Source organism: Zeus faber (assembly GCF_960531495.2).
Source record: "Zeus faber genome assembly, chromosome: 3".
NCBI classification, from domain to species: Eukaryota; Metazoa; Chordata; class Actinopteri; order Zeiformes; family Zeidae; genus Zeus; species Zeus faber.
In genome coordinates this window covers 500881-615880 of record NC_137190.1, presented here as the reverse complement: position 1 = coordinate 615880, position 115000 = coordinate 500881, and the positions used below count along the sequence as shown (strand labels likewise).

General features: G+C 44.6%; 2 protein-coding genes across 3 annotated transcripts; both read right to left on the bottom strand.

Moving 5' to 3' along the window:
* Nucleotides 1-14270: 14270 nt before the first annotated feature.
* lrrc28 (leucine rich repeat containing 28) lies at nucleotides 14271-21781 on the bottom strand. 2 transcript variants are annotated; one of them, XM_079997862.1, is made up of 10 exons: nucleotides 21659-21781; nucleotides 19389-19560; nucleotides 18989-19029; nucleotides 16142-16179; nucleotides 15777-15914; nucleotides 15475-15681; nucleotides 15306-15408; nucleotides 14966-15141; nucleotides 14741-14885; nucleotides 14271-14622 (listed from the first exon to the last, which is right to left on the bottom strand). In XM_079997862.1, the coding sequence occupies exons 2-10, from the start codon at nucleotides 19554-19556 to the stop codon at nucleotides 14559-14561; spliced, it is 1080 nt and encodes a 359-aa protein (XP_079853988.1). In that variant the 5' UTR covers nucleotides 19557-19560; nucleotides 21659-21781; the 3' UTR covers nucleotides 14271-14558. The 2 variants fall into 2 exon arrangements, with proteins under 2 accessions (XP_079853988.1, XP_079853989.1); XM_079997863.1 differs by having other exon boundaries at nucleotides 15060-15141.
* Nucleotides 21782-30906: 9125 nt separating this feature from the next.
* Nucleotides 30907-80193, bottom strand: igf1rb (insulin-like growth factor 1b receptor). The gene is made up of 21 exons (XM_079997672.1): nucleotides 79587-80193; nucleotides 74542-75102; nucleotides 65215-65518; nucleotides 64878-65014; nucleotides 64512-64656; nucleotides 60691-60899; nucleotides 58385-58511; nucleotides 56606-56841; nucleotides 46220-46387; nucleotides 45807-46002; nucleotides 45057-45349; nucleotides 44844-44977; nucleotides 44432-44591; nucleotides 44017-44116; nucleotides 42547-42617; nucleotides 40614-40843; nucleotides 40392-40499; nucleotides 40019-40178; nucleotides 37560-37689; nucleotides 33684-33818; nucleotides 30907-31754 (listed from the first exon to the last, which is right to left on the bottom strand). The coding sequence occupies exons 1-21, from the start codon at nucleotides 79666-79668 to the stop codon at nucleotides 31070-31072; spliced, it is 4371 nt and encodes a 1456-aa protein (XP_079853798.1). The 5' UTR covers nucleotides 79669-80193; the 3' UTR covers nucleotides 30907-31069.
* Nucleotides 80194-115000: the final 34807 nt, after the last annotated feature.

Here is a 115000-nt window from a genome sequence, read left to right as displayed (position 1 = left end):
TTCCTTCCAGAGACACCGTGAGGCAGGACTCTGTGGACTACAGGAAGTAGACTGGGACCTGACAGAAAGTAGGCAGGGACCTGACAGGAAGTAGACAGGGACCTGACAGGAAGTAGACAGCGACTTGACAGAAAGTAGACAGGGACCTGACAGGAAGTAGACTGGGACCTGACAGGAAGTAAACAGGGACCTGACAGGAAGTAGACTGGGACCTGATCGGAAGTAGACAGACACCTTCTAATTTTTAAGATAAAGTCACAACACAACAAGTGGATCCTTGTATTAGTAATTCTGTGTCACCAGGACTCACCACATCATTACGTCAGTCGATGCTGTGTTCAGAGGAAACTCGGAAAATTGAACTCATTTTAGATGTGATGCTGATGTAAAGAGGAGCGACAGCACAAACTGATGCTACGCTCCAAGGTAACCTCAAAATTTGTAAGTGGTGTTGATACTGAACCCTGTGTATTGCTGCCTGCGGCTATATCTATTATAATAATTATTATTATTCGTTTTTAGTTATTAATATTGTTTATGTTCATGAAAAATTAACGACGAACCCACGGACACGGGAAATACAATCTGGATTCGAGGCAGTTCCAACCTGCCGTCCTCCCATTTGATCTAAATCTGTCCATTTTTGTAGGAAAAGTGTTTGAAAGGATTAACCACTGTAAGTCATAACAGAGAGGATACAACATCCCAGGGGCTGCCTCTGAGCAACACGCCCCCAACTCTCACAGTCAAAAGAATCGACATCTCTGAAAAAGCAGCTTTTCCATCCTGTGTCAACTTCTAAACTTTGGTGACGTTTTTCTTTTAGTTTTCTCATCGTTTTATTTGTCTTTTGCAGTTTATTTATTTTTTGTCAACTTAAAACTTTCTCGACCGCGAATGCGCATCGCGAGTCTGTCGTTTTATTTTTAGTCACTAAAGTTTTTGATAAATGTAGTAACTCAACGTCCTGATTTCTTAAATTAACAATGGCTCTTTACTTACGGTTGGAAGGCCACTGACAGTATTTGCAAGTTTATTTTAAAGCGAGTTCGGAAAGTCAGGGACCTTATCTCCTCACACCAACCAAGCCTTGAAGCCCACACCGGGTTCCATCACTGACACTGCTGTAACGACAACCTCCGCCTGCCGCCCCCAACCCAACCAAATGAGATCCCCAAGTCTGCGGCTTCCAGACTCCAACTTGGCTCCTTGCGGAGTGCATCACGTCCAGGACCAGAAGAAGAGACAGCCAAGGGCTCACCGCCGACCAAAGCATCAGGAGGACGTCTTTTCAAGTTCTGCCTTCACAGCAGATCCTCCGCTGCATCTCTGATCTTGTTGGTGTTGGAGATTAAATCTCTATATTAGAACATTTCTCCTTCTCTCATAAACACACACTTCCCACCGCTGCCAGCGATGACTTTATTTTCCAGTTCATAGTTGACTTATTTGTCCATTGATTTCTTATTATTTCATCTCCTATTTTCCATTCCTTTATTTTTGCCAAGTATTTTAGTGAAAAATAAGTACTTTATTTATTTCTCAGGCCGTTTTATGGTGATGTTCAGTTCTAAGTAATTACCTAAGTGGAAGAGTAGAACTGCACACTTTAGATACGAGATGGATTGATTATGCTTTAAAGTTCAATTTACTTTAAATAAACACATTTGTTTTTCTCAGCTAAACAAATGAGAGATTATTAATTATTGAATAGTAACGTAGACGTAACACTACAGCCAATAAAATTACACAGTGACGGGTATTACTTCATTACTATTAACCTTTATAATGTTTGAAAATAATTAGATCATAGTATTACCAGAAGACAATTGGATGAAACAAAGCGTGTTTCAGACATCATAAACACAAACGTTTCTGAGGACAGCTGACACGCAACAACATCACATACAGAATTTATAGACATTGCAGAGATATCAATGTATACAATCTTCCTTAATTGTAGTTCGTTGTAACAATAACCATAAGTATTTACACGGTGCACGGAACATGTATTTATTGTGTGTTATGAAATCATGTCATTGTTTTTGTCTTTTTGGGTCCCAGTCTATAAAACACCACTATTCCACTTGTTGTCATGCTTTTCTCTCCATTTGGACTCCTCCTCCTCCTCCTCCTCCTCCTCACCACATTAAGTCAGTGGTGGTGGCTCAGAGCACATGGTGACAAACCCAGCACTGCACTCAGAATCTTCCCTCAAAACACAGCCCCAAAAAAGAGGTAGAGAGAGGGAGAAGGACCATCAAGGTCATCACCTCTGTGTGTGTTCATTACAAACGACTGATTTGCTGGTTTGTCATCTACAGCATTGCAAATAGAACTTGAACATCATTACCTCACACACGTCACACTGACCAGCCGTGACCCTGTGTATCGCTGCTGATATATTTATTATTATCATCAATATTATTGTACTACCAGTACATAAACGTGAACACCTCTCCAAGAAAACTGGGTTCCAGGGATTCAAGCAAAAACAAATGGGACTTGAGGCAGCAGCAGAGCTATGTTGCTGAGGAGGAGCAGGAGGAGCAGGAGGAGCAGAAGGAGCATCATGTCAACTGCACTGGGAACAGGCATCAGTTACTTGAACTAGTTCACTGACCCATCAGCGTTAAACCATCAAACACATCTGCAGCTCGGTAGTAAAGCTTTTTGCCTTTTGACTCATCACTTTTACCATCGACAAGAAAAACGACTTCTCCAAACAATGGACAACAAGCTGCTGAGTTCAACCTGGAAACAGACGCAGGCCTCCTCTGTTCATGCTTTTCAGCAATAAAACTCAAACTGCAGGAGCAGAAGGAAAGAGGAGATCCTGGCTGCAGGAGCAGGAGAGAAGGTCCAGGCTGCAGGAGCAGAATGGAGGAACAGGCTGCAGGAGCAGAAGAGGAGGTCCTGGTGCCTTGGTCAGGCCGAACCATTCTCAGCTCCGTTGCCAACGGTTACCACTGTATTTCCACTGCAGGGTTTGGTTTGGAACGTTCTGTTTACATCCAAAGCCTCGTTTCCACAATGGTTCTGAGGCTGAAGTGTTACCGCGAGCACAGTAGGAGTAGAGGAAGTAGAACATGTAGAGGAGGTAGAATGAGTAGAGGAGGAGTAGAGGAGGTAGAAAGTGTAGAGGAGGAGTAGAGGAGGTAGGAGGAGAAGAGGAGGAGTAGAGGAGGTAGGGGGAGAAGAGGAGGAGTAGAGGAGGTAGGGGGAGAAGAAGAGGAGGAGTAGAGGAGGTAGAACATGCAGAGGAGGAGTAGAGGAGGTAGAAAGTGTAGAGGAGGAGTAGAGGAGGTAGAACGAGTAGAGGAGGTAGGAGAAGAGGAGTAGAGGAGGTAGAACATGTAGAGGAGGAGTAGAGGAGGTAGGAGGAAAAGAGGAGGCGCAAACGAAGCAAACAACCACACACTGCGTTAACACCGGCTCATGGACATATCAGGGACATATCAGACTCGGACATTTGCGTTTCTACACCATTGAAACATCAAATGCAAAAGTCTAGAGTAGGAGTAGAGGAGGTAGGAGAAGAGGAGGAGTAGAGAAGGAGCAGAGGAGTAGAGGAGGTAGAACATGTAGAGGAGGAGTAGAGTAGTGAGAATGTAGAGGAGGTGAAGAGGAAGTAGAATGCCTAGAGGAGGAGTAGAGGAGGTAGAACTGTAGAGGAGGAGTAGGAGAGGTAGAACGAGTAGAGGAGGTAGAAGGAGAAGAGGAGGATTTGAGGAGGAACAGAGGAGGAGTAGAAGAGGAGTAGAGGAGGAGTAGAGGAGGTAGAACTGTAGAGGAGGAGTAGAGGAGGTAGAACGAGTAGAGGAGGAGTAGAGGAGGTAGAAGGAGAAGAGGAGGATTTGAGGAGGAGCAGAGGAGGAGGTAGAACATGTAGAGGAGTAGAGGAGGAGCAGAGGAGGAGGTAGAACATGTAGAGGAGTAGAGGAGGAGCAGAGGAGGAGGTAGAACATGTAGAGGAGTAGAGGAGGGGCAAAGGAGTAGAGGAGGAGTAGAGGAGGTACAACATGAAGAGGAGGAGCAGAGGAGAAGTAAAGGAGGAGTAGAGGAGGTAGAATGTGTAGAGGAGGAGTAGAGGAGGTAGGATGTGTAGAGGAGGAGTAAAGGAGGTAGGAGGAGAAGAGGAGAAGAAGAGGAAGTAGAGGAGGTAGAACATGTAGAGGAGCAGAGGTATAATGTGTAGAGGAGTAGAGGCGGTAGAACCTGAAGAGGAGGAGTAGAGGAGGTAGGAGGAGTAGAGGAGGAGCAGAGGAGTAGAGAAGGTAGAAGGAGAAGAGGAGGAGTAGAAGAGAGTAGAGGAGGAGCAGAGGAGGTAGAATGTGTAGAGGAGTAGAGGAAGTAGAACATGTAGAGGAGGAGTAGAGTGGGTAGGAGGAGAAGAGGAGGAGTAGAGGCGGAGTAGAGAGGTGGAACATGTAGAGGAGGAGTAGAGGAGGTACAACCTGTAGAGGAGGAGCAAAGGAGGAGTAGAGGAGAAGTAAAGAAGGAGTAGAGGAGGTAGAACATGTAGAGGAGGAGCAGAGAAGTAGAGGAGGAGGAACTTTTACCTTCAGATCAGATCATTTGCTTCGGATCCTCTTTGCTCCAAACTGCTTCAGGTGTGAAACTACTTCCGCTCCGAGCAGCCACCTCTGCCCCGCCCCTTTGGGGGCGTGTCGCTGTGGGAGAAAGGAGAAGGAGGAGAAGAAGGAGGAGAAGGAGGAACTTGATTTATTGATTCCTCTTTTCTTCTACTTCTGGTTGCAGAGCAGCTTCCTGCGCTGCTTCCTGTCACCAGAGTGGAAGAGAATTTGTAGAGAATTTATAGAGAATTTAGAGAGAATTCATAAAGAATTTGAAGAGAATTTATGGAGAATTCATAAAGAAATTATAGAGAATTCATAAAGAATTTTAGCAATATTTATAGAGAATTTATAGAGAATATAAAGATAATTTATAGAGAATTTAAAGAGAATTTATACAAAATGTATAAAGAATATGTGTTAGGCCCACGGCCTCCCAGCACCACTAGAGGCCGCTCTTGCCTCATCTGCAGCTCCCCCCTTGAGCCAATTGCACACACCTGGGATCAATTACCTGCATCACTCCACACAGTATTTAGTCTCCAGCTTCCCAGTAATTCATTGCCAGACGGTCAACTAGCTTACCCGAGTTGTACAGCTACTGGCACCATTCCTAGTGCTTGTTTCAATCCCCAGTTTATGTCTCTTTGTTTCGTCTTCCCCTTACCTGCTTGTCTCCTTTCGTCAACCGAGTCTGTCTGTCTGTCTGTCCGTCTTTCTCCATCCAGCCCGGTTCCCTGTCTCTCCACCCAGATCCTGGACCCCTCCTCCCGGTCATCATCATCCCTGCCCTGCCCAGCCCTGCTCCATCCCTACCTGACCGGGCCCCCCCCCCCCCCCGGCCAGCTCCATCGTGTGGGCTAATAAACATCCTTTGTCTGCGTTTGGGTCTCTCCTCGCCCTGGTCATGACAATATAAGAAAATGTATGAATCATCTGAAGAGAATGTAAAGAGAATTTATACAAAATTTATAAATAATTTGAAGCAAATGTATAAATCATCTTTTGAGAATATATAGATAATTTATAGAGAATTTAAATTCAAATTAATGAGAATTTAAAGAGAATTCATAAAAATTGTAAAGAGAATTCATAAAGAATGTAAAGAGAATTTACATTTAGTCATTTATCAGATTCTTTTATCCAAAGCGACTTACAAGGGAGAATAACATTCAAGCTACATTCTCTCTGAAGAGCTGGGTCTTCAAGTGCTTCTTAAAGACAGAGAGGGAGGTCCCTGCTCTAGTCATTTTTTGGCAGCTCATTCCACCAACGTGGAACTACAAATGAGAATCAGAATCAGAAATACTTTAATAATCCCAGGGGGAAATTATTTTTGTTACAGCTCCAAATCTACATACAACATATTTACATACAACAAATAATAATTATTAAGAAACATATTTATATATAAATATATATATATGAACATATCTATATGTTATAAACATATCTATATAGAGTGTAAAATGTTCAGTTAAAAATGTGCAAAAAGAAGAAGGTGCAGAAGTGGAAGTCCGTGTTTTGAGGTCAGGTTACAGAGAGGGGGCGTCTTGACTCTCTGAGGGAGGCGTTGAAGAGATTGATGCCCTCTGGCAGGAATGATTTCCTGTGGCGCTCTGTGGTGCATCTGGGTAAGAGGAGTCTTCTGCTGAAGGTGCTCCTCTGCTGGACCAGTGTGTCGTAGAGAGGGTGTAAGACATTGTCCAAGATGGACTGAAGCCTGGACAGCATTCTCCTCTCTGTCACATTCATCAGGGTGTCCAGCTCCTCTCCTACGACATCACCGACCCTCCTGATTAGTTTGTTTAGTCTGTTGTTGTCTGCGACCCTGAGCCCACTGCCCCGGCATGTGACAGCGAAGAAGATCATACTGGCCACAACAGACTCATAGAACATCCTTAGCATCGTCCGGCAGATGTTAAAGGACCTCAGCCTCCGTAGGAAATAGAGTTGGCTTTGGCCCTTTTTGTAGACTGCCTCTGTGTTTCTGGTCCAGTCCAACTTGTTATTGAAGTACAGCCCCAGGTACTTGTACTCCTCCACAGTGTCCACAGGGACCCCCTGGATGGAAACAGGGGTCACGGGTGTTTTTTCCCTCCTCAGATCCACTATGAGCTCCTTTGTCTTACTCACATTGAGCTGCAGATGGTTCGGCTCACTCCAGGTGACAAAGTTGCCCACAACAGTCCTGTATTCACTCTCATCACCCTTTTTAATACAACCAACTATTGCTGAGTCATCAGAAAACTTCTGAAGGTGGCAGGACTCAGTGCAATAGTTGAAGTCTGAGGTAAAGAGGGTGAAGAGGAAGGGAGGGAGAGAGGACTCCTCTGCATCCCCGGTGTGTTTTCTTCCAGAGTTCAGATGGTATATCAGCTGGTCTGGCCACTATGCTGGCCGGCATTAGCGCGATCAGCTGTTCTCTGGAGTAAACAAAGGCAGTGTGTCCCGGTGGAAGCGGCATAATAAAAACACGAAAAAAAAAAAAAACACGAAAACTCTCAAAAAGAACTTCGTTAGAGTGAGCAGGACTTCACAGAGTTAGAGTGGAAAAAAAAACAAGAACAAACAAAAAGACAATAAAAGTTAAGAAAGTTAAGAAGCAGACTCAAAAGTTGGAGCAACGTAACAGGCAGCATGCAGCTTTCGCGCACGCGCACTGAATATGAATACAATAACCTGAATAACAATAACATAACAATAATAACAATAACCTGAATAACCTGGATCGCCGTGGTTGTACGGCCGGCAGAGCCAGGCGATGCTCATTTGATGAGCACAGCATCCGGGGGGCAACATGTGCTCTTACAAGAGCATTTAAGTAAGTGGGAGCATTCCCAGCAATCACTCTGTAGGCCAGCATCAGAGACTTGAACTTGATGCGGGCGGCTACACGTAACCAGTGGAGCTCGATGAGCAGCGGAGTGACATGTGCCCTCTTTGGCTGGTTGAACACCAGTCGCACCATCGCATTCTGTATCATCTGCAGTGGCTTCACCGCACAGGCCTCAAGCCTGTTAAGAGGGCATTGCAGTAGTCGAGACGGGACATCACCAAGATTTGTAGCAGCAGTTGAGTGGCATATTGGGTCAGGTACGGCCTGACTTTTCGGATGTTGAATAGTGCGAAGCGGCAGGACCGGGAGACTGTCAGTTGGTCATCGATAATGACACCTAGATTCCTTGCACCCTTGGTAGGAGGCAAGAGATTAAGAGTCAATTTGATTATCAATGTTGTGATAAATATCTTGTTTTGCCGGGAAGACCAGCAGTTCTGATTTCGCCAGGTTTAGTTGAAGATGGTAATCCTTCATCCATATGTCAGCGAGACAATACGAGATCCGGGTCGAGACAGTGGGGTCATCAGGCAGGAAGGACATAGAAATTTAAAGAGCATTCATAAAGAATTTAAAGAGAATTTAAAGAGAATTTAAAGAGAATTCATACAAAATGTATACAAAATATATAAAGAATTTGAAGAAAATGTATAAATCATCAATTGAGAATTTATCGAGAAGCCAAAGAGAATTTATAGAGAATTTAAAGAGAATTTGTAGAGAATTTAAAGAGGATTCATAAAGAATTTAAAGAAAATTTAAAGAGAATTTATAGAGAATTTGTAGAGAATTTAAAGAGAATTTATACAAAATGTATAAAGAATTTAAAGAAAATGTATAAATCATCTATCAGGAATTTATAGAGAATTTTAAGAGAATTTAAAGGGAATTTAAAGAGAATTTATAGAGAATTCATACAAAATGTATTTCAAATTTATAAAGAATTTGAAGAAAATGTATAAATCATCAATTGAGAATTTATCGAGAAGCCAAAGAGAATTTATAGAGAGTTTAAAGAGAATTTAAAGAGAATTCAAAGAGAATTTAAAGAGAATTTAAGGAGAACTTATAAAGAATTTAAAGAGAATTTAAAGAGATTTAAAGAGAAATTATACAGAATTTAAAGAGAATTTATACAGAATTCATAGATAATTTAAAGAGAATTTATAGAATATTTATAGAGAATTTATAGAGAATTTAAAGAGAATTTATAGAGAATTTACTGAGAATTTAAAGAGAATTTATGGAGAATTTACTGAGAATTTCTAGAGAATTCATAAAGAATTTAAAGATAATTTAAAGAGAATTTACTGAGAATTTACTGAGAATTTAAAGAGAATTTATAGGGAATTTATAAAGAATTTGAAGAAAATGAATAAATCATCTATAGAGAATTTATAGAGAATTCAATAAGAATTGAAAGAGAATTGAAAGATAATTGAAAGAGAATTGAAAGAGAATTTAAAGGAGAATTTAAAGAGAATTTATAAAGAATTTGAAGAGAATTTAAAGAGAATTCATAGAGAATTTACTGAGAATTTACTGAGAATTTATAGAGAATTTACTGAGAATTTAAAGAGAATTCTAAGAGAATATAAAGAGAATTTAAAGAAAAATTAAAGAGAATTTATATAGAATTCATAAAGAATTCATAGAGAATTTATAGAGAATTTAAAGAGAATTTAGAGGGAATTTAAAGAGAATTTAAAAATTATTTAAAGAGAATTTACACAGAATTTATAGAGAATTTATAGATATTTTTTAGAGAATTTAAAGAGAATTTAAAGAGAATACAAAGAGAATTTAAGGAGAATTTAAAGAGAAATTAAAGAGAATTTATAGAGAATTCATAAAGAATTCATAGAGAATTTATAGAGAATTTAAAGAGAATTTAAAAATAATTTAAAGAGAATTTACACAGAATTTATAGAGAATTTATAGATATTTTTTAGAGAATTTAAAGAGAATTTATACAGAATTTATAAAGAATTTACTGAGAATTTATAGAGAATATAAAGAGAATTTATGGAGAATATAAAGAGAATTAATAGATAATTTAAAGAGAATTCATACAGAATTCAAAGAGAATCTAAAGAGAATTTAAAGAGAATTTTAAAGAATTCAAAGAGAATTCAAAGAGAATTTAAAGAGAATTTAAAAACAATTTAAAGAGAATTCAAAGAGAATTCAAAGCCAATTTAAAGCCAATTTAAATTGAACTTAACTTGTATGTGTGCCCCCCTTGGGTCTCCTCCCGCTCCCTGGGACTGGGTAATGCTCCTCGGGTCCAGGCGACAGGGTCACTCCAAGGCCCCCTGGCTCCTCTGGGGGCCCAGGGTCTTCTTTGGCCGCAGGGCAGGGGGCTTCGAAGGCGCTTGAAGGAACCATGATATGATACTGACCTTCTACACCACAACCAAATGGAGAGAAGTCCTGTACACTCACTGGTGGACACCTTATACACACACACACACACACACACACACACACACACACACACACACACACACACACACACACACACACACACACACACACACACACACACACACACACACACACACACACACATACACACACACACACACACACACACACACCCCCCAGCACCCTCCTGGTTGCATTCCTCTCCTTTTCTCCCTCATTTACTGTCATAACTATGACAGGAAGAGGCCACGTGACCTGAGTGAGTTGTAGTTCCACTTTTCCTGGACCTGATTCACTGTTTTTAAAACATGTTGTCGTCCAATGTTCATGGTTTAGTGTAAATGTTGTTTGTTTCTATGTTTATTTGTCTCACCGTGGTGCTTCTCCCTCTGGAAGTAGTGATCCATTGTTTATAAACCCAAACATGGTAAATAGTTCTCCAAAGAGGGGCTTGCTGCTGCTTGTGTGCTCTGCTCCTCCCAGGACAGAGTTATTGTGGCAGTTGTTGATGATTAAAGATGAATAAAAAGTTTCATTGCAGCTTGACAAGTTCAACTCCACTTGCAACTCACTCTGTCCTACATGCAACGCAACAAATACTCTGTGTAGTATGTGCAGCACGCTGACAGTACAGGGTAAAAAAAAAAAAACTAATTAAAAACAGATACTACTACTATAGTACTAGATACTAATACTATAAGATATCCTAGTATATAAGAAACTAGTACTATAACATATACTAGTACTATAACAGATACTAGTACTATAACATATGCTAGAAGAAGACACATGACACTACGACACTACACATGTACACACACACACACACACATGCTTTGGATGGTGCCGGTGAAATGGTTCCTCTGCGTTTAACCATCCTGGCTTGTCCTTCCTCCAGGGCCACAGCCAGGAGCAGTGGGCAGCATTCATGGACGCCCGGGACCTGGTACCAAGTGTCCATTGCTGGTCAGACCATGATGGTGCATGTTTTGGGTGGGGGTCCTTACTGACGTGAGGTGGAGGAAACCCCATGCGAGCACGGGGAGAACATGCAAACTCCACACAGAAAGGCTCCTGTTTGGGAAGTAACCTGCCTGGAGCACGGTGCCAACAGCGCAAACTAGAACTATAACAGATACTAGTACTATAACATATACTAGTGCTATCACAAACTACAACTATAACAAATACTAGTACTATAACATATACTCATGCTATCACAAACTAATACTATAACAGATACTAGTACTATAACATATACTAGTGCTATCACAAACTAGAACTATAACAGATACTAGTACTATAACATATACTAGTGCTATCACAAACTAATACTATAACAGATACTAGTACTATAACATATACTAGTGCTATCACAAACTACAACTATAACAAATACTAGTACTATAACATATACTCATGCTATCACAAACTAATACTATAACAGATACTAGTACTATAACATATACTAGTGCTATCACAAACTAGAACTATAACAGATACTAGTACTATAACATATACTAGTGCTATCACAAACTAATACTATAACAGATACTAGTACTATAACATATACTAGTGCTATCACAAACTAGAACTATAACAGACTATAACAGAAAGTACTATAACAGATACTAGTACTATAACATATACTAGTGCTATCACAAACTAATACTATAACAGATACTAGTACTATAACATATACTAGTGCTATCACAAACTAGTACTATAACAGACTATAACAGAAACTACTATAACAGATACTAGTACTATAAAAAACTAGTACTATACTAGTACTATAACATATACTAGTACTATAACAGATACTAGTGCTATCACAAACTAGTACTATAACAGATACTAGTACTAAAACAAACTAGTACTATACTAGCACTATAACATATACTAGAACTATAACAGATACTAGTACTATAATGGATACTAGTACTATAACAAACTAGTACTATATCAGATACTAGTATTATAACTTGTAGTATAACGATTTATTTCTAATTGCTGTAAGTGTGACTGTGCTGCCCCCTGGTGTTTAGATTGAAGAACAGCCGGTGTCTCCATGAACATCATACTAAAGTATTGATAGATATTAGTACTATAACAAATTAGTACTGTAACCGATACTAGTATTACAACAGATACTAGTACTATAACAGATACTAGTACGATAACAGATACAAGTAGTATAACTTGTTTTACAACAGATTTAATAGTAACTGCTGTACGTGTGACTGTGCTGCCCCCTGGTGTTTAGATTGAGGACAGCTGGTGTCTCCATGAACATCATATTAAAGTATTGACACTTAAGGTATTTAATACCATTATTACATTTATATGTGTCATTATACACACATTATTACACACACACACACACACACACACACACACACACACACACACACACATTATGTGCCTTGTGGCACATAAGGCCTTCACAGAGCTCTTCCACCTCTCACGATCGGCTGCTGCAGTCCTCGCCTCTGCCCATGATTTTCATCCTCCTTCCCCTCTCTCCTTCTCAACGGTACGCCTCCAGGTGGTCATTGGTCTTCCTTTTCTTCTGGTGCCAGGTCATTGCTATGTTGCAGTCGTTGTTGTGGTCCTGCCGTAGTATGTGTCCAATCATCTTCCATCTTCGCAGCTTCAGTTCGTCACTGAGTGGCTTCATTTCAGCTCTTTCTAGCAATTTTTCAGTACTGATGTGATCTTGCCAATGTATTCGGAGTATTCTTCGTAGGCATCTATTATGGAATACATCAACAGCCTTGTTATCTTCTTTGTTTGTTTTCCAAGTTTCACATCCGTATAGCAATACTGGCACCACTAGTGTCTTGTACAGTTTTAGCTTTGTTCTTCTTGTGATGCTGTTGGAGCTCCAGGTTTTCCTAAGTCTGATGAATGCACCTCTCGCTTTTGACAGTCTATTCTTCAGGTCCTTCATACCGCCTCCTTCTTTACAAACTGTGGCTCCCAAGTAGGTGAACTGGTCTACTTCTTCGATATCTTGTCCATTTATTTTGAGTTTTTCCTGGTTTCTTGTGTTAATCGTCATTGTTTTTGTTTTTTGTGTATTGATCCTGAGTCCTACTCGCCTGGCTTCTTCGTCCATTCGTGTTGTTTTACTCTGTATATGCGGTTTTGTGGAGGAGAGTAATGCTACGTCATCTGTAAAGTCCAGGTCATCGAGTTTTGATGTTAGCTTCCAGCGAATTCCATTCTCTCTCTCTTTAACTGTTCTTCGCATTATCCAATCCATTACAATCAAGAACAAGAATCCGGACATGTTGCATCCTTGTTTGACGCCGGTTTTTATGTCGAACCACTTGCATATTTCTCCTTGGTCTTCTACTGCACACTGGAAGTCTTCATAAAACATTTTAACCATTCTCACAATCTTTTCTGGGATTCCGTATTTCTTCATTATCATCCACAGGCTTTTATGATGTACAGAGTCAAAAGCCCTTTCGAAGTCTACGAATAGTGTTGCTTGCCCCTCATTAACCTGTTCAATGATGTTTCACAGTATGAAGACTTGCTCTGTTGTTCCCCTAGCTGTCCTGTAACCTGCCTGCTCCTCTCTCAGCCTGCAGTCAATTCCCTTTCTTACGCGATCCACAATGATCCTTCCAAATACCTTTCCCACTACAGACAGTAGGGTCATGCCTCTCGTGTTCTTGCATTCTTTAAGATTTCCTTTCTTTGCTAGTTTGATGATAAGCTCTTTCTTCCAGTTTGTTGGGATCTTCTCATGTTTCCATATTTTTCCCAACAGTTGATGTACTTTCTTTTCTGAGAACTCTATATCCGCTTTTAATAATTCCGCTGTGATGTTGTCAATTCCTGGTGCTTTTCCATTCGGGTAGCCTTTTTATTGCTTCTTTGACTTCACCTAGTGTTGGTTCGGTTGTTATGTTTTCTTCAATTCTGTCGTTGAATTCACATTTGTCCTCTTGGGTTATTGGGTTTGCTGGTTCTGCTCTATTCAAGACTTCCCTGAAGTGTTCTGTCCATCTCGACTTTATTGCATCTCTTCCGCTGATGAGGTTGCCATCTTTGTCCAGCACTGCTGTGCTCTGTCTGGGTCTTTCGTTGCACAGTATCTTTGTGAGTCCGTATTGTGTCTTCATATGTTGTTTTCTTGCAGCACTTTCAGTTTCACTTGCGATGTTCTCCATCCATTTCCTTTTGTCTGCTTTTATACTTCTCTTCACCTCTTTGTTCTTTTCCGCGTACTTCTCTTTTAGCTGTATTTTGATTCTTTCAGAATGTGTGCCCAATAATTATGTAATTGTAATAATTATAATAATTCAAATAATTGTAGTCATTGTAATAAATATAATTAGAATAATTGTAATTTAATGATTCTTTGATGCGAATCAAGTTACAAACACAAAGATTCATTTAGACACCAAAGCTGATGAACTGATGGAAGTGGATCCAGGAAACAGGAAGTAGCTTCTGGGTAAAACCAGAACATTCACACTTTTAGGGAAACCAAACAAACGTTTCCATAGCAACAGCGCAGGTAACCAGCAAGGTTTCCATAGCAACAGAACACTAATTCATTTCAGTTCCGTTCTCAGTGATGCCTTTTGAAAACAACACCATGGGCATCAAAGCTGAGAGCCAATCAGCAGCTGTAGAGGGCCGGGGGCGTGGCCAGTCAGTGGGCGTGGCCAGTCGGGCGTGGCCTGATGTCATCCCTAGAGGTGAAACGACCGCAAACAGCGACTGGAGCAGCAGTACGCTACAAAACTGACTGTACTCCTGGAGGGGGATGGGGTGAGAGAGAGGGGTTAGGTTGCGGGTGTTGTTACGGCGGTGTCACGCAGTGTAAGATTAGGGTTAGGGTGGTGTTGGGGCGCTGTCGGGTGTAGCTGCAGACCTGCGGTATAGCCCAGCCAGGACGGTGTCCCTCAGGGGGAAGAGCTTGGGAAAGACGGAGGTGAAGAGCGGCTCGCTGCACAGGTGACAGTGACCAAGAGGAAGGAGGACGAGATCCAGGAGAGAAGGAGGGAGCACGAGGAGGTCTGGAGGAGAGAGATTCCCACAGTAAAAAAATCCCACCAGACAGACAGACAGACAGACAAACAGAGACAGACAGACCGACCGTCTGGCTCTCTTAGGTGCTTCCTATGCAGGGCCCTCATGGCGAGCTCCTCCAGAGGGACCACGTGGTCCGACTCAGAGCCGAGCAGCTTTACCTCTGGGGGCAGCGGGACTGGCCCTCCGCCAGCAGGAGGTGCCATGCAGAGCCCGACGGGCAGCGAGTCCGAGGTGCCGCACCTGGAGCCACACAGCTTAGTGTTAGCATGTTAGCATGTTAGCAGTACCCCATTATACACACACAATGATAATCCTTAACTATACCACCAGTCCAGCACAGGCCTCCCACTAGGGCCCCTCACTACAGGCCTCCCACTATGGGCCTCCCGGCACAGCCTCCTTACCCCTGGCAGCCCAGCACCTTGTGGTACAGGGAGGAGGGGATTCCCTTCAGGTCCACGTTACCATCCACGTAGACAAACTGCAGCTCCGCAGAGCGACCCAGATCTACAAAATGAACCACAGTTAAAAACACAGAAGGACTTAACTGCACCGACCCAGAGCAGCACTGACCTAGGGGCAGGGAGGACAGACGGTTGGCAGCCACGGACAACTCGCTGAGCCGCTCCAGAAGACAGAGCTGCCGCGGCAGAGCAGTGAGACGGTTCCTGTCTGCGCTGAGACACTGGAGAGAAAGACACCTCTGGAGATGCTCTGGGAGACACCGCAGACGGTTCAGAGACACATCCAGCACCTGGAGCTCCTGCAGGTCCCCCAGTTCTGAGAGACAGACAGGAGGAGAGACAGCAAGACAGGGAGGAGGTCACCACAAGCTCTGTTGAGAGACAGACAGACAGACAGACAGGCAGGCAGACCTGGGGGAAGGCTCTCCAGCAGGTTGTGAGACAGGTGCAGCTGTCTGAGGCGTCTCAGTCGACCGATCTGAGGAACCAGGATCTGCAGCGAGTTGTGGCTCAGATCCAAAGAACGGAGCCGGCTCAGCTGGCACAGGGCTGCAGGAGTACACAGAACACACAGTACACAGTGCACAGTACACAGAGTACAAACAGTACATATATACTCTCATCTTTTACATTTTTTAATCCACTGTCAAATCAATACTTTGATTGGAACTAAATTAAATTCATAAATGAAGTGTAATATCTGTGTACTAGGTCAAATTGTACTAATCCTTTATATATAAATGTCCATATATGGATAGACCCTGCCCACCCCTCACCTTCAGGAACCATCACCATGTTGTTGGAGTGCAGGTACCTGGAACAACACACATGTTACTCTGCCACTGTCACACACTGAGTACTGCAGTCTGAACTACCACTACACTACCACTACATTAGCACCTAAACTACCACAACACCACCACTACACGGCCACCTGATCTATGACTACACTACCACTACATTACGACTACACTACCACCTGAACTACCACTACACTACCACCTGAACTACCACTACACTACCACCTGAACTACCACTACACTCCCACTACACTACCGCCTGAACTACCACTACACTACCGCCTGAACTACCACTACACTACCACCTGAACTACTACTACACTACCACCTGAACTACCACTACACTACCACCTGAACTACCACTACACTCCCACTACACTACCGCCTGAACTACCACTACACTACCGCCTGAACTACCACTACAGTATCACCTGAACAACCACTACACTACCACTACATTACTACTACACTACCACCTGAACTACCACTACACTACCACCTGAACAACCACTACACTCCCACTACACTACCGCCTGAACTACCACTACACTACCACCTGAATAACCACTACACTCCCACTAGACTACCGCCTGAACTACCACTACACTACCGCCACACTACCGCCTGAACTACCACTACACTACCACTACACTACCACCTGAACAACCACTAAGCTCCCACTACACTACAGCCTGAACTACCACTACACTACCGCCTGAACTACCACTACACTACCACCTGAACTACCACTACACTACCACCTGAACAACCACTACGCTCTCACTACACTACCGCCTGAACTACCACTACACTACCGCCTGAACTACCACTACACTACCGCCTGAACTACCACTACACTACCGCCTGAACTACCACTAAACTACCGCCTGAACTACCACTACACTACCACCTGAAATATCACTACACTACCACCTGTACAAACACTACACTCCCACTACACTACCACCCGAACTACCACTACACTACCACCTGAACTACCACTACACTACCACCTGAACTACCACTACACTACCACCTGAACTACCACTACACTACCACCTGCACTACCACTACACTACCACGACATTACCACTACACTACTACCTGAACTACCACTACACTACCACCTGCACTACCACTACACTACCACCTGAACTACCATTACACTACCACCTGAACTACCACTACACTACCACTACACTACCACCTGAACTACCACTACACTACCACCTGAACTACCACCTGAACTACCACTACACTACCACCTGCACTACCACCTGAACTACCACGACACTACCACTACACTACCACCTGAACTACCACTACACTACCACCTGAACAACCACTACACTCCCACTACACTACCACCTGAACTACCACTACAGTACCACCTGAACAACCACTAAGCCCCCACTACACTACCGCCTGAACTACCACTACAGTACCACCTGAACTACCACTACAGTACCACCTGAACAACCACTAAGCCCCCACTACACTACCGCCTGAACTACCACTACACTACCGCCTGAACTACCACTACACTACCACCTGAACAACCACTACGCTCTCACTACACTACCGCCTTAACTACCACTACACTACCGCCTGAACTACCACTACACTACCGCCTGTACAACCACTACACTCCCACTACACTACCACCCGAACTACCACTACACTACCACCTGCACTACCACTACACTACCGCCTGAACTACCACTACACTACCACCTGCACTACCACTACACTACCACGACATTACCACTACACTACTACCTGAACTACCACTACACTACCACCTGCACTACCACTACACTACCACCTGAACTACCACTACACTACCACCTGAACAACCACTACACTACCACCTGAACTACCACTACACTACCACCTGAACTACCACTACACTACCACCTGAACTACCACTACACTACCACCTGCACTACCACTACACTACCACCTGAACTACCACGACACTACCACTACACTACCACCTGCACTACCACTACACTACCACCTGAACTACCATTACACTACCACCTGAACTACTACTACACTACCACCTAAACTACCACTACACTACTACCTGAACTACTACTACACTACCGCCTGAACTACCACTACACTACCGCCTAAACTACCACTACACTACCACTACACTACCACCTGAACTACCACTACACTTCCACCTAAACTACCACTACACTCCCACCTAAACTACCACTACACTCCCACCTGAACTACCACTACACTATCACCTGAACTACCACTACACTACCACCTGAACGACCACTACAGTACTGCCTGAACTACCACTACACTACCGCCTAAACTACCACGACACTACCACTACACTACCACGACACTACCACTACACTACCACCTGCACTACCACTACACTACCACCTGAACTACCATTACACTACCACCTGAATTGCTACTACACTACCACCTAAACTACCACTACACTACCACCTGAACTACTACTACACTACCGCCTGAACTACCACTACACTACCGCCTAAACTACCACTACACTACCACTACACGACCACCTGAACTACCACTACACTTCCACCTAAACTACCACTACACTCCCACCTGAACTACCACTACACTACCACCTGAACTACCACTACACTACCACTACACTACCACCTGAACTACCACTACACTACTACCACGTCCCAACTGGACCTACAACACTTGTAACAGTGTCAGAAAGAACATGTTGCAGCAGAAACATCGACCTGTGGTCAGACACGGTGTGGATCAACGTCTGGACACCAACACTAATAAATCACAACTTGAAATACTCACAACTCGATCAGATTAGGAAGCTTCTGAGCCAGGTCTTCAGGCTGAGAGAGAGAGAGAGAGAAACGTGGAGAAATTAATCTCCAGGTGTTGTGCAGGTGTTGTGCAGGTGTTGTGCAAGTGTTGTGCAGATGTTGTGCAAGTGTTGTGGAGGTGTCGTGGAGGTGTCGTGGAGGTGTTGTGGAGGTGTCGTGGAGGTGTCGTGGAGGTGTCGTGGAGGTGTCGTGCAGGTGTCGTGGAGGTGTCGTGCAGGTGTCGTGCAGGTGTCGTGCAGGTGTCGTGGAGGTGTCATAGAGGTGTCATGGAGGTGTCGTGCAGGTGTCATGGAGGTGTCATGCAGGTGTCGTGGAGGTGTCGTGCAGGTGTTGTGCAGGTGTTGTGCAGGTGTTGTGGAGCAGTGTACCAGCGTGGTCAGAGAGTTCCTCTTCATGTAGAGTCGCTCCAGGAAGTGCAGGCCGCCGTCCCTCAGCAGCTCCTCTGGGAAGTGCTGCAGGTTCCTGTAGTTCAGGAACAGGTTCTTGTGGCGTTCCTGCTTCGCCACAATGATGCTCTCATGGAGGCTAGCCGCCATCACTCTGGATGGAGGGAGTGAGAAACAGGCAGACAGACGGACACCTTGTGGCTGTGACTCTACAAGCTGAGTCACTTCCATACAATGAGAAACCTTTAGAAATAAAGAATGTAAACAAATCTAATAAACCTACAATGGTGTTGTGGAGGATCACAAGCTGTTTGGCCATTCATATAATAATAATAATAATAATAATAATAATAATAATAATAAATATAGCTGCAGGCAGCAATACACAGGGTTCAGTATCAACACCAATTACAAATTTTGAAGTTTGTGCTGTCGCTCCTCTTTACATCAGCATCACATCAACAAATGAGTTCAGTTTCCGCTGAACACAGCATCAACTGACATAATGATGTGGTGAGTCCTGGTGACACAGAATTACTAATACAAGGATCCACTTGTTGTGTTGTGACTTTATCCTGTGTCTGTCTACTTCTTGTCAGGTCCCAGCCTACTTCCTGTCAGGTCCCTGTCTACTTCGTGTCAGGTCACTGTCTACTTCCTGTCAGGTCACTGTCTACTTCCTGTCAGGTCCCTGTCTACTTCCTATCAGGTCCCTGTCTACTTCCTGTCAGGTCCCTGTCTACTTCCTATCAGGTCCCTGTCTACTTCCTGTCAGGTCCCTGTCTACTTCGTGTCAGGTCACTGTCTACTTCCTGTCAGGTCCCTGTCTACTTCCTATCAGGTCCCTGTCTACTTCCTGTCAGGTCCCTGTCTACTTCGTGTCAGGTCACTGTCTACTTCGTGTCAGGTCACTGTCTACTTCCTGTCAGGTCCCTGTCTACTTCCTGTCAGGTCACTGTCTACTTCGTGTCAGGTCACTGTCTACTTCCTGTCAGGTCCCTGTCTACTTCCTGTCAGGTCCCTGTCTACTTCGTGTCAGGTCACTGTCTACTTCCTGTCAGGTCCCTGTCTACTTCCTGTCAGGTCCCTGTCTACTTCCTGTCAGGTCCTGGTCTACTTCATATCAGGTCCTGGTCTACTTCCTATCAGGTCCTGGTCTACTTCCTGTAGTCCACAGAGTCCTGCCTCACGGTGTCTCAGTGGAAGGAAATCACTCTGTGTGTAAGTTATTATTATTAGTTAGTTAGTTATTATTAATAATTCCATTCAAACGGGTTCAACACTGCATGTCCCTCACAGACATTTTATCAACTTTTTTAACATTTGGGACTAAAATAAAAGTGACACTATTCAGACCCGTTGCCCTGGAGCTGCAACCCAACTCCATGTGTGAGGTCACAAACAGGGAATATGTTTTGGACTGTTTTCCACTCCTAACACTTTGTGTTACGACTGGATCCAATGCTGCAAAATAAATACACGGCACCGGGTTCCACGGTACATAATGAGTTTATATTTACCAAAAGGGAAAAATGATCAAATATCAAACCAAACGCCACGCCCACATCAAACAGTTAAGACGAGACACACCCACACACACACACAGTGTGGAGTCTACACTACGCAACTCGCTCGATGTAAATGGACATTCGTAGCCACACCCTACACATTTATAATGAATTGGGTGATGATGTCACAAAGCGTCTTACTCAACAAACTCATCTCACTCACTCACCAGTTTTACAACCTTGGCGTGTGAAGCACGAACATACAGCTACTTCCAGTAAAATTGATTCGCTTTTTCACTAATTCCTGCTCCATATGTGGAACGATTTGGATGTAACTTAAACCACCATATGTCGGAGATGTCGTGGTTCTAACGACACCTCAACTGTGTCTGTAGCTGCAACTGTTGTCCTATTCCAGACACTTTTAGCCCAAAAAAATGTCAAGGAGAATAATAATAAAAATCCAAACAAAAACAATATGGAGCTGGACCCCGAATAATAATAATTATAATAATTATAATAATAATAATAACAACAATAACAATAATAATAATAATAATAACAATAATAATAATAATTATAATAATAAGAATAAGAATAATAACAACAACAATAATAATAATTATAATAATAATAATAATAATAACAATAACTGCGAGTTAGCCGTTAGCTTCAGCTAGTGTTACGGTCTATCCAGCTAAGCTAACTGGTCTGTTACACATACACACATTCCTTTTTCTTTACCTTCGTTTTGAGAGCTATTTCAACCAATAATTCATATCAATTTCAATAACTTCATCCATGTGAAAAACATTTATTCTTGAATTAAACGAACTGAACCGAGCTAAAACGTAAACAAATCGTGACGTCACTTCCGCGGTTGTATTATGATTCCGGAAACCGGAATGACGTCAACCTGATGCTGCGTTCAAGTCCAACGGGAGGCGTCGGAACTATCGAAGGCCATAAACACAAATTACGTGTCGGAAATATGGAACGCCGCATGGAGCAAAACGTCTGGTTCGCGTTCATCCGTGAAACGGGGGGGTTGAATGGGCGCTACCACTTGATCGGTTTGAAGGGGAAACACTACAAACAATCACTGAGAGACAGAAAACCTACTTTATACGAATCACTTAATAATATAAAAGGTCGTTTGTGTTCAATATTATACTCATTATTTAATGTCGTGTGTTGACCCACGTGGCCACTTGATGGCAGCATTACAGCCCAAAAAACAACCTGTTGTATTTTCACACATTTAAACGTCATGTTGGTGTAAATTATGGAACTCAACTCTCATTTAACTTTTGTCCATTGAACAGAATGTAGATCAATGTTCTATATGTAACAGATCATATAAAAAAACATATACTAAAACAGATCACATAGAAAACATATATAAGAACGGATCATATAAGAAGGATAGGAGAGTAGAGTTGAGAGTAGGAACTTTGAATGTTGGCACGATGAAGGGTAAGGAGAGAGAGCTGGCTGACATGATGGAGAGAAGGAAGGTAGATGTACTATGTGTAGCCAGGAGCAGTGGGCAGTATTTGTTGACCCGCCTGGTATCAAGTGTCTGTTGCTGGTGATTGGAGCATGTCCTTACTAAGGTTAGACGGAGGAAACCCCATGTGAGCACATGCAAACTCCACACAGAAAGGCTCCTATTTGGGAGATAATCTGTCAGAGCACGGTGCCAACAGCGCCCCAGGTGGGAATTGAACCCAGGATCCTCTTGCTGTAAGGCAGCAGTGCAATGCTGACAAACCTGGGGAAGCATGGAAATGTTTCGGTGAGATGGCAGTGGCGTTCCTAACGAGACTGTTTAACACCATAAATAAAAAATGAAGTTGATCAGCCACAGCATGAAGCTATGGGAAAGGGTAGTGGAAGCTAGGTTAAGAGGAGAGGTGGGGATCAGCAAGCCGTATGCCAGGAAAGAGTACTACAGATGCAATGTTTGCTTGAAGAATGCTGATGGAAAAGTACAGGAAGGGCCAGAGGGAGTTGACTGCGTCTTTGTGGATTTAGAGAAAGCGTATGATAGGGTGCTGAGAGAGGAAGTGTGGTAATGCGTGAGGAAGTCGGGGGTGGCAGAGAAGTACGTAAGAGTGGTTCAGGATATGTATGAGGGCAGTCAGACAGTAGTAAGGTGTTCAGTAGGCGTGACCAAGGCATTCAAAGTGGAGGTGGGATTGCATCAAGGATCAGCTCTGAGCCCTTTCTTGTTTGCAGTGGTGATGGACAGGTTAACATGTTTTCATTGGGAGTGACAAGGATGGACAGGATTAAGAATGAGGACATTAGAGGGACAGCTCAGGTTGGACAGTTTGGTGAGAAAGTGAGAGAGGCCAGATTGAGATGGTTTGGACACATGTGGAGGAGAGATGAGAGTTACATTGGGAGGAGGAGGCTGAAGGTGGAGCTGCCAGGCAAGAGGAAAAGAGGAAGCCAAAGAGAAGCTGCTGGAGGTGCTGAGGGAGGATATGCAGGCGGGTGGTGTAAAGGAGGAGGATGCACAGAACACAAGGTATTGGAGGCAGATGATCAACTGTGGTGACCCCTAACGGGAGCAGCCGTAAGAAGAAGATATAAGAACAGATCATATAGAAAACCTAGCAACACCCTAACCCACATATCTCAAGATATCTGGCACATTCCTTGGTATAAGGTATTAATGTTCAAATCCCACTTCCACCTCCTGACAGGTTTTGTTCATTAAAGCTGGTTATTATTGGACTGGGTCGAGCCTCGGGAGATTCCATAAAGAGAAAAATGGCAAATAATAATAATAATAATAATACCTTTATTCAAATCACAATCATCAAAACAAAGGTACAAAGCCATTCACATTACAAGCAAGGAACACAAAAAACATAGAAAGATAAATAGTGGGAACGGTGCAACGTGCTCCAGTGGGTTATCTCCTGATGAGGGTCCTTTCTGTGTGGAGTTTGAATGTTCTCCCTGTGTTCACAGGGGGTTTCCTCCATGTAACATTAGTAAGGACCCCCCCCCCCCAAACAGATCATGTAAACATAAAAAAAACATTCAATTAATGAGCTTTTCAAATTAAAATAAACAACTAGTTGACCTTATGTTTAAATATCTTCTTTGTCAGCTAGGGGCGCCTGTGATGGCCCTTACCCCATCCAGCTAGGGTGTAGGGTGGAGGTGACTGGGTGGAGGTCTCCACCTCCTGAGGGAGGCGTTGCCTGGTGACCCAATGTGTTGTTATTCTGTCATGACCTCAATCGTCATATTAGATAGGAACACATTTTATTGAACTGCAATAACAACATGGGCTTCTCACCCGTCAGGCAGACAGACAGGCAGACAGACAGGCAGACAGACAGGCAGACAGACAGGCAGACAGACAGACAGACATTAAAAGTTATACTTACTTGATGTTTTCTTCTTAATGATCCTTCTGGTTCACACCTGACTTCACGCCTCAGACCTTCAGCTGCTGCTAGAGGGGTCGAAAACCACACGTTGGCCTGGGAACCCACCACAACCCTGCTCCACCACCCCACCCAAGCACACCTATCCACCACCCGACCAACCACCTCTACCTCTTCCACCTCCCCACCCAACCCCACCCCCTCCACCACCCCACCCAACCCAACCCCCTCCACCACCCCCATCACCCCATCCAAGCCAACCCCCTCCACCCACCTCCACCACCCCACCCCAACCCCACCACCTCCACCACTTCCATCACCCCACCCAACCACCTCCACCCATCTCCACCGCCCCACCCAAACCAACCACCACACTTCAACTGATATAATCAGAAGGTTCCCAAATTGTGGCGCGGGGACCCTTTCCTTGTTCCTTATGTAGAAACTGTAAGAATGAAAATAAAATTTAATTTTGCTTTAAAGTTTGGAGGAAGTCGCACATTTGACTGTGCCTGCACCTTCTTCTTTTTGCACATTTTTAACTGTACATTTTACACTCTCTATAGATATGTTTATAACATATAGATATGTTTATATATATATTTATATATAAATATGTTTCTTAGTAATTATTATATGTTGTATGTAAATATGTTGTATGTAAATATGTTAAATATTGTATGTAGATTTGGAGCTGTAACAAAAGTAATTTCCCCCTGGGATTATTAAAGTATTTCTGATTCTGATTCTGATCTGATTCTGATTGACTTGATGTGGTTCAGAGGTCAGAGGTCATCTTCATGAGGACGTCATCTGACGGTGTAGTTCTACTCACTCTATTTTTTAATTTATTTTTTAGTGCAGTGAACTTTCTTTCTGCTCCTCTGTAGGCCGTTCCTCTACAGAACAATGAAATAAATACGATAAAATAAAATAAAATAAAATGATAATAATAAATAAATAATAATAATTAAAGGAAAAAAGTTCACTGCACTAATAAACAAATAAAAAAATAAACACAATAAATAATAATAATAATAATAAAAAAGAAAGTTCACTGAGTTGACTTCTTTCCCAGGACGGTTTGACCCCCCACCCAGACCTCACACCTCCACCAGGCTCCTGGAGCCTCCGCTCAGATGGTCTGATGCTCAGTTCTGCAGATGATCATGCTCCAGAGTCAGTTCCCGCCTGCAGATCTCAGGTCAGAGGGTCTGTCTGGAGGTCACACCTCCTCCAGGAGAGTTCCCACTGGCCCCCCTGTCTGGGTGTCACACTGAGGCCGGGAGGCTCCCAGGACCAGAGGTGTCTCCTGGAGGTGCAACATGTCACCTCCTGCCACATAAAGGCAGCAGCCCCTGCTCTCAGTCCTCAGTCGGCCTCAGAACCCCCACATCGGATCTTTCCTGTTCCTCTGCTCTGGACCTCCAGGAGTCATGGACGTCCCATGCTGCCCTCCTCCCACCTCCTCTCTATTGGACTGCCAGGCGGTGCTGGGCCAGATCTGGGATACAGACCAGGGGTACTTCAGCTCCACCAGCAGCCTCTCTCCCACCTCCTCCGTGGACTCCTTCTGCTTCTCGCCGGGCTCCTTGTGCCCTGTGGGGGGAGAGGTAGACGCCTTGGACCTCCTGTTTGCAGGTCCTCTGAGCAGCGAGACACCTCCTCCGACTCCTTCTGCTCCTAGGAGATCTCGCTCCAGGTTCCCCGGCAGGAAGCGCCAGACGGCCAGCGAGCGGGAGAAGATGAGGATGAGGGACCTGACGGGGGCCCTGCACCACCTGCGCAGCTTCCTGCCTCCGTCCGTGGCCCCGCAGGGCCAGACGCTGACCAAGATCGACACCCTGCGACTGAGCATCCGTTACATAGAACGGTTGTCAGCCCAGCTGGACCAGGACCAGGAGGTTATGGAGAGCGGGAGGTCCTGGGTCCAGGCCGGCCAGACCCATCGGCGGACTGTCGGCTTCTGCTCCGGGGTACTGGACCACATCTCCACGGCAACCATGGAACAGCAGAACCAAGCCAGCACTCGTAACCTCCTACAGAACCCCCTGCAGAACTCTTTCCAGAACCCCCTGCAGAACTCTGTACAGAACTCTAATCAGGTATGTTCAGCACCATGTTTAGAACCCTGAACATTCTGCTCTTGCTTCTGGTTAGATAAGGTAGTAAGGTTTTGTTGTGAGTATACTGACCTGTAGATGTTCTGTTCTCTGGTTCTCTGCAGGGTTCTGCTGGGTTCTGCTGCCCCTGGTCCGACCAGCGCTTCTGGACGGTTTAGACCCTTCTCACTGGATTCTCCTCCAGCTGCTGATTTATAGCTTTTCACAAAGTCATTTTCCAAGATATTTATATTTATGTATTTTTACTGTAAATAAATGTTTACATTTGAAGTATTTTTACACCATGAGACGGAAATAAAATCAATTATTTATCATTATGCTCCTTGTGTGTGTAATTATTCTACCGTAATAATTAATAATCTACTGAATTTAAAAGAGGCCGAAGAGACACTGAACATCTTCACATCACAGTGAAATAAAGTGATAAAACATAAAGTCATATCTACACTACGACATATCTATAGTCCTGTTCTTCATCATATTGTTTATCATAATGTTTATCATTATGCTTATAATATTGTTTATCATATTATTCATCATATGGTTTATTATATAGTTTATCGTATTGTTATCATATTGTTTATCATATCCTTTATCATGTAATTTACTATTATGTTTATTATATTGTTTATCATATCCTTTATCATGTTATTTACTATTATGTTTATTATATTGTTTATCATATCCTTTATCATGTAATTTATTATGTTGATTATATTGTTTATCATATCCTTTATCATGTAATTTATTACGTTTATGATATTATCATATTATTCATCGTATTGTTTATCATATCCTTTATCATATTATTTATTATTATTTTTATATTGTTTATCATATTTTTTTATCATATTGTTCATTATATTGTCAAATTGTTTATTATATTATTTCTCATATTGTTTATGTTCATTATATTTTTCATCATTATTTATCATATAGTTTATTATATTATATTTTTCATCATAGTGTTAATTATATGGTTTATTATATAGTTTATCGTATTGTTATCATATTGTTTATCATATCCTTTATCATGTAATTTATTATGTTTATTATATTGTTTATCATATCCTTTATCATGTTATTTACTATTATGTTTATTATATTGTTTATCATATCCTTTATCATGTAATTTATTATGTTGATTATATTGTTTATCATATCCTTTATCATGTAATTTATTACGTTTATGATATTATCATATTACTCATTGTATTGTTTATTATATTGTTTATCATATCCTTTATCATATTATTTATTATTATTTTTATATTGTTTATCATATTTTTTTATCATATTGTTCATTATATTGTCAAATTGTTTATTATATTATTTCTCATATTGTTTATGTTCATTATATTTTTCATCATTATTTATCATATAGTTTATTATATTATATTTTTCATCATAGTGTTAATTATATTGTTTATTATATTGTTGATCATATTGTTGATCATATTGTTTATTATATTGTTTATCATATTGTTCATTATATTATTTATCATACTGTTTATATAATTTATCATATTGTTGATTATATTGTTTATTTTATTGTTTATTATATTATTTATTATATTGTATTTTATATATCAGTATTATTGTATTGTATATATTATATTATATACTTCCTGCTCATTAAAGTGTTTTATTCAGTTCCACATTATTTTGTTAAGTTTTAAATTCAGGTCAAAAAAAAATTATCCATTTAGTTTCCACTTCAATCTTCCGCCACAGAAGCCTCGCGCACTCTACATCTACGTCACGACGCACAGCCACAACTCATGTCCTGTTCATTAAAATGCGTCTTAAATGTAACTATTATCTTTATTTTTTTAAATTATATTTATATTAATTTAATATAAACGTTAAAAAATCTGAAAAAATAAATCACAGTAGGGTTCCAGCCCCGCGGATTTTATTAAAATACTTTGATTCACCTTTTAACTGTGGAAGTTCCTTTAAGGAGCTGGCTGGTCGGAGCCCACCTGGCCGCCACCCGGCCAACCACACCCCAACACCAACTCACCAGCGCCTTTCCTCTTCTCTCCTCTCAGCAGTCCTCCACTTTGGTTTTGTGTAATGCTTTTTTGTATATATGCCGCCGCTGTGTTGGATCTGTACTCACGTCTGTCTTCTTGCGAGATCAGAGCATGGTCCCGTTTATTATACTTTATTAATCCCCTTTATTAGTCTGCCAGATGGTCTCGGGTGGGGAAGGGCAGGAATGAAAGCACTAGGGGTGCGTCTATGCTCAGAGCAGTTTCAGGAGAAAAACTGGGAGGGTCAGCTGGAGAAGGTGACAGCCAGACTCTCCAGGTGGAAAGGGTTCTGCCCCAGCTGTCCTACAGTGGGAGAGTTCTGGTGGCCAACAACCCGGTGGCCTCAACCCTGTGGCATAAGCTGAGGGTCTTAACTCCACCGAGGGGCCTGATAGAGCAGATCATGAGCACCATCGTCCGTTTCATCTGGTCAGGGCAGCATTGGCTACGGGCTCCTCTACTGTACCTTCCGGTGCAGGAGAGAGGACAGGGCCTTATAGAAAACGAGGTCTGGGTCGTGGTTCCTATCCACCCCAGGACTGAACTAGCTGGACACCGCCAGGTTACTGCTGAGGAGGGCCGGCCGGCTGGGCTACGACAAACACCTGTTCCTCCTCCAGCAGCAAGAGATGGACATGACGGGGTTGAAACCATTCTACAAATCTGTGTTCCAGACCTGGCAGGTGTTCAAGGCCCAATGCGAGGCTGGCCCTACACCAGGCACGTGGATCTTGGAGGAGCCACTGTACTTCAATGCCGGCCAGAGCCTGTTGCCACCCAGCCTGCAGGAGGCTGAGGTGGTCAAACTGGGCCACCTCAGAACATTCACAGTGAGGTTAGGAGAGCTAACAGGGATCGACTCTCGGAGGGTACTGCAGAAACTGGTTGAGGAGGTGCGAGCGGCCCTGACTGGACCAATGAGAGCGGTGGTTGAGGACTGTACCATATCTGACCTTTGGGATGAGTATGAGTACATGTTCCCCTCTCTGACGGTCACGCCTGCTGTGGAGGGCTGGACAGAGAAGAGGGGGCAACTCCTGTCCTTCACAACTCCACAGCTGGGCTTTGAGACAGCGGGGAAGAAAGCATCCTCCCACACCTGCACCAAGGTGCTACACCTCGGCTTATTTAGAAGGGTGGAGGCCTCCAGGTGGACCGACTCCTTTGGCCCGGACTCTTCCCCCAGGGGCAGATGGCGTTCCATGTACAAGCGTCCCCATCGACAAAAGGACAGGGGATCTCCAGTGGAGGGTGGTGCACAGGAGAATAGCCACCAACTGTAACGTGGTGCACCTGGATCCAGGTAGAGGGGAGGGCTGTCCTTTCTGCCAGGATGGAGAGACTGTGGAGCACCTTGTGACAAATTTTCTCAGAAAAAAAATAAAACAAGATAAAAAAACAGAAGCTAAAGTAAAGTAGATCAGTTTCAGAAACATGATCAATTAGGTGTTTATGCATTTGGTCATGGATTGAAATGTGCATAGTGAAGCGACAAGATGGTTCTGCAACACTTCCTGCTTCACATCAACAACAACAAACACTTTGGCACAAAGATTCTTTATTCACTTTAATTCTAGTAAAGTCTCCTCCAGCTACGACTGAGTGTGCTCAGTGGGAGGGCTCAGTAGTGGGAAGGGCCAGCACAGCGTGCTACTGAAGAAGAAAAAACAAACTTGGCTGACATTGTTCCTCGGGTCACATGGTGGTCGTCATAGCGACCGGTCCAGCGGTCTGGGATACGATCCAGAACAATGTTCTGGGAGGTTCCTACAGGAATAAAACCATCTGGCTGTCCACTTCCTCAACAGGAAGTGCAGCTTCACACAGGAAGTGCAGCAACTGGGATCCTCCACAGCTGAAACGATACATTTATCAATTTGTCGTATAAAAAATGTAAAAAACATCCGTACTCGACTTTTCAAAGATTCCAAAATAAAAGTGGACACACAGTGTTTCCGGACCGAACCGATCCCACAACAGAGCGACACTGAGGTAGATGGTAGATGAAGATGAAGGAGAAACTGAATGAGTGAGCAGCTGGTTTCAATAAAATATGGAAATAAATATTCAGTCTGAACGAGCTCCCATCATGCACCGGGCCAAAATCTAGACCCTGTACTTCCCATCTGAAATACAACTTGAACTTGAGTCTGCTGGGACCAGAACCACAGGTTGAGCACCTCTGGAGCGGCCTGGTCACCCAGATCAGATCCAGCAACAGGATAAACAAACCCCACCCCACATGACCTCTGACCCCTGCCTCTGAGGATCATGGGTAGAGAAATGGGGGGGTAGCAGCAACAAATAAAAGCTGGAGTTGTCATGGTAACAGTGAGTAGTATTTGTACTACGTAATGCAAAACTGTGTAACCTGGTCAAATGGAATAAGCCGTAACTAGTTCACTCTGTTTGGAGTAGTGTGTAATTACTGTGTACTTGTACTTACTGTGACAAGTACTTTGGAACAGATATTACTGCAAAAAAAAAAAAAAAAAAAAAAAAAACAGAGTAAGAAAAAGTCCAAATAAAAGGAAAAACAAAACATTTGGCAACAGAGTGTCTCTCTCCCAGGGGCGGAGCCTATCAGGTGGATTGGGGGAGGGGCTCCTTCCTGTGTCCTCCGTTCATTTGAGCATACGGAGGCACTTCATCACAGGACTGCCGGAGCCCCTCCCCTAACCTCGCCCCAGCTGTCCCATTGGCTTCCGGCTGCTCCAGGGTGCAGCCATTGGAACAGGGAAAGGAGGGGGCGGAGTCAGTAGGTCGGGCGGAGTCATTGTGCGAAGTGGCGGAGTTAGTAGGCAGGATGGCGTCATGGTGCGAAGGGGTGGAGTCAGCAAGCAGGACGGAGTCATGGTATGAAGGGGTGGAGTCAGGGGTATGTTGAGTGTGTGGTGTGGGTGGGGCCACATCCTGTTTGGAATGGGTCGGGGTCTGTTGTATCAGTGCCTGTTTTACAGTGGGCGGGTACTGTTTAACAGGAGGAGGGGTCTGTTGTATCAGTGCCACACCCTGTTGTGACAGGGGTGGGGCCTGTTGTATAATGGGTGTGACGGGCTGCACAGTGGGTGGAGTCGGGTGTGCAGGGGGTGGGGTCTGCTGAAAAGAGGGCGGGGCTGGTGGGCTGTGGGCGTGGTCAGCCTGGCTGCAGTAGAAGCTGAGCTCCCTGAAGGAAGGGTCCAGGTGATCCAGGACTCTGCTGATGATCTGCAGGAAGGAGGGGCGGAGCTTGGGGTTGAACTGCCAGCACAGGGACATCAGCTCAAACCTGCAGTACACAGTACACACAGTACCCGCAATATTAGAAACCTGCCCAGTACACAGTATAATGTAACAGTGCAGTATACAATAGAATGTAGCAGTGCAGTACACAGTATAATGTAGCAGTGCAGTACACAGTATAATGTAGTAGTACAGTACACAGTTGAATGTAGCAGTGCAGTACACATTTAAATGTAGTAGTGCAGTACACAGTATAATGTAGCAGTGCAGTACAAAGTACACAGTATAATGTAGCAGCACAGTTCACAGTATAATGTAGCAGCACAGTACACAGTATAATGTCGCAGTGCAGTACACCGTGCACAGTATAATGTACCAGTGCAGTACAAAGTACACAGTATAATGTAGCAGTGAAGTACACAGTATAATGTAGCAGCGCAGTACACAGTATAATGTGGTAGTACAGTCTTAGGGTTCCATTTCAGATCCGGTTAAATTCTTGTTCTCCACCCATGGAAGGAGCCGGACTCACTGTGGTACCAGGTACAGTGGTACTTTGACTCAGGAGTTGAATTGGTTCCGTGACAGAGCTCGTAATTCAATCTGCTCGTATAGCAAATCTATTTTTCCCATTGAAATTAATTGAAATGCCATTCATCCGCTCCAGCCCCAAAAAAAACACCCAATTTTTTTTTTGTTACGTGTTTTTAAATAAGAAAAATGTATTTATAAATAACAAATATTGTATAAAAACACAATAAAACATAATAAAAGAGAATGTCGAAGAGAATCGCTCATGTTTTTCTATGATTTCATGCTTTAATTCAATGGACATCATCCACTTATTCTTCTCAGCACTTAGTTTCTTAGGACCCATGGTTAGAATGTTTTTTTTTTGGCAAAATAACTGCACAAAAAGCACAAAACGTGAGCACAAAACACAAAAGAAAAGCGTCCACGCTCAGGTCAGCACGTGAAGTGAAGGAGTGAGACGTGGGACGTGGCCGGATTCGCTCGCCACGCCAGCAGCACCTGAAGCTCGCTCCTCCTAACTCACATTTTTGCTCGCAAAAAGAGTTAGGAGGAGCGAGTTACGGTTGGGGGTTGGGTTGGGTTTGGAGGTCGGGGGGTTGGGGGGGGGGAGTCCTTGCTTATCGACCAGTTCACTAATCGACCTGGTCGTAGGAAGGGAACTGGTGGTTAAGTGATGAATACCTGTATATTTTATTTCTCCAAATAGACCAAGTGCTGAAGCTTGAGCCGCAGACCCCAGAGTTCTAATAGTTCAAATAAAAAGTGTGCTCCCATTCAATTAAATATAATCTATTTTAAAATACATGTCCAGTTGAGAGGGCAGAACCGAGACCGACAGCTTGTGGGAAGTGCCGGTACGCACCGGTACACACTCCATAAGAATAGATAGATGAGTAGAATTAGGAAAAAACTGTGATTAGACTGTGGACACGGAGGACAAGAGACACTTGCAGTGTGTTGAAAAGTTCACAGCATTTATTTTATAGATGAAATTGTATGAAATATTTTGTTTATAATTATTTCATTAGAAAAAAACAACATTATTTATAATGATTTAATGGTTTAATGTGAGTAATGGGGACGGTAGCTCAGGAGGTAGAGCTGGTGGTCTAGTCATCTAAAGGTTGCTGGTTGGATCCCAGGCTCCTCCTGCTAGCATGCTGTAGTGTCCTTGAGCAAGACAACCCCTCATTGCTCCTGATGGCTGCGTCCGTCGCTGTTTGATGATTGTAAGTCGCTTTGGATAAAAGCGTCTGCTAAATGCAATGTAATGTAATGTAATGAGTATTTTCAAAAAACAAATAAGTCTTAGAGGATTGGGTAAAATAACGACACACCTCTCATACAAGCACGTTGTTCTGTGTGCTACCGGGCAGAAAAATATAGAATAAATCAATAAATCAATCAATAGTCAATGTCATGCATCCAGTGTGTATCTTACAGGGTATCTGGGCAGGACTGTGGTCGTTCCAACTTTCCTCCATCTATGACAAAGCGCAGTACTTGTTCGTTGGACTTCCCTTGGTACGGCTGCTCCGCCAGGGTCACCACCTCCCACAGCACCACCCCAAAGGACCTGCAGTACCAGCACACATGGAATATAAAACGCATATAAAATATTAAATGATCATGTGGAGGACCAAGGGGGCGTGGTCAAGCTGCCGCTGCAGACAGGCGGTTCAGACTCCTCTCGTAGGCTCAGCTGCTGGGGATCAGCTCCGATCCAGGACCAGGAAGTCATTGAGCTTCTGTTTTTCCTGCATTAGAGGAGGAGCGTGGGGTTTTGGAGACACTAGATCAGATCAGACCGGCCACATTACAGCGGCAGCGCACATCAACACATCAGCACAACAACACATCAACACAACACAACAACACATCAACACAACAGCACATCAACACAACAACACAACAACACATCAACACATCAGCACATCAACACATCAACACACCAACACATCAACACAACAGCACATCAACACAACAACACACCAACACACCAACGCACCAACACAACAACACATCAACACAACAACACAACAACACGTCAGCACAAGAACACATCAGCAACACAACAACAACAACACACCAAAACACCAACACATCAACACAACAACACATCAGCACAAGAACACATCAGCACATCAGCACAAGAACACAACAACACATCAACACATCAGCACAAGAACACAAGAACAAATCAACACAGCACAACAACACATCAGCACAACAACACATCAGCACATCAACACAACACATCAACACAACAACACATCAACACAACAACACATCAGCACAACAACACATCAGCACATCAGCACAAGAACACGACAACACATCAACACAGCACAACACAACAACACATCAACACAAACATCAACACCACAACAAATCAGCACAACAACACACTAAAACAATAACACACCAACACAACACAACGCATAAGCACAAGAAAACATCAGCACAACAACACACCAACACTCGGTGGCACGGTGGCGCAGTGCATTGCACTGCTGCCTCACAGCAAGAAGGTCCTGGGTTTGATTCCCGCCTGGGGCGCTGTTGGCACCGTGCTCTGGTGGGTTATCTCCCAAATAGGAGCCTTTCTGTGTGGAGTTTGCATGTTCTCCCCGTGCTCACATGGGGTTTCCTCCACCTCACGTCAGTAAGGACCCCCACCCAAAAACATGCACCCATCATGGTCTGACCAGCAATGGACACTTATCACCTGGTCCCCGGGCGCGTCCACGTACGCTGCCCACTGCTCCTGGCTGTGCCCCCGGAGGAAGGACAAGCCAGGATGGGTCAAAAGCAGAGGATCCATTTCACCGGCACCATCAAGCATGTGCATGTGTGTGTGTGTGCAAGCATGTGTTGTGGAGTGTCGTGTGATGATTAAAGACTCTTTCTTTCTTTCTCCAACACATCAACAGAACACATCAGCACAACAACACACTAAAACAATGACACATCAACGCATCAGCACAACAACACATTAACACATTAACACAACAACGCATCAACACAACAACACATCAACACACCAACACTACAACAACACATCAGCACAACAACACGACAAAACATCAACACCACAACAAATCAGCACAACACACTAAAACAATAACACACCAACACAACACATCAACGCATCAGCACAACAACACATTAACACAACAACACATTAACACATTAACACAACAACACAACACATCAGCACACATCAACACACATCAACACAACAACACATCAACACATCAACACATCAGCACATCAACACATCAACACACCAACGCACCAACACATCAACACAACAGCACATCAACACAACAACAACACATCAGCACATCAGCACAACAACACACCAACACACCAACGCACCAACACAACAACACAACAACACATCAACACGTCAGCACAAGAACACATCAGCACAACACAACAACACACCAAAACACCAACACATCAACACAACAACACATCAGCACAAGAACACATCAGCACATCAGCACAAGAACACAAGAACACACCAACACAGCACAACACAACACATCAGCACAACAACACATCAGCACAACAACACAACACCACATCAACACATCAGCACAAGAACACAAGAACAAATCAACACAGCACAACAACACATCAACACAACACATCAGCACAACAACACATCAGCACAACAACACATCAACACACCAACACTACAACAACACATCAGCACATCAACACAACAACACATCAGCACAAGAACACGACAACACATCAACACAGCACAACACAACAACACAACAACACATCAACACAACAACACACCAACACTCCAACACATCCACAGAACACATCAGCACAACAACACATCAACACGACAACAGAACAACACACCAACACAACACATCAACACAATAACACATCAACACATCAACACACCAACGCATCAGCACAACAACACATCAGCACAACAACACATCAACACACCAACACTACAACAACACATCAGCACATCAGCACAACAACACATCAACACACCAACACTACAACAACACATCAGCACATCAACACAACAACACATCAGCACAACAACACAACAAAACATCAACACCACAACAAATCAGCACAACAACACACTAAAACAACAACACACCAACACAACACATCAACGCATCAGCACAACAACACATTAACACAACAACACATTAACACATTAATACAACAAAACATCAACACATCAACACAACAACACATCAGCACAACAACACAACAACACATCAACACATCAGCACAAGAAAACATCAGCACAACAACACACCAACACTCCAACACATCAACAGAACACATCAGCACAACAACACATCAACACACCAACACGACAACAGAACAACACACCAACACAACACATCAACACAATAACACATCAACACATCAACACACCAACGCATCAGCACAACAACACATCAGCACAACAACACACCAACACAACACATCAACGCATCAGCACAACAACACATTAACACAACAACACATTAACACAACAACACATCAACACAACACATCAGCACAACAACACATCAGCACGACAACATATCAACACAACAACAAATCAGCACAACAACACACTAACACAATAACACACCAACACAACACATCAACGCATCAGCACAACAACACATTAACACAACAACACATTAACACATTAACACAACAACACATCAACACATCAGCACAACAACACAACAACACATCAACACTACAACAGCACATCGGCACACATCAACACAACAACACATCAACACATCAACGCATCAGCACAACAACACATCAGCACAACAACACATCAGCACACATCAACACAACAACACATCAGCACAACAACACATCAGCACACATCAACACAACAACACATCAACACAACAACACATCAACACATCAACACAACAACATAACAACACATCAACACAACAACAGAGGCTCCAGACTGACCCTGTTTCCACGAGCTTATGATTTTATCGTTTTGTTTATTCTACGATAAATACACGACAAGTGGCGCTGTTCTGCCTTCATCTGCCTCTATTGCTCACTCCCTGGCCCCGGGCCACAACACATTACATATGAACATTATCTGCAGTATCTGCATTGAGTATGTTTATTCAATGTGTGTATTCTGTGTACGTGTGTGTGTTTTCTGTGTAGGTGTGTGTATTAGGTGGGTGTGTAAACATACATTGCATAGATCATATTCTGAATATCTGCTTCTACATAAATGTTACAGAGCTGTCAGTGTGCAGTGGGAGTAGAGTGTATAAGTACTCGTACTCACCAGACATCAGAGTGTGTAGTAAACACTCCGTCCTTCAGGGACTCTGGTGACATCCAGCGAACAGGAAGTAAACCCTTCCCCCCTTTACGGTAATAATCCGTCTCGTAGATGTCTCTGGTCATCCCAAAGTCTGAGCGCACACACACACACACACACACACACACACACACACACACACACACACACACACACACACACACACACACACACACACACACCCTAGATTACAGGTTGATTCACATTAGATTATAGATAAGGGCTCAATGATTTGGGAAAATAAGCTAATTGTGATTTTGTAGACTAATATTGCGATTGCAATTTATTATGCAATTTTTTTCAAGTTCCTTATCTTCTTTATTATTCACTAAAACACAATCAATACATCATTCTGTAGTATGAGCAACACAACACTGGATACAGTCAACATTTAAACTCTTTTGCTCTTTCTCATTTGCTCTTTCCTGTCGGCCACGCCCACGTGTTATGATGAAATTAGATGAATTGATATAAATAAAATTTAACTACTGAATTGTAAAAATAAAAAGCGTCAATCACAGTAGAATATTGACTAATTGATTGAACTTCAAGCCTCGTGATTGTTTGACTCTGAAAATTAACATACAAAAGAATTGCTGCGTTTCAGCAGAAATTATTTGATTTATTAAAATGTTGCGTGCATACGTCCACATAAGTCGCACATCTCCAAATACGTCGCATACGTCCACATAAGTTGCATATCTCCGCATACGTTGCATACGTCGCATACGTCCACATATGTTGCATACGTTCACATAAGTCGCATACGTCCACATAAGTCGCATACGTGCACATATGTCGCATACGTCCACATATGTCGCATACATCCACATATGTCGCATACATCCACATATGTCGCATACGTTCACATGTGTCGCATACATCCACATATGTCGCATACGTTCACATAAGTCCCATACGTCCACATATGTCGCATACGTCCACATAAGTCGCATACGTCCACATACGTCTCATACGTCCACATAAGTCGCATACGTCCACATACGTCTCATACGTCCACATAAGTCGCATACGTTGACATAAGTTGCATACATCCACATACTGTAGGTTGCATACATCCACATGCGTATGTCCACATAAGTCACGCACGTCCACATACATCACCTATGTCCACATACATCACGAACATCCACATATGTTCACATATGACGCGTACATCTACATCCGTCTCCTAGGTGCACATACGTCGCGTATGTCTACATACGTCAAGTACGTCTACATATATCGCATATGTCTACATATGTCAAGTAAGGCGACATACGTAACCTACATCCACATACTTCGAGTACGTCTACATATGTCGCATACGTCTAAATAGGTTGCGTACCTCCACATACGTCCCGTACGTCTACATACGTCCACACACATCACGTATGCTCACATACGTCACGTACACCCACATACATCGCATACATCCACAAACGTTGCATGCATCCGCATACGCTGCATATGTGCGCATACGTCCACATAAGTCTACATACGGTGCATGTCACATACGTCCACATAAATTGCGTACATCTACATACGTTGCGTATGTCCACATATGTGGCATACGTCCGCATACATCGCCTATTTCCACATACGTTGCTTACATCCATATACGTTGCATACATCACATACGCCGTGTACGTCTGCATATGTTGCGTACGTCTGCATACGTCGCGTACGTCCACATACGTTGCGTACGCCCATATACGTCCAAATTTACACGTACGTCTACAAATGTCGCATACGTCCACATACATCATGTACGTCCACATACCTTGCGTAAATCTACATACCTCGCGTGCGTCCACATACATCCGCATGCGTTGCATACGTCCGCATATGCTGCATATGTCTGCTTACATCCACATAAGTTCACATACGCTGCATATGTCACATACGCCCCTGTGAGTCACGTACATCTACAAAAGTCGCGTACGTCCACATACGTCACGTATGTCCACATACACTGCACAGGTACACATAAGTCGCATACGTCCACACACATTGCCTATGCCCAAATACATCCACATACGTTGTGTACGTCCACATAAGTTGCGTACATCCACATACACGTTGCATATGTGTACATACATTGCGTACGTCCACAAACGTAGTATACGTCCCCATAAATTGCATACCTCTTCTATCTGGCCTTCTAAGAGCCTTATTGGTTAAATTGTGTAACATAAAAAAAACACTTTCCTTTATTTATTTTTTTAATGGCAGGCTTTGTGATTTGAAAATTGCGTTCTGTCAAAATGCAATGTCGGTTTGAATTTGATTGTTCAGCCCTATCATAGTCAGATTAGATTATATATTATTTCAGATAAGATTATCGATTGGTTCAGATTCGATTATAGATTAATTCGGAATATATTACAGGTTAATTCAGATTAGATCACAGGAATGTTCACCTCCAATCTTTACTGTGAGGTTCTGGGCCACCATGCAGTTCCTGGCGGCCAGGTCTCTGTGGACAAACTTGGCAGCGTGGAGATATGCCATACCATCTGCGATCTGACCCGCCATTCGCAGCATGTCCACCAGGGGGGGCAGTGAGAGGTTGGAGGACTGCTGGAGCAGGGGAGGAGGGGCAAGAGAGAGTCAGCCAGAAAAGTGAGCTCTGTTTTAACCGGCTATCATCTTAGTACTAGTATCAGTTGTAATGCGTCCAAGGTCAGAGGTCAGGGGTGAAGAGTCGGGGGGAGACGTCAGAGGTGAACTGTCAGGGGTCAGAGGGGAGGGGTGAAAGGGGTCAGAGTTGAATTGTCAAGGGTTAGGCCTTACCTCCTTGGGTCTCAGCGAGCGCAGGTGGCTCTTCAGGTCTCCTCGGGTCATCAGCTCCATGATGACCAGGGTAGGCTGGCCCTGCGAGACTACACCCAACAGGCGCACCTGGACCAATCACAGGGCAGCTCAGCAGCCAATCACAAAGCAGTCAACACAAACAATCAACACATTGATTCCAAAGGGAAGAGTTTGTGTTGCAGTGTGTGTGTGTGTGCGAACCACGTGGTGGCAGTTGAACTCCTTCATGACCGACGCCTCGTTCAGGAACTCGATGCGCTCCCTCATGCTGGCCGACTCGTTCACAGTCTTGACGGCTACTCGAGTCTCCGCCCCCTCTGTGAGCAGGCCCCTGGCCACGCCCTCATACACCATGCCGAAGGAGCCCTGTCCCAGCTCCCGGTTGAGAAGGACCTTCTCCCGAGCCACCTCCCACTCATCAGGAACATACACTGCAGGACACAGGGGCCAGTCCTGCACTTACTAGGGCCCCACTGAGTGTACTACTAAGCACCTCCAACTATACAGATGTTACTACGTAGGGAGCAGTGTACTATATAGATGTTACTACGTAGGGAGTAGTGTACTATACAGATGTTACTATGTAGGGAGTTGGGTAGTGAACAATATACACTCACCGACCACTTTATTAGGTACACCTGTTCAATTGCTTGTTAACACAAATAGCTGATTAGTCAATAACATGGCAGCAACTTAATGCATTCAGGCATGTAGACATGGTGATGATGACTTGCTGAAGTTCAAAGTGAGCATCAGAATGGGGAAGAATGGGGATTTAAGTGACTTTGAACGTGGCATGGTTGTTGGTGCCAGACGGGCTGGTCTGAGTATTTCAGAAACTGCTGACCTACTGGGATTTTCACGCACAACCATCTCAAGGGTTTACAGAGAAGGGTCCCAAAAGGAGAAAATATCCAGTGAGCGGCAGTTGTGTGGACGAAAATGCCTCGTTGAGGTCAGAGGTCAGAGGAGAACGGGCAGACTGGTTCCAGACGATAGAAAGGAAACAGTCACTCAAATAAGCACCGGTTACAACCAAGGTTTGCAGAACAGCATCTGTGAAGGCACAACACATGGAACCTTGAAGCAGATGGGCTACAGCAGCAGAAGACCACACCGGGTGCCGCTCCTGTCAGCTCACAACAGGAAACTCAGGCACCAACAATGGAGGAATAGAAGATTGTAAACACGTTGCCTGGTCTGATGAGTCTCCATTTCAGCTGCCACCGTCACATGGTTGGGTCACAATTTGGCGTAAACAACATGAAGGCATGGATCCATCCTGCCTGCTATCAAGGGTTCAGGCTGGTGGTGCTGGTGGTGTAATGGTGTGGGGGATATTTTCTTGGTACACTTTGGGCCCTTAGTACCAGCTGAGCATGGTTTAAAGGCCACAGCGTACCTGAGTATTGTTGCTGAGCATGTCCATCCCATAATGAGCACAGGGCAGCATCTTGTGATGCTACTTCCAGCAGGACAATGCAGCACGTCACAAAGCTCAAAGCATCTCAAAGTGGTTTCTTCAACATGACAATGAGTTGACTGTTCTCCAACGGCCTCCACCCTCACCACATGTCAATCCAGTAGAGCAGCTTTGGGAGGTGGTGCAACAGGAGCTTGGCCTCCACCATCACCACATGTCAATCCAGTAGAGCAGCTTTGGGAGGTGGTGCAACGGGAGCTTGGCCTCCACCATCACCACATGTCAATCCAGTAGAGCAGCTTTGGGAGGTGGTGCAACGGGAGCTTGGCATCATGGAGGTGCAGCCCACAAATCTGCAGCAACTGTGTGATGCTGTCAAGTCAATATGGAGTAAAACCTCTGAGGAATGTTTACACCACCTTGTTCAATCTATGCCACAAAGAATTAAGGCAGTTGTGAAGGCAAGAGGGGGTCCAACCCGCTACTAGCAAGGTGTACCTAATCAAGTGGCTGGTGAATGTATATTTTACTACGTAGGGAGTAGTGTACCATATACAGTATATTTTTTACTACGTAGGGAGTAGTGTACTATATACAGTATATTTTTTACTATGTAGGGAGTAGTGTACTATATAGATTTTACTACATAGGGAGTAGTGTACTATATATATTTTACTATGTTGGGTAGTGAACTATATATATTTTACTCACTCTCTGCTGCACTGAAGTACTCTGGGTTGACTGAAGCGTAGAGGACTCCATTACCTAGACGCTCACTGTTCCTGTAATAAACATTGACAGTGTTATATACACACACATTGACAGTGTTATATACGCACACATTGACAGTGTTATATACGCACACATTGACAGTGTTATATACGCACACATTGACAGTGTTATATACACACACATTGACAGTGTTATATACACACATAGACAGTGTTATATACACACATAGACAGTGTTATATACACACATTAACAGTGTTATGTACACACATTGATGTTATATACACACATTGACAGTGTTATATACACACATTGACAGTGTTATATACACACACACACACACTAAGAGTGCTATACACACACATTGATGTTATATACACACACACATTAACAGTGTTATATACACACATTAACAGTGTTATACACACACACATTAACAGTGTTATACACACATTAAAAGTGTTATACACACACATTGATGTTATATACACACATTGATGTTATATACACAGATTGACAGTGTTATATACACAGATTGACAGTGTTATATACACACATTGACAGTGTTATATACACACATTAACAGTGTTATATACACACACACACACATTAAGAGTGCTATACACACACATTGATGTTATATACACACACACACATTAACAGTGTTATATACACACATTAACAGTGTTATACACACATTAACAGTGTTATACACACATTAAAAGTGTTATACACACATTAACAGTGTTATACACACATTAAAAGTGTTATACACACATTAACAGTGTGATATACACACATAAACAGTGTTATAGACACATTAACAGTGTGATATACACACACATTGATCGTGTTATATACACACATTAACAGTGTTATATACACACATTGATGTTATATACACACATTGACAGTGTTGTACAGACATTAACAGTGTTATACACAGACATTAACAGTGTTATATACACACACACACACATTAAGAGTGCTATACACACACATTGATGTTATATACACACACACATTAACAGTGTTATATACACACATTAACAGTGTTATACACACACATTAACAGTGTTATACACACACATTGATGTTATATACACACATTAACAGTGTTATATACACACATTAACAGTGTTATATACACGCACATTAACTGTCACAGGGACACACACTGCTGCTTCTCAGCCTGACACACACACACACACACACACACACACACACACACACACACACACACACACACACACACACACACACACACACACACACACACACACACACACACACCTAAACCAATAGTTCTTGTGCATACAATATATTTAGGTGTGTATTTGGCTATTTTAAGTTTTAAGCTTGTATTTCTATGTGTATGCTTGTACCAATTCTCAGTGTGACAAATTCCTCTTACACAAAAATGTACTTATTAAACATCACCCCCACCCACCTCTTCTTGTTGAAAAGCAGCAACAGGGTGATGGAGGAGCAGATCAGGAGGAGGAAGCTGATTGGGACGAAGATCAGGATGTAGAAGACATTCTCATATCCTGTTTCACACAAACACAGTTAAGATAAGTGTTATCAGATAAGTGTTCTCTTTGATTTATATTGAGTCCCACAGTCCCCTCTATCAGCTACACTGCCTAGAAGACTCTGTCCGGGTGATTTCACCTCCCACCTCCGGGGGCGTTGCTACCACATCTTGAAGGAGGCTGAGGACATGCATGCTAATGGACCCTTTTCAAAGAAGCTGCTTGAGGGTCTGGCCAGAAGGTAGGCAGGGCCTGCTATGGCAACCAGGAGTAACAAATTGCAACCAGCACGTGTGTGTATATATATGGCCGTATATATATGTGCCGTACGCTCTGCTACGTAGAAGGCTGCGGGCGGGGTCCAGGAGCCATTCCCAGCCAGTGAGGAGGCTCTGACCCGGGCTGAGTAGTTCCCTGGAGCCAGACTGGACAACCTGACGCCACCTTGCTGCTGAAATTCCTGGGAGGACACACACTGCTGCTTCTCAGCCTGACGCGCGTGCACACACACACACACACACACACACACACACACACACACACACACACACACACACACACACACACACACACACACACACACACACACACACACACACACACACAGTGTTGTGTTAATGTAGTCACAGCTACTATTACTAGTGCTGCCCCACCACACCTACAACTACTAAAACTAGTAGTACTACTAGTAGTGCTAGTGGTACTGGTACTACTAGCTGGTGGTACCAGCAATATGTGGTACCTCTGTGGCCAGGCGGTATTTGATGTGGTACATGAGGATGAGTCCGTTGGGCCGAGGGGGTGCGCTCCAGTGCAGGAACACCCAGTCGTCCGCCCCGTCCCAGGACACGGCCCCGGGAATGTCGTCGGCCCTATCTGCCGAGAAAAACAACCACCCAGCCTGATTAGCACCACGCTAACAGAACCACCTTCTTGGTTCTTGTGGCAGCCTGACCTGCAGCCTTGGTCCTGGAGAAGACGAACGCTGCGGCGCTGCAGCGCTGCAGCTGCAGGTTGCATGCGTGCACGTCCACGCGGTAAACGGTGAAGGGCTGCAGCTCCAGGATCTGCAGCTCCCGCTCTGTCACCGCGCGCTCGCTGAACTCAAACTCCCCCTGGTGGCGTGCCGCTGTGCTGCCATTAGGAGCGGCACTGAGCGGCGGCACCACCGTGCCGTTAGTGTCCGGAGTGCCAGACGCAGTGGAGTTCGCGACACCAAATACGTCTCTACGGCGACGGTCTGGAGGACTGAGACACAGGGAGAGAGGTTCTGTACCTTCTGCATCTGGAACTTCAGTTTGACCCAGTTGATCACTGATCTTTTTTTATTAGATCCATTTACTGTCAGTGAAACTAGGATCCAAACATCATAACATTGTCTAACCACATCGATATCTTGGAGATGAAACTAAATTTTAATCATCAAAGTTTAATCATTTTGCTGGGGACCCGGGGAAACCTCCTGAAGGACTCTTGGGGTCTCAGGACCCTACATTGAGAACCGCTGCTGTAAACAACCCAATATATCAAATCTAAAAAACAGTTGTATGGAATAACAAACTATAAAAAAAACATCATTATTTGGTAAAAACAATTGGTTATATTGCACTGTATAAGTTTCTTTCCAGTGAATATTTATCGACAAATCCCCAACGTAGATGGATTTGTGTGAAGCAGGAAGTGGAACAGGAAGCTGAGTCCTCACCGTGGAGTGAAGATGGAGTTGTGCAGGAAGTTCTCGAACACCTTGCGGTACGAGGCGTCGGCCGCCTCTGCCTCCAGGTCCTCCACTGACTTGGGACATGGGCAGCAGGGGGCATCGTCCGCGGAGCCCGGATCCAGCGGGGAGGACTGGGACACCTCTTCTTGCTCCCCAGAGAGCCGGACTGGAACCTTCAGCTCTGAGGAGGGAGGAGCTGACATCAGGACATTCAGGTGCCAAACCCAGTTCTATGTAGGCTGTTGCATTCCTAAAAATAACCACTAGTGGCGACTTTAGCTAATGATAATAAACGTATTATACTGTAATAGTACCAGCATTAGTGGTAGTACTAGTAGTTGTAGTAGTAGTAATAGTAGGAGAAGGAGTAGGAGTACTTGCAGTAGTACTAGCAGTACCTTTGGAGCAGTAGTTGTGGTAGTACAGCTCCGGGTCCTCCGCCTGCTGCTGCCACCTCAGCAGGTAGAAGGTGTGGTTCCCGTTGGGGGAGAGCGGAGCTGCCCAACGCACCAGGAGCCGGGTGGAGGAGTTGGTGAAGGCCCGGACGTCCAGAGGCATGGAGGGAGCTTGAGGGGGCAGAGGTGTTATTGGCCCGCAATGCATTGTGGGACACACTTGTCAATGCTATTTAATGTGTACTGTGGACTTTGGACAAACTGTTTTGTTTCAGACGTACTGTGGTTCCAAACAAATACTAAACACCTTCACATACTAGGGTTGGGAACTGAACTCCGTACTTTTAAGGGTACCGATTACAGACTGACGTTAAATTAATAAATTAATGGGTGCCAAAATTCAGTACCTGAGAGTGCATCTGGGTGAGAGAGTAGAGAGAAAGAGAGAGCGTGATGACATCACCCCTGCAGCTTGTTCAATACGGTCAGTGCGATGACGAGCCCCAAGCGGTAACAGGAGTGGTTACTAGGGATTTTAATAATTAACTGTTTAACCGTTAACCGACAAATAATACTATCAGTTAAAGAGATAAAAAATATATTATAAAAAAAAGTTTGTTGCATGGTAAAAGAAAAATAGGCTTTACAATCTATTTCCTAAATACAACTCATGGTGACGACAGGGCAACGAGAGCTGTGACGATAAGCGCAGTACCAGTCACTGCGGGGATGAGCTCATCACTGGCATCGCCACAAATGATAAAATAAAATATATATTTGTATTTCTTTTTTTTGCTGGTGAAAGTCACAGGGTGATATGAAATATAAACACAATAATCATTGCTTAGTAATCATCATTGAATGTCTTCCATCCTATGTTCAAGGACTTCTGGTGAAAGGTTTCAGTTGCTCTGCTCTTCACTGGGAGGGACAGTCCATTAAACACACAGGGTTTTTTGTGTGTGTTCCATTATTATTATTATTATTATTAATAATTATTTCTCGGGCTGTACCCGACTCAGGATTCGGTCAGTCCAATCGGATTTGGCTGTTCAATGCCAAAATTAAACAACAACCAAGAAAAACAACCTACAAGTGCATGGCGATAGTGCATGCATGGCGATAGTGCATGCATGGCGATAGTGGCGCGGCCCCTAGCGGTCGCCTGCGCCGGCGCTCCGGTTACTTTCTTACTCTTTAGTATTTTTTTTCCTTTTTTTAATCACAATGTTCGCCAGAAAAACATCAACAATTAACTCATACGGCCGCGATGCACTCATGGATATAAAAATTTCCCTAAACGAACAACTTTGGGACTTTTTATCCGTGGGAGCAGAGTGGCCGGCGGAAATCCTACGCGGGAACACTCGCAACAACAACTACAACAACAAAAATGGAGTCGCTGTTCCAGGAGCCGGCCCACGGAGGAAGCACCGAGGTAAACGAGGCGGCATTCGGGTCAGAATGAGGACGCAACCTTACCGTCCACCTCTGCCAAGCATACTTCTTGCTAACGTCCAGTCCCTGGAGAACAAGATGGATGAACTTCAAGCGAGGATTCAATTCCAGCGTGACACGAGGAACTGTTGCGTCCTCTGCCTGACGGAAACATGGCTGACCCCACTGGTGCCGGATGAAGCCATACGTCCAGCCGAGGCCTTCTCCGTGTTCCGCGGCGACAGAACGGGAGAGTCGGGGAAATCCAAAGGTGGAGGCGTCTGCCTAATGGTAAACAACCGCTGGTGTAACGGCAACAACACCAAATTCCTCTCCCACTCCTGCTCGCCGAACCTGGAACAGCTGACCATACTATGCCGTCCATTTTATCTCCCCCGGGAATTCAGCACGGTCATCATTACAGCCGTTTATATCCCACCGCAAGCGGACACCGACGCAGCTCTGTCGGTTCTGTACGATGTGTTGTGCGGATTTCAGAACAGACATCCCGACGCGGCTGTGGTGGTGACTGGGGACTTTAACAGGGCCAACCTTAAAAAATTTCTGCCGAATTTCCACCAACACATCACGTGTGCCACCAGGGGAGACAGAACTCTGGATCATTGTTACACTCCTTACAAGAACGGATACAAGCCCGTGTCGCTCCCTGCTTTCGGGAAATCAGATCACGCCGCGATCATGGGGGTGGTAGCTCAGGAGGTAGAGCTGGTGGTCTAGTAATCCAAAGGTTGCTGGTTCGATCCCAGGCTCCTCCTGCTAGCATGCTGTAGTGTCCTTGAGCAAGACACTTAACCCATAATTGCTCCTGATGGCTGCGTCCGTCGGTCTTTGAACAATTGTAAGTCGCTTTGGATAAAAGCGTCTGCTAAATGACTAAAAATGTAAATGTAAAAATGTAAATCTCGCTGCTTCCTGTTTACAGGCCTCTGATCGCGCGGGATCTGGTGATGACGAGGGAAGTGAAGCGGTGGACGGACCAATCAGAGGCTGCGCTTCAGGACGCTCTGACTGACGTAGACTGGGACATGTTCCAAACAAGTTCAAGTGACGTCAGCGAGTTTACGGAGGTTGTAGTAAGTTTCGTGGCTACGCTAGCGGATGAAATCGTTCCCACGGTGAAAGTTCGGATATTTCCAAACCAGAAACCATGGGTTGATAAATCCATCCGCTGCGCTCTGAATGCGCGCACGGCCGCTTACAACGACAGACTTGTATCTGGTAACATGGACAATTACAAAGCGGCGTCGTACAATCTGCGGAGGGCGGTGAGGGACGCCAAACGGACGTACAGAGACACCGTGGAGCTGCAGATGGAGCGGGGGGACACCAGACGCTTGTGGGAGGGGCTGCGAACAATAACAAACTACAAGAGCAGCTCCTCCCCAGCCACGAGTGCGGACGCCTCCCTGGCCAACCAACTGAACTCCTTTTATGCGCGGTTCGAGTCTGGCAGCAACACCGCTAGCTCGCCGGCTAATTGGAGTTACACCGCTGGGGATGAGCGCGCACTCTCAGTGTCCGTGCACGAGGTCAGGAGGGCTTTGATGCGGGTGAACACCAGGAAAGCTGCGGGCCCAGACGGCATATCTGGGCGAGTACTGAAGACCTGTGCTAACCAGCTAGCTCCGGTGTTCACTACAATATTCAACATCTCCCTGGCCGAATCAGTGGTCCCGTCCTGTTTCAAGAGGTCCACCGTCGTTCCTGTCCCGAAGATCGCCTCTCCAACCTGCCTGAATGACTACCGTCCGGTGGCCCTCACCTCGGTGGTCATGAAGTGTTTCGAGAGGCTGATTAAGGATTATATCTGCGCCTCCCTCCCCCGCACCTTGGACCCGTTGCAGTTTGCGTACCGGCAGAACAGATCCACGGATGACGCGGTCTCCCAGGTACTGCACACCACGCTCACGCACCTGGATGGCCAGAAGGGGGCCTATGTGAGAATGCTGTTCATTGATTATAGTTCAGCTTTCAACACCATAGTTCCCACCAGACTGGCTGTCAAGTTGATGGAGCTAGGATTGAATGGTCCGCTGTGCACCTGGATCCTGGACTTCCTCACAGGCCGCCCCCAGGTGGTCAAGGTGGGGAAGTACATGTCAAGCTCCCTCACCCTGAATACAGGATCCCCCCAGGGCTGCGTCCTCAGCCCCCTACTGTACTCCCTGTACACACATGACTGTGTGGCCAGGTCCAGCTCCAACACCATCATCAAGTTTGCTGACGACACCGTGGTCGTGGGCCTGATCACCGACTGCGATGAGAAGGCCTACCGCGAGGAGGTGGCTGACCTGTCACTCTGGTGCCAGGACAACAGCCTACACCTGAACGTCAGCAAAACCAAGGAGCTGATTGTGGACTTTAGGCGTGGATCACAATCGAGGACGCACACGCCCTTGTGGATTAATGGGACTTCTGTTGATAGGGTGAGAAGCTTCAGATATCTGGGAGTCCACATCACAGAGGACTTAACATGGACTGTTCACACAGACACTCTGGTGAGAAAGGCGAGGCAGCGTCTCTACCACCTCAGGCAGCTGAGGAAATTCCGGGTCTCGGTGAGGATCCTCAAGTCCTTCTACTCTGGAGCAGTGGAGAGCATCCTGACAGGCAACATCACTGCCTGGTTTGGGAACTGTACTGCCCAGGACAGGCGGCCCTGCAGAGGGTGGTGCGTTCAGCTGAACGTACCACTGGAACTACCCTCCCCCCCTTGCAGGAGTTATACACCAGGAGGTGTAGCAGCAGAGCCCGTAGGATCATGAAGGATCCTCATCACCCCAACAACGGACTGTTTCAGCTGCTGCGGTCAGGCAAGCGCCTCCGCAGTCACACAGCGAGAACAGAGAGACTGAGACGGAGTTTCTTCCCTCAAGCCATCAGAACTGTCAACGCTGACCTCACCAGGGGTCCTAACTGAGCCATGCACTAGGCTCCACTACCTACTGTACTGTATGTAGCATACTGTACCGCATACTGTATCACTGTTCAGGGTTGTTCGTGATGCCGTATTGCTGCGCCGTACTGTTGTATACTGTGCTGTATTATCCCAAACACTACCTCACACCTACTACCTCATTCACATGCCACTTTAATTCACATGCCACTTTAAATGCACATATCTGTATATACATAGGCAAATTCCTTCTATCTATTCCATTTTATTTCAATTTATTTTTATTGTATTTTATTCTATATATTTTTTATCTTATTCTATAAGTATTCCACTTACTGTATTACGTTTTAGGAGTCAGTTAGTGGGTCTATTAGAAAGGAATTTTCTACTTTTTATTTTATTTTATTTTTGTACTTTTTCCTAGGACTTATTGTGTGCTATCACCGGGTGCGTTGCATTACATTTCACTGCATATATGTATGGAAGTATGTATATGTATGTGACAAATAAAAATCTTGAATCTTGAATCTTGAATCTACAACCAATCACAGCACTGGATACACCTACGACCAATCAGAGCATTGGATAGACCTACAACCAATCAAAGCATTCAATAGACCTACAACCAATCAAAGCATTCGATAGACCTACAACCAATCAGAGCATTTGATAGACCTACAACCAATCAGAGCACTGGATAGAGCAACAAACAATCAGAGCATTGGACAGACCAAAAACCAATCGGAGCACTAGATAGACTAACAAACATTCAGAGCGTTGAATAGACCTACAACCAATCAGATCATTGGACAGACCTACAATCAATCAGATCATTGGACAGACCTACAATCAATCAGAGCACTGGATAGACCTACAACCAATCACAGTGTTGGATAGACCTACAATCAATCGGATCGTTGGACAGACCTACAATCAATCAGAGCGTTGGATAGACCTACAACCAATCAGAGCGTTGGATAGACCTACAACCAATCAGAGCGTTGGATAGACCTACAACCAATCAGAGCGTTGGACAGACCTAAAATCAATCAAAGCACTGGATAGACCTACAACCAATCAGATCGTTGGACAGACCTACAATGAATCAGAGCACTGGACAGACCTACAACCAATCAGATCGTTGGACAGACCTACAATCAATCAGAGCGTTGGATAGACCTACAACCAATCAGAGCGTTGGATAGACCTACAACCAATCAGAGCGTTGGATAGACCTACAACCAATCAGATCGTTGGACAGACCTACAACCAATCAAAGCACTGGATAGACCTACAACCAATCAGATCGTTGGACAGACCTACAATGAATCAGAGCACTGGACAGACCTACAACCAATCAGATCGTTGGAAAGACCTACAACCAATCAGAGCGTTGGATAGACCTACAACCAATCACAACAAGGAGGCGTTTGATGTAGCGCTGAGTGGGTTAGTAAATTAAACTTTTACCAAATCCTGTGGGAAGAACGACAAACATCTTTCTTATTGTAGCCGACTGTGTGTGTTTGTCTGAATGATAAAATGTAAGAATTATCCGATACAATCATGGGATAAAGTTTCGTATGAACACCATTTATTCCCTTTCTCCCAGAACGCCCCACTGCTCATGTCACCCCGAGCAGTCCAACCCCGCCCTACGGTAACACCTGAGGGACAAACCTAACCAACTGGTGCAAGCGAAATATATATATATTTTTAAATCGCCTGTCAATCAATGTCAACCGCGATCGATGGAGTCGATTGCGGATAGACGATTTAATCGTAAATCTGCCCAAGCTTAACGTCTAACCTAAGGAAACACCTGGTCGAACACAAAATATTCCTTTTTTTTCTTATTTTTTTTTAACCTGTGCTGTCAGCATGCTGGGCATACAACAGAGTATTTGTATGCCATTGCATTCAGGACAGAGTTAGTCTGCAAGTGGAGTTCAAGTTCTCAACCTGCAATGCAACTCTTTATTAATTCTTAAATTATCAAGAGCTGCTGCAAAAACTCTGTCTGTGGATTACCTGTAGAATGACAAGAGCACAATTTTTGGTAATAGAGAACCACCACCAAATCCCCTCTTTGGAGAACTATTTATCATGTTTAGGTCTATAAACAACTGATCATTACTCCAAGAGGGAGAACCACCACGGTGAGACAAATAAACATAGAAACAAACAACATTTACACTAAAACATGAATATTGGACGACAACATGTATTAAAAAAAGCTGAATTAGGTCCAGGAAAACTGGAACTACAACTGGTCACGTGGCCTTTTCCTGTCAAAGTTATGGCAGCAGATGAGCGAGAAAAGGAGAGGAATGCAACCAGGAGGGTGCTGGGGTGCACTCCAAGCAGGTGTGCGTGCGTGCGTGTGTGTAAGATGTCCACCGGTGCGTGTATATGAAATATCCCCATTGGTACTGGTGTAGAAGGTCGATATTATGTCGTGGCGCCTCCAAGCTGGGCAAGGGGCCCCGAAGCCCCCCCGAACAGCACAGACCCACGGACAACCCTCGGCTGCAGGAGATCCCCGGTTACCCTGCCCTGCGGCCACAGACGACCACCAGGCCCCCAGAGAAGCCAGAGGGCCCTGGAGCAACTCCCACGCCGACCCCCGAAGAGCATGACCAAGTCCCAGGGAGCATCAGGAGACCCCGCACCCCAGGGGTGCACACATACAACCAACCCCCGGGCGCAGGCACAAGACGCAGCCGCCGGCACTGAACCCGGGCCACAGGCACAAGGCACGGACCGCAGGCCCGGATCACGGCCCCATGGTGACAGACTGACACCCTGCCCGAGCCGCCCGGCGGGCCGGCAGGACCCCCACACCCACCCACGCCCCGCACAAGGGGGAGGCCCGCCCCACCGCAGCCGACCAGACGCCCCACCCGTGAGTGCCAAGTGCCCATACACGTAGCAGTGAGTGCCCAGAGCAGGGCACCTCAAAGTTACACCCCCCATTTTTTTTTTCCCATTGTCTTAACTAATGTTAGCTGTGTATTTAACTTAGAATTTTAACTAGCGTTAACATTGTCGTGTTGCGTTGTTTACACTCTTGCTTTCATTGACAGGACCCCCTGTCCCAGTCTCAACCCGCCTGAGCTCAGTGGATTCTGTCCTGTGCAGGAGGCAGAAGAGGGACCAGATGTCAATGCTGGCCAACTTGGCAAAGACATATCAATTTTTTCCCCCCATTTTCCGCAACCCCACTAAACTAACCTTGCTGCTGCTACTCCTAGATCCTGGGAAGGGTATCACATGTGCTTCTTCTGATACACACGCGACTGGCAGTGACAGACTGCGACTGATTGGAGGTTGTAGGGACGGGTTTTGGAGAGGAGAGGGAGGTAGGGAGGGCTTTTATTTTGTGTGGTGTGTAAAATGTTCTAAATAAATAACAAAGTTCTAAATAAATAACAATGTAAAAATGGAGGAGCTTGGACATTTTCGTTATTACAGAGAGACTAAAGTACCGAAAAAAGGTAATGTTGGGCACCGGTACCAAATTCCAGGTAACGGTACAATTGTGAACGGTACCCAAACCTATCACATACTGAGAAGACGTACTAAATAGTACGCTACTAGGTAGTAAATAGTATGCTACTACGTACTCAATAGTGTGCTACTGAGTACTATTAGGTACTTAATAGTATGCTACTATGTACTAAGTATTATGCTACTAAGTTCTACTAGGTACTTAATAGTATGCTACTACGTACTAAGTAGTATGCTACTTAGTACTACTAGGTACTAAATAGTATAGTACAATGTACTAAGTAGTATGCTACTAAGTTCTACTAGGTACTAAAAAGTAAGCTACTACGTACTAAGTAGTATGATACAAAGTACTACTAGATACGAAATAGTATGTAACTGCATACTAAGTAGCATGTTACCCAGTACTACTAGTTACTAAATAATATGCTGCCATACCATTATAACGCAGGAACAACTTATCTTTCAAAATACAAGTCTTACATCTGTCAGTTGAATCAGAAGTAAAGCTAAAAGTTGAGGTGCTGTTCAGGGCGTTGTCTGATAATGTTGTGGTACGGTGTTCCAGTGTTGTGTGTCGGCATGCACGTACCTGCGAGGCCTGTCCTACTGAGTGTGTGTGGGTTTAGACGTATGTAATGAGAGGCTGTCTGGACTTTGAGAGAGAATATGCTCCCATCCCTCTGACGCCCACAGTAAGACAATGATCTTGGAAGATCAAAGTAATTTAACAGTTGGAACTGGCCAAGAGAGCAGACACAGCCATCTCTGGCCCGTGTTTCCTGAACCCTCGTCTTGGTGTGAACAGCAATGACTATTTGGCCTAGGAGATTTACATGACCTCTCCTGAAAGAGGATCGGACTGAAAATGTATCTTAATCACTGTGTAACCACTTTAACCTTTTTCCTTCGGTGCAAAGAATGATACCCCTCCCGACTTTGGGAGATGCATAATAACCAAGTTATATTGCTCAGGCTGTCTTTCCATTTGCTGAGTTTGGACGCCCCTTGCAGAAACTGTTGATATTGCTCCAAGCCCAGATTTCAACCTTACACAGATTATTCTCTTGCATTTCAAAGATTCATTCTCATTTAAGTAATTTCCCCCTGGGATTTAAGTAATTTCCCTTGGATTATTAAAGTATTTCTGATTCTGATTCTGTGTGCAATGTTATCCATGCAGTTAAAAGACCCAATGACATGTACGATTTTCCTTCTTGCATTCCAAAGATAATTTTTCGTATGTGTTTATGTTCTTGCATTCCAAAGATGTATTTACATGTGGGATTTTGTCTTTCAAGATGTATTTGACAAACATAAACGTAACACGGAGAGAATTTAAAGAGACGGGTTGTAAGATTCAGATTATAGAATATGGTTTTGAACATCTCACTGCAAAGAGGAATGCCTGCCTCAACAGCGAACTAACAGAGAGCCTCGCCAGAATTCCCAGATCATAGGAAACCTCTCCCTAACCCCTCGACCAATGGTCATTGAAGGAGGTCACTTCCGGTCCCGCCCCCTCGGAAGAAATAAAAACCCAGGAACACAAACGCTCAATAGTTGCTTTGTTCCCAAGGATCTTGCTCTCTCACGATCATGACTGTTACCTCAAGGGACCTCCCTTCCATCTACCTGGTGCTGGGGCAGGCCACCTGTCTTCCTCCTTTTTCTTTTGAAACAATGTTTTCCCGACCCCTCAGGTACCTTGACAGCATTCCTTCCTTTTACCTTCCCTGGTTGAAGAACCACCGTTTAAAGATCCCTCCTTCCGGCTTGAATAACCGTTTTGTTTTAAACGAGCCACTTTTCCTGCGTTAAACAACACACCAGATCCCCGAAGCCACCGACACACCACCCAATCACTAGAATAAGAACTAGAATGCCCAGAATAACACCTGCTGAGCACGCTAGCTGGGACCCGACAATATGGAAAGTTCCGTGACCCTCCTCGCCATTCCAGACCAGACAGCCGAATTATCTGGTGACAAAGGCAGACAACTCATTGGAGCCGATAGCGGGATCCAAACAAGACGAACCCGGTGAGCCTCTGACCTCCGGTTAAGCATGGCAAAGGGATGTTGGGTGCCACGGCTATAATCGCTTTATTTTACTATTCATTTTACAAAAGGTAGTTGCATATAAGTCTCAGTCAATCCCTCCCTCTTCCAGCCACCATTTAATTTCCCAGATGTGTGTTTTGATTTTAACCTACTTTAACTTAACGTTTGTTCTATCTCAACCATTAACCATACTATAAAACTCTGTTATTAAAAATAAACCTTCATTGTTTTATTAAGAAGTAGTCGTGTATTTATCTGATATATTGTGTGGGGATTTCTGAATGTAAAAGAACCTGGTTCCCTGAGAGCTGGGACTTTTGTAGCAGCCCGTGCAGCCGTAAACTAAGTTTCATTTTCTCCAGGCTTTAGCAAAAATCTGGTGGCGCCAAACTTCATTAAAATATAAATAAAAAATAAAATTGATAAAAACTATTAATTATAGGTCTATCACGCTACACATACCTGCGGGGCTGGTCCGGATGTAGAGCACCCTGCTCTTGGCGCTGGGCAGCTGCTTGTCCTCTACCAGGAGCGTGATGGCCTTGACAAACACGGCGTATTGGGTCCAGGGCCGAAGGTTGGGCAGCAGTACGCTGGGGTCGTCCTCCCCGTCCTCGTGGAGCTCCACATCCACCATGTTCCAGCTGTTGGAGCCACAGCCATCTTGTCCGTCAAACTCTGTGATGTTCTGGAAGGGGCTGACAGGAAGGGGAGGGGCCAGAAGGAGGAAGTGTTTAAACAGCTTGCTGTGTTTTAGCTGGAGAGATGTAGGATAGAGGAGGAAGCATGTTGGATAGAGGATACAGCATGTTGAATAGAGGAGACAGCATGTGGGATAGAGGAGATAGCATGTGGGATAGAGGACACAGCATGTGGGATAGAGGAGACAGCATGTGGGATAGAGGACACAGCATGTGGGATAGAGGACACAGCATGTGGGATAGAGGAGACAGCATGTGGGATAGAGGAGACAGCATGTGGGATAGAGGAGACAGCATGTGGAATAGAGAAGACAGCATGTGGAATAGAGAAGACAGCATGTGGGATAGAGGACACAGCATGTGGGATAGAGGACACAGCATGTGGGATAGAGGACACAGCATGTGGGATAGAGGACACAGCATGTGGGATAGAGGAGACAGCATGTGGGATAGAGAAGACATTATGTGGGATAGAGGAGACAGCATGTGGGATAGAGGACACAGCATATGGGATAGAGGAGACAGCATGTGGGATAGAGGACACAGCTTGTGGGATAGAGGAGATAGCATGTGGGATAGAGGACACAGCATGTGGGATAGAGGACACAGCATGTGGGATAGAGGACACGGCATGTGGGATAGAGGACACGGCATGTGGGATAGAGGACACAGCATGTGGGATAGAGGACAAAGCATGTTGGATAGAGGAGACAGCATGTTGGATAGAGGAGACAGCATGTTGGATAGAGGAGACAGCATGTTGGATAGAGGAGACAGCATGTTGGATAGAGGAGACAGCATGTAGGATAGAGGAGACAGCATGTAGGATAGAGGAGACAGCATGTTTGATAGAGGAGACAGCATCTTTGATAGAGGAGACAGCATGTGGGATAGAGGACACAGCATGTGGGATAGAGAAGACAGCATGTGGGATAGAGAAGACAGCATGTGGGATAGAGAAGACATTATGTGGGATAGAGAAGACAGCATGTGGGATAGAGAAGACATTATGTGGGATAGAGAAGACAGCATGTGGGATAGAGAAGACAGCATGTGGGATAGAGAAGACATTATGTGGGATAGAGAAGACAGCATGTGGGATAGAGAAGACATTATGTGGGATAGAGAAGACAGCATGTGGGATAGAGAAGACAGCATGTGGGATAGAGGACACAGCATGTGGGATAGAGGACACAGCATGTGGGATAGAGGACACAGCATGTGGGATAGAGGACACAGCATGTGGGATAGAGGACAAAGCATGTTGGATAGAGGAGACAGCATGTTGGATAGAGGAGACAGCATGTAGGATAGAGGAGACAGCATGTAGGATAGAGGAGACAGCATGTTTGATAGAGGAGACAGCATGTTTGATAGAGGAGACATAATGTGGGATGGAGGACACAGGATGTTGGATAGAAGAGAGCATGTAGGATAGGGGAGACACAATGTGGGATGGAGGAGACAGCATGTAGGAAATAAAGAACAGAGAACTGGATGTGTGGGCAGTAATATAGAAAGAGCTCGGAAGAAAACTTACGCCTCCTTGTAGTACACTATGAAGCTGATGAGGTCATTGTAGTCTGGATGGCTGTAGCGTTGCCAGGTCAAAGTGATGCTGCTGCTGCTTGTTGTGTTGGACTTGAACTTCAGGACGGTGCTTTCACCTGCAGAGCAGAGAGAACACATCAGAATGCAGATCTCCATTCACAACAACAAAAGTCTTTTTCATCTGAATTATTTCAGAAGAGCACTTTGATTGAAGGTTGCAGCACTTGGTAAGTTTGTTGTTGAAAGTGTTTTAAGAGTATTTAGTGAGAAGTTCTACTAATTGTCTTAGTATCTGGAGTTCCTTCTGCTGTACCACTCAGGTCACTCACTGTACTGCCTCAGTTGTAGTGGAAGTTTCTTCTTGTGAGGCTTTGAAGGAAGAACCCATGACAAAGTATTTTATTTCACTCTAAAAGCGTCACGTCAGCGTCACATCACACACACTTCTGCCCGTTTGTCAATTGATCAGTTCACACCAGGTCCGTCTTTACTCAGTCTACAACACGCTAGCAAAAGCAGCACTCTCCTAAATTTCTACTGAAACTAAAAATTGTTGAATGCATCAACCTTTAATAGGTTAAAGTTAGTCTTCGCTTTAATTTTCAAACCTTTTTTAACTTAATTTGCATTTGGAGTCTGTTTATTAACGTAGTGGGATTAGTTTGTGAGTTTAACGTCCACTGTTTATATTTCACACATCAGCTTCTGGCTTGAATGCAATAACCACTAATACAGTGTAGCTCCTCCTTGTGTCGCCAAAACAGCTATGATGTGGAGGCATGGACTCCACCAGACTCTGAAGGTGTCCTGTGGTATCTGGCACCAAGGTGTTAGTAACAGATCCTTTAAGTCCTGGAAGTTGTGAGGTGGGGCCCCCATGGATTGGGCTTGTTGTTCCAGCACATCCCACAGATGTTCAATCAGACCGGACCCCCCGCTCATCCATATGATGTAGAGGAAAAGGTGATTCATTAGACCGGGCCACCTTCTTCCATTGCTCCATGGTCCAGTTGTGACTCTCACGTGTCCATTGTAGGTGCTTTCAGGGGTGGACAGGGGTCAGCATGGACACTCTGACTGCTCCCATACGCAGTAAGCTGCCATGCACTGTGTGTTCTGAAACCTTTCTATCATAGCACCATTCACTTTTTTACCAGTTTGTGCTACAGTAGCTCTTCTGTGGAATCGAACCAGATGGGCTAGACTTCACTTTCCACGTGCATCAATCGAGTCTTGGGCGCCCACTAAAGTGCAGTGTTTCCCCTATAGTTGTACAAGCGGGGCAAGCCACTAGGCCAACAAGAACCCCGCCAAACCAAAAAAAAAAAAATTTCTGGCTTGGCAGGCACCCGCAAAGATGACGTCTTGTCAAAAAATTATGTATTTTTCTATTGCAATATACAGTCCATTTATGCTATTTAAACACATGTACAAACTAGGGATGTTAATGTGTGCGGATAGCTAAACTAATCACCTATTCAAAACGTTTAACATAAAATAAAAAACTAATGGTACTGTTTTCCAAATTGGAGAGGGAGAAGTGTGCACCTGGGCCATTGTGGTGTGCGCCGCAGGAGTTTCGCTTTCTCACTTTACGTGCTTGAAAATGGCAACTTGGCATACGATTTGGAGGGCCTCGCAAAAGCCCTGGCACAATGAAAGTGATGAGAGATCCCCTGAGTCAGAATGAAAGATCCCACTTTGGCCGAGGTGGGGGCTCGGGCGCACCACTGCCTGCGCCTGGTCCGTCGGGCATATATTTACTCATTTATATTTATCTATTTATATATTTATTGCCTCCTTTATTTATTTCAGGTGTTATCTAATAGACAGTTATTTTTTATTTGCGGTGATGACTGTCACGTGACTGTGGTATCCCTAATCAGAGTAACTTAAAATGACGCTCACGGTTCCTGTGTGCAGTCTGAACGCGTTTCTCCACCATGGACAGTGGTTCACGGCTACAACTCACACAAGTCATGATTGCTTTTGATAGCAGTCTATTCTTACATTTAATAATTTACTGAATACAAGTGAAATTTTCACTTTTAGTAGGTGAAAACAGACCTCAGGAACAGGCTGCAAGGAGAGCACATGGGGGCCTGCATGAAGATTTCAATGAATGGGTTTCCTGTGGCAAAATATCCATATCCTGATGCCATGGTGAAATGTTTCTCCAAGCCAAGGAAGATAAAGTGCAGCAATGAACCATACACACTGTGTTGATGATTTGCAGGTCAGTCAGGCGGTTTCCTGTCTCTCTCTCTGTGTATTTCAAGTTCAACCAACACTTACAGCTAGCTCTGTCTCCGTTGTTGCGGAAGTCGGTCTCCTGGAAGGCGCCTGGGAGACCGGTCTTGTGCCACATCTTGCGGATCTCCGACATGCAGAGCCTGGGGTTGGCTCTGAAGAACAGCCTTCCGGCCCCGATGGTCAGGTTGTGCTGCCTCCAGTCCCACAGATACTGCAGCTGCTGGTTGTCAAACGCTGAGAAGGCGTACATGCTGCATGACAGACAAAACACGATCTACACTGTAGCTTGACTGATTGGGAAAGCAGACATGTTAGCCCAATAACAGACGTTTTTTTCAGATTCCTTACAGATATCTTGCACTTATATCTGGTTGAATTTAGAAACAGATCAGGCTTCAAGTCCCAGGTGACTCCAATGGTCAATGTCTGCTCTGATTGTTTCTAGCCTCTTATGTATGTCACTTTGCACAAAAGTGTCTGATCAAGAGATCGATTTTCAGCTTGATTGGCCATGACCGGTGACCGGTCAATCAGTATCAGATATATATGGATTCTGTGCCGATCAAATTTCCACGCATATCAGGGGTGTGCATCTCTCCCTTATACAGTAGGACGATCCTATAGGTATCCCTATACCTGGGCTACGATACAATTCAGGGACGATACATTTTAATACGGAACAAGTCGATGCAATCTCATACAGTTCTTCACATTTGCTGTCTGTTTTCTATTATAAATTAAAATAAGGCATATTCTATAAAAGTGGCATCGCTTACCTTCAAATAGATATTTCATAAAACATCAGGGAATCCCAAGTATTTTTGTTACTTTATGGCATTTATAATTAATAAGATCTAATACATTGTGATTCTGATATAGTATATAAATATGCGAGAAAGAGAGAGAGAGTTGTTTGGTTGTCAGTTCAACAGCATAGGTTATGGCCCAAAACGAACGAGGGTCAAAAATAAAGCTTAGTGTGTAATAACAATAAAGCTCAGTGTGTAATAACGATAAAGCTCAGTGTGTAATAACGATAAAGCTCAGTGTGTAATAATGATAAAGCTCAGTATGTAATAACGATAAAGCTCAGTGTGTAATAACGATAAAGCATAGTGATTTAGATTTATTGACTTTGCTTAGTTTCTTACTTGTATGGAAAATGAAAAACATTAACCTAACTCAGACAATTAGAGGAGAGTTGTTGGCCCTCCCTCTTCTCCTCTAGACAGCGCTGCGTCGTACAGGTTTTCCTGTGTTTTATTTTAGATCTTTAGTTTCAACTTGTATGTAACAAACATTTTAAAGCCAACTAAGGGACTGTCCCGCTCCGCCTTGGATAAGGACAGTGGATTGCGTAATGGAGAGGGAGCGATCTCCGGTCCACTCTGTGTCCTGTTCCTTGTGTCTCAAAAACAAAACAAATAATTATTATTTTGAAAGTAACATGACTTGTAACGTTAGATCATTGAGACTTCCGCAGCAGCTTAGTTTATACAAAAGTACAATTAGCAGCAAGATTTCAGTCAACCGACTGGTAACTTGGGAATCAGGCCATGGTGCAGTTCATGGTACATATACAGTAGATAAATCCAGGGGTCTGCATATCCATATAGTCGCATCTTTAACATAAAACTGGTTTCTGATTTGCACTGGTAAATAGTTTCACCCTTATTGCCTATGTTCCAGGCTGGGCGGTATACAGAAGAGTGCGGGCAGAGGAAGAGTGGGGGAAGAGGGATAGAGGTAGAGTGGGGACAGAGGGACAGAGTGGGGGACAGACGAGCAGTGGGGTCAGAGGAGAAAAGGGGGCAGGGGGAGAGTGGGGGCAGAGGTAAAGAGGGAGAGTGGGGGCAGAGGAACATTTGGAGAGTGGGGACAGAGAGACAGAGGGAGAGTGAGGTGCAGAGGGACTGATGGAGAGTGGGGACAGAGGGACAGAAGGAGAGTGGGGACAAAGGGAGAGAAGGAGAGTGGGGACAGAGGGACAGAAGGAGAGTGGGGACAGACAGCGGGGCAGATGGAAAGTGGGGGCTGACGGACAAAGGGGGAGTGGGGACAGAGGGAAGAAGGAGAGTGGGGACAGAGAGCAGGGGAGAGTGGGGACAAAGGGAGAAAAGGAGAGTGGGGACAGAAGGACAGAAGGAGAGTGGGTCAGGGGCAGGGGAGAGTGGGAACAGAGGGGCAGAGGGGAGTGGGGACAGAGAGCAGGGGAGAGTGGGGACAAAGCGACAGAAGGGGAGTGGGGAAATAGGGACAGAAGGAGAGTGGGAACAGAGGGGCAGAGGGAGAGTGGCGACAGAGGGAGAGAAGGACAGAATGAAAGGAGAGTGGGGACAGAGGGAGAGTGGGAACAGAGGGGCAGAGGGAGAGTAGAGGCAGAGGGAGAGTGGGGACAGAGGGCGAGAGGGGACAAAGGGGTAGAGGGAGAGTGAGGACAGAGGGACAAAAGGAGAGTGGGAACAGAAGGGCAGGGGAGAGTGGGGACAGAGGGACAGAGGGAGAGTGGGGACAGAGGGAGAGTTGGGACAAAGGGGCAGAGAGGGAGACTGGGGACAGAGGGGCAGAGGGAGAGTGGGGACAGAGGGGCAGAGGGAGAGTGGGGTCAGAGGGACAAAGAAAAACATTTAAAAGTCAATGTTTTACTATAAACATACAATGTGGAGTGTGAGTATGCTGTTGATTATAGTTCTTACAAAGAAAGAATCAAAATCAGAATTGACAGGTCAGACTTTAAAAAAATCTGAATTGGCCAAGAAAATTGCAATCGGTGCATCTCTAGTCTGTTCAATGAATAAATGTAAATGTAAGGATAGCTGATCAGGAACGTAGGTGATATATAAAATATATATAAACTTGAAATATTAAATAGAATAACTGATGAGATAGGATAAAAGGTTGTATTAGCAAGACAGTTGATAGGAGTAGGAGAGGAGTAGCTGTGTCCAGATGGAGGTATGTGTGGTGTTTTGGTCTGGATCATTGACATTCCAACATTTCCTGGCAGATGACCTCTATCTGGAGAACAAGGAGGGTGGTGGAGGACTCCCAGTGACCTTGGAACACCAACTGAAACAAGTTCTATAAGTTGTCTGATGAAGCCTCTTGATTCCAGACTGTTAAGCTCACCTGAGCATTGACCGGTATGCTAACTGTAACACCGCGAGGTGGGGGCGCACTAACACACTGAAATGGAATGAAGTTGAAACCTTTTACCTCTATATAAAATGACTAAAGTAGAAATGTCAATGTGGTACCTTCACCAAAGTGAAAATATGTAGGTACTTGACATGACATGTACTTAAAGTATTACATGTAAAATTATATCACATACAGTACTCTTTACAGTCATCTCAGCACCCTCTCTGATGTCAGGGTTAGGGTTAAATATACTGTAGGTGCTCCTCTGTTTTAGAGCTCTTATTGTTATTGTATTACAAATGACACTCAACCTTATCTACTTTAGACATATTGTAGTCATCTCTCATTAAGCTATAAAAAAGTGTCACAAAAACACACATGGACTTACAGATCAGCCCTACCGTGGCAACCAACCAGTAACCAGGGCAACTGCCTCACTGCCCCTTTGCCAAGGAAACTTCCCTGTTACCAAAGCAAAAGCCGGTATTCTAGGTTTGATTGTGTGTGTCCTGAATAAGTTGTGTGTAAGTATTCTCTGTGACCACTCATGACAGCTACTGGTTAAGTGAAAAGGTAGTATATTCACATCCCAAAAAATTAGGGTGTAACGGGTGTTTGTTACAACCGTCACCATACCTCCCTGTCTGATGAAGACCTAGTACAACCCTAACCCTAACATTGGTGTTGTTATTAAATGACGTGTATTGTGTGTGTGCGCGTACTCGTCCAAAAGCTCCTCTCCATCGATGTACCTCAGGCTCTTGAGAAAGGCCAGAGAGCTCAGAGTGTGAGAGTGCCTGATCCGGACGTAGCCGGTGACTCTCTGGATCAGACCCAGGAAGCTTTCCAGCTCAGAAACCATGTTGTCTACCAGGGAGAGAAATATATTATTATACACATTCTCTGCAGATATATTACAATATGAAAACATAAAGGCCTTGACTTCTTCATTGAAAATGTAGGAATATTAACTAAATAATAAATAGGTGAAGAGTGATGCACAGAGTCCACTAGGGTTGGTACTCAGTGGCTCACGATAAAAAGATATAATATAAATATATTAGTATATATACAGTATTAGTACTAACGGCCTCTGCGGATGTAGATGTGCAGGTTGCCTTTGATGACCGTGCAGCCTTTCAGGGACTGAGCTGCATCCACTGAATCCACAAGTTTCTCATCACACACTGTGTCACACAGAGCTCCACAGGCCTGACAGAACATACTGACAAGGAGAGAGAGGGGGTTTCATAGAGCCCTTCAGAATAAAAACAAATAGTATTTGAACACATTACTAATTCAAGGAAATTCAAATTCCAACTTTCTTTTTTTCTTGACACAAAGAGGACGCTGTCACAGTGTGACATCACTTCATAGATTAGAAGGAAGCAGGTTCCAGCTTGGTGGCCCCCTGCAGCCCCTCACCTGTCGGGGCCGATGCGGGTGAAGCCCGGGGGGCAGTCGGGCAGGCACTCCCCGGCGTGGAGGACGAAGCGGACGCTGTCAGAGAGCTGGAAGCGCGAGCAGAGCCTGGCAGGGACGCAGCGCCAGCCCTCAAAGCGGAACGTCCCCGCCGGGCAGTCGGGGACACAGCGCCCCTGGTGGTCATAGTGCAGACAGGCAGCGCAAGCCGTGTCGCTGTCCGGAGCCCAGCAGCTGCCCAGGCACTGTGGGTGGCAGCACTCACCCTGGGCCGTGCACGCCCGCCGAGCACACCTCTCCGGGCATTCTAAGAAGGAGAGGACGGAAGAAGGATTAAGATAAAAACGTATTCACCGCTAGCAGTTTTGTACCTTACAATTACTCCCGTAAACTAACTTAAAAACTAAACAAACATAACTAAAGGAATGTAAAAGTAACTGAACTGGAAACGAAAGCTAAAATAATTCAAATGAAAGAGCAGAAAAAGTCAAAAGTGAGGAACATTGGTTAGGTCATCATTTCCATATTGAGTTGTTCCAGTTTGATATCTAACTACACTGTGTGCTGTATTATGAGGCATTTTGGCACCGCAGGAACTTTTTCATAGTTCTAAGAACTTATCAGACGAACCCGCCCTTTTTCTGTGTATGCACTGCAGGAACTAGGAACCATCGTAGTTCTCAGAACGCTGAGACGGTGATTGCTCCAGACGTCAGTGCTCGGTGATTGGTCGAGACGTCAGTGCTCGGCGATTGGTCTAGACGTCAGTGCTCGGCGATTGGTCTAGACGTCAGTGCTCGGCGATTGGTCCAGACGTCAGTCCCCGTCCCTCATCCCCAGCACACTCCACCCGGACGAGTCGCATTGCTCTGGCTGCGGACCAGCCCATGTACACTCAGTAGTCATAATTAAATAACCAATAAAAATAAAAAAACATTTTTTTTTTTTTTTATTTTATTGTAGATCTATTTATTTCATTTATTTTACGGCATTTATTGAGTAAAACAAAAAACCCTGTGCGGTGTCCTGATGCAAGCCTGTGCCTTAAATTAAGCCTTGTAGACCTAATATGATGAAGATTCAGCAACTGGATTGAATATTTCTCATCTCAAATTTGTTCAGAAACACATTTAGGCAGACCGATAAGGTGAAATCAGTGAAAGTTTATCGAGAAAAACAGCAGAATCCGGAGTTCAAAGGCTTAAGCTCAAACCCCATAGACTCAGAACTAGAAGCCTGGCTGCTCATTTACAATTAAAGCTACACACAGAAAATTTTAAGGTCACTATTCGATTTAAACATGTGTTGTTTTTTTTCCAGCATTGACGGCTATGCCATTGTTAGAATATGTGACCCACCGCAGAAAAACCTCCCATTTCGTTTTTTTTACCTACATGGGGAAACGCACTTCACTTACCAGGACGCTGAACAGCACTGAACAACGCAAACGATTGTTTCCTTTAAAGCGACTGTCCAGGTGAAGATCATTCCTCCATATTCCATGTGATGTGAAGTCACAATGTGAAACCATTTTGATAAAATTCAACCTTTAAATCGTACTACTTTTACACACACATGGAGACATGGAGGGGGCATTTACCAACATCAACGTCACTTCTGTAAACAAGCCGAGGATCGGGTTTCACTTGTCTGTGAAAACTTTCATTTCCTTGTGTTGTTATGGATCAGGAGTAGCTGGTGGAAGAAGATCTAAATCATATCGCGGACCTTAATCTGAACAGTGTGATAGATCCAAGTCAGTTTAAGCAGCGCGTGCTGGACTTCATTTTCCACGATGATAGTCAGTTCTCCGACAGCGACGCTGGATCTGATATTACTCTAGACTTGGGGAACATTTCAAACAGTCGATTTCAACCTGAATGTGATGATGAAACAGAATATTTTCAAGAACCACCGGAGGACACCGATGATACGCCCGTTGATGTTACAACAAAAGAAGTTGATGATGTGATGAAGACCGTTGAGGTTGGCGATGCAGATTATGAACAAGTAGCAATGAACAAGATTCTCAAGTTTACCTGCAAATGTAGCCAGGGGCGAAAGAAAATGAAAAGAGGTCAGATTTTCAGATTTTCTGAGATCTAATAATATTGATAGACTCTACATTTTGTTGTGTTGTCCGTACTTTAAACTTCAAAATAATTCCACTTTTATAAAACATGTATGGTTTTACTGTAAAAACATTATGTTAAGTAGCCATGAGGCTTTGTTGGTCCTCCAACCCCATTTGCATTCTGGGAGCTGAAGGAACCAAGTGTGGGTAAAACTGTGAGGTGATTATCTCAGAATCACAGTTTGACACACCCTTGTCATTTACAAGTATTAGCTTTAAAAGTATTTGCTTGATTTGCACAAGCAGCACATTGTTTGAAAGCTCTGATTCTCCACTTTCAAATAATGCGGAAAAAAACCAAACTCAAAAGCCACCACATGTACCTTAAGTCTGTGGTGGGTCACACACACACACACACACACACACACACACACACACACACACACACACACACACTATATATAATATTATATTGTATAATATACAGTGGGGCAAAAAAAGTATTAAGTCAGCCACCAATTGTGCAAGTTATCCCACTTAAAAAGATGAGAGAGGCCTGTTATTTTCATCATAGGTATACCTCTACTATGCGAGACAACATGAGAAAAAAAATCCAGAAAATCACATATTCTGATTTTTAAAGAATTTATTTGCAAATTATGGTGGAAAATAAGTATTTCAGAATCAGAATCAGAATCAGAAATACTTTAATAATCCCAGGGGGAAATTACTTCGTCTCCAGATAATTGGATTTGGTCAATAACAAAAGTTCATCTCAATACTTTGTTATATACCCTTTGTTTGCAATGACAGAGGTCAAACGTTTTCTGTAAGTCTTCACAAGGTTTTCACACACTGTTGCTGGTATTTTGGCCCATTCCTCCATGCAGATCTCCTCTAGAGCAGTGATGTTTTGCGGCTGTCGCTGGGCAACACGGACTTTCAACTCCCTCCAAAGATTTTCTATGGGGTTGAGATCTGGAGACTGGCTAGGCCACTCCAGGACCTTGAAATGCTTCTTACGAAGCCACTCCTTCGTTGCCCGGGCGGTGTGTTTGGGATCATTGTCATGCTGAAAGACTCAGCCACGTTTCATCTTCAATGCCCGTGCTGATGGAAGGAGGTTTTCACTCAAAATCTCACGATACATGGCCCCATTCATTGTTTCCTTTACACGGATCAGTCGTCCTGGTCCCTTTGCAGAAAAACAGCCCCAAAGCATGATGTTTCCACCCCCATGCTTCACAGTAGGTTTGGTGTTCTTTGGATGCAACTCAGCTTTCTTTCTCCTCCAAACATGACAAGTTGAGTTTTTACCTAAAAGTTCTATTTTGGTTTCATCTGACCACATGACATTCTCCAAATCCTCTTCTGGATCATCCAAATGCTCTCTAGCAAACTTCAGACGGGCCTGGACATGTACTGGCTTAAGCAGGGGGACACGTCTGGCACTGCAGGATTTGAGTCCCTGGCGGCGTAGTGTTACTGATGGTAGCCTTTGTTACTTTGGTCCCAGCTCTCTGCAGGTCATTCACTAGGTTCCCCCCGTGTGGTTCTGGGATGTTTGCTCACCGTTCTTGTGATCATTTTGACCCCATGGGGTGAGATCTTGCGTGGAGCCCCAGATCGAGGGAGATTATCAGTGGTCTTGTATGTCTTCCATTTTCTAATAATTGCTCCCACAGTTGATTTCTTCACAACAAGCTGCTTACCTATTGCAGATTCAGTCTTTCCAGCCTGGTGCAGGTCTACAATTTTGTTTCTGGTGTCCTTTGACAGCTCTTTGGTCTTGGCCATAGTGGAGTTGGAGTGTGACTGTTTGAGGTTGTGGACAGGTGTCTTTCATACTGATAACGAGTTCAAACAGGTGCCATTAATACAGGTAACGAGTGGAGGACAGAGGAGCCTCTTAAAGAAAAAGTTACAGGTCTGTGAAAGCCAGAAATCTTGCTTGTTTGTAGGTGACCAAATACTTATTTTACCGAGGAATTTACCAATTAATTAATTAAAAATCCTACAATGTGATTTCCTGGATTCTTTCCCCCCATTCTGTCTCTCATAGTCGAAGTGTACCTTTGATGAAAATTACAGGCCTCTCTCATCTTTTTAAGTGGGAAAACTTGCACAATTGGTGGCTGACTAATACTTTTTTGCCCCACTGTATATAATGCCATGTCAACTGCACCGTCACCTCCAGACAAAACACCAACAGGACACGTCCAAGACGCTGGAATTTTTCCATGATAAACTCAAGGAGCATCAGGGCAAGAAGAAAGTAATTGAAACGTCATGTATGAGCACCAACGTATCTCTGTGAGACTGGCTTTTCAGCGCTTGTGGCATTGAAGATGAAATACAGGAATAAAGTGAATGTTGATCCAGATCTTCTCTTCAGAGCGTCGTTCCTTGAGGCAGACATCAAGCATTTGGTGTCTGCCATGCAGCATCAGCTTCTCATGAGGTGACTTCATATTCATGTGCTCCTGTTAGTTTTACCTTACAAACTTGAAGCCAAAGTTCCATTTTTTTTGTTTTACCACCACTGCACTGTATGTATGAGAATGCATATGATTGGTAAAATATACGTCCTCTGAGAACGCACTGTTTGGCTCCTGTATTACTTCTGGTCGGATGTGGCCGCCAACACTTGTGATATTTTCAAGTGGGCCGCAAGTCCGAAAAGGTTGGAAACCGCTTTTCTCAAAGGTGTATTATATTCTAGAGTATTTATTATATTTATTATATTCTAGAGTATTTATTATATTCTGAAACATTATATTCTAGATGTATTTATTATATTCTTCTATGGGCTGCTCCCGTTAGGGGTCGCCACAGCGGATCATCTGCCTCAAACACCTTGTGTTCTGTGCATCGTCCTCCCTGACACCACCCGCCTGCATGTCCTCCCTCAGCACCTCCATCAAACTTCTCTTTGGCTTCCTCTTTTCCTCTTGCCTGGCAGCTCCACCCTCAGCCTCCTTCTCCCAATGTAACTCTCGTCTCTCCTCCACAAGTGTCCAAACCATCTCAATCTGGCCTCTCTCACTTTTCCATCAAACTGTCCAACCTGAGCTGTCCCTCTCATGTCCTCATTCTTAATCCTGTCCACCCTTGTCACTCCCAATGAAAACCTCCACATCCTCAACTCTGCCACCTCCACTTCATCCACCTGCCTTTTAGTCAGTGCCACCGCCTCTAAACCCTACAACATGGCTGCTCTCACTACCGTCCTGTACACCTTCCCCTTAAGTTATTTAACTTACGTATTTATTATAAAATATTAATTCTATTCTAGATGTATTTATTATATTCAAGATGTAGTTATATTTTAGATGTAGTTATTATATTCTAGATGTATTTATTAGATATAAATGTATTTATTATATTCTAGATGTATTTATTCGATTCTAAATGTATTCATTATATTCCCTGACACTAAAGTACAAGGCACATCAAACAAGTGTTTAATTCAATTCCAGGTAATTTATTTTTTCTAATTTTACACAATGTGAGGATCTTTTTTTCTGCAGAATATAATTGTTAATAATATTGTGATGAAAAGGTTTAAATGGGACATGGATCCACCCCCGGTCCCAACTCTACTCCAGCTCCAGCTCCATCAAGCCGAGGGAAAGAGAGTATGCAGGAGCCCAGAATTGTCCCTGGTGTCTGGGGTCCCAGCTCTCTGGGGTCTATTGGGTCCCTGCTCTCTGGGGTCTTTAAGGTCCCTTTTCTCTGGGGTCCGTGGGGTCCCTGCTCTCTGGGGTCCGTGGGGTCCCTGCTCTCTGGGGTCTATGGTACTCTTGCATCACTAAAACCGGGCCAGGATAGGGACCAGTCCAGGAGGTGGTGTGAGCAGGTTCTGTTGCTTTATGGATAAAATAAATATGGAACAATAAGACGGCAGTAAACAGGATCAACAGTGGTTCACCCCACCCGAACAGAGAAAGTCTATGCTGCTGATCAAGTGACAATAAACAAGACAGAGACAAGCAGGGAGGCAGGCAGACAGACAGCAAACCATCATCACAATCATCTGGAACTCCTATTCTAAACATCTAGTTTTATCTGGTAAAACAATGTGTTTGGAGAGTCCCAGCGGCTGATGACCCAAGTCGCTTTGGCCCAAAGTGTCAAAATGGCATTATGTGATGTAATGACAGCACAGATGAATACATGCAGCACACGATGCCTCACACTGGATTTAGTGTCAGCGCTGCAGACACAGACCATGTTCCAGAACTTCAGCTCATTCAACCCAACATCTCATAATACACAGGAGGGTCCGTTGTGCTGATAATTAGGAGGCCACACACAGAAGTCCAATCCAGACTAACACCTTTACACACTGTCCCTATGTTGCAGCACAGAACCTCAGGCAGAGCCTCAAACCTCCATGAACCGGTGGACCAGAGTCTGACTGGTGGACCAGAGTCCTACTGGCGGACCACAGTCGGACAGGCGGACCACAGTCGGACAGGCGGACCACAGTCCTACTGGTGGACCAGAGTCTGGCTGGTAGACCAGAGACCGGCTGGTGGACCAGAGACCTGCTGTTGGACCTATTAGGATCCTACTGACACAGATGAGTGGACTGTCTGCCGGGAGGCAAAGAGAAGATTCATGGTCCTAAGTATCTTTATTAAGCACAGCCCGTCCACTGTCCCCCTTACTCATTCATCTCTGATGATTAAAGCTTGAGATCCGGACACAATGCTGATCCAGGTTCCATTAACCTCCACCACCTGGTGTGAAGTGCCATGCAAGGATTTTATGAATGACTTCAGACTGAGTATTGATCAACAATAAACAGATCAATGCAATGAACCAACATGTGAGGAGACAGTGTAGCACACGATAAGCCAACATTCATATTTCAGTGGTATCCTAGTCATTCAGACATGACAACATGAAGTGTGTCACACTTTACATGAGCAACACTTCACACATGTGATGAACAGGATTTCATTCAACACTTTAAATTGATAAGCAGATAATGATTCCTATTATTATGCTGATGAATTGTTCAGCTGAAGTTAATCCTGCCGTTGTAAAGTGTGAGCCATAGCAAGCCGTCTGGACATTGCTCAGCTGTAGCCAAGTTTCAGAAGAGGTAGGGTAACTGTTGCCATGGTAACATGTTTTCCAGTGGGGATGAAGGTGGAGAGGACAGCGAATGGCTCTTTCTCATCTGCAACGATACTTCCTAGCGAGGGAGGAAGACCCTAGGATGTGGCTGGTTGATTAGCTTGGGGATGAAACTGAGCCACCACATTCTTGCAGGCTAAGCGGCTAGCAGATAAACAATGCTCAGCAACCACAGCTCCGTGCATCTTCATCTCACCCCGCTGAATGTTTCTATAAACAAATATCATCTTGAAACAACATCTTTCCCTCATGATAACAGCATGTGCTGTACGTCATCATATCTAAGTATATCTCTGCTCTGAAAAGCTTCAGTCTGGAAGCTTCTGATCCAAGACTCTCCTGATATTGTTGTAACCGATTCCTCCATGACAAATCTGAACGGGTCTAAATAATAGGGCTGCACCTGACCCTGAATTTTGTCAGTCTAATAGGATTTGGCTGTTCAATCCAAATATTGGACTATTTGGGGGGGCGGGGGGGCACAGAGAAACAGTATTAAATGGGCCCCAGGGCTAAATTATTAAAGATCGTAGTATCCTAAGCTCCAACATTACCGGTACGGTAAACGTTATTGGAGAAATTAAGAAAATGTATTTTATATTTATTAAGGCTATATAATCCATTTCTAACTTGTGATAATATTAAGAAATTTGTCTAACAAGCATTTTTGCCATTATGAAAAGAGCCATCTCTCCTCTCTCTCTCTACATTTCCATCACAGAAATGGAGATATGTGACCCACCGCAGCAAAACCCCCGATCTCACGCATTTCTAAAATCGCCAGGAGCAGCCTTCGAGAAGCAAAATTAGATTTTTCCAGATTTGTGTTGCTTTGTGTTTTTTTAATCTCTGAACGGATTTCAAAACCAAGTTTGATTTATAAATAGTAGATAAATGTTAAACCATGGAATTCAATATTCCTGTTAGGTTACATGGGGAACATACAGTAGTATACTTACCAAGACGCCGAATACCCCGAACGCCCATTGATCATTTCCTTTAAAGTGACCGTCCAGTTGAAGATAATTCCTCCATATTCCACATGATGTGAAGTCACAATGTGAAACTGTTTTGATAGATCGTACCACTTTTACACACACACGGAGACATCATTGTGGAGGGGGGTGTACCAATGTATACCAAAGAAGAAGTCATGCTGACATCACTTCCGTAAACAAGCCTAGGATCCGTATGTATGTTGATGAAAATTTGAGTATTGAATATTTGATATACTTTAAGATTTTATTTAAACAATGGACATCTACAGAAAAAATGGAAAGAAAAGTTATATTTGTCTCCCTCTTTCTTTTTTCCTCTGATCTGAAAAAAAAAAAAAGATCTGATCCGTGACTCAAAACGATTATATGAACCGTGAGTTTTGTGATCCGTTGCATTCCTAATAAGCAGTATCAGTAAGAGTAATAGTACTGTTAAAATCGTAATGATACCCATCCCTATGTGAGCCCCGTCCCGGTCCCTCCAAATAAAACAACTAAAAGCACTGTGTTTCTAGTTGTTTTATTTGGAGGAACGGGGCCTGGTGATCAGGGTGCACAGAGAACCGTGTTTCATTCGCACATAAAAATATATTTATGATTCCCCTTATTTATAATTACTCATTGAAACGTTATCCCTGTGCACTTTGTAAGTTGTATCCTGTTATTGTAATAATACTGACTGACAAAAGAAAACAAATGACTGAAGGACGGGTTTCCGACGGATGATTCCACTCGTGCACTTTCAGGGGGCAGCCCTACTAAATAATTCATAAAACTGGATGTATTACAAACAGCAATATTGGATCAAGTCCACAATTCTGCTGAGATCCACTGCTTGGTTAAGGAAAAGAAGCCTCCTGGACCTACCTGCAGCACATCAGCTGTGAACTTTTCCCTTCTCACTCCTCCTGGCCGCTGAAGTGAAAAGGCTGCTCTCCATATCACTGAGTAGCTTAATGTTATTTAACATGGATCTGGGAGCCAAGAATCTCCTGGACATTCATTATGAAGCCTCCTCCAACGTGGAGGATCTACTTTAGCATCTCAGCTAAACCACATCCTTCTGACATTCTTCTGTACAGTGTTTCCCCGGCGACGCTGTGACCTTACCTTTCTGGCAGTGGGTGGAGCTCCAGCAGTGGAAGCGGTACTGGTCATCAGAGGCAGTCCTGCTGCACTGGGGGTCGTTCCCGGCGCCATCCGGACACACGTCGCTGCACTCCTGCTTGTTCCCAGCGATGAAGTTGTTGGACTCGGCGTCCATGACAACCGACCAGTCGACCGAGTCCAGGTAGCAGAGCTCTGGGTTCTTCTCGATGCGGATGGCCCCACGGGTGATGTTCCTCAGGCTATACAGGCCCACATCCCGCAGGCTGATCATGTCGAAGATCACCAGGGCGTAGTTGTAGAATAGGTTCCTGCCCCGGATCACCGTCAGGTTTGGGAACAGTGTGCTGAGGCTGTGGAGGCCCGACACCCGGAACAGCAGCAGGTAGTCGGTGATCATGGTGAGCTTGGGGAAGCTGAGCGAGTGGAAGAGCCGCTGGTTGGCGCCGTTGCTGTTCCTGTCTCCAATCAGCAGGATCTGCAGGTAGCCCTCCACCACTGTGCAGTTCTCCAGGCGCTGGAACTCACTGATGTCATTTCCGATGTCGATGCTGGGACCGCAGACTGGAGGAGGCAGAGAGACATAAGCTGATCACTTTCTCCATCAGCACATGACCCTGTACTTAAACACTGAGTAACAGACCCCTACTACATACACAATCTGCTGCTTCTGAACATATAAATATTCATATAACATCACATGAATATCTCACTCATACATTTCTTTGACAATATTTTTTTGCTTTGTTTTATTTTTTTGTGCTTTTGATTATATTATTATTTTTCTTCCTACTTTGTTTTGTACAGTTTTTGCTGTTTCACGTCACTGCACGCTTCATGTGACGAATAGTCTTGAATATACAGTTTTATAGTCTAAAATAAGGATTGAACACCAACAATTTATCTGAGTCTAATCTCAGCCGTACTGAAGGTTTAACTCTCCGTCAGAGAATACACAACAAGGAACTCAGTGTCGCTGCATTGTTTGTGATTTTCCTGCTCCGATAATGAATATAGAAACAGTTCATGGAGCTCCACAGATTAGGAAATAGTTTGAGACTTCACTGGGTGAGACTCATTATTCCAACAAGTTCAGAAGGTTCAGATGTTTGAATTACATAACAGGTTCTGAACCTTCTCCACATCAGGAGCCTCATTTTGAGCCATTGAGATTTAGTCTCCGGATCTAATCGATTAGATTTTATTTTAAGATCTGATCTAATCCTACCCTATCATTTTCAATTAATAATTTTGCTGGGGATCCCCTAAAACCTCTGAAAGGACCCATGGGGTCTCCAGACCCAAAGTTGAGAACCACTGTAGAGAACATGACATTTCTCACAATATAAAGAGCGAGTGTGATGATAATCGTCTTTAAATTCCAGAACATCATGGAATTAGTGCTCTTCATGTTCAGAAAACAGGCTGATAGTGATTGCCTTGACAGGCTGCTCTGACTTGTTGCTCCAGCCTGTTTAGTCTCGAGCTAATCTACTTGCGACCTCTCTAGCAAGACGCTCCATGGATTCCATGGCTCTGTTGTGTGTAGAAAGAGTATAGATAGAGCATACGTCACCAATGATCATCACACCCAGAAGAGAAAACATGAATGAGGGCAAATTCCTCTCTGCGTTACTTTCTCATACCATTACTTAATGATTATACTACACTAGAGTATCTTCAGTAGGAGACTGCACTAACTTGCATCACATGAGAAATGATCCACCAGCATGGATAGAAATCTTATTTGATTATTTAATAACCATTCAAACTATTCCTCTTATTTTTTGTCTGAAAACTTCACTTTTTAAAAGCTGAAGCTCTTTTGGCAGAGCGTCTTTCTGCTCCATTACTTTCAGTCTGACCCCGTCACACTCAACTACAGACAATTTGTGTTCAATGGTTTATTCATGATTTCTAATGAAAATCGAAATGGGTACTTTTCAATTAAGGCACAGCTAAATGATAAAAGCCTTCATTGTCTAAATAATTAAGACGCTAAGTCACACTGCTCTGGACCAGGAAACAGAGGTAACCATGGTAACCAGGCTGCCATGGCTGCAAAAATTGTTTACCATGATAGATAACCGGGATGCATAACCACGCTAGATAACTAGAATAGCTAACCAGGATAGATACTACAACAGCTAACCAAGATAGATAACTACAACAGCTAACCAGGATAGATAACTACAACAGCTTATCAGGATAGATAACCAGAACAGTTAACCAGGATAGATAAGTAGAACAGATAACCAGGATAGATAAGTAGAACAGGTAACCAGGATAGATAACGAGGAAGATAACCAGGAAAGATAACCAGGATAGAAAACTAGAACAGCTAACCAGGATAGACAACCAGGATATATAACTGGAACAGCTAACCAGGATATATAACTGGAACAGCTAACAGGATAGATAACCAGGGAAGATAACCAGGATAGATAACTAGAACAGCTAACCAGGATAGATAACGAGGATAGATAACTAGAATAGCTAACAAGGATAGATAACCACGTAGATAATGAGGTTAGCTAACAAGGATAGATAACCAGGATGGATAACTAGATAACTAGTTTCCCTTTCACACATGCAGCAAAAACAGAGATTGTCCGTGTCAGACACGTTTATACCACCTGAAAATACTCTGTTTGGTTTTGATGAGGGGCAGAGCCTGGGTAGAGCGTACAGGAGGCCGGACATGACACAATGACACGGCAGAGTTTTACAGTGCACCCAAGATGGCGGACGAGGCCACAGACCTATCAGGTGTTGGGCTTTTTTTTGCATTGATACTCCATGTATTTGGACGTAATATAAACTAAAGAGTGGAAAGGAATACAAAGTAAAGCAGAAAGGAGTAGCCAGACAATCACCTGCTCTGTTCACACACATCAGGCAGTCGGACATTACACAGACTTGCAGTGCTGGCTGGGTACAGTCCGGGTGAAATGATTCAGACATTTGGGTTCACACACACAGCTCCTCCGGGTAATGTCCGGATAGTATCAGATTTACAGTGCATGTGTGAAAGCAGGTCAAGAAGGTTAAACAGGATAGTTAACCTAGATGGAGAACCAGGGCTGTTCCTTAAATGCAAACGTCAGGTTGGAGTTGTAGGAGTCATGTTGACGTCACTGACCAATTAGAGATGAGGACGCATAAGTTCTAAAAAGAAAATGTGAACATCACCCCCCAGGGACGAATAGTGTTATTTATCTTCTTTGTGCAGCTCTGTCTCTCCAACATGTTTCACAGTGAATTGACTTTTGACCTTTGACCCTGTCTTACCTCCTGAACACACATTTTATTTAATTATTTTTATTTTGTATACTTTATGAATCCTCTGGGGGGGACACCCTAGTATCTGCTCTAGGAGTAGGTAGGGGTTCATTGTCTTGCGCAAGGACAACACAGAATGCTACCAGGAGACGGGGATTGAACCAGCAACCTTACTCCAGAGCCATTCCCCCTGAACAGAGGTCAAAGTAGGAACCACGACGATATAACCGATAGCAGGTCACCATGGAAACTGCCCAAACAGAAACAGGACAGAAGCATGTTCTGTCCTGTTCTGTTCACGGTTTGGGTTTGCGCCACCACTTCCAGTTCAGAACCAGCACTTTACAGGAAATCTGTGATTTAGCAAAACAAGAGAATTATTTTGATTTTTATCAAAATAATTATTTTTGTTACCAAGGAAATACATATTTTCTTTAAGGACCCAGTGGGCAAGGATAGAAAACACCAGACGATGTGATGTAATCCAACAGCGTCTGGAGTCAAATGGACTTATGAAAAGTCCAGTTGTGTTTAGTTCTGATTGGTAGTTATGATTGGTAGTTATGATTGGTAGTTCTGCATGGAACAGCTGCCGTAGGTGTCTACGCTTGTACTCATGGTTCTGTGTTGGCAGATCTCCGTGTTCACGAATCTGGAGCAAACAGAAAGTAGGTAAGTAGTAAGTTCCTCACCTGCCAGTTATATCAAGTGGGAGCAGGGCAGACGACCATGAAGCAGAACCTAAACTGAAACATCTTAATCTAGCGAAGGGATGTCCCTGAAGAGACAAGATAGGACGTCCCTGACGAGACGAGAGGACATCCCTGATGAGACAAGACAGGATGTCCCTGACGAGACAAGACGTGCCTGACAAGACGACAGGACTTCTCCGTCCCTGATCTGAAGACTGACTGAGACACTCATGAGACTGGACTGGCTCATGGAAATAGGAGCCGGCCAAGATGGCCGCCGGTTTGTTTACCAAAACACAGTGAATGATGGTAGATGGAAACGCACCCTGAGCTCAATGGAAAGTTTTCACGCACACACTGAAATGAAAGGTACATTCTGATCCACTCTAGGTTAAAGGACATTACTGGACAGTACATCCCAGTACTGGACAGTACACCAAAGCACTCAACAGTACATCACAGTTCTCGACAGTAAATCACAGTACTGGACAGTACATCCCAGTACTGGTCAGTAAATCCCAGTACATCCCAGCACCGGACAGTCGCTACGGTATCAGACAGTACACCACAGTACCGGACAGTACACCACAGTACACCACAGTACCGGACAGTACACCACAGTACACCACAGTACTGGACAGTACACCACAGTACTGAAATTACCCGTCGGTAATAAGAACCTAAAGACGACAGCATGTGAGCACAACCTGTCTGCAGACAGAGACAGGTTCAGACTGAATGTAAAACCTGAATAACACATTACTGTCCCCCCAGAGTGTCCTCCCTGTCTCCCCCCAGAGTGTCCTCCCAGTCTCCCCCAGAGCATCTCCCCACAGTATCCCAACAGTGTCCCCCCAGAGCATTCCCCCACAGTGTCTCAACATAGTGTCCTCTCAGTTTCCCCCAGTGTCCCCCCACCGTGTCCTCCCTGTCTCCCCCCAGAGCGTCCCCCAGAGTCTCCCCCAGAGTGTCCAGAGAGGAGTCTGGACCACTGGACCAGAAACACAGTCCGACCTGTCTAACGTTCCACTTGTCTAACGTTCCACCTGTGTAGGTGACAGTCGTTCCACTCACTTTCTCCTGCAGTGGTCCGGAGCCAGGCGGCAGGCAGGCAGAGCAGCAGCCCGCAGAGCAGGACCAGAGGACCCGGCTCCATCCCGGAGAAGCCCCGCGGAGCTAGGAGGAGGCCCCCGGGTAGGATCCGGTGTAAGCAGCGGTCTTCTGGAGCGGGTGGTTATCAGCTGGTTAGCGGCTAGTTAGCGCCTAGTTAGCAGCTGTTTAGCGGCTGGTTAGCGGCTGCTTAGCGACTGGTTAGCGGCCGGTTATCAGTTAGTTAGTAGCTGGTTATCAGCTCGTCGGTGGCTGGTTATCAGCTAGTTAGCAGCTGGTTATCAACTAGTTGGCGGCTGGTTATCAGTTAGTTAGCAGCTGGTTATCATTGAGTTAGCAGCTGGTTATCAGCTAGTTGGCGGCTGGTTATCAGTTAGTAAGAAGCTCGTTAGCAGCTGGTTAGCAGTTGGTTATCAGCTCGTTAGCAGGGCAGCTAGCACCGTCTCGTGCTGTGGAATGCTGCGTGGAGTCCCGAGACGCTCCAGTGTTTTTTATCCTTCTGGTGAAATAAACTCGTGGTTTAATCACAGCGCTGCTGCCGCTGCTGCTGCCGCTGCTGCTGCTGCCGCTGCTGCTGGTTCCCTGGAGGCAGCGGGACCGGGCTGCTCCGCCGCTCCGCATCTTCTGCTTCCTTCTGGGAAACAGCGGGAAAACTACACCCACTGCGCTAAACAAACTACAAAGATGGCGGCGCAGGGGGAGGAGGAGGAGGAGCCAGTCCGAGTCACACCCAGGGACCCAGGGACCCGGGGACCCAGGGACCCAGGGACCCGGGGACCCAGGACCCGGGGACCCGGGACCCGGGGACCCGGGGACCCAGGACCCGGGGACCCGGGGACCCAGGACCCGGGGACCCGGGGACCCAGGGACCCAGGGACCCAGGGACCCAGGGACCCAGGGACCCGGGACCCAGGGACCCAGGGACCCAGGGACCCAGGGACTCGGGTTCCGGTCCAGACAGAGCATGATCAGCACCTGGAGCCGCTGCTCCGTGACATGTTTCTGTGATAATTCATTTTGACTTTTTTATATTTGATTAAATTATTATTGTATTTACATAGATTTCTAATGCTCTGCTTCTATTCAGATGTCCTCTCTATTTGAATGCTTATTATGGTCTGTATGCGGTCACTGCTGCCCCCTGCAGGTCACAGTGGGTCCTGCGCCCCGTCCAACACTGTCACAGGAACCATTTTAAGGGATTATTCTTCTTCTTTCAACCGGCTAAACAAACAAATAAACAAACAATATTTTTATTGGTTTTGTTTGGAGAAACACACAGTGGATGGGATGGAGCATATGACCATATAAGGAAATCAGTAGAAAAAACCTTTGGAAACGCAGCGTTCGGAGCGTTTTGTTCACAGAGATGAGTTTGCCATTAGTTGACCTCATTATTTGACACTTTGACCACGCCCAATACCAACATCCCACATTCTAACATTATATACAGGACAGAAAATCACAGTTGTGGAGATTCTCTGCCACCTCTACATGTGTCTACATCCTGGGTTTTGGGGGCTGCAGGTCCTCGTGTCTTCGACCCTGGACTCTGATGGGATGTGACCTCCATCGCTTCACATCGTGATGAAAAAGGTGTCGAGTCACATGACGTTTGTTTATGTTCCGACACCCACACTCAGAATTTAAAGATCTTCCTGGAAGCCGCTTCCAGCAGCCATGTCTCCATCCGAATCAGAGCCTCCATCAAGACCGAGATGGTGCTGGTCCGGGACCACCGGAGGAGCGGGACTCGGTGTGCACACCGTATTACCTCATGACCTCATTCTGCACCAGTGACCCCAGACCCTCTAATGAGAACACCCTGTGCCGACAGGGCTGTGCCCGCCCGTGCGCCCTGACCGGTTCCGACTCTTTGGAAGTCCTGATGAAGGATGCAGGAAGCCCACCCACCCAGAGCCGCCGGACGGACCCTTTCTCCAAAGTCACTCATGTGGAAGTGAACGTGTTCAGACGCTCGCACATGCTAATGGGCCACATGCTAATGGGCCACATGCTAATGAGCCTCATGCTAATGAGCCACATGCTAATGAGCCTCTGTTGGTTTCACAACAAAGAAAAGGATGAAGGAGGAGAAGAGCTGATGGAGGAAGAGACGATAAGAGAGAAGGAAGGACCTGCAGTGCCTCCATGCTGTCTACACATGGGTCTAGTGTAGGTTAGTTCGGTTAGTAGGTTAGCTAGTACTAGTTAGTGCCAGTTGCTACCAGTTACTACTAGTTACTACCAGTTAGTACTAGTTAGTGCTAGTTGAAACCAGTTCCTACTAGTTACTACCAGTTAGTAACAGCTAGTATTAGTTAGTGCCAGTTGCTACCAGTTAGTACTAGTTACTACCAGTTAGTACCAGCTAGTACTAGTTACTAATAATTACTTCCAGTTAGTACTAGCTAATAATAGTCAGTGTCAGTTGCTACCAGTTAGTACTAGTTACTACCAGTTAGTACTAGCTAGTACTTATTAGTGTGAGTCTATCAAATTAGGATAGGTTCTATCAGATTCCACCAGGTTGCACCAGGTGCCATCAGGTTCTATCAGATTCCACCAGGTTCCATCAGGTGCCACCAGGTTCTATCAGGTTCCACCAGGTTGTACTAGGTTCCATCAGGTTCCATCAGGTTCCACCAGGTTCCATCAGGTTCCATCAGGTTCCATCAGGTTCCCCCAGGTTCCAGAGTTTTTCAGTTTTAGAGTTTCTTCAAAACAAAGTTTCTTTATCTTAGTAAAAGTATTAGTTGTACTATGTAGCAGTACTACATAGTACATAGTATGTGAGAGTAGTAAAGATGTACGCATCAAACGTATATGAAAGTACCAGGATGTCATTGTACATCTGGTGAAATATGGTAGTGTGTCAACGCTGCGCTGGCGAGGGTCATGACAACGTGCTGAGACGGTGTATTGTGTATTGTGTATTGTGTAGTATGTAGGGTGTCGTGTGTAGTGTGTAATGTATAGTGTGTAGTATGTAGGGTGTAGTGTATAATGTGTAGTTTATTGTATGTAGGGTGTATTGTGTAGTATGTAGTATGTAGGGTGTAGTGTACAATTTGTAGCGTATACTATGTAGGGTGTATTGTGTATTGTGTAGTAGTAATATGCGTCCGTCGGTGTTTGAATAATTGTAAGTCGCTTTGGATAAAAGCGTCTGATAAATGACTAAATGTAATGTAATGTAATGTGTAGTATGTAGTATGAGGTGTCTAGTGTTTAGTGTGTAGTATGTAGGGTGTAGTATGTATTGCATAGTATGTAGTGTGGCAGTTTCTCCAATCATGTGCCACCCAAGTGGCGTGTTCAGGGACCTTCGGCACAGGGACAGAAGACGGGGTTGTAGACACAACAGTTTATTGTAGAGAGTGGGCCAGCTGGAACAAGCCCGGAGCAGATAGAATTTGTCATGACCCGGGCTCCTCTCCTGAGTGTGTGTGGGGATGAGGGTTTTACTTGCTGCTCGTTTGACCAACCAATGAGCAACACAACAAATGTCAATCTTCAGTAATTCCAAATAAGAGGAAAAATAAACAATTTACAACTTGTATTAAGTTGTCAAAGTAAACAATGTTTATAAACATGGTGTTATATGTAGTTATTTAGCACAAAGAGACAATGTTTGGGATTCACATTTTTATAACGACAGTTTGACATTTGTTATGTTTTATTACAAAAACTAAGCCATCTTCACAAAGGTAAATAAAGAAGTTATTCACCTTCATTTTCTGTTTTTACCATTGTTTCTACTTTGGTAATATCAGTCACCATGTGACACGGAAGGAGCCTCCTGTAACAACATGTCACTGGACGGATGAAATATGTGTCATTAAGTGGATAATTATGTATTGAACCAGGTTACACTGTATGACCCACATTGTAGTAGTTACTGGAACATCCATGTTATGTTGCAGTGCATCATGGGTAACTTCTAGACTTCCACTCATGTTGCAGTTGTATTTCTTCGTGAGTTGGAATCTGTTCCAACCTTGACAGGGATGGTCTTCATGGTCAGTGTTGAAATTTTCCTGACGTCTCCACACTTAGTACATACATGTTTGTTTGTCAAACAAGTGGATGTTATGATACAATCTATTTCTGACACTTCTTCCTCTGGAGTCGTCCTGATGGAGTTGTCCTGATGCAGAGTCGTCCTGATGGAGTTGTCCTGATGCAGGGTCATCCTGATGTAGTCGTCCTGATGGAGTCGTCCTGATAGAGTGGTCCTGATGCAGAGTCATCCTGATGGAGTCGTCCTCATGGAGTCGTCCTGATGGAGTCGTCCTGATGGAGTCGTCCTGATGGAGTCGTCTTGATGGAGTCATCCTGATGGAGATCGTCCTGATGCAGTCGTCCTGATGGAGTTGTCCTGATGCAGTCGTCCTGATGCAGTCGTCCTGATGGAGTTATCCTGATAGAGTCGTCCTGATGGAGGCGTCCTGATGCGGTCGTCCTGATGGAGTCGTCCTGATTGAGTCATCCTGATGGAGTCGTCCTGATGGAGTCATCCTGATGCAGAGTCGTCCTGATGGAGTTGTCCTGATGGAGTCGTCCTGATGGAGCCATACTGATGGAGTCGTCCTAATGGAGTCGTCCTGATGGAGTCATCTTGATGGAGTCGTCCTGATGCAGTCATCCTGATGCAGTCGTCCTGATGCAGGGTCATCCTGTTAAAGTCATCCTGATGGGGTCGTCCTGATGCAGAGTCGTCCTGATGGAGTTGTCCTGATGGAGTCGTCCTGATTCAGAGTCGTCCTGATGCAGTCGTCCTGATGGAGTCGCCTTGATGCAGTCTTCCTGATGGAGTCGTCCTGATGGAGTTGTCCTGATGCAGAGTCGTCCTGATGGAGTCGTCCTGATGGAGTCATCCTGATGGAGTCATCCGGATGGAGTCGTCCTGATGGAGTCGTCCTGATGGAGGCGTCCTGATGCGGTCGTCCTGATGGAATCGTCCTGATTGAGTCATCCTGATGGAGTCGTCCTGATGGAGTCGTCCTGATGCAGTCGTCCTGATGGAGTTATCCTGATGGAGTCTTCCTGATTGAGTCATCCTGATGGAGTCGTCCTGATGGAGTCGTCCTGATGCAGTCGTCCTGATGGAGTTATCCTGATGGAGTCTTCCTGATGGAGGCGTCCTGATGCGGTCGTCCTGATGGAGTCGTCCTGATGCAGGGTCATCCTGATGGAGTCGTCCTCGTGGAGTCATCCTGATGGAGTCGTCCTGATGCAGTCGTCCTGATGCAGGGTCATCCTGTTAAAGTGCCTGAGGTGGTAGAGACGCTGCCTCGCCTTTCTCACCAGAGTGTCTGTGTGAACAGTCCATGTTAAGTCCTCTGTGATGTGGACTCCCAGATATCTGAAGCTGCTCACCCTATCGACAGAAGTCCCATTAATCCACAAGGGCGCGTGCGTCCTCGATTGTGATCCACGCCTAAAGTCCACAATCAGCTCCTTGGTTTTGCTGACGTTCAGGTGGAGGCTGTTGTCCTGGCACCAGAGTGACAGGTCAGCCACCTCCTCGCGGTAGGCCTTCTCGTCGCCGTCGGTGATCAGGCCCGCGACCACGGTGTCGTCAGCAAACTTTATGATGGAGTCGTCCTCATGGGTCATCCTGATGGAGTCGTCCTGATGCAAGAGTCATCCTGATGGAGTCGTCCTGATGGAGTCACATCCTGAGTGCCGACCGCTCTGAAGAAGGAGCTTTTCCACCTTCGTCAACTTGTAAACTTGTTCACATTCTTTCTTTAGTCTGTTCAGCGTTTTAAAGAAGTTTTACCAACTGAAAACCTTCCGGTTCATGGATGCACATTATGAACCTGTATTTTTTATTTTACCGTCACTGAAGTTTCTGATAAATGTTCTCACTCTTGTTGTGGAATTTCTAAGTGGATCTGATGAGATGAACCTGGCTCCGCTGCCAAGAAGGAAAACTGGTTCTATTAGGGGATTATTCGATAGAATAAAATGAGAAAGTTAGACACACTTCCAACAGCGCTTTATGGCAAGTTCTGACATTTCATGAGGAATGACTTATACAGAAGCAACACTCAGGGGGTCCAGACATGGCTGAGTGGCAACAAAGCAGAGGGTGAATTTAAATAATTAGTGTGTGAATGTGAAATCTCACCTTCCTTCCTGGGAGCTGATGGATGTCACATTAAGTTCAGTCGTTGACAGATTGGAACTCCTCTTTTCTTTAAAGTTTAACAAAGATATTCAGAGGTCATTTATATTTTCCCATTAGACTCTACAACCAGATTTCTCCAGTTCATAATAACTTTGTACTTTTCGTCGGAAGGCCACGGACGGTATTTGCAAGTATTTTTAAGCAAATCAGGAAGTTAAGGAACGGACCCCTCCACAACAACCACACCTTGACACCGACTCTGGTGTTCTATTGCCCGATGCTGCTGCAACGATGCCTCCAACCACCACACCGATGGGACCAAGTAAGACTCACGTCCGTAACTTCCAGACCTGCGACTCTACGCCAGGGTGGAGCTCACGCTGAAGCGTAGAGCGCTAAAGCGCTGGAACGAGGGAAACGAAGCGTCGTTTCAAGTGATGTTGTTCAGAGCAGACCTTCTGCTGCCTCCGACCACCGGCTGCTGTTGGAGATTAAACCTCCACATTACAACATAGAAATTATATTTAGGCTTCTGTTTTTTTCCTCATCTCATAAACACACACTACCTCTCACTGCAAAGTCAGGCACTAGTTTAATTTCCTGTTCATTGTTTTCTTCTTTGTTTTATTGATTTCATGTTATTTCATTTTTAGTTTCATTTCTTTATTTAACCTTTCATTGCCAAGTATTTTAGCTATAAATCAATACTTAATTTATTACCAAGGTTGTTGTTTGTGATATTAAGTAATTTCTTAAGGTCACTGAGAGAGTATTACCACACATGTTAGAGACACGATGGATTCATTATACTTCCAAGTTTGATGTACTTAAATTAAACACATTATTTCCCTTTTAAAACAAAAGTGGTGTTCTCACGGGACAATCATTCATTATTACATACTAATGTAAACATAATGCCACATGTACACATTTCCAGGTCTGACCTTTCCAATTTGATTTCATGGACTCCTACAGCTTTTATCTCACGACATCCTCAAATCCCAAAAAGTAAAAGTCAAAAAAAGCTATGGCTGAAATGATAATCAGGTTTATTTTCGTCAATATTGTGATCACCATTATTAATCACCATTATTCATCCATTGTGGGGAACATAATTATTTTTTTAATCAACAGAAAACTGCCTTCACAATATTAATGTGTTTTGTAAAGCTATAAATAAATACACTAAGTGGTTTAATTGACTTCAGTCATAGAGGATAAATAATGAAATTAATTGTGTGTCGTAGGCTGCACCAAAAACACAGAAATAGTGAAAATATTTCAAAACACATACAATAAATACACATTTACATTTACATTTAGTCATTTAGCAGACGCTTTTATCCAAAGCGACTTACAAGGGAGAATAACATTCAAGCTACATTGCAACAGAGATTAGTGTAACAACAACATTCGTGTAACAATAAATACTGCAAGGTGGTGCTATTGTAGGTTAGGACAGGAGGTACTCACTGAAGAGCTGGGTCTTCAGGTGCTTCTTAAAGACAGAGGGAGGTCCCTGCTCTGGTCATTTTTGGCAGCTCGTTCCACCAACGTGGAACTACAAATGAGAATAGCCTGGATTGCCGTGGCTGTATGGCCGGCAGAATACACGTTTCTAGTATTATGTAATTTCTTATGGTTATTGTTACAAGTAATTATAATTCAGGAAGTTTCCATACATTGATGTCTCTGGAATGTCTATAAATTCTAAGATGATAGTTTTTTTTTTATTTGTAGAACCTACTCTGGTGTATGACAGTTGTCCTCAGAAGCATTTATATATTTATGATTTATGTTTCACAAGCTGCGTTTTGCTTCATCCAATGGTCTTCAGGTAAAATAATACCTGTCACTTTGTAACTTTGTGTGGTTTAGAGTTTTTATCTTATATTCCTTTAGTTAAAGTCCAGTCATGACTACATAGTCATACATACATATGACATATCTATCACGGGATCCGTGTACTGCGTCCACTTGCACATGGGTGGGGATGGTAGCTCAGGCGGTAGAGCTGGTGGTCTAGTGATCTAAAGGTTGCTGGTTGGATCCTCCTGCTAGCATGCTGTAGTGTCCTTGAGCAAGACACTTAACCCCTAATTGCTCCTGATGGCTGCGTCCGTCGGTGTTTGAACAATTGTAAGTCGCTTTGGATAAAAGTGTCTGATCAATGTAATGTAATGGAACGCAAGGATTTCCTCATTTGTAGTGTACGTCTCTGCGCGGCGCCATCTTGGTTGCGATTGTTGATCACAAACCTCTTACAGCAATCTGGATGAACGTCCAACCAAGCCATGTTGGAACCGCCCCAAATACAAATGCTATTCAGACTGTCTGTGTGTTCCTGGGATCCATGACATCCATAAAGTTCTGAAGTCATTAACATCTGCACGTGCCGCCATCGTGGCGAGGTCAAGACTGTTGACCAGTCACTAGACTGCAATGCTATTATGTGACCTGTGCACGCCGTCATTTGCTCAATAATAATAGTAATAACAATAATACATAAAATAATAGTAAATATACTACTACTACCACTACTAATTATAATAATATAATAATAACAATATACTACTACCACTACTACTACTACTAATAATAATAATATATAATAACAATAATTATACTAATACTAATAATAAATATAACAACAACAAATATACTACTAATAATAATAATAAATATAATAACAACAAATATAATACTTCTACTACTTCTATCACTACTACTAATAATAATTATAATAAATATAATAACAATAAATATACTACTACTAATACTGATAATAAATATAATAACAATACATTTACTACTGCTACTACTACTTCTACCACTACTACTCATAATAATAATATAAGATGAGCGGTGAAGACTCAATGTGGTATTGATAAGCATTGAGGTAGTAATTGATCAGCTGACACTGCTCAATCAGTTCAAGTTGCTACTCAGATGGAGGATCAATACATTTAAAACTCATCTGTGCGACTGCTGTTGACATTTTAAACAACATCAAGTCATTCTAAGTGTTATTATAGGGTGTCGAGGGCGTGGCCGTGTGATGTTTAAACAGCTCAATACGAGAGATGAGAAGAAGATGGTTTCGTCGGCACTAATATGAAATTTGGAAAATGTGGAGTCAACGACTTCCTGTTTGGTTTGAAGGAGCTGCAGGCTGAGGCTGTTGGCGCCACCTGCAGGAGCAGATGAAACACTGTACCCCAACGACTTCACCCAAACCAAGCACATCCACCCTAAAACCTTTGACAGGAAACGAAAAGACATTTGATGATGAAAGCGTCGTCATCCAAGGCTCCTTGTTGTTGTTTACTGCGCCTCCTCAGGACGCTCCAGGAGCTGCTCTGGACGGACACGCAGGTGGTTGAGTCCGGAGGGGGTGGGGCAGGAAGTGACATCACACAGGAAACAGGAAGTGATGCCACTGTCAACAGAAGAAGATCTCTCCTTCCTGAGTGTTTTCAGAGAGAGGCTGCTGGTCTGAATGAGAAAACAGGAGAAGAGGAGGAGAGGAGGAGGAGAGAAGGAGGTGGAGGAGGAGGAGGCGGAGGAGAGAAGGAGGAGAGGATAGAAGAGAAGAGAGGTGGAGGAGGAGAGGTGGAGAAGAGGAGGAGGAGAAGAGAGAAGAGGAGGAGGAGGAGAGCAGATAAGAGGAGGAGAGAAGAGGAGAGAAGAGGAGGAGGAGGAGGGGGAAGAGGAGGAGAAGGAGGAGGAGAGAAGAGGATGGAAGAGGAGGAGAAAAGAGGAGGATGGGATATAGGAGGAGAGGAGGTAGAGAGGAGAGGAGAGAAAAGGTGGAGGAGGAGGAGAGAGGGTGGAGAAAAAACGAGAAGAAGAGAGGAGGTGGAGAAAAGGAGGAGAGGTGGTGGAGAAGAGGGGAGAAGGGAGGAGGTGAAGAGGATAGAAGAGGAGAGGGGAAGAGAGGAGGTGTAGATGATAGAAGAGAAGAGGAGTAGAAGAGGTGGCGATGTCTAGTTATAAACTAGTCATACTAGTTATAAACTACACACACTAGTTATAAACTAGTCATACAAGTTATACACAAGTCATACTAGTTATAAACTAGTCACACTAGTTATAAACTAGTCAAACTAGTTATAAACTAGTCATACTAGTTATAAACTAGTCAAACTAGTTATAAACTAGTCATACGAGTTATAAACTAGTCATACGAGTTATAAACTAGTCACACAAGTTATACACGAGTCGTACTAGTTATAAACTAGTCATACTAGTGATAGTCCTGGGGGTTACTTTAAGATAACGCCCCCTGCTGGCCCTCCAGTATCTATAACAGAGACTTAATGTAGACATACTAGTTATAAACCAGACATACTAGTTATACAGTTGACTAGTCATATAAATTATAAACGAGTCATACCAGTTATAAACCAGACATACTAGTTATACAGTAAACTAGTCATACTAGATATAAACCAGACATACTAGTTATACAGTTAACTATTCATACTAGTTATAAATGAGTCATACCAGTTATAAACCAGATATACTAGTTATACAGTAAACTAGTCATACTAGATATAAACCAGACATACTAGTTATACAGTTAACTAGTCATACTAGTTATAAATGAGTCATACTAGTTATAAACCAGACATACTAGTTATACAGTAAACTAGTCATACTAGTTATAAACCAGACATACTTGTTATACAGTAAACTAGTCATATTTGTTATAAACGAGTCATACTAGTTATAAAACAGACATACTAGTAATACAGTAAACTAGTCATATTAGTTATAAACTAGTCTACAGGTACATCTCATAAAATTAGAATATTGTGTTAAGTTCAATATTTTTTGTCATCGCAGAAAGTGAAACCCATGTATTATATAGATGCATTACACGAAGAGTCAAATATTTCAAGCCTTTATTTCTTGAAATGTTGATGATTGTGGCTTTGATAATGAAAAGCCAAAATTCAGTATCTCAGAAAATGAGAATATTCCATAAGATCAATAAAAAAAGGATATTTTAAACAGAAATTGATAGGTATGTTCATTTCTACGCACTCAGTACTTGGTTGTGCCTCCTTCTGCTTGAATGACTGCAAGGAGGCGGCGTGGCGTGGAGGCCGTCAGCCTGTGGCGCTGCTCAGGTTTCATGGAGCCCAGGTTGCTTTGAGAGCAGCCTTCAGGTCATCTGCATTATTGGGTCTGGTGTCTCTCATCTTCCTCTTGACAATACTCCATAGATATGGGCTTCAGATCAGGCCAGTTTGCTGGCCAGTCAACACAGTGACACCACGGTCATCGAACCAGCTTTTGGTACCTTTGGCAGTGTGGGCAGGTGAAAATGAAATCAGCATCTCCATCCAGTTTGTCAGCAGAAGGAAGCATGGAGTGCTCTAAAAGGTCCTGCTAGATGGCTGTGTTGACTGTGCACTTGAGAAAACACAGTGGACCAACACCAGCAGATCACATGGCAGCCCAAATCATCACTGGCTGTGGAAACGTCACACTGGACTTCAAGCCATGTGGATTCTGTGCCTCTCCACTTTTCCTCCAGACTCTGGGACCTTGATTTCCAAATGACTTGCAAAATGTGCTTTCATCTTAAAAGAGAACATGGGACCACTGAGCAACAGTCCAGTTCTTGTTCTCCACAGCCCAGGTAACAGGGGGTGACGCCCCTTCGCGGGGGGATGACGTCACGAACTCCTGACCGGCGTCAGCAAAATAAAACGTTATAACGTTAGTGTCGCACTTTGCCCCGAAACCTGACTCTTTTAGTGGCACGGTGGCGCAGTGCATTGCACTGCTGCCTCACAGCAAGAAGGTCCTGGGTTTGATTCCCGCCTGGGGCGCTGTTGGCACCGTGCTCCGGCGGGTTATCTCCCAAATAGGAGCCTTTCTGTGTGGAGTTTGCATGTTCTCCCCGTGCTCACATGGGGTTTCCTCCACCTCACGTCAGTAAGGACCCCCCTCAAAAACATGCACCCATCATGGTCTGACCAGCGATGGACATTTATCACCTGGTCCCCGGGCGCGTCCACGTACGCTGCCCACTGCTCCTGGCTGTGCCCCCGGAGGAAGGACAAGCCAGGATGGGTCAAAAGCAGAGAATTCATTTCACCGGCACCATCAAAGCATGTGTGTGTGCAAGCATGTGGTGTGTTGCGTGATAAATAAAGACTGTTTCTTCTTCTGACATGGTCTCTGCTTCAGGAGTGGCTTGACACGAGGAACGCCACATTTGCAGCCCGGGCCTCGGGTCGGTCTGTGCGTCTTGGCTCTTGATGCGCTGACTCCAGCCTCAGCTCACTCCTTGTCAAGCTCCCCCAAATTCTTGAAATGATTTAGCTTGACAATCCTCTGGAGGCTGTGGTTATCCCTTTTCCTACCGCTCAACTTTCTATGAACATGCTTGGATACAGCGCTCAGTGAACAAAATCAGAATCAGAAATCAGAAATACTTTAATAATCCCAGGGGGAAATTACTTTTGCTAAAGAACAAGCAGCTTCTTTAGCAATGACCTTTAGTGGCTCAGCCTCCTCATGGAGAGTGTCAGTGTCTTCTGGTAGCTGTCACGTCAGCAGTCTTCCCCAGGACGCTGTAGTCTCCTGAGCCAGACTGGCAGAGCATTTCAAGGCTCAGGAAACCTTTGCAGGTGCTTGATGAGGGTGTGACACCATGACTTTACAATATTGTACTTTTTCACAATATTCTCATTTTCTGAGACACTGAATTTTGGCTTTTCATTATCTAAAGCCACAATCATCAACATTTCAAGAAATAAAGGCTTGAAACACTCTATGTGTAATGAATCTATATCATATATGGGTTTCACTTTCTGAAATGAGTGACAAAATATTGAACTTTTTCATGATATTCTAATTGTATGAGATGTACCTGTAGATATAAACTAATCATACTAGTATAAACTAGTCATACTAGTTATAAACTAGTCATACAAATTATAAACTAGTCATACTAGTTATAAATGAGTCATACTAATTATAAACTAAACATACTAGTTATAAACGCGTCATACTAGTTATAAACGAGTCATACCAATTATAAACTAGTCTTACTAGTTATAAACTGGTCATACTAGTTATAAACATGACATACCAATTATAAACTAAACATACAAGTTATAAACTAGACATACTAATTATAAACTAGCCATACTAGTTATAAACTAGTCATACAAATTATAAACTAGTCATACTAGTTATAAACTTGTCATACTAGTTATAAACTAAACATACTAGTAATAAATTAGTCGTGCTAGTTATAAACGAGTCATGCTAGTTATAAACTAAACATACTAGTTACAAACTAGTCATACTAGTCATAAACTAGTCATACTAGTCATAAACTAGTCATACTAATTATAAACTAGTGATACTAGTCATAGCCCTGTAGAAGATTGTGAGATACCGCCCCATGCTGGCCCTTCATATCTTCATGCGTCTTTCCTGTTGTTTTTAAATCTCTGAAAATGAAATTATGAAGATGGAGGATGGTGCCTCCTTCTGCTCCTCTTTTCTTTACCTGTTGTCTGTGCGCCTCCTCCTGTACCACTCCCCCTCTTCTTCTCCTCCCTCTCCTTCTCTCTGTCACTGGAGGAGGAGAAGGGGTTGAGGCTTCTACCTTTGGGGGCAGGGATGAGAGGAAGGGAGGAGGAGGAGGATGGTTCACACCCTCCTCCTTCTTCCCTGAGGAGGTGGGACTCCTCTGACGTACTGGAGGAGGGGCTGTCCATCCTCCTCTGGAGGAGGACAGGAGGAAAGGAGAGAAGACCAGGAGAGGAGAAGAAGAAAGGAGTGGAGGCGAGGAAATGAGAGGAGGAGAGGAGGAAAGTAGGGGAGAGGAGAGGAGAGGGGAGAGAAGGAGAGGAGGCGAGGAGGAGAGGAGAGGGGGAAAGGAGAGGAGAGGAGAGGAGAGGAGAGGAGAGGAGGAAAGGAGAGGAGAGGAGAGGAGAGGAGAGGAGAGGAGGAAAGGAGGTGAGGAGATGTTCAGAATAGAAGGTGATGATCTCAGGTTGAGGAACAACATGCTCATGTTATACATTATTATATACAGTATATACTGTATATTATAATACATATATATGGCATGTGCATTAAATATACAGTATTTATTTTATTATATATATACAGTATGTACATTACAATATATACAATATGTATGCACATTATAATATATTTACAGTATGTATGTTCATTATAATATACATGCACAGTACGTACATAAATTATAATATATATACAGTATGTTTGTACGTTATATATATATATATATTGTATGTACATTATACTATATATGCAGTATGTATATTATAATATATACAGTATGTACATTATATATACAGTATGTATGTACATTATAATATATATACACAGCAAGTACACTATATATATAGTAAATATGTATATTATGTATATGTGCATTAAAAATATATACAGTATGTACATTAAATATACATACAGTATGTGTGTCAATTATAATATAAACAGTATGTACATTATAATATATAGTATGTACATTATAACATATATACAGTATGTATGTACATTAGAATATATATACATATAGTATGTATATTCTTATACAGTATGCATTTATATTATAATATAGTATAATAGTATAATATAATATAATATAGTATGTACATTATAATATTTAGTATGTACATTATAATATATACAGTAAGTAAATATATCATAATATATACAGCATTTACATTATATATACACAGTATGTATGCACATTTTACTATACATACAGTATATACATTATAACAAATATATACACTACTCACAAAAAGTTCGGGATATTTGGCTTTCGGGTGAAATTTATGGAAAATGTAAAAAGTTGACGCTCCAGTGATATGATATGATGAAAGTAGAGCATTTAAGTAGAAGATACAATGGTGATTTCCTCATCTCAAACTATGTATTGAAACAAAAGCCAACAACAGTGGTGGGTTTACCACAACAACAAATGTCAATGTCTCAATAACTTGTCATGTGACCTTGAGCATCAGTTACAGCTTGACAACCACGTCTCATGCTGTTCACAAGTCGACTTATTGTCTGCTGAGGCCTGGCCCCCCACTCTTCTTGAAGGGGGCCCTCAGGTCATTGAGGTTGTGAGGTACAGAGTTAGGAGCCTCTACACGGCCACTCAGCTGATCCCATAGGTTTTCTATGGGATTCAGGTCTGGAGAAAGTGCAGGCCACTCCATTTGAGGTGCCCCAGTCTCCAGCAGCCGTTCCCTAATGATGCCTCCTCCATGAGCTGGAGCGTTGTCGTCCATGAAGATGAAATGAGGCCTGTGTTGTTCATGCAGGGGCACAATGACTGGATGAATGATGTCATTCAGGTAGTATGGGCTTGTCACTGTACCATTCACAAAGTGTAGGACAGTTCTGTATTAACCAGACACACCTGCCCACACTGTAACACCACCACCACCAAAGGCTCGTCTGGTGACAACAGTGGCTGATGCGTAGCGCTCTGCTTGACGTCTCCATCATCAACGTGAATCGACTTTCATCAGAGAACAGCACTGAGGCCCCTGGTCCCTCGTCCAGCATCAATGCTCCCTGGCCCCTGCAAGACCATGATGGCTGTGCCTGGTGGTGTGGTCAGGTAGCCCTGCAGGTCGTCTAGCACGCAGACCACGCTGATGTAAACGGTTTTGAATGGTCTGACGTGACACTTGGTGCCTCTCACCTCCTTTAAATGTGCCTGGAGTTGAGTGGCATCATCCTGCGGTTGCGCAGGGCACTGTTCACAATGAAGCGCTCATCAGTGTGGGATGTGGCCAAAGGACGTCCACTTCTATGCCTTTCTGTGACTTCCAGTCTCTGTATCTCTGTTGCAAGCTGCTGATGACACTCTGTGACACTCTAAGCTCAGTGGCCACTTCCCTCTGACAACATCCTGTTTGAAGCCTTGCAAGGCGAGGTGCTGTTGATCAGTTGTTAGGTGTCGTCTTGGTCTCATGATGTCAACATGTGAACAGCATGATGAAGAGGACTGTTAAAATACCAATTCTAATTGAAACAGGAAATGTATTGGTGGATTCATGGATCAAACACCTGTTGTGAATTTTGCAGTTCAGCTCCTTGTTAGAGAACAGCAAATTAGGTTCATCCTGAAATTTCACCTGAAAGCCGAATAACTTTTTGTGAGAAGTGTATAATGTGAATATATTATTAATAATAATATGTATTTTAGTACTCATGTAGTATTGATAGTACAACTACAGTATTTGTGGTTCTTCTAGCATCTAGAGCCAGGCCAGGCCAGGCCTGTAGTTTAGCCTGCTCGAACCAGGCTAAACTACAACCAGGCCAAACTACTACCAGGCTGAAGTAGAACCAGGCCAAACTAGAACCAGACCAAACTAGAACCAAGCTAGAGTAGAACCAGGCCAAACTAGAACCAGACCAAACTAGAACCAGACCAAACTAGAACCAGGCTAAAGTAGAACCAGGCCAAAGTAGAACGAGGCCAAAGTAGAACGAGGCTAAACTAGAAGCAAGCTAAACTAAAAGCAGGCCAAAGAAGAACAGGCTAAACTAGAACCAGGCTGAACTAGAACCAGGTCAAACTACAATCAGGCTAAAACCAGGCTATATCAGCCTAAACTGGATCCAGGCCGAACTAGAACCAGGCTTAACTAGAACCAGGCTTAACTAGAACCAGGCTGAACTACAACCAGGCTAAACTACAACCAGGCTAAACTACAACCAGGCTAAAGTAGAACCAGGTCAAACTAGAACCAGGCTAAACTCAAACCAGGCTAAACTAGAACCAGGCTAATCTTGAACTAGAACAAGGCCAAAACTAGGCTAGAACTAGGCTAAACTACAACCAGGCTAGAACCAAGCTAAACTAGAACCAGGCCAAACTAGAACTAGGCTAGAACCAGGCTAAACTAGAACCAGGCCAAACTAGAACTAGGCTAGAACCAGGCTAAACTAGAACCAGGCCAAACTAGAACCGGTGAAACTAGAACAGGTTAAAACCAGGCTATAGCCAGGCTAAACTAGAACTAGGTTAGAACCAGGCCAAACTAGAACCAGGCTAAACTAGAACTAGGCTAGAAACAGGCTAAACTAGAACCAGACAAAACTAGAACCAGGTTAAACTCGAACCAGGCTTAAGTAGGAACCAGACTAAAACTAGAACCGGGCTAAACTAGAACCAGGCCAAACTACAACCCGGCTTAACTCGAACAAAGCTAAAGTAGAACCAGACTAAACTAGAGCCCGTTTGAACTAGAACCAGGCCAATAGGCACCAGTGGAACCCCAGTCATGAAGGCGATTACCTGCAGGTGGAGCACAGACTCTCGCTCCATTAGATGCTGTTTTCTGAGCTCCCACTCTGCCTCCCTGCACCTCCTCTCCTCAGACAGCTCCTCCTGGTGGCCTGGCTCCTCAGACAGCGCCTCCTGGTGGCCTGGCTCCTCAGACAGTGCCTCCTGGTGGCGTCGCTCCTCAGACAGGGCCTCCTGGTGGCCTGGCTCCTCAGGCAGAAGCTCCTGGCGGCGTTGCGCCTCAGACAGCACCTCCTGGTGGCATCGCGCCTCAGACAGCACCTCCTGGTGGCGTCGCGCCTCAGACAGCACCTCCTGGTGGCGTCGCTCCTCAGACAGCACCTCCTGGTGGCCTGGCTCCTCAGACAACGCCTCCTGGTGGCGTCGCTCTCCTTCTGGCTCCATCAGGGAGCTGGGGCGTGAGGAGGAGGAGCAGGATGAAGATCTGGAGCAGCGAGAGGCTCTGAGGGAGCGCTGCTCCTCTATGAAGCTGTCTTGCTGCACAACAACCGCCTGGAGAGAGAGACAGGCAGGGAAGTAAGATATGCACACAGGTGGGGGAGGGTTAGACTGGCAGACAGACAGGTTAGTACCTGCAGAGCACTGAGCAGTTGGTGCAGATGTGAGATGGAGTGAAGGACCTGCTGTGAGACACACGGTCGCAGTTAGCTCCCAACACAACATAACACTGTAAACTGTTATGATAGACAGGAAATACTGATTGGTTATAATCTATGATATATATCAATTCATATACATACATACAGTAATACACACGTGAGGATCCAACTTTATTGAACATTATCAGCTCTGCACCTGCATTTACTTTTATCCTGCTATAAGACCAAGCCTGCAATGCATGATGGGTAAAGTGTCACACATTCTGCTTCCTGTTTGGAAAAAGACAACAGGAACAGGAAGTCTAACCTCAGAGTTCCTGTTCAGCAGCAGGTGACCCTGCAACACACACAGCTCATATTTATATCAGAGACAGACAGAGAGACAGACAGACAGACAGACAGACAGACAGATAGACAGGCAGGCAGGCAGACAGACAAACAGGCAGGCAGACAGGTGGACAGGCAGGCAGGCAGGCACACAGAAAGAAAAACAGACAGACCGACAAACAGACAGACGGGTAGGCAGACAGACTGTTTCACCTTCTTTAAAACTCCATCAGACTCAGTCCTACGGAGTTCTCCTGCAGCACGATGAGTCTGTAGTCTGTCTGCAGCTAGAAGAGAGAGACAGGTAGAGAGAGAGACAGAAATAGATGAACAGATAAACTCAATATCATGAACAAGATGATTTGAAATAATTTAATTCTTTATGTGATATAATATTTAACAATGTAATGTATAACAATATAATGTATGATTGTATAATGTATGATAATATAATGTATAACAATATAATGTATGATTGTATAATGTATGATAATATAATGTATAACAATATAATGTATGATTGTATAATGTATGATAATATAATGTATAACAATATTCTTCTTCTTCTTCTTTGTGCTGCTCCCGTTAGGGGTGGCCACAGCGGATCATCTGCCTCCAACACCTTGTGTTCTGCATCCTCCTCCCTGACACCACCCACTTGCATGTCCTCCCTCAGCACCTCCATCAAGCTTCTCTTTGGCTTCCTCTTTTCCTCTTGCCTGGCAGCTCCACCCTCAGCCTCCTCCTCCCAATGTAACTCTCATGTCTCCTCCACACGTGTCCAAACCATCTCAATCTGGCCTCTCTCACTTTTCCACCAAACTGTCCAACCTGAGCTGTCCCTCTAACGTCCTCATTCTTAATCCTGTCCATCCTTGTCCCTCCCAATGAAAACCTCCACATCCTCAACTCTGCCACCTCCACTTCATCCACCTGCCTTTTAGTCAGTGCCACCGCCTCTAAACCTTACAACATGGATGCTCTCACTACCGTCCTGTACACCTTCCCCTTCACTCTTGCTGGAACACTTCTGTCACAGATAACTCTGGGCACTCTTCTCCACCCACTCCACCCTGCCTGTACTCTCTTCTCCACCCACTCCGCCCTGCCTGTACTCTCTTCTTCACCTCTCTCCTGCACGCTCCGCTGCTTTGGATGGTCGACCCCAAGTACTTGAACTCATCCGCCTTCTCCACCTCCACTCCTTGCATTCTCAGCTTTTCGCCGCCCTCCCTCCCATTCAGGCACATGTAATCTGTCTTACATACTGACTTTCATTCCTCTTCTCTCTAATGCATGCGTCCACTTCTCCAGGCTCTCCTCAACCTGCTCCCTACTCTCGCTACAGATCACAATGTCATCCACAAACATCATAGTCCACAGAGACACCTGCCTGATCTCATCTGTTAACCTGTCCATCACCACTGCAAACAAGAAAGGGCTCAGAGCTGATCCTTGATGCAATCCCACCTCCACTTTGAATGCCTTGGTCACGCCTACTGAACACCTTACTACTGTCTGACTCCCCTCATACATAAACTGAACCACTCTTACGTACTTCTCTGACACCTTCCTCATGGAATACCACACTTCCTCTCTCGGCACCCTATCATACGCTTTCCCTAAATCCACAAAGACGCAGTGCAACTCCCTCTGGCCTTCCCTTGTACATTTCCATCAGCATTCTTAAAGCAAACATGTCATCTGTAGTACTCTTTCCTGGCATGAAACCATACTGCTGCTTGCTGATCCCCACTGCTTCTCTTAACCTAGCCTCCACTACCCTTTCCCATAGCTTCATGCTGTGGCTGATCAACTTTATTCCCCTGTAGTTACTACAGCTCTGTACGACTCCCTTATTCTTGAACATGGGTACCAGTACACTTCTTCTCCACTCCTCCGGCATCCTCTCCCTTTCCAGGATGGTGTTAAACAGTCTCATGAGGAACGTCACTGCCATCTCACCTAAACATTTCCATGCTTCCCAGGTTTGTCATCTGGGCCAACTGCCTTTCCACTCTTCATCTTTTTTAAATGCTGTTCTCACCTCATCCTTGCTCATTTGCTGCACTTCTTGATCCACTATCCCCACATCATCCACTCTTCTCTCCCTCTCTATTTCTTCATTCATCAACTCCTCAAAGTACTCCTTCCACCTTTTCAACACACTCTCCTCACTAGTCAGCACATTCCCATCATTATCCTTCATCACCCTATCCTGCTGTATATCCTTCCCAGCTTGGTCCCTTTGTCTTGCCAATCGGTACAAGTCCTTTACTCCTTCCTTACTGTCCAACCTCTCATACAACTCATCGTACGCCTTTTCCTTTTCCACTTCTCTCTTCGCCTTGTGCCGCATCAGCTTGTACTCATGTCTACGTTCTTTATCTCTCTGACCATCCAGTTTCTTCTTCACCAACCTCTTCTGCTCTATGCTCTACTGTACTTCCTCATAGTACATCTACCTTCCTTCTCTCCATCATGTCAGCCAGCTCTCTCTTTACCCTTCATAGTGCCAACGTTCAAAGTTCTTACTCTCAACTCTACTCTGCTACCCTTCTTCCTCTCCTGCTGTCTCCGCCCACGCCCACGCCTACGCCTTCCCCTTCTTCTTCTTCTTCTTCTTCTTCTTCTTCTTCTTCTTCTTCTTCTTCTTCTTCTTCTTCTTCTTCTTCTTCTTCTTCTTCTTCTTGGGCCGACAGTAGCATCATTTCCCCTGGCACCCTGTTGGCTAAGGGCACCGGTGGCGGTGGTTGTTAACCCGGGCCTCCACCGATCTGGTATGGAAATCTGATTTGTTGTCATCATGTTTGATTTGCATGTTTTTTACACCGGATGTCCTTCCTGACGCAACCCCCTCTATTCATCTGGGCTTTGGACCGGCACTGATGATGCACTGGCTTGTGCAACCCCAGTGGCTAGATTGTAATATATAATAATAACAATAATAATAATGATGTATAATCTTATAATAATATTAATATAGTATAATAATCGCATATATAATGTTTATAACATCATGCATAATTATATGTAAATAATTATATTTATTATTCAGAGAATGACATCATTCTGCAGAGATGACATCGCAAAGTCTTACTGGTCACATGACTGTCAAACCCTCCGAACGTCTCGGCTCGTCGTGGTAAATAGGTGGCCGCGCCCCCTTCTACCATGGCTCCGCCCACGCTGCTGTGAACCAGCGCCTGCAAGGTCTCCACTGGCACACACACACACACACACACACACACACATATACACACACACACATACACACACACACACACACACACACACACACACATACACACACACACACACACACACACACACACACATACACACACACACATACACACACACACACACACACACACACACACACACACACACACACACGCACACACACAGGCAGACAGACACACAGACAGACACACAGACAGACACAGACACAGACACAGACACACACACACACACACACACACACACACACACACACAGACAGGCAGACAGACACACAGACACACACAGACAGACAGACAGACAGACAGACAGACAGACAGACAGACAGACAGACAGACAGACAGACAGACAGACAGACAGACAGACAGACAGACAGACAGACACACACACACACACACACACACACACACACACACAGGCAGGTGTCAGGCCAGCCATCAGCAGCAGTGAACGTTTCCCCCGATCTGTATTGTATTATGTTACGTGACCCCTGCCCCCTCTCTCACCCTCGTGCAGAGCATGCGCCATCAGTGCTCCTCCCTTCAGGTGGTGTTGCAGACCTCCTGCTCTGAACAGAGCTTCACCTCCGTCCGCTCCCCCGCACAAACACATCTCTCTGAATAGCTTCACCTTCTCTTCCAGGAGAGACAGGATCTGTCCATCCTTCTGATGCAAGGCCTCTGGGCACCAGCACGACATCATTATATACATTCAAATCAGCTGACAGACAGACAGACAGACAGACAGGCAGGTAGACAGAATACAAACCTCTCATCTTCTTTGTTTTACTCTGCAGTTGTTTCTTCTCGTTCTCACTGGGAATTCCTTCATCCTCCTCTTTCTCTCTGTCCAACAAATGATACATCGATTACCACCCAACACCACCCATCATCATCCAACACCACCCAACACCAGACATAAGTGGATAGGAGGGTTGGGGGTGGCAGTGGAGGACTCACAGTGCTAGCAGCGCCCCCTGCAGGAGCAGCATCCAGGAGGTGCACTCCTCCTTGGAGGCCGTCAGAACCTCCATCATCTCAGGACGCTCCACGGCCGAGATGAGGAACAGGCGGCGGTCATCATTGGCAACCTGACGCACAATCAGATGATGGAGGGAGAGGGTGGTGCAGCGCTGGTCCTGAGGGTGGAGGAGGAGGGGGTCGATTAGATAAGCGGAGTGCAGACTTCCTGTACAACCAGATGGAACCGCCTCCGGGTTTCCTCAGGGTCATTCAGGGGTCAGAGCTCTGACAAAAAGTACACAAATATATATATATGCAGTATATGTATTTATTTGTATGGAGTGTACTGTAGTACATTATAAACTGAGTGTACTGAGTCATACCAGTGAAGCAAAGATGTATTTTTGGTCTTTTTCTTGGAGGAAGACAAAGACGTCAGAGAGGAGGAGGGCCAAGACATCTGGAGAGAGAGAGGCGGGGGGGGGGGCATGTCATTGATTATTTAGGGTGGTGGTCCTAATCCGACTCAAGCCAGGGAGCTTCCTTAATGTTTGTCTGTCTTGCAGAGGGGATCGCCTCATCAGCCGACCAGGAGGCAGAGAGGAACACCATTCCTCATGCAGCTAAAATTCCTATTATCATCATCATTATCATCATCAAAATTATTATTATTTATACTTCTGGCCAGCAACCCTTTTGTTCCTCTATGCAATATAAACTCTTGCCATATTCGTCCACCACGGCAAGAAAGACTCCGTCTCCCTCCTTAAAACCCTACCCCCAGAGGGGAACAGCCAGGGTTCCGCCACACCCACGATCCCCCTCCTGCCAGCCTGGAAGAGGGCGGATGTCTCCTAGCCGGGTCCTGTGGTGCTGCGGGATGCTCTCTCCCCTTCCCTCCCCCTCCCCTCTTGTCCCCCGTCAGCTCCCAGGGCGGTGCTGCCGGAGCTGCGCAGACATCTGAGCAGGAGTGCAGACACTGCGGGTGGCCCAGCCATGACCGTCGGGATTGCCCCCAGGTGGCCAGGTGGTCCGGGTCGCCGCCCTCCCCCGGTCAGGAAGGGGCCTACCAAGCACCAGTAAGGCTACAAGGGGGTACACATCAGGCTTTGCTGGACTCTGGCTGTTGGCAGACAATGGTCCAGCAACACCTGGTTCGACCCTGGGCTTTGGTGGAGGCTTCACAGGTGGAGGTTCATTGTGTGCATGGGGATGTTCACATGTATCCGATGGTGCGGCTCTAACTTTGTTAGGGAAGGGAAAAAAGCATAGTGTACGGGCTGCGGTTAGCTCCTGCCTGTCGCACTCCCGGATTTGACAGGTTCTGACACGTTGATGAGAGAGGCTGGGGGAGTGCATTCACAGTCGGTAGGGAAACGTAAGTGTTGTGGGGTGCGCGGTGACGCGGAGGGGTCGTCAGCGGGTGCGACAGGTGCAGGGGCGGAGGGATCCCAAGTGGGATCTCCCCCAGTCCCCTTAACCTTCCCTATCAATGACTTTTGCTGGAGCAGTCGCGAGAGGACCCCCTACGCGACGCCTTTGAGGTGGTAGTGAAAATCTATGGCGTACTGATGCGCCCAGACGCCATGCTCACCCACCCGTATTTTTCGGTGATTAGGGACAGGTTATATGGAGTGAGCCGTGACACTCAGACAGGAGAGGAGATAACCCAGTTAACCCAACCCCTGGATGCTCTTCCAGGTGGCTCACCATAACCTGATGGCCGGTCACCTCGATCATGAGAAAACGAGACAGCGGATAATGGCCCGCTTCTATTGGCATTTGGGCAAATGTGTGTAAATGGTGCGCTGTGTGTCCTGAGTGCCAGTTAGTCAACCCTCCAGCTATGCCAAGAGCGCTGTTGAGACCCCTCCCCCTAGTCGAGGTCCCATTCGAAATACTTGGTACGGACCTCATGGGCCGTTAGACCGCAGTGCCAGCGGGTATCGCTTTGTGTTAGTCGTAGTGGATTATGCAACCTGGTACCCAGAAGCAGTGCCCCTGCGCAGTATTATGGCCAAAAGTGGAGCGCAGGGGCTGTTTCAGGTTATCTCCCGAGTTTGGATTCTGAAGGAAATCCTGACCGACCAGGCCACTGTCTTTGTGTCACGTACACGTACATTTACGAGTTACTGGGCGTCCGCTCAATTTGGACCAGCGTTTACCATCCCCAGACCTACAGCCTGGTGGAGCGCTTTAATAAAATGCTGAAAAACATGATTTGAAAGTTTGTTCACGATGATGAGCCATAATTGGGACAAGTGGTTGGACCCCCTGTTGTTTGCGGTGCAGGAGGTTCCCCATGCCTCCACAGGATTTTCTGCATAGGTTCTGCATAGACTACCGAAGGGGGAACGTGGTGTCAAAGTTCAACGCCTAACAGGTTGCATATATTTTGACGTATCTGTTGTTCTTGTACAACATAGGGGTACCCGAACAATTAAAAAACATATCATTAACAATAATACCATTGAAACCTTCAAGAGAACTGTAAATGAGTCTGTTCATGGCATGATCAGCTGAGGGTCCTGTGAACAACTTCAACTTCAAAAAATACAAAATATCATTGATAAAATTGCACCTGATAAAACTAAAAACAAAACCAAAAATTCTCCCTGAAGAAATGAAATGGTTTTTAGGCAGCTTAAGAGAGAGTGTCGCCAGGCAGATCGAAAATGGAGGAAGACAAAACATCTGGTTCACCATGAAATTTACAAGGATAGACTCAATCAATACAACACAGAATAGTAAAGTGCTCTTCTCCACTGTTGATCGACATATTAATCCACCATCTACAACCCTGTCAGAGATGCTCTCCACGAAAACATGTGAGGAGTTTGCTACATTCTTTAGTAACAAAATTTTAGCTATCAGACAGAATATTAGTGTCTCAACATCCAGAAATGAACCTTCCTCCAGTTCCCCAGTAATATGACTGCTGCCATGTCTCACTTCGTCCCCTGAGACATAAAAAGACTGGAGGGTATTGTTGGTCAGTTCAGTTCCTCCACCTGCTGCCTGGACCCCCTCCCTACAACATTTTTTAAAACTGTTTTTAACTGCCGAGCACATGAGGTATTAGAAATTATACATGGCTCTCTTCAATCAGCTCTATTCCCTGCAGCATTTAGAAGAGCTGTCATTAAACCACTCCTGAAGAAGAGAAATCTCCATGCAACAGTTACTACAGGCCCATTTCCAACCTGCCGTTCCTCAGCAAAATACTTACAAAACAGTTTACCTTCATCTTAACAACTATCTAACCTCAAACATCCTTTTAGACACCTATCAATCTGGCTTTCCACCGCACCATAGCACAGAAACAGCACTTTTAAAGTTCTGAACGATCTACACATAAACACTGATACAAAAAAACTATCTGTTCTTCTGCTCCTGGATCTCAGTGCTGCCTTCGACACTGTTGACCATCACATTTTATGAGCGAGATTACAAAAATGGGTCGGCCTATCTGGCCCGGTTCTAAACTGGTTCAAAACCTACCTACAGGACAGGCAGTTCTTTGTGTCCATTGGAGATTTTGTGTCAAACAAAGTGGATATTATATATAGAGTGCCCCAAGATTCAATTCTTGGACCATTATTGTTTAATCTATATATATATATATATATATATGCTCCCACTTGCACATATTATAAGGAAACACAAAATAAATTACCATAATTATGCAGATGATTCACAACTGTACATATCCTCATCTCCTGATGACCTACTCCCCATACACTTCCTCACTCAGTGTATGAATGATATTAATGCATGGATGTCACTGAACAAAGACAAAACAGAAATACTCATCTTTGGTGCAAAGGCTCAAAGACAGAAAATTGCAGCTCATCTCAGTTCTCTGTCCCTGGAGAGCAAGAATGAAGCCAAAAATCTGGGTGTAATCATAGACGGCGATCTAAATTTTAAGAGCCATATCAATCACATCACAATTTAGCCTTCGACCATCTAAAAAACATTTCAAAATTAAGAGGCTTCCTGTCAAAAGCAGACTCCTCAAAATTAATCCATGCATTCATAACGAGTAGCTTGGACGACTGTAATGGCCTATTCACCGTCCTCCCAAAATCAGCTGTGCAGCGGCCACAGTAAATCCAAAATGCGGCTGCACGCGTTCTCACTGGGACAAAAAAGTTTGAGCATATCACACCTGTTCTTAGATCTCTACATTGGCTCCCCGTCAAAACTAGAGTTGATTTGAAGATTCTGCTACTTCTATATAAAGCTATAAATGGCCTTGCACCTCAGTATATAAAAGAAATGCAAACTTTCTGTGTGGAGTTTGCATGTTCTCCCCACAAGGAACCAGACTCCCAGGCTGTGGGGGACCAGAGGTGGGTGAATCATCTCAACTTGTTTTTCAACAGATTTGATCAGTCACCCACCCCTCCCCCGGCCTATTCACCTCTGCTGCTACCACTGTTGTCTGCACCCCAGGTGTTCTGCCCCACCCCCCTTCCTTCAATACTCAGCTTACAGCCACCCCCCACTGCTTGTCCTACCAGAGACAACCCCCCCCCCCGCCCATTCACACCCTCACTCACCCCCCCTGCTCCAGTCTGTCCCTCACTACCATCCAGGTGAGGTACGAGCTCAGGAAGATGAAGGAGAGAACGGCATCCGCGCCAGGATCCTGAAGACGTGTAGAGCAGCTCTGTGGGAAGGTGGAGCACATGTTCAACATGAGCCTGAAGCTGGGGAGAGTACCACAGCTGTGGAAGACCTCCTGCTTGGTACTGGTGCCAAGGACCCCGCACCCCAAGGACCTCAGCAGCTACAGGCCGGTGGCACTGACGTCTCATCTCATGAAGACCCTGGAGAGGCTGGTCCTTGTCCATCTCCACCCCCTGGTGAGATCATCAATGGACTCGCTCCAGTTTGCCTACCAGCCTGGCATTGGGGGAGACGCCCCCATCGTCTTCCTGCTACATCGAGCTCTCTCTCACCTGGAGAAGCCTGGGAGCACTGTGGGGATCATGTTCTTTGATTTCTCAAGTGCTTTCAACAGTATTCCGCCTGTGCTCCTGAGGGACAAGCTGCAGCACACGTCGTTCTGGATCCTGGACTACCTCACAGACCGACCACAGTACGTGAGGTCTCACAACTACGAGTCTGACATGGTCGTCTGCAGCACGCGGGCCCCGCACCAGGGCCCCACAAGGAACGGTCTTGGCACCTTCCCTCTTCACCCTCTACACTGCAGACTTCATGTACAGCTCAACCGGCTGTCACCTGCAGAAGTTCTCTGACGACTACATTACAGATGAGGACGACAGGGAATACAGAGAACTCACCATGGACTTTGTGGACCGGTGCCAGCGGAACTGCCTCCAGATCAACGCGGGGAAAACCAAAGAGCTGGTGGTGGATTTCCACAGGCGCAGACACTCCCCCCCCCCCGACACCGGTGAACATCCAGGGAATGGATATTGACATTGTGGAATCTTACAAGTACCTGGGTGTTCACCTGAACAATAAACTGGACTGGACTCATCACATACATGCACTTTATAAGAAGGGTCAGAGCAGACTCTATCTGCTTTGAAGACTTAGGTCCTTTGGAGTGTAGGGGGCTCTCCAGAGGACCTTCTTCGACACCGTGGTGGCATCAGCCATCTTTTATGGAGTGGTCTGCTAGGGCCACAGCCTCACCACAGCTGACAGGAAGAGACTTGACAAACTGATCAAGAAGGCCAGCTCTGTCCTGGAACTGTGAAAAAATCCAAGTGCAATTTTTTTATATTTAAAGAATAAATAAATAAATAAAGTGCAATCCCTGATGTGCAATGTGTCAAGATATGTGCAATACACTTAGCACCATCTGGTTCCTATTTATGGTGATTTTTCAATTTTTTATGTTTCTATATATTTTATATTGTTTATAGTGTGTACTTGATCTGCTCTCTATATTCTGCTGTCCCCTTTTTGCTGCTGGAACGATGTAAATTTCCCAGTTGTGGGACTAATAAAGGTTTATCTTATCTTATCTAATCTTATCTTATCTTAACACAATTAAGAGCCATATTTGCACAGATTTGCTCGCGAGAGGCGGCTAAGCGAACTGGTTGCACTGCGATTCCGCTATTACCTTCTGGGTAATAGCGGGACAGGCCGGGACAGCGCCCCGGCCTAAGTGGGACGCTGGGGGTGTGCGGCGGGCCATGGGTGCGTGGTCAAGCCACCGCTGCAGACCGGCGGTGCAAGCTGCCATCCTGAGGCCACTCAGCTGCTGGGGATCGGGTGAACGGATCAACGCTGTTTTGTTCGATCCCGGACCAGGAAGTAATTAGGGCTCTGTTTTTCCCCGCATAAGAGGAGGTGTGTGGGTTTGTGAAAGGATCAGACCCGGCAACACGGACGCTAAGCGCAACAGACTGGTCATGTTACGGTGGCAGCGGGTATAAGCACAGATGCGATGATTTTGCCTTTGGCCCACGAGCCACCTTTTTGTTTATTTTGATAAATCATGCCAACCAGCGCTGTTTTGCCTTCGCCTGCCTCCACTCGCTCATTCCCTAACCCTGGGCCAGAACACCCGTTCACACATATGGTACAAGTAGGAAACAAATGAAAATAAATAGATGTAAAATAAAACGACAGTTAAGGGAGCCGGGAACCCAGCGCAGCGCTGTCTAAAGGAGAAGTAAAAACCTCCGCTCCAAATTTCTAGGTTTACGTTTTTCATTTGACATACAAGTAACAAAAACTAAGGAAACAAAATAAATATAAATCTTTGTGCCCGAGAACCTGCCCCTCTTTTCTTTTTTAAGCGTGAATGGGCAGGTAGCAGATTGTCTCGGCAAGATATATTCATGAGGAACGTGTCCTCGGCACGGCCGCAATGTGCGCACTGCGCAGCGCAGATCACAGGCGTCCCGATGAGCACCGTCGGGGCGTACGTCATCTGTGCTGGCTGTGCTGCTCCGTTTGCCCAGAGCGGCAAAATGCTGAGAACGAGAGCCGAGGGTCCAAGTGCCTTTTCTTTTTTTTTTTGAGAACCTGCTCCTCTTAACAACTCTGCACGGGTCTGTAGAGCAGGAAGTGACCATCGCCAGTGGTTACTCAACAGCTCTCGCTCTCACTCTCTTCCCCTCTCTCTCGCTCTGCTCCAGTTTCAGAACACGGTAAACTATATTCTCACCGTTTCAAAGCTCGAGCTCTAATGTTTCCTGACGGATACAATTTTTTTTTTTTTTTTTTTTAAATCGTCCGTCATCAATGTTGATCGCTGATGGACGATTTAATCATGAATCTGCCCAAGCCTAGTAAAAAACTGCATTTACTGGAAGTGGAAGAACATTTGATAAGTTTGAGGTGCACGGTGCTTTGTGACATCATCATCCAATGTTATAATGTATAGAAGTCCATCTTGGTCTCTAGGAACTCGTTCACATCCAGCGACCTGTGCCCTGTGGACTTCATAGAGTTCAGACAACCTGAGCTGGTGCTGAGTTTAATTGACACTCAGAAAACTGTAACTTGTGCTGCGTTACACAAAACCCCTAAAACTACAATCGGTCACAGAAGGAAGTTTTAAAAACCTTCGAAGGAACCGTCCCTTTCTTTTGTGTTACGATGCAGTAGCTATCAAAATTGTTAAAACATTATTCGATAAGAAATGTTTTAAAAATCTGTTCAAAAATGTGTCTGATATAACAAATTCAGAATCAGTCTTAATTCATTAATTTGTGTCGTTTGATCCCAGATTACAGAAAATCTGCAAAATGTAACAACTAAAATGGACACTGTGTATTTCTTCCTGCAGCTATATTTTTCATTATCATCATTGTCATCATAATTAACATTATTGTTATTATTATTATCATCATTATTATTATTGTCATCATAATTATGATTAGCATTATGATTGTTATCATCATGATCATTAATATCATTATTATTATTATTATCATTATTATCATCATCACTATATCATTATTATTATTATTCTTATCATCATTATGACCATCATTATTATCATAATTATCAGCATTATTATTATCATCATTATTATCATTATTATCATTATTATCATTATTATTAATAATATCATTATTATCATTATTATTCTCCTTCCCTCCCTCACCCTTCATCCTCCCCTGGCTGTTCTTCAGCTGCAGCGCCCCCAGGTGGAGCAGCCTCCTCCTCAACAGGTCATCTCTGCTGAACATCTTCCCGTTCTTCATCCTGGTGATGGATCTGCTGTCTGTGCGTCCGTGCACCTCCTCCAAACGCCTCCTCTTCTCCTGCTCCTCCACCCAACTGTCCACCGCCGAAACCACCGCCTTCACCCAGCGCAGCGCTTCAGAGAGCTCCACGTGCTCCGCCTCCCCCTCTGCAATGATGACAGGAAGCTGACAGGAAGCTGACGGGATGCAAAGAGGAAGCTGACGGGAAGCAGACAAGAATCTGACATGATGCAGACAGGAAGCTGACAGGATGCAGAAAGGAAGCTGAAAGGATGCAGACAGGAAGCTGACAGGATGCAGAAAGGAAGCTGACACGAAGCAGACAGGATGCAGACAGGATGATGACAGGAAGCTGAAAGGATGCAGACAGGAAGCTGACAGGAAGCTGAAAGGATGCAGACAGGAAGCTGACAGGTTGCGAAAGGAAGCTGACACGAAGCAGACAGGATGCAGACAGGATGATGACAGGAAGCTGACAGGATGCAGACAGGAAGCTGAAAGGATGCAGACAGAAAGCTGACAGGATGCAGACAGGAAGCTGACAGGATGCAGACAGGAAGCTGACAGGATGAAGACAGGAAATTGACAGGAAGCTGACAGGATGTGGACAGGATGCAGACAGGAAGCTGAAAGGAAGCTCACAGGACACAGACAGGAAGCTGACAGGAAGCTGGCAGGAAGCTGACAGGATGCAGACAGGAAGCATGCAGACAGGAATCTGACAGGCTGCAGACAGGAGGAAGACAGGAAGCTGACAGGATGCAGAGAGGAAGCAGACACGGTGCAGACAAAAGGATGGCAGGAAGCTGACAGGAAACTGACAGGATGCAGACAGGAAGCTGACAGGAAACTGACAGGATGCAGACAAGAAGCTGACAGGAAACTGATAGGATGCAAGGAGGAAGCAGACAGGAAACTGACAGGATGCAGACAGGAAGCTGACAGGAAACTGACAGGATGCAAGGAGGAAGCAGACAGGGTGCGGACAGGATGCAGACAGGATGCAGACCCTTTGTGTGCTGCAGCAGCCTCTGGATCAGCACTGGGTACTTGGTGATCCTCTGGGTGACCAGCAGGATGCATTCTGGGATACTGAGCCTCCGGACCGCACTGCAGCTCATCTTTTTCTGAAACACAAAGATGAGATCAAGGATAGTACAGGAAGTACTTCTACAATGACTAGAGTACTGCAGTACTGGACTAGAGTACTGAAGTACTGGACTAGAAAACTGCAGTACTGGATTAGAGTACTGTAGTACTAGACTAGAGTACTGCAGTACTGGAGTACAGTAATGCAGTACTAGACTAGAGAACTACAGTACTAGAGTACTGCAGTACCTGAGTAGAGTATTGCAGTATTAGACAAGAGTACTGCAGTACGAGACCAGAGCACTGCAGTACTGGACTACAATACTGGACTAGAGAACTGCAGGATATACAGAAGGTGTAGTACTCTGATGAAGGTCTGGAAGCGCCGCTCCTTGCTCAGCTCCTTGTAAAGAGCAATGGCCTCGTTCTGGCGGGTGCAGAAGGTTCCGTAGATCCTCCTCATTGCCGCTCCACTGGAACCTGAGAACTGAAGAACCATGGGGACCATAAGAACCAGTTCAACGTTCAGAACCATGAGGACCATCAGAACCATGAGGACCATCAGAACCAGTACAACCATCAGAACCAAGAGGACCATCAGAACCAAGAGGACCATCAGAACCAGTACAACCATCAGAACCAAGAGGACCATATGAGGACCATCAGAACCAGTACAGCCATCAGAACTAAGAGGACCATATGAGGACCATCAGAACCAGTACAAACATCAGAACCATGAGGACCATATGAGGACCATCAGAACCAGTACAGCCATCAGAACTAAGAGGACCATATGAGGACCATCAGAACCAGTACAAACATCAGAACCAAGAGGACCATATGAGGACCATCAGAACCAGTACAGCCATCAGAACTAAGAGGACCATATGAGGACCATCAGAACCGGTACAACCATCAGAACCATGAGGACCATGGTTCCATAATATTGTGAGCATACAAACAGGAAACTCTTTTCACAAAATCAGTTTGTATGCAGACGATATGTTGTTGTACATATGGAATCCAATATCATCCCTACCTGGAAGTGTTCAATATTATATCTAAATTCTCAGCTATCTCAGCCTATTTAATAAATTGGACTAAAACCACAGTCTTACCACTCAGGAGGGCGGCAGTAATGCTGCAACCCAGAAACTTCACTTAACCATCACAACGGGCAATATTAGATACCTTTGTATTGATATCTCCACCAATCTGTCGGATTTGTTAAGCCTTAACTTCACTCCATTACTCAAATTCATTGAAGAAGACCTCATTCGATGGAACAACCTACCCATCTCACTAATTGGTAGGATGAAAATTAATATACTTCCAAAAATAAACAATGTATATTCAATGACCCCAGTGCAACCAACTGTACAGTTGGTTAAATACTCAATAGTACTGGTTTACTCAATAGTGCTCTGGTTTAGTGACTCAATAGTCACCAAATTGATTGGAAATACAAGAAACCGAGAATTAAACTAGCAACACTACAGAAAAACAGGGACTCTGGAGGCCTAGCAGCCCCAAACTTTAGATACTACTATCTATCGAACTAGACTAGACATTAATATTATTAACTCTTGTTAATGATATTAATGCATGGATGTCATAGAACTTTTTACAACTGAACAAAGACAAAACAGAAATACTCATCTTTGGTGCAAAGGCTCAAAGACAGAAAATTGCAGCTCATCTTAGTTCTCTGTCCCTGGAGAGCAAGAATGAAGCCAAATATCTGGGTGTAATCATAGACAGCGATCTAAATTTTAAGGGCCATATCAATCAAATCACAAAAGTAGCGATCTACCATCTAAAAAAACATTTCAAAATTAAGAGGCTTCCTGTCAAAAGCAGACTCCAAAGATTAATCCATGCATTCATAGCGAGTAGCTTGGACGACTGTAATGGCCTATTCACCGGCCTCCCGAAATCAGCTGTGCAGTGGCTACAGTTAATCCAAAATGCAGCTGCACGCGTTCTCACTGGGACAAAAAAGTTTGAACATATCACACCTGATCTTAGATCTCTACATTGGCTCCCCGTCAAAACTAGAATTGGTTTTAAGATTCTGCTACTTGTATATAAAGCTATTAATGGCCTTGCACCTCAGTATATAAAAGAAATGCTGATTATACACGAACCAGCAAGAACCCTCAGGTCCACAGGCAGTGGTCTTTAAACCATCCCTCATACCAACTCTAAAGCAGGAGAACCTGCTTTCTGTATCTATGCCCCAAGTAAATGGAACACCCTACCGAGGGACCTGAGAGAGGCCCCCACACTGAATACTTTTAAAAGCAGGTTAAAAACCTTGCTTCCGGTTCCGGTGACGTCTTCGCTTGTGCGCTGTTGCTGTTGCTGCTGTTTTTGCTGCTGCTATTGTTGCTGCTGGTACAGTAGCCGCTAGTGTTGTTATTGCTGCTGGTGGTGTTGTTGGTGCTGCTAACCTTATACCTAAACTTAACCATCTCTGACCTTATTCCTTAACCTAATCATCTCAAACATTATACCTGAACATAGCAATCCCTAAACTTATACCCAAACTTAACCATCTCTTACCTTACACACTAATTTAAATATCTATTTAAATAGCCATAACTATGACAGGAAGAGGCCACGTGACCAGTTGTAGTTCCAGTTTTCCTGGACCTAATTCATTGTTTTTTAATACATGTCGTTTAATGTTTATGTTTTAGTGTAAATGTTGTTTGTTTCTATGTTTATTTGTCTCACCGTGGTGATTCTCCCTCTTGGAGTAGTGGTCAGTTGTTTATAGACCTAAACATGATAAATAGTTCTCCAAAGAGGAGGGTTGGTGGTGGTTCTCTATAATCAAAAACGGTGCTGCTCTTGTCATTCTACAGGTTGTCCACAGACAGAGTTATTGCAGCAGCTCTTGATAATTTAAGAATTAATAAAGAGTTGCATTGCAGGTTGAGAACTTGAACTCCACTTGCAGACTAACTCTGTCCTGAATGCAATGGCATACAAATACTCTGTTGTATGCCCAGCATGCTGACAGCACAGGTTTAAAAACAAAAACAAAAAAAACAAAACCATAAAGACCATATGAGGACTATCAGAACCGGTACAACCATCAGAACCATGAGGACCATCAGAACCAGTAGAGCAACGAATAAAGAGGCATCAGAATCAGTAGAATCAGCAGAACCTTAAATGATCTTAAATGTAATGTAATGTAAAAAAAGATGGCCGTCACTGACCTGCTGCAGCAGGAGGTCTGCAATTTGGTGAACCACGGCACCCTCAGGTGGCCCGTCCTGGCACCTCCTCTCCAGCAGCAGCAGCAGGAAGTGGGTGTGGAGCTCGGTCAGCTGATCCACGGCAGGAAACAGACGCTCCAGAACCTGCGTCTCCAGCTGCAGCGTCCTCTGGAGGCCGCGGCGGTAAACCTCAGACAGGATGCGCAGTGTGCGCACGTGGTGCATCTCTGTCTGCATCAGC

Bases quoted from the DNA above. Each gene is read 5' to 3' on its own strand.
- igf1rb (XM_079997672.1), bottom strand. From the start codon at position 79,668: ATGGAGCCGGGTCCTCTGGTCCTGCTCTGCGGGCTGCTGCTCTGCCTG. The intron at 75,103-79,586 runs GTGAGTGGAACG...TGCCTCCTCCAG, and splicing joins CCGGACCACTGCAGGAGAAA to TCTGCGGTCCCAGCATCGAC. The intron at 40,500-40,613 runs GTTCGCACACAC...TGATTGGTCCAG, and splicing joins AGTTCAACTGCCACCACGTG to GTGCGCCTGTTGGGTGTAGT.
- lrrc28 (XM_079997862.1), bottom strand. From the start codon at position 19,556: ATGGCGGCTAGCCTCCATGAGAGCATCATTGTGGCGAAGCAGGAACGC. The intron at 19,030-19,388 runs GTACACTGCTCC...TCTCTCTCTCAG, and splicing joins GGAACTCTCTGACCACGCTG to CCTGAAGACCTGGCTCAGAA. The intron at 14,886-14,965 runs GTCGGTCTGTCT...TCTCTCCTCCAG, and splicing joins GCACCTAAGAGAGCCAGACG to ACCTCCTCGTGCTCCCTCCT.